Below are 118,104 nucleotides of genomic sequence, written 5' to 3'. Positions count from 1 at the left end.
CGGCTGTGCTGCACCACGCCATCCACGCCATCTACCTCCAGAGCTCCTGACATCCTGCCAAACTGAAAGGCTGTAGCCATGAAACATGAACTCTTGGAGTCCTCTCTCCTACCTCCAGCCTCGGGCGGGCAGCGTTCTGCTGTCTCCATGACCTTGGCCACCTCAGTCACCTCCCGTACTGGGTCATGTGGTCCTTGGCCCCCAGTGATGGGCGTGAAGTCCTCAGGGTCATCCAGGCCGTGCGAGGGTCAGGACTTCCTTCCTTCCTTCCTGAGGCAGCGCATTACTGATCTTTGAGGGGAAAGAACAACTCTGCACACACGTCTTACTAGATTATTTATTAATATGTCATTCTAAATGTTACATAAATACAGTCTATACACTAGAGTATCAAACATTGTTCCAGTAAAAGTTCAAGAGTACATTTAGGGCTAGCTTAAGAAATATGAATACTTTGGCTTTCTTTATTACATCAGATGAAAAAAAAAATTCAAAGAACAGTTTTCCTTTCCTGCTATGATTAACAATAAAACCAAGTAGAAAAATAAGAGTGTATTTAAAAAAAAAAAAAAGATACTCAAGTACTTTTCAAAGGACTTACTCCCATTTTCTTCACTACGCACATGTTCGTACGAATTACTCAGTAATCTACTATGAAAAGTGGCTCTTCACGTATATGAGGAACCTCAGTAAATATCTGTTGAATGAACAATCTGCGGAAATGGATCTACTGCTTTATTTTGTGCTTCTTTTTTAAGTTTTCTTTTTCAAGTAAGAGTAATAGTAAACATACTGAAGTTCTTGGTTGTCCAGATCATAAGCCTACGGAACAGTGATTGTTACAAACACTACCCATCATAGCTAATAATCAAATTAATGTGCATTTATCAACCTAGTAAGAAAAGTTCTATCATGTTGCAGAAGTAAGTCTAATGTAATAATTGACTGGGCTTCAATCACCTGTGACATGGTCAAGAAAAGGGAACTGGGATCTCTAGATTTATAATCATCTTATCAATGAACTATGTTTGGGGCCCTTACTCCCACTCAACCCCCTAGACACACCTAGAAACACTGCTAAAAATAGCAGCTGCAGCGTATCTTCTTCACCCTCTGGTTAATTTGGCTCCGAAAAGGTACTTAGGCTCCAAGTTCAGAGGAAGGAACTTCCAAGCAGGAAAGAGTTCACAAATGGAAATGAGTCCGTGGGCCAGAGAGCAGAACAAAGCTCTGTTCTTACAGGGGGCTCAACGGACACACGTGATAGAACCCAAAGCTGAACACTCTTCCTCCCAAAGTCACGTTTCATAATCAGACCAAACAAAAACAAAAACAAAAAAACAAAACAAAAAATACAAACCAAACTGAACAGATCCTTTTAAATAGGATCTTTCAGCGAAACCATAATTTTGATCCTTTTTCAAAGTTAAACTGTGTGAAATATTATACGTAACACAATTAAAAGGTGAGGAAATCTAAAATGAAAGCTGTGCGAAATATTATATGTAACACAATTAAAAGGTGAGGAAATCTAAAATGAGGTTACAGATAAGCAAATCTGTGATACTCGGCCTAGATAAAAGGGCTAAAACGCATTCCAAGACCTGCCAGAAAGGTGGTTTTAAGAACCACTTCTCTGAGTGGGATACAATAGATCTGACGATCCAGCAGCCGTAATTTAGGAAGGCAAGGCTATACTGAGCATGTCATTACTTTCCTCCCATGATGAGCATTTCGAGGGGAAACAGGGCGGGGGGGGGGGGGGGGGAGCGGTAATTTAAACTTCAGTTCTCAGACTCTGTCCTAATAAAACAAAACACTGTTGGATAGTAGTGGAGATTCTAATTCATAAAATATTGACCTTTGTCCAAAACTCCTTCATTATCAACTTTTCACAGGTAGTCCAGACTCACGAGAGATCTCGGCTGACTGAGAAGTTCATCTCTACACGTTCATCATCTCGACACGCTGGACTCCTGTTACACTATTACTTTGATACAATCATGAAGTCAAAAAAGGTCCCCAGTGGTGCAAACACTGCAAACTACCCTAACTACACCTTCACAAAAGCCCCAAACTCCCTCCACTACACCTTCACAGTATGGCTATTGAACTAGCAACTAACGCAGCATTTCAACATGTCCCAAGGTCAGCATCCCTGGCTCAGGGTGGGGCCTCTGGGACTATCTCACAACCCACAAACGATCCCCCTTCCCGGTGTCAAAGGGCTGTCAGTGTGTGAACCTGGGGAATCGCCTCAGATCCCCCTTCCCAAGTTCAGAGGGTCCTCTCATCAAAAACAACACGCAAAATAACCAGCAGCTAAGCTTTCCCCCCTTTACAATGTTCCAGCCAAATCAAGGTCACATTGGAGATACACGTGTCTGGAAATAAGAGTTGTTCAAAGTGGGTTCGGGAAACGCTGTACATCCTTCATATATTCCTACGCGGAGCGCTGTGTCTCAGATGTGGAATAAAAACCCACCGGATGGGGTTTTACCTGCAAAATTACATCCCCCACACAGCACAAAGCACGCCAGGCGCCCGCGCCCCAGAGCACTCACAGCACCCAGGGCCGTGGGCTTCAGTTCTTAAAGGCTCCACATTTACTGGCTTTAGCAATGAATTCCTTTAGCAGAGGGCCATCCATTTGCCAAAATGCTGCAGTCTGTGTAACTTCTGTCAAATGATTGATGCAAAACTTAAAGCAGAATTCTTCTAAGTCCTGGACACACACAACAAAAATAAAAACAAGAAGAGGCCTTTTTTATTAACTTTGATCGGATTACTTCTATCCCAACCCCTCACCCCAAGTCCTCCGCCCTCCCCTAGGAAAGATGTTTGAGGCCAGAGAGCTCCACCTCAGCAAACAAGTGGCCACAGGTGGTACCAGCCAGGCACGCGCTACTTAGCCAAAGCACAGTGTAGCAATGAGTCCACCACCTCAGGCCCGACGCCCGAGAACACAGAGCCACTCACAGCGCCGGGGGGACAGCCTGAGCACGGCCACGCGGTCACTCACGCGCCGGGACCCCGTCCCGGAGGCCACACAGTAGCGTCCGTCCGTCCGTCCGTCCGTCCGTCCTCAGTACCAATGAAAACCAGAGCTGAGCGCAACTTCAGCCCATCAGGTGTTTCGCCACGGTCAAGAAGTCAGAGAGAAGCATTAACATTTAGCTTCAGGAAGGTTTTAAGAAACAGAAAGTGATGAAGAGACACATCAGACGAGGGAAGAACTTCCGAGGACCTCAAATCCACTTTCGCGCTCTCCCACAGAAAATGTCTTCATCCCCAAAGCCACGAGGGAGAGCAGCCTACAGTTCCCACCACGCTAACTCCTCGGAGAGCCAATCCGGGGAGAAGACTCCGAGACCAGAGTGTTCGTTCGGTCAAGGGTCTCCCACTACCGACGCTCAAAGGAGAGAAACCTGCGCAGGCGGTAAAGCAGGAAGGGGTGGTCACCCAGGGCACCCAGGGCACCCAGACACCCGGTGCCGCCCAGGCGAAGACAGCCGTTCGTCCCCAGCCTAACTCCCAGGCACTGTTCGTCCTTCAGACTGGAACGTGCATCTGCTGAACCCGTTAGTGCCGGAATGTATACAAGGTCTACGTTATGACGGTGACGCGCGCCGAAAGCTCTTATCACAAACACCTGGATTTTTATGACCTTGCCAGCTACGCTGGAGGTCAACACTCAGGCCTCGACCAAACCAGGAGCCCGACACCGCTGAAGCTGCCGTGTGGCTCCACGTGTCCAGCCACCGTGGGACGGGAGCTGCAGGCGGAGACACGTCCCCTCCTACTCTCTCAGCGCGACCCCTGCAAACGGATGCCTCCTTCCTCTAAGGGTCCCTCTGTCCCCAGCTGAAGGATGTCCCCTTCCCATCCTAGCCAGTAGGACATATGTCACGTCTAACATGCGTCAGTCAGTTGCTGCCAGAGTTTTGTTTCCCACATAATTCGCGATGCGTTTAAAATATCAGCACAATCTTCGCATCAACATTTTTTAACAGGAGAGTCCAGGAGGCTGAAATACAGCTGAACGTTCTGTGTATTTTAATAAACTAAAGTGTTAGACTATGTAGAACCTCCTTCTCGTGCTATTACTGAGGAAAACGCCCTCCCCCTGGTACTACGACCCAAAGATCAAGCAACAGCTTTCGGTACTAAATTATATTCCACGGGGAGATAAAAGTCATTTCGATTTTATTCATCAAAAATAGAAAACTAGTTTTTTTACACATAATTTAGGGAGAAATAACCAGTCATTAGCACAGAAAGTTCTTCAAACCATGCCATGTATCAGACAAGGATCTTTAAATATTAACTTTTTATTACGTAATTTCAGATTCAAAGAAGACAGCACTAAATTCTCACACTGCAAAACCTTATCGTGTCCATGTCTAGAAATCTGGAATTCAAGTTTTTTAGAGTACGTGTGGAAAAAACAAGTTTGTCCAGTTTACTAATTACACAGAGGCTGTCTTGAGTATAAACTTTAAGAACTTTTTATGTAGCACAAGTTTACAAAGGGTGCTCTACTGACAAATCACTCCACACATTAATGAAAATAGGCCCATCAAAGTGCCTTCCCTTCCCCTCCAGCTAGTCTGAATTGGTGAGAGATCTCAGGATTCAAAAAATGTTTTGCAGTTTCAAACATTAAAAGTCTAACTAGAGAATCCTGAAAATAATCTAAATCTGGGTTATTTATATAAGTAATTGTTGTTTAATAACTGAATCTTGCTTAAGGCAGATCTACAGAAAAGGAAGCAGTGAACGCACCTGGAGAGAGAGAAACTGGGTTTGCAGGTTCACTTGCGTGAACCGGAGGAGCTCGGCCACGCAGCTGACCCCGGAGCCAGCGCCCTGAGCCAGTTTGCCTTTGATGTGTAAATGAGATAAAGGTTTTTCTGATAACTCTTAAGTATTTGAAGAACCAAACATGATCTGTTCACCTTATTCTGCAAATGGTCATATCTTCACTACCCAGAAAACACAGCGCTTACCAGCTAGTAAATTACCTAGAACAGGATTGCTGGGCTTTATATAAAGTATCTCCAAGAAGAACAAGAAGGATCATCTGACCAGTAGATGAGGCTCATCATAGATTGAAAGCATCTTCTTAAGGCGCATGGAATACAGAAGTCGGGGAGAGTATAAAATCAGGGGCTCTAAAACAGTATTCTTGGTACTTTACTAAAACTGAATTCCTTATTAATGAATAAATGGTGGTGAAATTATTATAAAGTGGTTCCGAGGTAAAACAGATAAAATATCAGCTTTGCTGCAATTAGCAAGGAAACTCAAAATAAATTGCTATTCTGAAATAATTTATAAATTCAATCCAAATTTTCTGTCATTTAAATTATTTCATTAACTTGTATACTCTGAAGATAACTTGTTTTTTCTTTCTATAGATTTTTCTTTAGTAACAAAATAAACCACAAACAACTGATGGCTTTAATACCCACATTTAAAAAAATGCTACTACAGCCTGAATGAACTTAACCAATCCTAAGTCCTCCAAAGCTAAAATAGGTGAATGCTAAGAATTCTATGGAAGGCACGTGGCCAGGGTGACATAGGCGGCCTCTGTGTCACAAGCCCCACTCGAGACGCATTCCAGATGGCAAGAGACTGTGAATTACTCCTACTTATGTCCAAACATGTTAGGATAGTAAAAATGAAACCCCAAAACTTTAAGTTTAGAATTTATTTTATAGTGTGTGTCAGGTGCGAAATATTCTAGATCACAGTGGTCTTTGGTTTTGTTTTTTAGAATACTTAAATGTCTTACTACACAGGACAAAATAAGGTGCTTTGTCTCACTAACCAAAAAAATACAGTCTACTGATCATGGAAAACTTTTAATTTCAAAAAAGAAGGAAAAAAAACCTCACCATCTGGCTTTAGCATAAAACTTTTCAATACCAATATCCCAAACCAATTCTGGAATTAGATTCCTGGCCTTATTATTTATGGCTTCCCACCAATAGCAAAATCTTAGGACATAAGTTGCCCAGCAAGTAGGACTTTCTGGGAAGCTCCCTACTCTGGTTCTCAACTATTTCTCCTAATGTTCAAACATATATAGAAAACAAAAATTTGGGACACCCGTGTGGCCCAGTGGTTGAGCTTCTGCCTTTGGTTTAGGTTGTGATCCGGCGGTCCCGGGATCGAGTCCTCCATCGGGCTCCCTTTAGGGAGCCTGCTTCTCCCTCTGCCTGTGTCTCCACCTCTCTCTCTCTCTCATGAGAAAATAAAATCTTTAAAAAAAAAAAAACAAAAACAAAAAACAAAAACTTCCTGAAACAGTATAAATAGAAACATTTCAAAATTCATGTAATGAGATCTAGAACTCTCTTGGTACAGCGTTTCATTCACATTTTCTCCCTTGATGGCAATGTTCATTTGGGTTTGTACTGGAGGGATAGAGAAGTGCTCCTGTGCGAAGCCCTTCAGTCACAACCTACAGAGAGCCTGACAAAGCACTCACAACTCAAGGGCTCCACGAGCAGCTTACTGTAAAACAATCTTCCTCACTACTGAGTCATTTTTGTTGCTTTTATGTGCATATATTTGCTTTGAAACTATCTTGTCAAAGGGGGTACAGAGGAACTGCAAAAACTTTCAGAAAAGACAAAAAACACGAGGAGCACATAATCTCCATCTTCCTAGTGCTTCAACCCCAGGATGAAGGAAGAGTCATCTGGTCTCCCTAAGCAGAACTTCTGAAAGTCACTCAATTTTTTTGGCAATTAATTTCCAATCTGACTTAAGAGTAGCTTCCTATCAACTAATGGATACGGTAAGTGGGTTTTATTTTTATATCCTAAACACTTTATTATTTACTTACTACATTTTAGAAGAAACTACAATGTGAAAGTACATTAGTCATTTATAGAACTCCTGTAAGAATCTAAAAATAGAGAGAGCCTAGAAAGACAGAGGTGGTTCTTTCTCTTTTTGTCTTCTGTTTTCTAATTTTCCTACACTGAATGTATAGTTTTTGTGGGGTTGGGGGTTTTGGTTTTTGCATTTTTTAAAAAGCACAGCTTTGTGCTGAGGTATTTTGAATACATTTAATCATTCATTTAACTCCACATACACTTTTGAGTGCCGACCAAAGGCCCATACTCTCACAGACTCTAGGGAATCACATGTATTTTCAGTCTCAAGGAAGGGACAGTATTTAATTATTTAATGTGTCTATACTTAATATGAGAAAAATGAAAACAGGTAAATAAAAAAAACAACAAACGATGAACTGGCAGGGGCAGATGTGGCACAACGTTTTTTTCTGTGAACTTTCTGGGGTAGATTTTAGCTTAAAGTGAGAAATTTCCAGCACCTAGTGCGGAGATGTTTTCCTCTGGCCAGATGGTTCTAACTGGTTTTAGTCAGCAATATCCTAATCCCAGGAATGTGGACCTCATTAGCAGGGAAGAGTGGTAGGGAGAGACCCAGAGAAGATGCTGAAGTCAATTAACAAACGGACAGAACAGACATCAGCCAGTTAAAAATTGTATCACTGGGTAGAATGGAACCTAAAGAAAGAGCACTTGTAATAAAGAAGTTCAATGGAGTCACAGAAGAGGCAGAAAATCTATACTTCCATTTCCTATTAGAAATGATCTACTTTGATCATCACTCCATCTGTTGCCAGGCCACAGTGAAAGTCAGCTGTTTGACCTTATCAATTATTTATAATCATAATATAATCTCAAATAAAAATAGGATGCATTGTGAAAAATATAAGACACAATGATCCATTCTTATCCCTAAGTGTGATAAAGATGAAGTCTGTCTTCCCCCACACCGAGGCCACAGTTACAGACCTCTGCAGGTGTTTGGTAAATCCCCAGATGCCAGGCACTGTGCCTGGTCAAATGATGACAAAATCCCTCTAAGAATGGGCTGTGTCATTAAAGGTGTCTGCCTTAGTCAGACCTCTTGAACTCCAAGGCTATTGCTCTCTACCTTTTGTTCTCTATAAATTTTTTTTTTAAGATTTTATTTATTCATTCATGAAAGACAGAGAGAGAGAGAGGCAGAGACACAGACAGAGACACAGGCAGAGGGAGAAGCTGACTCCATGCAGGGAGCCCGACGTGGGACTCGATCCCGGGACTCCAGGATCATATCCTGGGCTGAAGGCGGCGCTAAACCACTGAGCCACCGGGGCTGCCCTGTTCTCTATAAATTTATAAAACCAACCATACCAGCCTTTAGTTCACCAGCTCTCCTTAATACGTCCTCAGGTGGTACCATATTCATTCAGTTCAACAGACATTTATTACCCAGTGCCTACTGTGTGCCAGGCACTACGGGGTTCAGAGATGACTAAGAAACTGTTCCTGCTCTCAAGCGGCTTACAATCTGATGACATTCTAGTCCTTAACTTCAAGAAAATGCACTAAATGCAAAATTTTAGACTCCCCAAAGGCCATTTATTCATGGACTCTCTAGAGATCCATGAATCCTAGATTAAGAATTCGATCCAGGGACGCCTGGGTGGTTCAGTGGTTGAGTGTCTGCCTTCAGCTCAGGCTGTGACCCCTGGGTCCTGGGATCAAGACCTGCATCAGGCTCCCCGCAGGGAGCCTGCTTCTCCCTCTGCCTGTGTCTCTGCCTCTCTCTGTGTCTATTACGAATAAATTAATTTTTTAAAAAAGAATTCAATCTGTACAAAACCAATCATTCACAACCAAACACACAAACAGAAAGGAGTCCAGAGCAAGTTCTTCACACATGAATAATTGAGTTATAATTAGAAAAAGACAAAGAGTTTCAGAGCATACACAGATAGGAATCATACAGCATCCTTGGTTTACAACACGGTAGACTTAGGGAGACGGCAAAGTGAGTCTTGAAAGAAATATGTGTGCTGACCTTGAGAAGCACCTCAAGCTAAAATATGGCAACAGCCTAACTGGGTAGGACACTTTCTATTCCAACCTGCAGGACAGCTGCTTGGACCTCAGTTTCTTTTCTTAGTTAAAAATGAAAGTAGAAAAACAACCATTTTTGAAACTATGAACATAGAATAAACTAAGCAAGGCCAGATTTCATTTTTTTAGGGCTCAGTCAGTTCATGGATTCCCTAAAGAGAAGTGAAATTACTCCAGTTCCTTGTCTCATGCAAGAAGGCGGGAGGGGGGGGGCGGGGCAGGGGGGCGGCCATGGGGAGTTTCTGTTTGTTATTTTATGTTACCTCTGCATCGTATCTGACTGCAGCAGAGAACAGTGAAAACGCATTCTCGACAGTAATTCCGCGCTTGATAATGTGCTGACAAAGCTTTCTCAGTCGGTTTTCACAGTAAGACGTGGCCAAGTCCAAAAGACCTAAAAGCAAAAAGTATGGAAGGTTTAATCAAGTTTACGCTAATTTCCCACAATTTATGAACATACATATTTCATTTTGCCAAAAAGTTATGTAGATAAATCAGAAGTTCCTTAGTGAATAATACTCTAAAGTTTATTAAATAAATCCTTTTCATGCCTTACCTCCCCCCCCATCCCAGAACTGACCTCCCCTACACTCACTTCATACAACTTCTTCTACAACACAGAGGGGAATAAACAGGACCTCCCGCCCCGATTTTGTTTCCAAGATGAGATGCTAAACGCATTAAGCAATGTATACTTCAGTATCAACAGATTAACATAGTCCACGATCGTAACTTGTGGCCGCAATTTTTAACCATAATAATTATATAACACTATTTTTAAAGACATTTACTTCAAATACGGTCTGAAAGCCACGTAAAAACCAATAAATGACACACTTTCACACTTCAGCGCTATTAGACCATGAGAGGGATTCTGACCGCGCGGCTCGGCCCGTCCCGGCGGCTGAGGTACCTATAGCATCCTCGGGCGGCAGGTCCACTGCGTCTGTGTAGAGGTACTGGAGAAAGGCACGGTACACTGGGTAAGAAAACTGGTCTATTTCTATCACCTCCTTCATATCCTCGTTCCAGTAAGACTGGAACATGGAGCGAAAGTGCTCACACCTAAACAGAACATGGAAAGTTACCTAGTGCGGTATTACAGGCGTCCCTACCTACTGCTACACTGGGGCCCACACGCTCCAGGATCAGGAACCTTTCGCTAGCACAGGCTTTCGCATTCACTTCTTGCATATATTCACTTGCATTTTTTTGACGAGTATCTCCCATTAAATATTAAGAATTATAAACAGAGCCTAGAAGTACCACGCGGTACACCGAATATAATTTGACAGTCCTCATTCAGATCAACCACTCTGCTCACTTGTTTTTCTTAAAAAGTGTTGTAGGGAAATGCATTTTAACAATGAAATTAAAAGAAATTCAGGAATGAGAGTTCAAACCTTTGACTATATCAACATCATTTGGGGACCCCTGGGTGGCTCAGCGGTTGAGCGTCTGCCTTTGGCTCAGAGCGTGATCCTGGGGTCCCAGGATCGAGTCCCACATCAGGCTCCTGCATGGAGCCTGCTTCTCCCTCTGCCTGTGTCTCTGCCTCTCTCTGTGTGTCTCTCTCATGAATAAATAAAGAGAATCTTTAAAAAAAAATCATTCAAATAACTTATTTGGTTTTTAATTTTCACGTAATCAGCATATTCTTAAAATGGCTTTAAATGTTAACTGGATTACATTTAGGCTGATTATTATCCCATTACCTTACATGCTAATTTTCCTTCTTTTCTGATACATCTTCAAAACAGCCATCAGGCCTATATATTGTTCCTCTGCTTTGACCTGCTCCCTTTCCGATCCTCTCAAGCCTGTTACCAACTTATGTACAAAATATATTCACTAGGAGGGTCACAAATTTCAAAAAAACCTAAGCGGGTCTTTTTATGTAGTATTTGCATGTAAAAAAGCCACCTGCAGGAGAAACTAATTACTAAAGACTGAGATTTCTTAAGTAGGCAATATACTTCAGTTTTAAAAAGCCATCTTTCCAGGTCCTTTTAAAATGAGATGTGGTGTAAATAAACACAGTATTTTCAAAATCCATTCACAACTAAAAGAATGGCCCCAACTCCATAAGATATTGCTTCATCTGAATAGTAAAAAGAAATAGTTGTCTAGGCAAGGAATGAGCAATTGAAGGAAGAGACGGGCTGACCACAGGTTCACAGAAAAAAGGAACATTTCCAGTTCATCTTTTAATACATTGGTTCAGATATTTACTTTCTTAGTAATGACTGACATATAGCAGTAATGACTGATACATGGCTTTTGTGTTCCCTTATATCATGTTATTTTGTAAATAGATTTTTATTTTTTAAAGATTTTATTCATTCATGAGAGACACACAGAGAAAGAGACGCAGGCAGAGAGAGAAGCAGGCTCCATGCAGGGAGCCTGTCCGGGGACTCAATCCTGGATCCCAGGATCACGCCCTGGGCCAAAGGCAGACGCTCAACCACTGAGCCACGCAGGTGCCCCATGTAAATAGGTTTTTAACTAAATCTCAAAAGGGTCTTGTAAATGGGCAGTCCAACTCTCAATGGCCTCACTTCATACGCCTCTTTCTCAGTAACGGAAGCCTCAGGGAGCAAGGGTCCAAACGACTATTAATAAACACAATCCCGTCATCTATCTAAAGAACATTCCTTTAATTAGGAATTAGATGGCCCTCATGGTCAGAGACCCATTCTGGACCATGAGAGTTTTCTGCTTGGGGAAAAATGAATCTTTAAGTGTAAAAGAGGACATACTCTTCATTAACAATGTTTTAGATTTTTTTAAGCGTGTAAATTCATTTGTCAATGGAAATAAATAGTCACAAGATCCTCATTTAAAACACAATATAGGGATCCCTGGGTGGCGCAGCGGTTTAGCGCCTGCCTTTGGCCCAGGGCGTGATCCTGGAGACCCGGGATCGAGTCCCACGTCGGGCTCCTGGTGCATGGAGTCTGCTTCTCCCTCTGCCTAGGTCTCTGCCTCTCTCTCTCTCTCTCTCTCTCTGTGACTATCATAAATTAAAAAAAAAAAAAAAAAAATTTAAAAAAATAAAAATAAAAAAAAAATAAAACACAATATAGACAGGGCTCCTGGGTCGCTCAGTTAAGTGTCAGACTCCTGATTTCAGCTCAGGTCATGATCTCAGGGTGGTGAGATCAAGCCCCCGGCATCGCCCAGCACAGAGACTGGGATTCTCTCTCCCTTTCTCCCACCCTCGGCTCACAGCGCGCACACTCTCTCCCTCTCTCTCTCTCTCTCCCTCTCATTCTCTATCTAAAAAAAAAAAAAAAAAAAAAAGAAGGAAAAAGAAAAAACCCCAACACAATATAGACAAATATTTACACTACCACATGCCTTTTCAAAAAGGCACACGAGTGCACATTTACACACATGGGCAAAACTCTTTGATAACGCACGGATCCTATTCACAAAGATATTAAGTTGTACCATTTCTCTCTACTGCCAAGGCTATTATTCCTTTTCAGTCCCCATTTTGCGGAATAACAAAAAAAAAAAAAAAATGGAGAATGCAAAAAAAGAAAGAGTTATTGATATCTCTAAGCTCATGCAAAAATACCTGATTTTCAAAACAGCTTTATGCACATGGATATATTTCCCATCAATTCGAAACTTCAGATCAGCAGTTTCTGGACTATCAAATTCTTTCTTCAGTGATTCAGCAACTGTTAAAAAGTCTTCATGTTCTGAAGGCAAAAACACATTATTAATACAGAAAGCTCAGGAAACTTTCTAGAGTTATGAAAGATTTCAAAAAGATAACCATCAGCATGACGAATAATTCCATCAGATTTTTTTCAAGAATTCATGTCTTATTTGACAAATCAATTTCACTGTATCAAAATAAGTATCTTGAGTCTACAAACCACCTAAAATAAGTAGTTGGAAAGGCCGATTACCAGTCTTACATACTAAGTTAGACATTTTAAAATGTCTATTTTTTAAAAGTAGAAAAAGTTATAGTAGATTATATAACTACTTACTTAAAACTTCAGTGGTTCTCTTCAAGGACCAAGAATTTATCCATTTTCCTTGACCAAGACACCAAGAATACCTTTACTCTGCTTTGGGGTTGCTTCAAGGGGATGATAAGTTCAACCGAAGGAATGGCAAGAAAATAAATGTACCAGTGAAGTAGCAACGCTACACAGTCCTGTTCTTATACAGAGAAAACCTACATCCTAGGTATGTGGAAGGATACCACCTTAATCCTAAAAATAAAGGCACAAACATTAATGCCTACGTGCTATCTAAAACCAGAGCAAATTTACCCAGTAACAATGTATACACAAAGGGAACAGTTTCACAAAAACATGATCACATAGCCTGATAAGAACCGCTGGTACGACTATACGTAAGTAGTACTGTGTCCTTAGGAAGAAAGGTGAAGGCACTTGTACAAATTACATAACACCTTCCTGCGCCGTATATGCACGAGCAAAGGAAAACAAGTAGAAGGCTAACAGGGAAACAAAAAAGATTACTGAGCTCACTGGCAATGAACACAGGTGCTGTGAATAGAGGCAACAGGTGTGGACCGCCCGCAAGATGAGAATGGGGCTGTGTCTCAGCAGCCTGCTGCTCTTGGAGGAGCGACATCTGCTAAAACGGAGGCTGAAACTTAGCAAATAAGCTTATCTGTGAGCTTTTTTAAAAAAAATATTATATTTATTTGATATAAATATAGAGAGAGTGAAAGACAGAGACAGAGACAGCAAGAGAGAGCATGACTGGAGACGAAAGGGAGAAGCAGGCTCTGCACCAAGCAGAGAGCCCAAGGCAGGGCTCCATCCCTGGACCCCGGGACCATGACCCGACCTGAAGGCAGCCGCTTAATCGGCTGAGCCCCCCAGGCACCCCTCTCCAGGAGCTTTATCATCAGAATCTCGCAAGGAAATGGCATTTGCCCATACCCTCCCCTGAGCTCCCAGAATGAGAGCTCTCCTAACTATGGGGGAAAGTGGACAATCTCTCAAAAATCAGGTTTTCCCTGACCCCGTAACCTGGATCCCTGGCAAATAAAAGAAAGGAAATGACTAAGATGGCAAGGAGCCCAGAGATCTAAATTTCTGCCCCACCCATACACAAAATAGATTCCTATCAGTGCCCCCACTTCTGCATCAGTCCTAAGGGTTGAAATAACCCTTTTCCCCCTTTTGGTTCCGGGAAACAACTACAATAACTCCTTTCAGAGAAGTCTTCTTATGAGGTATTTCCTCACCATCTGACTTTTTTTCTAACACTCAGTTGAGATGGTAAACTGAGAGGAAAAAAACTCTTCTGACTTTTAGTGGGTAGATGGGAAAGAAATCACCTGGGAGATACTAAATGATCTTATCTTTTCCAAACAGTATTTAAAAATGTTACACCTTTTCTTCTGAAAAGGATGTCTTAAAAAAAAAAAAAAAAAGAGGATGTCTTTTCAGGATTAGGATTTTTGAGAGGTAAGTACCTGGAGAAGCCTTTCATAAACAGGTTAAGAAGCACACCGGAATATGAAGATGTACGCAGTGTGTGGCTGGACCTGCCGTACGTGCATGTGATTATGCTCAAATGTCCCATTCTGTTAACTATTTTTTTTTCAAATCACAACATTCACTGCAAAAAAAAGATATTGTAAAAAAATATATATTGTAGGCACAACGGAGGGGCTCAGTTAAGTGTCTGACTTGATTTTGGCTCAGAGCCCCGTGTCGGCTCCATGCTGGGTGGAACCTGCTTGATTCTCTCTCCCTCTGCCCTTCCTCACCCTCCACACACTCTCTTTAAAAAAAAAAAAAAAAGTATATATTGTATTATAGAGAACCTGGAAATGTTCTATTTATTTCACTTTGAATTAAGCAGCAGTTTAACTCTTCGTAAATACAGTTGCCCCCATGACCATAAAGACTGGTCACCTGATGATGACTGCCAGCTGTCTGACACGCCTGAGCATGACATGTATTACAAGGCTGGCCTTCACTATCAATTGCTAAAGCAATCCAAACCCTATTGTTGACAAGAGCTACTCATTTTCAAGCACAGGCCATCATGACCCACTTATTCCCTCTGCATATAAAGAACAACACAGAAGAAAAGCATCAGCAAAAATGGCAGAAATGTACAAGAAATAAAAGAGTTTAAACTCCTCTTGTTGATGGCTACTCAGCTTTATGACACCTCACCATTTTCCATCAATGAACTCTTGAAAAAGACAATATTCAGAAAAGGGACAGATCTATATAACCAAAGATCATCCTAAATTATACTACCCTAATACCTTGGTTTTTATGCCCTTCTGACATAAAAGTACTTGAGATTGGTTTAAAGAAAAGGAGAGAAGAAAGTGGAATTAACGTGCCATCCTAAAAATCACAAGTTTTTCATTTTTTACCGTTCGTTTTTGGTTCATATTGAATTACATAATAAATTTAGTATAACAAGAACACTTAAATACAGGTTATTCAAAAAAAAAAGGCTACTCAAACAAATATTTGGACACAAATACTATAACAGCAGTATTCATAGCAGTCAAAGGTGGAAACCATCCATCAAATGTTATCCATAGTTGCATGGATAAATAAAATGTGGTCTATACATAAAACACACTTTCATTCAGCCATAAAAAATTAAGTACTGATATATACAACACGGATAAGCCTCAAAAACATCAAGTAAAAGAAGCTAGACCCAAAAGGTCACACATTGTATGGTTCCATTTATAGAAAATACCCAGATCACGTAAATCCCTAGAAACTAAAAGCAAATATGTGATGGCCAAGGATGGGGAAAGGGAGAATGAGGAGCAACGGCACAACAGGTACAAGGCGATGAAAATGTTTTAGAACTGGATATAAATGGTGTTTGCACAACACTGTGGACATACTAGATGCCTCTGAATTGTACACTTTCAATGGTTTACTTTATGGATGTAAATCTCACCTCAATTAAAATGAAAGCACTAAAGGGGAGAAAATAAGAAGTCCTATAACATTTTATAACATACGAACACATTTTATTATGCAAATCTAATTTGAGGAAAGGAATTAAAGCTTTTGGAGAATAAAACATTCTAGAACCTGAAGGAGCCCACAACCAGCAAACATAGAAGCACTGGCCAGTCGCTAGTACCGCTCTTTTTCTGAGTGGAAGCAGCCCTGGGCTTTCTTACCTACAGACAGGAGGCGCCACGAGACGGCAGGCGTGGCAAAGCAGGCAAACACGTCGTCGGTGCAGGAGAAGTGGGTGAGGTGAGGCAGGACCACCGACTGGCCCCGGCACTGGCCCCACATGTACACGTGCCCGCCCTGGGTCTTGGCTGCCGACGTGTGCGCCGAGTGGCAAGCCGCGATCTCTACCACCCTGGAAAATTTTAAGAAAAATGTATGTCATTTATTTATCAGAGACGCCTACAGCACACAGCAGAAGATAGAAGATAGAGGTCATGCTTAAAGCACTGCACACAACAGCTCCCGACAGGGACATCAGCTGTCAAATCAGGCATGAGGACAAAACCAGAAGATCACAGCAAGAGTACCGTGGTCTCCCCTGGCTCGCTGCTCCACTCCTCATCCTAACCTCATTCCCAAGGTTACTAACTAACTAACACAAACTGTTGAGGAAAACTTGGAAGAAGGGACTAGAAACCAAAGTAGGTGAGGAAAGTGGACAGAGGCAAAATATCCTGATAGTTCCCAGGGCTTAGCCAGTGGCAAAAAAAAAAAAAAAAAAAGTACCTTCTTTAATATGACTTTTTCTCTCACCCCTTAAATAAGCACTGGCCTTGGGGTAATGGACTCTGAACTCCTAATCCAAACGGACACCATGCCAGACACATTTCTCAGTATGCTTCTTAGGCACGGTTCCACAATCAGAAGTCAACCCTCTAAAACTTAGTGGGCAAAAACTCACGATTTGGCTGAACAAAGCATTTATTCCGGCAACACACATTAAATCAAATCAATATTTAAATTGATATTGTCCTTTTAAGAGATTTTATTTATTTAAAAGCTGTTTTAGTTGGCTCAAAGGGAAAGTCTGTACTACAGTCTGAATTTCTACATGGTGATAGACCCTACTTTGCTTCCCTACTAGACGGGTCACAAGAAGTCAGTAAGAATTATACCAGGATGCACTAATGCCCACCAATCACAGACGGTTATTTTTGAAAGCTGCACAAGAATAATACCAAGTTCATGTTCCTTCTGGCTGCGACTCAAACTCTTGTTCAAAATAACAATGTTAATAAAAAGAAGAGTTACAAAAAAAAAAAAAAAAAAAAAGAAGAGTTACAAAGCCAAACTCCATAGCTTCAGCACACACAGTCCCAAGTCCAAAACCACACATATAATCCCGAGACACATTACAGCCCAGTTACCTTTCTTTCTCCACCATGATGTGTGCCGGGCTTAGCAGGTTATTTTTATTGCCAGTTCCCAGCTGCCCATACGTGTTAGCTCCCCAGGCATAGAGCAAGCCCTCATCTGTTAGTGCTAGAGTGTGTGCATAGCCGCAGACAATCTGCAAGTAAATTTAAATGGTCACCGTAAATAGGAAAACAGGAAGGGCGGGGAAAACATCTACCTAAAGGTCACAGCCAGCTTCTGCAGAATGCCAATTCATCATCAGGTATGGACTGACATTCTCTGGAACATTAAAGAAGCATTAGAAAAGCCTAAGACTGAGACCACTAGATTTTTCCAATTGCTTTTTTTTTTAACTTGTCAAGACTGATGTGTCACCCCCGTGGTGTCCTTTCTCATCATGAGAATTTAGGGAAGATAGAATTTTAAATGTGGAAGATGAAAGCACACAGTATTGTCTGAAATAGATTCACTGGAGAGTAAATCTCCAACTTTCTCCAAGTCCGAGCAGAGAGCTAGACAGGGGGAGGCGCGGCGGAGCCCAGCACACGTACCTGGTTCACACACACACTGTGCAAAGCTGCCACTCTCACAGGGGTCAGCTGATTGCCATTGTTTCCCAAGCCTAGCTGACCATTGCCATTGTAACCCCAGCCATAGACCTTAGAAAGAAAGGGAGAGAACAGGCTTTTAAAACTGGTAGTAAAAATAATAATAATAAAACTGGTAGTAAGAGGGACAATATAACATGCAGTCCATCTAGACAAATCAAGTACTTTTCCATTTCCAACACCCAATTCTACTCCATGTGATCCTGGAAGGGATCTCCAAACAGAAGGGAACTGGGGGGCAGGCGGGGGTGGGGAGGCAGATAACAGAATTTGGCATGAGCTCCTACACCCATAACTTACTGTTTGGATAGCCTTGGGGCAAGTCATTTAATCTCATTTTATAAATGAGGAAGCTGATGCTCGTTAACAATTATTAAGCACCTTTTATAGGCCAGAGCAGGATAAAAGGTACTAGGGATACATTTTCGGTTGCAGTTTAACAAGAGAGATGGACACAGGCCAACTCTTTGCAGCCAGGTGGCGAGCGCTAGCCTGGAGATGCCATCAAGGCACTATGAGAGCAGAGAAGGGACAGGAGTTAGCTACAGGAGGCAAGTCGAGGACAGACTTTCAGAAAGCACGTCTGAGCAGGGCTGAAGGATAACTGGAAGTGAAGGTGCCCCAGGGAGAGGACACAGAATGTGCTGGAGGCAGACTCCAAAAACAAGCAGGTGGGGCTGGCAGGACACCTCCAGCAGAGCGGCAGGGCAAAGCACTACGAGGGGAAGGGAAGGCCAAGGGGATCAAGGGCCAAAACACGTAACAGGGCCAGGAGAAGGCATCGAGGGGTCTTCCGCTGAAACATTCCAAAACCAAGATTAATATTGGAACATCTTGGAAAGATCATGCCGGCTGCATATAAGGGTGCCTGGACCACGTGAGGCCAGAGGCAGGACGGCCATTCAGCAGATAAACGTGTCTGTCCTTAGCACACGGATGAGCTCTGCCGAGGCGGTGACAGTGGGACGGGAGAGAACAGACGGGAAAGAAGGTCCAAAGAAGACACAACAGAACGTGGTGACCCCTTAGAAATCTGGCAAAGGGAGGCAACAGCTGGAGGAAGCAGAGCTGGACGGAGGTCAGCCAGCAGCGGCGAGGGTTAGAAGAGCAAGCATGGGACGCAGGACCAAGCACCGACCAGGAACAGAGTAAAGGTCTGGTCAAACGAGAAACCTGAAATGTGGGGCTGCACCTCAGCGATGTGGGCAAACAGATGGGGCTTTTCAGGGCCATGGGACAGAAGGGGAAGGGGGACAGAGGACCTAAGGTACTAGCAAGAGGCGGTTAAAAGCACTTTCCACATCATAAGAGCAACAGGTTTTAAATTTCCGCAGAGAAATCTGGCCACAGCCATCAAAGGTCTTAATGGCATAGCCCCGACCCAGAAATCTCATTCCTGTGAACTTTTTCAATAGAATACTTACATAAGTGTGCAAAGATACACAGGAGCTCAGAAAGTCAGTGCTACAAGCTTGATAACAGCAAAAATTTAGGAACAATTGAGATTTCCATTAGTAGAGCTCTGGGTGGGGGTGATCCACACACAGAAAACTAAGCAGCCATTATAATGGAAAGCAGCTACAAACGGTCTGATAATAGGGGTAATCATCTGTGTTGTCAGCAGAAGCTCACAGCAGAATCGAATCAATCCCAGAGAAAACCAATACCCATGACAATCCCATTTTTTTATACTAAACAACTGTATTCACCCATATAGAACTGCTTATAGAGAAGAGGATATTTATTAAACTATTACTAAAACTGGAGAAAAGGTACTCACTTTTTACTTTCCATGTTTCATTTCCTTTGTGACAATAACCACATAATTATAATTTTGAAATTAAATTCATTTTTAAAAAATAAAGGAATAGTGAAAGAATACTGGGTTGGAGGATGTCCAATGACTATCCCAAGAAATTCTGAAATCATCCAAGATGACATCAAGATTGATTCAAAAAATAAGTTAACACATCTGGTGAACATGGCATGAGAGAGACCTGTCAAATCACTATGTTGTACGCCTGAAACTAATGTAAAAGTGTGCGTCGACTCTACTTCAATAAAAAAAGAAAACAAAAACAAGAGAGAACAGATTGGTGGGGGCTGGGAGGCGGGGCAAAATGGGTGAAGGACGTCAAAAGGTACAAACTTTAGTTATAAAATAAGTCATGGGGCTATAACATACAGCATGATGACTCTAGTTTATAACACTGTATCCAAAAGTTACCGAGAGAATAATCTTAAAAGTTCTCATCACTAGAAAAAAACTGTGTAGGGACAGATATTAACTAGACTTAGGTGGTAATCATCTTCACCTATATGCAAGTATTGAATCATTATGTTGTACACCTGAAACCAATATAATTTATGCCAATTATACCTCGATAAAAATAATTAAAAAAAAAGAAGTTAACATAGGGGAGTATTCAGAAAACTCTCAAGCACGCTAGCACCGCAATGCATAATCCCTACATCTATATCCACAGACCTGTCTTGGTGGGGCGCTGGGCGGCTCAGGCAGTTAAGCGTCTGCCCTCATATCAGGTCATGATCTCGGGGTCCTAGGATCGAGCCCCAGGTCCTGTTGGCTCTCTGTGCAGAGGGAAGTCCACCTCTGCCTCTCCCTCTCCCCCTGGCTAATGCTCTCATGCGTGCGCTTGCTCTCTCGTGTGTTCTCTCTCAAATGAATAAAATCTTTTAAAAAAAAATCACTTCAAAGACATTTATCTTTGTATAATTTTGCTTCACTAAGACATTCACAGATTCACAGGTCCGTGCAAGTAAAAGTTACAGCCAGAATAATTGTATAGAAATAACCATCAGCTCAAAGGGAACCATGGTAAAGAACCACCAAAAGCTGACTTTTTTAAAAGTAACCAACAACAATTAGGACAAAAAAATTCTGCTTTTGCAAGTTGCTTCCTCCTGTGAGCAAACATTCCAGATGCAGGCCCCCTGGAGTCAGTCACTGCTTACAAACATTAGCTAACTTTAAATAACGCACACTTGATTTTTTTCATTGGATGAAAAAGGTAGTATCAAATTCTTCATTACATTAAATCACAAACACCTATGGACATTAGACTATTTGGATCTCACGAAAAAATAAAATTTAGACACATTAGTATCCTTACTTGCAGATAAATCTTGGAATTTAAAAATTCATACGGAGGAGCAAACACCCTCTAGATACTCTTCAATAACTAATCAGCCAACTATCAAGGAAACTATCAAAACAAAGCACTTTCCCTTCCATGATCTCATACATGCTCCTCATGGAGAAAATGATGTTTCACTGAGAGAGGAGGTGAGGGCAGGGGTGGGGGCAGAGCACAGAGACAGCTCACCTCACCATTGTCCAGAACAGCCATGGATGAGGTCTGACCACAAGCAATGCCAACCACCCTCTTAATATGTAAACAGTTTGTGACTTTTCGAGGAGTTGGTTGATTCGTTGTAGATCCTGATCCCACCTGGCCACAGTTGTTATAGCCCCAAGCAAATACCTACGCGAAACAAGGGGGAAAAAAATTACTAGTAACAGGGTGAAAATTCTAGCTCTAACACATATTAATAACCATAAAATAAAAATAAATCCACTTAATGAATATTTACAATGTGCTACACGGCTCTAAATGCTTTCCAGGCATTAACTTCCTTAATTCTCATAGTAATCCTATAAGGTGACCCTGGGTAGGTACTATTTTCACCAGCATTTTATATATGGAAATGGAAACAGAGAGTTTGGGTGACCTTACCTGAGGTTCCACACCAGTAAGTAGTAAATGTGGAATGTGAACCCAAGAAGTCAGCTGTGCTCTTAACCACTATGCTGTCTTGCCTCTGTAATTCTGACAGAGGTGATTTTTCAATCTGGCATCAATAGGAAATAAGGCATACACTACCTAAGTAGCAGTGATATGAAAAATCTGCTTAACTTTTTGGGCACAGATATACTTTTCTTTGCCTTCATGGAAAGCATTCAGAACCCTACAGTGCTCTTCCCTGCCACGCTAACCACCAATACTGAACATTACGTAAGCTTTCCCGGTGACTGCCAGCCATCATGATTGTAATTACCAATCACAGTTACACAGTAAGGCTCACAAGTACCAAAGGGATGTCTGTCCCTACAGAAACGACATCAGGTTGTTAGGTACTGTTTTCTCGGGGTTCTCACCAAGCAGCCCCCCTCCTCAAATGCATCCTGCATACGCTTGGCCTGTGACTTGCCACAATGTGAAAACCAGATTTCTAACAAGACACATGTAGACCTCTAAACTAGTTAAGATCTAGTAAGAAAGATGAGAAACAAAACAAAAAATCACTTCAAGTTAATTACCAACTAAGCCTATCAGACAAGAGTGTGACCAGAAAGAAGAATTAGATGGGGTGGGGGGTGGGGGTGGGGTGACAGCCCGGGAAGGAAGCTCCTCCCAAACTAGGAGAATTTCTAAGGGCCCCGCCCCTCTCCCGTGCCCCAAGAGGTTGTCCTCACATATCCTGAGGTCTGGCTTCCACGATTCTTTCCTCTGTCAGCACTTCCTAGCTAAGCTCACGTGTCTGACACTGCCTGAGACAGTAAAACCTATGGTTCATGCCTTCACAGAACATGCACTATAGGTTCACTTCATGGGTACAAAAGAACCTGCAAAACTTCCTGAAACTGGATTCCCAGGAGTATCTAGGATAATAATGCAAATCTTTAGCACAATTATCCAAAGTAGCATATGCTGGGACGCCTGGGGGGCTCAGCAGTTGAGCGTCTGCCTTCAGCCCAGGACGTGACCCCGGGGTCCTGGGATCGAGTCCCACATCAGGCTCCCTGCATGGAGCCTGCTTCGCCCTCTGCCTGTGTCTCTGCCCCTCTCTCTCTCTGTGTGTTTCTCATGAGCAAATAAATAAAATCTTAAAAAAAAAAAAAGCATGTGCTTACAGTTAAAATAAACCAGGAATCCACGCTGCACAAAGGAGGGAATTCTAACTTTAACAATCATCCTTCAGGCACTTCTCAAGTATCCCAAGCTCCCTTGCAATGTAGCTGCCTTTTATTTAAAAACGGACCGGGTTCCACCAACCAAAGGCAGACTAGCCAACTGTGGATTCAAGGTGTAAGATCTGGGTGCTACGCCTAGTTCCAGCACATCTCACCCATGAAACCTTGCTCTCCCTCAGCTGCTCTGGTTTCCTCACCCATAACCTGCCCTACATAATAAAATCACTGTTAACACCACTGAGGGATTTTAAACAGGAGAACAATACGATCTGTGTTTTAGAAATCACAGGAGTAGGGGAGTGGGGGGGTGGGCTGGGTGGTGTTGGCGGTTGGCGCCCCCGTCTTGGTTTCAGCTTAGGTTGTGATCTCGGGGTCGTGAGATTGACCCCCGCACTGGGCTCCTTGCTCAGCACGGAGTCTGCTTGAGATTCTCTCTCCTGCTCCCTCTGCCCCTCCTGCTCATGCTCTCTCTTTCTAAAATAAATAAATAAATCTTAAAAAAAAAAAAGTCACAGGGGGCAGGGAGGTAAAACTTAACAGGTAGACAAATTAAAAAGCTATAGAATAAAAGAGATCATGGCAATAACCCAGGCAGATAACCCAAGGTCTGACCTAAGGTTACAGAGATGAAGAGAAATAAAATGAGACAAAAGATTAGAAGGTAGAGTCAGAGGAGCAACCTTTAAGATAAGCATGGAACTTGGGGGTGAGTAAGTGGCACAGCACCTACTGCAATGTTGGCAAAGTTATTTTCTATGACATCATTACATTTACCAAAAAGCAAAATAGACTTTAACGGATGGGATAGTTTAAAAGAATTAAAGTACAGAACTTGGTCAACGCATCTGATTTATAGTCTTAGCCATAAGAGCAGGAGACTCAACTCCTTAAGGCTGAAGTCTACTAGCATCAAAAGAGCAGTTGTGATCACATAGGTTATCTTAGAAAAAGAGTGTGTTCCCACGTGATTTTAGTTGTGCGCACAGGGCTACTAAGTTTCCACTATACCAAATATAAATATGGTCATTATTTTATTTTTTAAAAGGCACTTTCACAGTAGTCAAAAGTGCTAACAACCCAAATACCCTTCAACAGATAAATGGATAAATATGGCATATACGCACAATGGAATATTATTCAGCCTTGAAAAGGGGGGAAATTCTGACACCTGCTCCAACGTGGATGAACCCTGACAACATTATGCTCAGTGAAACAAGGCAGTCAGTCCTACAGGATAAGCACTGCACGATTCCACTCATAGGAGGTACCTAGAGTAGTCAAACTCAAGAAGACAGAATGGTGGTCACCAGGGGCTGGGAGGAGGATGGAGAGTTATTGTTTAGTAAATATAGATTCAGCTTTGCAAGATAAGAAGACTTCTGGCAGATGGATGGTGATGATGGCTGGGTAATAATGTAAATATACTTTAACGTCACTCAACTGACATTCAATAAATCACATGGGTATAAAAATATGTAAGTTTATTTTAAACATATAAAATTTGCGATCCTAACCATTTTAAGCGGTTAGAGACCACGGCAATGGTCCAGGCATATGATAAAATGGTTACAGGAAGTGGTTCTCACACATCCTGAGGTCTGGCTTCAACAATTCTTAAAAATGACTAGGATGGCAATTTTGTATTATGTGTATCTTACCACAGTTTGAAAATAAAGAATAAAAGCGGGGCACTTACCTCTCCATCAGCTGCCAGAGCCATTGAATGATGTGAGCCACAAGCTACTTCAACCACTTGCTTGATCAAGAGATTGGTACAGACTTGGATGGGAGCAATGCCTTGGTTGGTGGTCCCATTCCCAAGCTGGCTATATCCATTGTGCCCCCAGGCATAAACGACTCCATCTATATAAGACGGCCACACACAAAGAATCAACTCCAAGAAGGAATGGTAACTCCTATACTTTCTTTCCTGGACTTCGCACATCTTACTCTCCAACCTTATCTTCTAGGTTAATGACAAGTCCTTTCTTGAATGATTTTACATCTGTCTACCTTGTTTTCTCATCTGTACCTCACCTCTTTTCCTTACCCTTCATCAATGGTTACTTTGTAGGGAAGAGGAGGCAACGTAAAAGAAATTAAGATTGGAGAATCTTTTGGTAATCAAAAATTTAAATGTGACAAATAAAACTATACAAGAATTAGAAGGAAAAAAACTAGTGCATGCCTCTGTAACCTGGGAATAGGGAAGACTTTCCTATGACTCAACATCCAGAAGCAATAAAAGGAGTGATAAATCTATTCACATTTTTCTTAAGACTTTACACGGAAAAAAAAAAAAAACCCATGGGCAAAGAAAAAATTAAATATTAGAAAAAATACTAATAATTTCTATTACTAAGAGATAATACCTCTAATGTAAAAAGAGCTTCTACAAATACACAAGACAAAGACCAAGAACCTTTCAGAAATATGAACTGATGGTTCACAGGGAAAGAAATGTAAATGACTCTTAACCATATGAAGAGATGCTCACCCTCTTAAGAAGAAAAATGCAAATTCAGAAGATGGGACTCCTACTCAGCAAGGCTACCACCTAGCCACTACCGGTGCCAGAAGCCCCCCCATGTCAGAAACAAAGACCAGTAAAGAGTCCCTGATACAGCATCACCCTTTTAAAGAGACCAACTAGGTATCTGGTAGTAAGTGGACTCTAACGGACCCTTTCCATCCTGGAAGGAGCTGCCACGCATACTAACAGAAATCAACATATAATCGGGGTACATGTCTCCTGCCCACAAGGACTCAGCACAACTCTATGGGGACTTACAGAGTATTTAATCCACAGAGTATCTGATCCCACAAAACATCTCATCAGACCAAGGCACCCACTTTTAGCAAAAGAGGTACAGTAGTGTTCACATGGCCATGGGGCTCCTGGTCCTACCTCATGTACTGCAGCATGCACAAGATGCCAGCTGGACACAGCGATGACAAGCTGGCTGAAGGCACAGCTGAGGCATCAGCCTGGAGATGAGACCATGTGAAGATGGGATGCTAAGCCCCAAGGTACAGATTCGAAATCAGTGACCACTGTATGGTGCTGTTTCCCTAAGAGGTACAATACATGGGTCCAGGAACCAAACTGAATTATGTGAGTGACCCTACTGAGTAACCATCACCCCCAGGGACCAACTTGGGGAATCTGTGCATCCTGTCCCTGAAATGACAGGTTCTGTAGGTTCAGAAGTCCTGGTTCCCTAAGCAGAAACACTTCCACAAAGGGATACGGAAAGAATTCCACTGAACTTGAAGTGACGGCTGCCACAGGCACTCTGTGTTCCTCTAGGCAAAGGACCAACGGGAAAAAAAAAGAAGTCACCCCCACTCCCGGCAGGGGCAACTGACCCAGTCAGCAGGAAGAGGAAGGACAGCTACTACGTAATGGGAACAAGAGAGGAATGTGCTTGGCAAGGACGTGAAATTTGGTACTTTCGGTGCACACTTGCCCAACACTGGTGGTAAACTGAAACATACAGTAGCCACAGCCAGAGTACAGCATGGTTAGGGGCTCGTATACCTCACGGATGAGCATCTGGGTCACACAGGTCAGCCCCCTGGGCCAGACGCTAGCCAAACGTAAAGGGACTCTAGAAGGAGTGCTAGAGGATGGAGGCAATGAGTATCAGTTGTGGCCATGAGACTGGCTGCAGCAGAGAGGCCATAATTCATCCCACCAACAGTCTTCTTGTTTTTCCTAGGAAAAGAGGCCCTCTAGAATCTGGAGGAGCTATTCCCAAAACTCATCAGAAGACATGGATCTGAGCAGTACATGGGACAGAATGGATGAAAGCTGTGCTGTGTCACTCAGATGCCCCTCAGGATTAAGGACCTCATTCTTGGGCAGCCCGGGTGGCTCAGCGGTTGAGTGTCTGCCTTCAGCTCAGGGCGAGATCCTGGAGTCCCAGGATCAGGTCCCACATCGGGCTCCCTGCATGGAGCCTGCTTCTCCCTCTGCCTATGTCTCTGCCTCTATCTCTCTCTCCATGTCTCTCATGAATAAATAAAATCTTAAAAAAAAAAAAAAAAAAAAAAAAAAGGACCCTATTCTCCGGATGCTAGGCTGCTACCAGCTGCCTGTTCTCAGCCATTGGTCCTCTCCAGATTTGCCCTTGGCAATCACCTTCTTGCTTATACATTATTTTACTATTTTAAAATAGTATATATACTTATCTCTTCCCTTTATACGTGATGAAGCATAGGAAAAGTGACCTTCATGAGATGGTCTCCATTCCCCAGAAAGCTTTCAAAGCAGCCCCATCCAACGGGGTACCAGCATCTATTTCCCCAGCCCTGCTCTTGCCACACGGTCTCTGACAGACTAAAGGGCAAGCTTCAGAGTCACGTGAGGGTCTGGCAAAATCACCAAAGGATGGAACAGTGCAACCATACGGGGCTAGAAGGGAATGTGGGGGTGGGAAGGGCACGGGACAGGGAGAGCACAGAGGGGGAAAGAAGCATCCCATGAAGTTCTGACCTTCAAGGACACTTGGCCTTCAGAGACCGGATGCTGAGTCGGAGAAGTGGTCAGAAACAAGTAACTTTATAAGTAACCTAATTTAATGTTGATTCAGAAGACAAAAAAGAATTCTATAAGCCCTAAGTCTACATGGAAAATGATAATACTAAATGAATATTGATCTTCAGAGTAGTCACCAGATGGGACTAATTTTTTTTTTAAAGAAAGGCGAACTGCCACATGTAATGCTTTATTTGGACGTGTCTAAGGTCTTGGAAGCTTGACTACCCTATGTTCTCCTACAAATGGACTTTGAGAGCTTGTCTGGAGGTTCTAGCAGGGGAGCGCACCTACTCGTACACCCCTGACAATTTGGAGAGGGTGGGGAAGGTCATTCTCTCTGAGCACGCAGCATCCGGAGGGATGCACATGGAGCGGTGAGGGAGGAAGGGGACACCCACCACCCAGTCAGAGTAGCTGTATCAACCCTAGCGATCAACAGGGTGACAGATGTGGCAACCAGATCACTCTCACATCCTAGATTCCAATTTAATAATGCAGCACTGATCAAAACATTCCTAAAATGCACACAGGTTAGTAAAGCATGAAGAATTGAACACATTTTTAATCTCTATTCTTTCCCCAAAAACCTACTGAAATACAGTGAAGGGAACAATTTTCTTCAAAAAAGGCACAAACACTCAAGGACAAAAAGGACAATAAAGAAGAAAATAACAATAGCAGGGATGTGAACAAAATTTTGGAAGATGGAAGGCAGACAGATGTGGTAAGTTAACACGGCCAACCAGAGAAGGGACTATCCACGTCTGCAAAAGGAGAAGCCAATTACAACCCTGGAATCTCAGGGAGGCCCAGGGATCGGAGGGCCCGGCCACCACAGGAGATGTAAAGGCTGGTGTATCTAAAAACAGGAGCAGTTAAACCCCAAATCCTCATCCTCTTCCTGTGGGGTCAGGCAACTACCCCTTCCCAATGCTGGAATAAGACAAAAGACCTACAGCATTTAATTGCTGTGAATTTCTTATTGTGAAACAATTTCTCACTTTGTCCAAACTTCCTTCCCTCCCTTCTCCTATATAACACGACAAAGAAAATGAGTTAGGAAAATAATCTAGAGAGGCCCTAAAGGCCTCCATTATCCATGGAATACGACAATATTCTAGAAATGAAGAAATTTCCAGACTGAAGAGTCAACAGAATGATGAATACATAAAAATTATCCATACCAGAGTACATACTCATGATTTTTTCAGAAAATGGGGAACAAAGAAAAGATCCTTAAAGCTTCCAAAGAGGAAAAAAACAGTCATATGCAAAAATAACAGAAATCGCAATGGCATGAGAATCTCAATAGTAACCCTGAAACTTGAGAGGTGCGATGACTTTAAAGTTCTGAGGAAATAGGATTTTCAATCAGGAATTTGATTAAGTCCAGATGAACCACTGAACAACTGTATGTGTAAAATGAAGACATTTTAAGAGAATGTCTCAAAGATTTCTCTCACACTCCTTTCCTTGGGAAGCTACTAGAGAATGTGTTTTCACCTAAATAAGGGTATAATCCAAGGAGGAAGACACAGGGCACAATAGGGGATCCAGGGGCACCAGGGTTAAGCATCTGCCTTCAGCTATGGTCATTATCCCGAGGTCCTGGGATGGAGCCTTGCATCTTCGGGCTCCCTGCTCAGTGGGGAGTCTGTCCCTTTCCTCCTCATGCTCTCTCTCTCAAATAAATCTCTAAAAAAATAAAAAATAAAAATAGAGGATCCAGAAAGAACAAAGGTGAGGGGGTAAATGAAGTTCTGGGCTGAGAGCTGGATGGCGGGCCGACAGTGACCAGTACCAGTTAGAACGTGGGGACAGAGGGCTCCAGAGACAACTAGGTGATCTCAGATGTGCTGAGACACAATATTGCTCTATGGACAAGTGTTGGCATAACGACAGACCTATAGAAAAATAAGTGAATGAACCCCAGGAAAACAAACAGTTGTACAGAAAGGTGATGGCTCAGCTATAAATCACACAGAGTCCTAATGATGTAAATACTAAATATCGATTTAACCAAAAAGGTGATACTGCTATAGTGAAAGGATCGGGGGAGGAAAAGAAGTGGAAAAGAAAGCTAACTTTTTTTTTTTTTTAATTTTTTTTTTTAATTTATGATAGTCACACACAGAGAGAGAGAGAGAGAGAGGGGCAGAGACATAGGCAGAGGGAGAAGCAGGCTCCATGCACCGGGAGCCCGACATGGGATTTGATCCCGGGTCTCCAGGATCGCGCCCTGGGCCAAAGGCAGGCGCTAAACCACTGCACCACCCAGGGATCCCAGAAAGCTAACTTCTATCTGCCATGATAAAAAGTGGAAAGATAAGATCTAAAATTGAAAATCCAGAAAAAGTAGTGTTAAGCATGTTAATTTAAAAATATGAGATTAAACATGAGAAGAAACATCTGAAGGAGTTAGAAGTGGTTCCCTTCTGAAGGGCAGTTTCTAAGACTGAGGAGGGGTGAGGCAGAGGTTCTTCTGTTTTTTACTAAAAGCCATATACTACTGATGGCTTAGTGTTTTAAATGGTTTCATTTGTTTTAAAACTATTTGTTGGGATGCCTGGGTGGCTCAGGGGTTGAGCGTCTGCCTTCGGCTCAGGGTGTGATCCTGGGATCCAGGATCGAGTCCCACATCGGGCTCCCTGCATGGAGCCTGCTTCTCCTTCTGCCTGTGTCTCTGACTCTCGTTCTCTCTCTGTGTCTCTCATGAATAAATAAATAAAATCTTAAAAAAAAAAAAAAACTATTTGTTATATATATAAAATATGCACAAATACTTGTGCCATGCGTAGATCTCATACATAACATGTTTAAAGTATATTGTATAAAATGTATAATAATCAAAATTGGATTAAAGAAAACTATCCCCACAAGAAAATAAGTTATTATTATTTTTTATTTTATGTTTATTTGTGTTTAGATCTTAATTTTAACACTCAAGATAGTTAAGACTACATGATCTGGACTCTGGAAATAACTCCAAGAGTTATAATTTTCTAAGATCACCACGTTGAAGAAAATCAAGAATTTAAATATGTATGTTTTAGGGGTACCTAAATGGCTCAGTCCATTAAATGTCCGACTACTGATTCCAGCTCAGGTCATGACCTCAGGGTTATGAGATCAAGCCCCACACTGGGCTCTGCATTCAGCAGAGAATCTGCTTGAGATATTCTCTCTCCCTCTCCCTCTGCCCCTCCCTCAACTTGCACATGAGAGTACACATGCATTCTCTCTCTCTCAAATAATCTTTATTTTTAAAATAAATAAATAAATAAATGTATATGTTTTAGTGTGTTTACTCTAAAAAACCACCCCAGTGTTTTATAATCAGAAAGCAATGACCAGTTAAAACTGGTGTTTGTTAGGGAAAAAAATCAAATCATTAGGTCACAAGACATGACAAGCAGAACCAGTCAGCAAAGTAGTAACTGCTTGAAAGAGCCAGTGTGATGCCAGAAAGCATGGTTACACAACATGGAAGTGAGATCATCACCTCATTATGCTCAACACCAGTTATATTCTCACTAGACATTCATGCTCAGATCTGGATCTCACAGCTTGAGAAAGAGGCAGACAGCTTGGAATAGATTCAGATTTGAGTTAAAGGCAATTAAAAAGCTCAATACTAAGACCTCTGGCAATATCCAAGGAAGCTGTGATTACTCAGTCTGGAGGGAGAGAAGCAAACAGAAAGTTTCCCCCAAGAAAATCAGAGGGTCTCTGCTAGAGAGAGCGAGAGTTAACATGCTTAAAATATAAAGGGAAGAATTCAGGTTATTCAGAGTCCTGGTTGCCCACAGTGCAGATAAATTACCAGAGAAGAAAGTTATATTCTCCTTGTTCAGTGATCTTAGGGTGGCAGAGATTAAGAGGAGAAGAATCTATCCCACATTCTTTCCAGATGGCACACACATGAATGCCAGGGACTAAACCAAGATTTCTTAGATTCAAGATTCAGGAACTACACAATGAAAGGAAAACCAGCATTATGTGTGTTTATAAAAATGTGCCAAGTAAAATCTGAAAGTTGCCTTGCTACCAGAAATCTATGGAAAAATTAGGCTGAAGGACTATTTCATTTGCTGTATCTAATCTTTAACAACTTTGCATTAGCATTCTAATGTTTGCTTAATTTGCGAGCAATGTTATGGCTGTTCCAGAATTAGCCTGAAGTGCTTAACTTTTAGTTTGGTATAGTTCCCAGAAATTAAGAAATAAACCATTCAAAATTATTTCATAAGGCCCCACCTCCCCTCAGCTCAGAATTAATGCTCGATTTCCCACAAACTGAAAAGCTGGCTTTGTTCCCTCTTTACCTTCGGTGCTGAGAAGGACATGTGGTCCACTCCCATAACTAAGGCTTTTAATCTTCTTTCCACATAAGGCTTCTAGCTTTTTGGGTACAAGTGTACTCTGATTATCTCCAGTTCCTAGACAGTTACTGTAGTTCAGTCCGAATACAAAGACCTAGAAAACAAATAGTTTTGTCTCAGTCAGCTGGCCTGAAGTTACACCAAGGCCCCTTCTCCACTCTGAAAATAAGACACACTAAGTTCAGTGTGACAGCTCAGTAGGTAGGAAGAAACTGATCTGATTAAGAAAAATTAAGAAAAAAACCTCTGCTGCCATAACTTAAGTTTTAGAATATCTAACCATACTATGATATTCAAAGAGTAGTAGAGGGTTAAGGGGTAGTAAAACTGAAGAAACTGAGAGAGAGATTATATTAGACACAGTCTTCTTGAATTTCAGGTTCTTTTATCCCCAACCTTTTCAAAGGATAAGGAGGTAGGCCTTGTTGGATACACTTGGGATAGTGGTAGGAGAAAAGATTGGAAGGAAAGTAAGGGCCAAGGGGATAAAGTGCCAAAAAACATACAAGGGAAAGTGGAATGAATGTGTCTATGGATCTTCCACTGCAATATTTCAAAACAGAGCTTGATATGAATAAATTTGCATTCTGGGATGATCGGCTGGCCACAATCTTTTCTCAGTCTTCAAACTTCACACTCAAATTCCACTCCGCATTTTGAGAGATTCTTACCTCATCATTGTCAGTAACGTACAAGGCTTCATTGGCTGAGGTGCCAAAGACACATGCTTTCCGAATAGATGCAATTTCTTGAGGTGAGAGCAGAGTGAAGATTGGCCACTTTCCTACATCCACCATGACTCTGGATTCAAGTAATTCTTATAAATAAGCCGACATCTCTGCCATAACAGAAAAGATCCCAAGAAAAAGAATGAAATAACCACTAAACTAAAAAAAAAAAAAAAAAAAAAAAAAAAAAACGGCACTGTGAATAAAAGGAAACAAAACCTAATTCCAAAAGAAACTACCTACCTTTGGTTAAATGGATCACTCACTTTCCCCAGCAACCTGTCCAATCCTTCCTCCACCATCAAACTTGGGCCTTTCTCTGCAATGAGAGGAACAACTTGCTAGAACCAGCTGTTTGTCTTGCCTACTTGCAAGTCAGTACTTATCTGTTACATCCATACTCATGCAACCAGACAGCAGATGAGGAAAAGGCATGCTAACCGGATGAAACCACGGTCTCTCGTCATTTTTTCCTTAGGTTACTGAGATAAAGTTAAAGGTTACAATACTAGTTTGTCTAAGACACTGAATTCTTGCTTAGGAGAGGGAGGGAGGGAGAAAGGGTGTGTGTGTGTACATGAATGTTATGTTATAAAAATCAGAATCATTACCTCTACCTCCCCGCTGTCCCACTACCACCCTGCAGGATACACCCAAAGATCCCCATCCCTTGTAGAAAACCACTGCCATACCAAGCGGCTGTTTAATGATGGGAATGCGACATCCCTCATGGGAGTCTAGAGTGGCAAGAATATTAAGAAGGACTAGCCTAAGATATACTGAATGAAACCATAAAAGAAAGGATTTATTCTGGTCCTGATTTCTATGACCATATTTTCTACATATATACAGATCAAATTTCATTTCACATTGAAAAAAGTTATCATACAAACAAGGGAAGACAATTCACCCTCATCTCAGTGTTCAAGGTCATAACTATAGCTTCCATGCAAGGGGCAATTAGCTTAAATAGTATCCTATAAAAAGCAGACATAGGTATAAATTTCCATAAAAGTCTAAACTTGACCTGTTTAAGGAATTTTATACAAAGAGCCCTGGTCATGCCTCCAATTCTTCTAGGGTTAAAAAGCATTTCTAGAAATTCCAGGGAGCTACACAGGCACAAAACCCTACCACGCCAAGTGAGTTTCCATTCTGGCTCTTACCTCTGGAAATTGAAATAGAACCAGTTTATAAATACAACCAGGATTTCCTAATGAGGTACAGAACTCCTGAAGTTCCTTCCTACTTCTCTCCTCAGACCTCTAAAAATAGCCAAGAGAGCCAGGCTCAAGACCAAGGCCTTCTGGGGTCCAGGACCTCTGAGAACACCTTGGGGCTTAGGTGTACTTAGCCAAGGCCTCAGTTTTCACCATCCAGGGAGACTTTTCCCATCAGCACTAACTTGGATGACAGGGAGGATGACTGCTATGCCTCAAGAATCACATCACATATTCAATAAGCATTAAACACAATCAGGACGAGCTACTCCCCATCACTCCACAGCAGACTCCTGAAACAACATTTGAATGCTCTGAGAGGTATAGACAGGTGCGTGCTGGTGAGGACACACAAAGGATTTGGGGAAAGGTAAATAATACATTAAACATGTTCGAAGATGTTGTACACGTACAACTAGTACAAAGGGGTAAAGGAAAGTAAGTCTCCCTACCATCCCTCCCCAACCCTCTCCTCAAAGGCAACCACTGTGGACAGTTGTTGCTAATTCCTTCCAGAGGCAGTGTATACTTACAAAAGCACTGGGTATATGTGTGTGTAGAAGCCTTCTTCCCCTTAGTCGACAGCACATCTTGGAAAGCATTATAGATTAGTACATGTAGACGGACTTCATTTCTTTTCACTGGCACTTATTTTTTTTAAAGATTTTATTTATTTATTCATGAGACACAGAGAGAGGAAGAGACACAGGCAGAGGGAGAAGCAGGCTCCATGCAGGGAGCCCGACGTGGGACTTGATCCCGGGTCTCCAGGATCACGCCCTGGGCCGAAGGCAGGTGCTAAACCGCTGAGCCACCCAGGCTGCCCTCACTGGTACTTTTAAATAGCATTCCACCCATCAAGTTAACAACTTATCTGCTTCTACTGAGAGACTGTTTAAGTCACTGCTAGTCTTTTCCTAACACAAACAAGCCTGCAATTATTGTCTACATATATTATTGCATATGCACGTCTTTTCTGATATATACATTTATAAGATAAATTCCTAAAAATGAAGCTGCTGGGTTAAAGTCTAATTGCTATTTTATCTTTTTTTTTAAGATTATTTATTTGAGAGAGCAAGCACACAGGAGGGGAGGGAGTCTTAAGGCACCACCCGGGCACCCCAAATTGCTATTTTACCTTTAACAGTTACCTCAAATTGTTCTCTACCGAAATAGTGCCAGTATATAAAATAACCACCAATGTATGGCAGCACCTGATTAGCCACATCCTTACTACACAGCGTATTATCATCGTATCTTGGTTTTCTTTCAACTTGAATTTCTCTTATGATGAGTGAGGCTGGGCATCATTTAAAAAAATAATCGCAATAATAGCAACAATAATAACTGATAATTCTCGAGCAGTATGTGTGCCAAGTACTGTTCTTGATATTTTATATCTATTAATTCATGTAATCCTCAACTTACAGACAAGGAAATAGGACACAAAGATATTTTAAGAATTTGCTCAAATCATAAAGTGGCTGACTCAGGGCCTGAAGCCGCACAGAACCTGGAATCTGCATATGCACTCCTCACCTCTTGGCCTCATGCGTCATCCTTTTATAAAGTCCCTTTTTTCCTACTGGACTATTGTTCTTTTCTTTGCTCTTGATTTTTGTGTTCTTTATATGGTATGATTGCCTTAAATGCTCTTAGAAATAACAAAAAAGATGCCTCCTACCCTGCACCCAAATGGCCTGCCTTGTGTCTCTTACAAAATAGGGAAGAAGTCACAAGAAAGGAATAGTATAAATGAATACAAGCATAATGAATTCCAAATAAAAAAACAATCCTTTATTTTCCTAGGTTATGAATCACATCAAAGTTAGTCCTCAAAACTTAATATTGTATGTAATATGGAATTTTAAATAAACAGGGAAAAGGGGAGGGATTTAAGTTAGCCAAAGAAAATATGATTCGTCACATTTAAAATTACAACACAAAGGGGGGCGTCTGGGTGGCTCAGTAGGTTAGGCGTCTGCCTTCAGCTCAGATCATGATCTCAGGGTCCTGGAGAGCCCCCCATCGGGCTCCCAGCCCAGCAAGGAGCCTGCTTCCCTCTGCCCCCCACCTCCACCTCCCTGCCCCCACTCTCTATCGTGCTGACCCTCAAATAAATAAATCAAGTATTTTTAAAAAATTACAACACAGAGGGATACTAACATTCAAACGTACACAATTTCCTGACAACAGCACAATTATTCTGAAGTCATGAATCAGTCACACAGGCAACTATGCCCCCAAGGGTTTGGCAAGCTACTGGAAAACCAGACTTCCATAATGATGGCTTATTATGCGAACTGAGTTTACCCATCGCTGAATTACTTGCAGCTTTATTTTACAAGATGTCTGTCCAAAGTCTTGTAAATTAAAAGTCAGCATAAAACCAGGTCATGTATCTTACAGGTCCATACCCCTCATGGGATCAGAAGCATTACCAACAGTCTGCATGGTGGGAAAGAGAGTCCTGAGGCGCAGGCTGGCTTTTAACTAATCAGGGTGACATGCCACCTACCTTTACGAGCCTGGGTTTCTCAAAAATCCGTCCTATAAAACTCTGTAACGTTGTGGTCAAGCTGGGATGAACAAGCCACAGGGGATTTCAGATGGTGTGAGAACGAGGGCAGTACTGCTGCCCAGGCAAGTCATTACCCCAACAATCCCATGAGGTGGGTAAAGACCAGGAAGGAAGACACTGACAGTGATCATGAACTGCTGCGGCCCCACAGGAGGCAGCCTCACACACATTATTTTATCTTCTCCATACTCCTGTGAGGAAGAAGGGCCATAATCCATTCTTCGTAGATGAGGAATGAGGTTCAGAGGTAAAGCGACTTCCCAAGGTCACAGAGCAGTGAAAAGCACAGTCCGAACTCAACCCCAAGCCCTCTGAGTCTTCTTACATCAGAGAACATCAGCCCTGGCCCCTGAGAGGTTAAACTTCTCGAATATTACTTCCTTCTGACTTTATTTTGCCTAATACTGTATACCAGCATCTGTCTTTAAAATGCTTCAAATATAAAAAGTACTTCTCCCTACCCCCCCAAAAAATGTGTTCCCTCATTTGCTTCCATCTAAATTTGGCTGGTTAAACCCTGTGAATGTCACTCATTCCTTCCTCCTTCCAAAAACCACTAAGTAGCAGGCTCCGGAGACCAAATGCACCTTTGTCCTCAGGGACTCCCAAGAGTGTATGAGCACAAGGTGCCTCCTTGGCTGCAGGCTGCTAAAGCACAAAGGATGCCTTGGTTAGACTCGCCCAAGCTGAGCAGCTGAGGACACGAACAGGGTATCCTCAGACCTCGGACAAGGTTCTCCGAGAGGTTCTGTGTAGGTAATTAAAACTCAGGATGTGGGATCCCTGGCTGGCGCAGCAGTTTGGCGCCTGCCTTTGGCCCAGGGCATGATCCTGGAGACCCGGGATCGAGTCCCACGTCGGGCTCCCGGTGCACGGAGCCTGCTTCTCCCTCTGCCTATGTCTCTGCCTCTCTCTCTCTCTCTGTGACTATCATAAATAAATAAAAATTAAAAAAAAAAAAAAAACCTCAGGATGTGCTATGTGCTGTACAGATCAGATCAGTCCTGAACTCCGGCATGTGGCATACCTTGTCCTAAGGCAGCATAATGTAAATGCAAATACCATCAACATTTTCCAATTAACTCAAAATGATCACCATCATCATTACAATTAGATTACTGTGGTGAGATGTTTAATTTCTCCACTTACCTGGGGGCAGCAACACCTTTGCTAATATTTTTTTATTAAAGATTTTATTTATTGATTGATGAGAGAGAGAGAGAATGGGAGGAGAGGAGAACGGGGAGTTACTGTTTAATGGGCACAGAGCGTCAGTTTGGGAAGACTAGAACGTTCTATGGAGACAGGCAGTGGTAACCGCTGCACAATAATATGAATGTTTTTGATGTCAGTAAACTGTATACTTAGAAATGGTTAAAATAATTAATTTTATGTTATGTATATTCTACCGTAATTTTTGAAAATCAAATTATGGGGGCACCTGAGTGGCTCAGTTGGTTAAGGGACCAACTCTTGGTTTTGACTGTGCTCTGTGGGGAGTCCACCTGAGATTCTCTTCCTTTCCCTGTGCTCCTTCCCCACACACGTGCATACATTCTTCTCTTGCTCTCAAATGATCTTTTTAAAAAATTAAAAATAAAATGATGATCCCATGGATTTACATCAACCTGTATTAATAAGTTCAAAGCTATACGTTTTTATTTATTTTTATTTTTTAAAAAGATTTTATTTATTTATTCATGAGAGACACAGAGAGAGAGAGAGAGAGAGGCAGAGACAAAGGCAAAGGGAGAAACAGGCTCCATGCAAGGAGCCCAATGTGGGACTTGATCCTGGGGCTCCAGGATCTTGCCCTGGGCCTAAGGCAGGGGCTAAACCGCTGAGCCACCGAGGGATCCCCAAAGCTATATGTTTTTAAATTAAATATAGAAGTGTTCCAGTCCTAAAAAATATTTTTGAAAAAGTAAAATCAAAATTAATTCTGTCTTGGGAAGGTAAGTTTAGATTAGAGAAATCTTAAATGGAACACTTCTAAAAGACATACAGCCTTCTTAGAACTTTCCAGCATATATAGCAATTCAAACTAAACCAACTACTTGTTATGATGACCAGTCCTCCTAGAGATTATTATAAAAATGAGTTCTAATCAGCATGTCAGTTATATTAAATAATCACCTCTGAGGGCAGCCCGGGTGGCTCAGCGGTTTAGCACAGCCTTCAGCCCAGGGTGTGATCCTGGAGACCCAGGATCGAGTCCCACATCAGGCTCTCCCCATGGAGCCTGCTTCTCCCTCTGCCTGTGTCTCTGCCTCTCTCTCTCTCTCTCTTTCATGAATAAATAAAATCTTAAAAAAAAAATACAGTTAAAAAAATCATCTCTGAAGTACTTCAATAAGATAATCTTTTTTCGGGGATCCCTGGGTGGCTCAGGGGTTTGGCGTCTGCCTTTGGCCCAGGGTGCAATCCTGGAGTCCCGGGATCGAGTCCCACGTTGGGCTCCCGGCATGGGCCTGCTTCTCCCTCCTCCTGTGTCTCTGCCTCTCTCTCTCTCTCTCTCTCTATGTCTATTATAAATAAATAAATCTTTAAAAAAAAAAAGATAATCTTTTTTCTTTTGCAACATTTTTTTTTTTGCTTATTACTTAGGAAGTACTTCCTTATACAAAGCATTAATATGTTCAGCCTCAATTGTGCATTAATAAGTGAATCAATGATTTCTTGCTTTTCTGCCATATGGAAATAAAGCAAGAATAGTGCAGAAATAAGAAAGCAAAGGATGGAAGCATTTTAACACCTCAAAGGATAATAGGTCAACTCATGTGGATCTCCATATTTTCTCTGGCGCTTGAAAATATACCCTATATTCCCAAAGACTTCTTTTGTGTCCATTGGTAACAGATCAAAATCCCATTCCCTAGATGGCTTTTCCCAGTGAACCAGCACTGCCCCTCAGAAAGCTCGTGGCATGGAGAAGAAAAGGTTATTTTATTTTACACTCTAAAAGCAAATTTAGTCAAGAGGACAAACACAGACCTTCCAATTTTAGAAATCTACATTTAGAATGGAAGACTAAAGGAGTAATGTAGCAACCGATCTTTGGATCCCTCTAGGAGCAATTTATTTTCCCTTCCCCAGGGCACCAAGTAACTGTTAAAGGAAGGTTTGCTTTACTGATCTGGCAGAAAATGTATTTGAATACATTTACATGGATTTTAAAAAAACAACAGGAAATGGAGAAACTAGTAAAGGAAAACTTTGTTTTTGATAAAATAATGCTCTCAATATTAAACAACGCTGGAAATTAGAATTGTAACGTACTAGCAAGTGGCTTCCACACGGGTATCACCCTCACTTTAACCTGCATGTATTTGGCACAAAGGAGACGGATGCAACGGACGGGAGAGTCCACATCAGAACGTGTCTCCTGCTGACCTAAAACAGTTTGCTAAGGAAGAGGTCAGAATACCGTGAACAGCCACGCAGGCTGGTTAGCTGGCACCAAGATTCTGACTCTTCTAGTGGCGTCATTCTTGGGGCAGGAGGAAGTGTGTACCCTTCCTTATCTCGGAAGCTGATATTCTCACAGTAAACATAAAGGACTCTGAATGCTCAGTCCCCTTAGAGGTGGCCTGTATGATCTTCAGCACACCAGATATGGCCTGCTACAGACTATTTCAAATAGCTACGTCAAATATGAAAAACGACGTTGTAATTGCAAAAAAACTTTATTTAAATTAAAGCACTTACACGTACACTGAAAATCTCTAATAGAGGTTTTTTCTTCTGTTTTCAGAAACTGGATGGGTAATGATTTATTATCAGCTTAAGTTGCTAAGCTGCCTTACAACAGGAATTTATTTATAGTTAATGAGCTATTGATAAAGTCTAAGATGCCTCACCAAAAAAAGCACTACTGTAGGATATTGTGAACAAAATAATAGCATATATTAATTCTTCCTCTGACAATGACCCCACACACCAAGAATGTTGGGGGAAATCATAAAGAGCAATACGTTCATGGTCTCTGGTTTTTTTTTTTTTTTTGTTTTTTTTTTTGGTCTCTGGCTCTGAAGAGATTATGGTCTTCTTAAGATTTTATTTATTTATTCACGAGAGACACAGAAAGGGAGGCAGAGACAAAAGCAGAGGGAGAAGCAGGCTCCATCCAGGGAGCCCGATGCGGGACTCGATCCCAGGATCACGCCCTGAGCCGAAGGCGGCGCTAAACCACTTAGCCACCCGGGGACCTGCGAGATTATGGTCTAAAAGAAAGATCCTAGGAAGTGGAAACCTGGAACACAAATACAAGTAGAATAACCAGACAACAGAATACCACATACAAATATATGGTCTATGTGATACATATGAATGTATAAATGGAAAAAAATTATGTGCACAACAGTTACAACCAAATGAAAATGATATATCCTGGAAAACTGCTACACGAAATTCCAGAAATCAAATTCTTAGTATCCTAGCAGATGATAAAAATGTAAGCATTTCCTCAGTGAAGATCACCCAGTTTCCTGCAGGAATGAGGGTTTTTCATAGCTTTCTTCCTTTTTTCACCAACGGAAGTTCCTGTCTGAGCACAAAAGATGTAAGTGTGTAGCCATCTTTCTCTATTTTTGAGTATTGCATTTTAATTCTAGTAAGACTTTCAAAGAGATGAGTTGTAGGGTTTTAGGCTAACTTCTGGGGTGCAACTCCACAGCTTGTCATGTCACACGTCTACGCCACAGCAAAATAAATTCAGGAAACCTCTCAAGTTACAGAAGAGCCAAATGTTACTCTCATCAATTTCTGCCGTACTCCTTCTAATGGTCTTTTTGAGACTGAACAGATGCTACACCTCTGACTTAGACGCCAAATGTATTTCCAAGGGCCAGACGGGCCTCTAAGACTCAGCCTCAGATTTTTATAAATAAAAATACACTTTAAGACTGCTGCAGCCATACTGTGGTGTGAGTACTGCAAAGAAGCAAAGTTTCAGAGATACTGATGCTTTTACCGCCCCAGCTACTAGAACAGCTGTCATTCACTTCTCTTTTCTGCAAGCTTACCTGACTACAAGAAAGAAAGGGAATGTCCTGAATGCTTGACAAATTCCATAAAGACAAAGGGGCTCTGAGAATGTGGCATTCTCCAAAAGAGTTGATGCCATCCTTCAAAAACACAAAGATGAACAGGTGACAAGATAATCCTCCTACCTTTGTTTAAAAACAGACCGATGTTTTAGAATTTCCTAACATAGTGACTGCCCTCTTTGTCATCAGTTTTGCTCGAATTTGTTACTCACCGGAGAGGACATCTATCACTTCCCAACACAATTAGCAATTATGGTCTCTGGAAGCAATTCTCCATCCCCCCCTCCCCCCCAATCATCTGAAGGGCCACTTTCATTTCATTGCACAGAAGCTTTAGGCAATTCTAGGACAGAGTATCTGACAGCTCATTGTAAGTGAAGAAATAATTCAACTGAAGCCACGTGCTCAGGTTAGAAAAGCAAATAACCCAAGTGGCAATAGTATTAGCAGAACAACAACAACAACGTCTCCAGGGTTGTGAAGCTGACTATAATCTTATAGAAGTACTGTTTTTATGAGATACTTCTATTTTTAAAAGGCAAACAGAATGGAACTTTGATGATTTGAAGTAATTCCTATAGTTTTGTTCTTCATTGCGCCAAACATACAAGGCTTTGTAAAACAGATCACTTCAAAAATAGATGGGTCAAAAGGCTAAAGAAATGGAGAGAATACAGTAATGCTTGATTTTATTTTTCTAATGTGTTCAAGGCTGGAATAGAAGGACCCAAGTTCAAATCCATTTATGGTATCGTGAACCTTTCCTACATGAGCAGCTCTAATGTGATTTCATCTACCAGTGTCTGCTGGCCACATTAAAATATCAACCATACCCTCTGATGGCCCAAAGCCAAATTGAAATTCCAGCAGTGGACGAGCAGAGGCATGCTGTACTCATTCAAAAAATGCTTACCTGATGTCCCCTAGGTAAAAAAGCCCCAAAGCCACCACCACAACCCCCTCCCCTGCCCCAAGCAGAACTTACATGGGGTCAGGGGGGTCTAGGTGCATAAAGAGATGTTCACCAGAGCGAGCGGCCACCGCTCTGCTGGGGAGGCGGGAATGCCATGGAACACCAGAATCTCCCAGTGGCAACTACCTGTGAGAAGACAGGCACCGGGAACGGTGAATGTATATGCCAGGTGGAGGAACTGAAAGAAATGTAGCAGGGCTGTAGCCAGAAAGCTTCGCCTTTATCCTAAGAGCAACATTTAATCACTGAAAGATCTTAAGCAGGGAAGTGGCGTGATCAGATGTACGTCTGTTAAAGATTACTTGGGCTGAATGCAGAGACCAGATGGGGATGAAGAAAAAGAGACCAGATGGGGATGAAGAAAAAGAGCCCAAGGTGGCTGCGGTAAGGCCAGCAAGAAAGCAGCCCATACCAAGGAAATGGAAATGGAGAGGCCTGGACAGGAGACAGGGGACAGGAACCCCAAGAGGGTTCTTTAACTGACAGAATGGGGGAAAGGACCTGAATAAGAGGAAAGGAGAGCTAAGGATCATACCCAGCTGCTCAGCTTAAGTGACAGTGAACCACAGTGCCACTCGTTAGGACAGAGAACACAGCCAATTTCAGGGGGGAGATGAGGAAGTCTAACCTGGACATTTGAAGTTTGGCTGCCAGTGGGATATCAAAGTGGCTATGTCCAAAAGGTCCATTTATAAATCTAAAGATCAAGAAAGAGATCTGGATTGGAGATCTGGAAATTTGGCCTGAGATCACCCAGGGAAAAATGTATGGATTAAGGGGAGAAGGGGATCTTGGAAAGAACTCTAAAAGTCCAACAGCAGAGAGACAAAGGAATACCCCTGCAGAAGAGTCTGTGAAGGAATAGGCACAGTAGAAAGAAAACCAGGAGAACATAGCATCATAGAAGCCTAGGGACAGGGATATTACAAAGGAGGTAGTGCCAAGGCCTAATGCTGCTGAGACCAAACTAGAAGGACTGAGGTATGTCCACTGGATGGAACAAGAATCACTGGTGAGTTTTGGTGAAGTTATTTATAGGTGGACAAGGCCAGATTGCAGCAGGTTGAGGAACATGTGAAAGATGAAGAAAAGGAAACAATGAATATAAACAACCTGTTCACAAAGTTTGCCTGTAAAGGAAAAGTGAAATAGCTAGGCAGTAAATGAAAATGGGCTGGAATTGAAGGTCATATTTAGAGTGATCTGTTTTAAACATGTTAAAGTCTCAAAAAAAATTTTTTTAATGCTTTTGTCTTCAAGTAATCCCTACACCCAACATGGGGCTTGAACTCACATCCCCAAGATCAAGAGTCACATGCTTTACGGACTGAGCCAGCCAGGTGCCCCAAGAGACTGAAAAATGTTTAAATGTTAGTGGGAAGGAGCCAGTAGAGAGAAAGATAAGGACAGGACACAACCACTAAACAGGGTTACTAAGGAAGTAACAAGAAGTGGAATCTGAAGCAGAAGTGCAAGACGAGTTGTAACAAGGAGGCGCGTCTTTGTGAAAACCCAGGAGAATGAAAGGACAGATATGGACGGAAGTGAGTTTCAAGGATGGGGCATCAGAAGTTGGAAACGATTTCTCTTCTCTTTTTCTCCCTTTCCCTCTGCAGCTTTCATTTCTACCAGTAATTTATGAGGATTCCAACCTCCCCATATCCTCACCAACACTAATTAATGTCTTTTTTATTACAGCCATCCTAGTGGCTGTGAAGTATCTCATTGTGGGTTTGATTTGCATTTGACTTGCTTCTGAGGTCACCTATTTCTCCCTGCAAAAATGGAAAGCTTTCTGTTCAGAGGAAGAGGAAAAATAGCAATAGAAAATGGAGGCGGGGGAGAGGAAGGTATGGAAAAGGTCTGAGGTCTAAAAAGCAGCCACCAGAGAGAAAGGGAAAGAGCACTGAGCAGAGGAACCTCTAAAGGTGCTAAGACAGAGTCCAGTAGAAGATGGAAAGCTTCAGTCTGTAAAAGTACCCATCTGAGCTCCTGTGAGTTTTTTTTCACCAGTGAAGTAAAGTAGGTGGTTGGTTTGGTTTTTTTTTTTTTTTTTTTTCTTAAACTGATCTAACCAGACTTGGAATGGGAAGCTGGTCACTTAAACATAAGGAGACAAGTGCTCCTGAACAATACATCATCTCTTTGTTGAAAGTCCTGTATATACACATATGAAATGACAGTCTGCATAAGACCCACTCTCCCTGACCCCTGAGAACAAAGCAGATCTTACACTTGTACTCTAAGTATTTATGACTACGATCATGGTACTAAATTCATCAACTGGCAAACTGCAAGAAAACACCACACATCCATCACCTCGATAATGGGTAATTCCTTTAAAACATGTTAACTTAAGACTGGTAATAACCAATTACACAAAATGATTTTTGACTTAACCAGTTACCTTGCAGAGAACAAGATACAGTCACAGTATTTGGTGAAAACTAATTCAGGAAGTACATCCTTATGCAATGTGAAATAAAGATTTGATAATTTAGAGACTTATCACTAAGGCACACTACTGCATACGCTGCCCTCAATTCTGTGCTCAGGGATCACATCTTGGGACTGACTTATGTGTGAACCAGATTCACACCAAGGGTTTTATGACGCAAGGTGCTATGTTGTTTCAATCATCTTTTGCTGAATAACATACCATCCCAAAACTCCATGGCTTAAGACAAGAGCAATTTGCTATTTCTTTCAATTCTGTGGGGTTTTTTTAAAAAAATTTTATTTCTTTTTTTTTTTTTTAATTTTATTTCTTTATTCATGAGAGACAGACAGAGAGAGAGAGAGAATGAAAGGCAGAGACACAAGCAGAGGGAGAAGCAGGTTGGATGCACAGAGCCTGACGTGGGACTCGATCTGGGGACTCCAGGATCACACCCTGCACCAAAGGCGGCACTAAACCGCTGAGCCACCCAGGCTGCCCTCAATTCTGTTTTGAGTAACTCAGTTGAGGTTACTCATGAGGCCTCACTCACACATCTGGGCCACTGCAGGTGGCCTCTCCTTCTCCTAGATTCCATGGGAGTAGACACAGACCCCATATCTTAATGGGAGGTGCAGCAGTCAAGCATAGGGATGGGAGATACTGCTGGCAGTGATCATGGGTGACACTTTACCACAGCTGTCAACAATATTACTAGATGTTTCCACTCTACTCTTCGAGTTCATGACTGAAGCACTAGAAGGGGGATAGAAAACCTTTTCTTACGCGTTGAAAAGAACATCTCGGCAAACATACTCCTCTTTTGCCCCTGTCGAATGCTAATCTCAAGAAAGCCACAGAATCTTCTTTTCTAGGGTTGTGGGAAGGATAGGCGTCATCTTTCGAGAATAGCCTGAGTATAGTCTTAACCAAGTGAAATTCATGATCTCCTGAAAGGTCACACAATTTATGAGGTGTTCGTATGATCTCATTTGTTAAAATCTAACACTAAGAAAAAAAAAAAAAAAGAGGCATCCCCAGCTATTTCAACTCTTACTATTCAAACTCTTTACCTAAACTCACAATCAAATAGACCTGGCTAAATTAAATTCTTCAATATTCAAACCCTTGCTCTTGCCTGTCCTACACTCCGGTATGAACTAGATTTGGGTATCACAGTATCCCTCATAACCCAGAATCTCACTGTCTGACCACAGCAACCCAGTAAATTTGTATAGTAAAAAGGATGTGTGCCCCCAAAACATTAACTGTTGTTATCTTTAGATACTATAATTACAGGTGATGTACATTCTTCTTTATGCTTCTCTAGTTTCTAAATTTTGTTTCCTTGCAAAATCAAAAAATTAAAAAAAAAAGGAAATCTAGAACGTGGACTTAATGTACTTGGAATTTTAAAGAATTAAGTCCAAATTGTGGGTCAAATACATAACTGATTTAGATAGTCACTTAGCTGATCTCCTCCACGAAGTCTATGCTGGTTGAACTCAAGCAACATTCACCATATTCCTCCTGTGCATCCTTCAACATGTACACAATATGTAACATCTTTAGACTGTTTTTTTTTTTTAAACCACAGAATATCTTTAAAATGTGTCCTAATGCCCTAGTTGGACTCTAGTCTCCTTGAGCACCCAAATCTTGTCTATGATGCATGACGGTTTAATGCAGTACACACAGAAAAAAAAATGAATAATAAGAATGGTCTTTGATCTCCTTTCAGTTTCATCCTGGCCACACTGACTTTTAGATATAGGAGGACGCGGTCTCAGACTCCCTAGTTTGAGCTGCTGATTCTTAAGATAAAGCCAAGCTTTTGCTAAAACGTACAGGCACTCTTTATTTTCAAAAATTCAAAAGAATTCTTTTGAGCTGCAAACTTTGATAGCTTTTTTTATGGCTCTCTGCTTTCTAAAGTTCCCAGGATTTGATCATCTGAGTCGCGGACATAAAAATCAGTGCAGAGCAAATCTCTTCAATGATTAATATCCTTCCTCTTCTTCTAGAGGGAAGAAGAAATAGGACCTGTCTTAGAAGTACTTAATAAATAGACTGGTATTCGCACGATGGATTAAAAGATACCCAACCCACAGATTAACTGCTGTATTAATAGAACGGACATAGTTACCTACTCAACCCTGAAAGCGTTTCAAAGAGGTGAAATGCGGGACGGGAGGCGAGGGACGGGAAGGGGGGACGACGGGACGACCTCAAGGGTTGAGCACCTGCCTCTGACCCAGGGCGTGACATCGGGGTCTCGGGATAGAGTCCCGCATGGGGGAAGGGGGGCTCGAGGGTTGAGCACCCGCCTCTGACCCAGGGCGTGACCTCGGGTCCCCAAATCGAGTCCCGCATGGGGAGGGGCGGGACTCAAGGGTTGAGCACCTGCCTCTGACCCAGGGCGTGACCTCGGGGACTCAGGATAGAGTCCCGCATGGTGGGGGCTCGAGGGTTGAGCACCTGCCTCCGACCCAGGGCTTGACCTCGGGTCCCCAAATCGAGTCCTGCATGAGGAGGGGCGGGACTCAAGGGTTGAGCACCTGCCTCTGACCCAGGGCGTGACCTCGAGGTCCCGGGATCGAGTCCAGCATCGGGCTCCCTGCGTGGAGCCTGCTTCTCCCTCTGCCTGTGTCTCATGAATCAATAAACCAATCTTAAAAAAAGAAAACCACACACACACACACAAAACAAAGGTGAAACGCACCCAGTGCTCACTCCAAATGGACACTTTCTTAAGTCCCGGGCACACTGTAAAGTGCCCTGGGGTCGGCTCCCCCTGCGTTCCCTCCAGCACGCTGTGCCCTGGGGGCCTGATGTCACCGCCCCACGAAGCACGGCAGCCTCGGAAAACTCCGTTTTTGCCTCCAAGAGCTAGAATCCCGCCCCCTTCCCGCCTCCGCGCGCCAAATAATAATAATAATAATAATAATAATAATAATAATAATAATAATAATAATAAAATACAAAATAAAAGACGGGCCAACGTCCAATAAGCCAGAACCTGCTTCTAGGCACCAGTGTGCTGCCGCTCGGGCGCTCGGCAGTGCCCAGCTTCTGCAGAGACGACCCCGGGGCGGGTCAGAGGCCGCCGCGTCCCGGGGGCCGTCGAGGGCACCCGGAGGGGAGCCGGGGGCGGGGCGCCGGCCGCAGGCCCAGGGCTCCTCGGTGCGCCCCCCGGGCGCCGCACTGCCGGGGGGGGGGGGTCTCCTCGGGGCCCGCAGCGCCCGCAGCCGCGTCCAGACGGAGCCGGGGAAACTTTGCCCGCGCTGCCCCCGCCCTCGTCCCCGGCTCCCGCGGCTCCCGCGGCGGCGCAGACTCCTCCCGCCGGGCCGCGGAGGGAGCCGGGGGCCGAGCCCGCAGCCCCACGGAGCGGGGGAGGACGCGCACGAGGAAGGGCGGCCCCCGCGAGCTCGCCCCCCACCCCCGACTACCTGGACGCCAGCCGCCGCGTCGCGCCGTCCGCACTGGCCCGGCCCCGGGAGTCGCCCGCCTGCAGCCGCCCGGCGCTCGGGAGGCGCGGAGGGGGCGGGGCCGCGGTCACGTGGCCGGGCCGCCTCACGTGACGCCGACGCCGCGCGGGGGGCGGGGCTCGCTGGGGCCGCGGGGGGGGCGGGCGCACGAGGCGGGGGCGGGGCCCCGCGGGGGAGAGTGGCGGTGAGCTCGGTGGCGGTCGGCGCGCTCCCGCGCGGGCTTGGCGCTCGGCGGCCCGGGGCGCCCTCGGGGCACTCACTGCGCACGCGCTGCCCCCGGAGGCGCCCTGGCGGGGGGTGGGGGCCTCACCGCGACGGACCCTCCCCTTCTTCCTGCAGGTGAGTGACCTGAGGCCGCAGGAGCTCTGGAGACCGCGACCGTCTCTACAAAGGATCGCAGGGCGCCCTGGGAACCCCGGTCGCTCCGTGGGACGGAGGCTAAAGTCCTAACTCCTCGGCGGAACTTTTTTTTTTTCTTTTTAAAGCTTTTATTTTTCATTCATGTTAGAGAGAGACAGAGGCGCAGAAGCAGGCTCCCTGCGGGGAGCCCGACGCGGGACCCCCGGGGTCACGCCCTGGGCCCCAGGCAGGTGCTCAACCGCTGAGCCCCCACCCCGGGGATCCCCTCGGCAGAATTTTCTTTTTTTTTTTTCCTTTTTTTTTTTTTTTTTTTACCGTATCATTATTTTTAATGTCCAACGTTTATAATATGAGGGGCAGGGCTTTCTCCTCAACTCAAGTTTATAAATTTTCAATTGGCTTGTGAGGCCCATAGGGATACTTCTTCTTGTCTAATTTGGTTTCTGGGAAGACTTCATTCAGGTCCTCAATGGTCATGTGATCATCAGATCAAATGGATTTATGTTCTTCGTCTTCTCCAGCTCTTTTTCATATTCTTCAATCCTGGCCTTTGAGAGGGACAAAAACTCAGCACAGCTTTTCACATCTTCTTTTTTTTTTAATTTTTTTTTTAATTTATTTATGATAGTCACAGAGAGAGAGAGGCAGAGACACAGGCAGAGGGAGAAGCAGGCTCCATGCACCGGGAGCCTGACGTGGGATTCGATCCCGGGTCTCCAGGATCACGCCCTGGGCCAAAGGCAGGTGCCAAACCGCTGCGCCACCCAGGGATCCCTCACATCTTCTTTTTCCCCAGCATCCACCTGGACAGTGTATTTATCCTCTGGCACAGGAAACTTCAGGGCATTAAACTTCTCAAAGTCATCTACCAAGCCGGCCTTTGCCACATTGGCCTTGTAGTAAGCCCAGTCCATAGCAAGTGGTTTCTCAGGAAGAGTAGCCAACCTGGAGGTTAGCGTCTCATTCCAGGATTTCAGGGAGTTGGCAATGGCCTTCTGGTTTCAGGGTATGATCTCCCCAAAAGCTACCCAGTCAGTGGTTTTTAGAGCAAGTTTTCGCCCCGCCATCTTGAGATCCTTCACCAACCCCAGCAGCCCACTTGGCAGAATTTTCTAAGCAGTATTGTTCCAACGGGCCGTTCCCACGTGAGCTCCCACAAATAAACAGAAAAACAAAACCAAAAAAGATCAGTATCCCCAAAACTCAGATGGTCTCCTGGAGGAAGGCCGCTCCTCCACACCTCCTGGCACTGCAGCTGTACCCGAGGCTCTGGCTCCAGAGAATTCCGATTTTCCTGGACTGCTCCACTTTCTTTGGATTACTTTTTCCCTACTTGCTTTAGTGTCTTTTGCCTTCGTGCATTCTTCGGCGTTTGCCGGAAATGCCCTGAATCCCCACCCTCTCCCCACTTAAAGGAAACCGGAGTCAGAAGTACTTAGGGCATCAAAACAGATTTTATCCAGAAATCTTACTGCACTAGTGCAAGGGAGCCCAGTCCCATAGGGAGGTCTCTTTTTTTTTTTTTTCAAGATTTTATTTATTTATTCATGAGAGACACAGAGAGAGACAGAAGCAGAGGGAGAGGCAGGCTCCATGCAGGGAGCCCCATGTGGGACTCGATCCTGGCAGGATCAGGCCTTGGGCTGAAGGCAGCACTAAAACCGCTGAGCACCCTGGAGCTGCCCATAGGGAGGTCTTTTTTCTCCTACTGCCAACAGTTCTCTTTCGCTGCTCTCACTGCTGCAGGATTCAGCAACACCCCAAGGTACACATCACTCTCCTACTTCCTTCTTTCAAAATCCAGATCAAATCTCACCTACTCTTGTTTTCTCTCTCTGCATCCTCCCCCTCCCTGATTCAACAGCTTCAACAACTGAAATTCATTCAGACAGCGTCTGCTGTAACTTCTTCCCAATTTCCTGGCAACTGCATATTCTGGTACATAAATCTCACACCCCCTAGACACATTCGGTGCATTTTCTGTGAGAGGTAAACTGCCTGTCGCTATCTTGGTCCCTAGGTTAAGAAATCTTTGAAACAGGGGATCCCCAAGTGGTTCAGCAGTTTGGCACCTGCCTTTGGCTCAGGGTGTGACCCCAGGGTCCCAGAATTGAGTTCCGAGTGGGGCTCCCTGCAGGGAGTCTGCTTCTCCCTCTGCCTGTGTCTCTGCCTCTCTTTCTCTGTGTGTCTCTCATGAATAAATAAATAAAATCCTTTAAAAAATAAAGAAAAAAGAAATATTTGAAACAGGACCTCGGGATCCCTGGGTGGCGCAGCGGTTTGGCGCCTGCCTTTGGCCCAGGGCACGATCCTGGAGACCCGGGATCGAATCCCACGTCGGGCTCCCGGTGCATGGAGCCTGCTTCTCCCTCTGCCTGTGTCTCTGCCTCTCTCTCTCTCTGTGTGTGACTATCATAAATAAAAATTAAAAAAAAAAAAAAGAAACAGGACCTCTGGGCTTAATACAATGTCCACTGAATGAAGGTCCAAGTGGTAGACCCTCAATATCCACTGAATGAAGTGGCTTGACCAAGGTTGTAGCAGTTCGGTGAATTTACTAAAAATTCTTTGAGCCTACTTTGTCCCAAAAACAAACCAACCCTGAAATCTGTTTCTTTAGGCTACAATGTAATCAAAAGAGCTTCTGTAAAACATATTTGTTTGAAAAAGAAATTGAGGTTTAGGGTTTGACTCCTCAAATATTGCCTGAGCACTCATTGTATCATGTGCCAGATGCCATATTTGGAACATCTTTGAGGATAAAACGTTGGATGAGACCTGGTTGCTGATCTCCAGGAATACGTAGTTTGTTTCATTATTCTAGTACACGGTGAAAAACGTATGATATGGGATGCCAGGTGAACACAAAGGAAGGACCACTATTAGAAGGTCAGGGGGAAAAAAAACTTTCTGGGAAAATGAATTTGGAGGACAATTAGTAGTTAGATGGAAGGGAGAGAAAGACCTTCCAGAAAAAAAAGAGCCGTAATGTTCAAAAGTAGGAAGGCATGAAACAGTATAATTTATTTAGGAAAAGTGAGTAACCCTATGTAGCTGGTCTTGGTGACCTCATTTACCTCTGGGACAAAGGAAACCTAATTAGGTTAACATTGATGTGCTTGGAAGACGAACATATTCATTAGTATTAGTGTAATGTATTGGATTAACTCTCCATCAAACAAATCATAGGCTCTTCACCTATGATTGCCTTGTGGACTAGTACTAGGTGATTTTTTTAAACTTTTTTTATCCCAGCCTCAGAAGCTCTCTATAATTGTTATCTAAAAACAGCAAAATTACTTGTTCCAAACAGGATTATGTCAGAGCACTCTAGATTTTTCTACTGGGCAAAATAAATTTACAAGTAGTACTTTAAGAAAGAAACTGGGTTTTACCTCCAGCGAGTAGGGAGGACCCCTCTTAATGTTCATGGTAATACATGAGTAAGCGGCAAAAAGTATCTGTCAAGAACCTAACGAGAGGCACCTGGGGGGCTCAGTCGGTTAAGCGTCTGCCTTCAGCTCAGGTCATGATCCAGGGTCCTGGGATCCAGCCCGTTGTCATCATCATCAGGCTCCCTCTGCCCCTGCTCATGCTCTCTCTTGAATAAATAAATAAAATCTTTAAAAAAGAAAAAAAAAAGAACCCAATGAAATACAGTTAATGTAAGCTTTAAGGTTGAGTGGGACATTGGAGAACATTTTTTTTTTTAAGATTTTATTTATTTATTCACGAGAGACACAGAGGCAGAGACATGGGCAGAGGGGGAAGCAGGCTCCCTGTGGGAAGCCTGATGTGGGACTCAATCCCAGGACCCCGGGGTCACAGCCTGAGCCAGAGGCAGATGCTCAACCACTGGGCCATCAGGGTGCCCCATAGGAGAACAATTCTAATCATTCTCAGGGGCTTCAGAATTTCATTTTGAAGTAATCTCTCAGTAAATGGAAAATCAGGTTATCATCTTTTGTTTGCTCCCTTTTCCTCTACTGCGCTCTCTGTGAGTTTCAATTTGGCCCAGTGTGCGTCAGCCAATTCCGTGTGCTTCCTTCAGCTGGACCAACTAACACTTAATGGAGCACGCCTCTTACACAGTGTCTTTGCCAAGAATATCTTCTGAATCTCCCTTAGGCAGACACTTGTTCTTCATGGGCCACTGGAAGGTTCTTGATACTGCGTAAGCAAAATTAAAAGAGATTTCAGTTACCTCTTCAAAGACTTGAACATTAGTTCTTCTGAGAGAAGAAAAACAGCAAGGAGCACCCAGATTGTCTCCACCTTTTCTTGTGGTTGGTCAAGACTGAAAGAAATAAGCCAGAGCATGGAGCACCTAGGTGGCTTAGTCGGTTCAATGTCCCACCTCTTGGTTCAGCTCATGATCTCAGGATTAGGGAATCAAGCGCCACATCAGGAAATATTCTCAATCAGGACTCTGCTTGCGATTCTCTGTTTCCCTGTCCCACCTGCTCATGTGCTCCTTCTCACTCTCTCAATAAATTAAAAAAAAAAAAAAAAGGCCAGAGGCCACCAACTCTTGTAACAGCTAAATAGGGAACACTTAGGTCACTATATAAGATTGCTTACCTGTTTTTGTAATACAGTTGTAATACGCAGACATCTATCTGACAGCTGCAAAAACAACTTAATTATTTTTGAGAATTGAAGATGGCGTGTCTTAGGATTTTATAAATGTAATAAAATATAGAATCGACCTAGAAAGAAATTCTTTTTTTTTAAGATTTATTTATTTATTTGAGAAAGAGAGAGGGAGAGTGCAGCAGGGAGGAGCAGAGGGAAGGGGAGAGAGAGAATCCCAAGCAGACCCCCTGCTGAGTTGGGAGCCTGACATGGGGCTCGATCTCATGACCCTCGAGACCATGACCTGAGCCAAAATCCAGAGTTGGACACTTAACCAGGCACTTCTTGATTTTCAATTAGCTTAACTGAATAGGTAAACATGATCAGTCACAATAAGTTTTACAACCTCAATTAGTATCCATCCAACTACTTTGGGGACCATTTCTGCTCTTATATTTGGGATAAATAAACAGCATAAATACAGGGAGGGGCAAGATTGAGAGAAGTGGTAATGGAGAATTGGAAAATAATTTTTTTAATTTATTTTTAAAATTTATTTATGGAATGCCCGGATGGCTCAGCAGTTGAGCGTCTGCCTTCAGCTCAGGGCATGATCCTGGGGTCCTGGGATCGAGTCCCACATCGAGCTCCCTGCATGGAGCCTGCTTCTCCCTCTGCCTGTGTCTCTGCTTCTCTCTGTGTGTGTCTCATGAATAAATAAATAAATCTTTAAAAAATAAAAACAAAAATTTATAAAAATATTTTGTGGAGAATCAGAAATTTAATATGGGCTGATTAGATATGAGGTGATTTTTTTAAATGTTTCTGTTATTTTTTCAGTATGATCACAGTAATATTGGGAATGTCGTTATTGTTAGGAGATGCCTACCTGAGTATTTAAGGACAGAGTGTCACAAGGTCTGCAAATGGCTCAGCAAACAAACAGAAAATGAAACTAATACAGTATATATACTTATCCATGAAAAGAGAGAACAAATATGACAAAATGTAAAATTTGGGAAGTGGTTTTTGTACCCTCCTTTAAATTTTTAAATTCTCGTAGTAAAATGCAGGAAGGTAGGGTGAGATGTGACCTTCATACTCCAAACTGAAGAAAGCAGGACATTTCAGTAGTTTATTTATTCAAGAAGATCTTTTGAGTGCCTACTGTGTGCTAAATACTATATTAAGCTTGAGTATATACCGGTGGAAAAAATAGTAATGGGGCCTCTTTTGTGGAGGTTCTGCTCTACCAGCCTATCTCTCCTTTAAGACTGAAGACTCCTATCGGCTGTGCACTGACAGACCTTCTCAGTCATTTCTCCACTAAAAAAGGCTGCCTCACTCAAGGTCATGCCCCTTCTAGGAGCAGCTTGCAAGAAATGATTGGTCAATGTAGGATTATTAAGACCAGACTCTTTGACCTCAATACAGGACAACTCTAAAGAATCATCTCAGCTTCAGAACTTCCCACAGGGTTGGATGGGCCCGGCTTGCTACCGTACTGAAGCCCATTTTCCCTTTCTGCCCAATCCTTCCCATCCCTTTCCTCCACAGATTCTAAGAGCATCTATCATTAAAGAGGCATTAAACACCCAAGTAGAATGACCCGGCCAGTTGGCACCTGCCAGCTTTTCCATCAGCCACCCCAGTACTGGCACAATGGAGTCATGAACAGAGAAGGCATGGTAACGGAGGAAAGCTATATGTGGGCCCAGCAGCATGATCTCCTACTCACCAAGGTCAGTCTAACTACTCCCATGGCCAAATGATCAACCTGCCAGGAACAGGAACCATCGCCGAGACTGCACTATCCCTTGAAGATACCAAACAGCCTGTTGGCAAAAAGGAGACCATACTGGACTCCTTCCACCCTGGATGAGTCAGTCATTTGTTTCAACATAAACATTCTCATATTTTGTGGGTTGGCATTTCCTGCCTGCTGAGCCTCAGCCAACATGACTGTCCAAGGGCTCATATTGTATTTGATCCACCATTATGGAATCCCACATATTGCATCCGACCAAGGAACCCATCACAAAGCAGGGGAGATGTGGCAGTGGGAATATGACCATGGAATCGCTTTGAACCCATCACACAGCATACCACCCAGAAATCTTGGCTGATGTACCAGCTTGGAGATGATACCCCATGAGGATAAAGTGCTACCCTCCAGGATGCAGGCATGCTCTGAATCAATCACCATTGTATGATGCTGCATCCCCCACAGGAGAATACCTGGGAGTGGGATCGAAGGTGTGGAACCGGGAGTGTCCCTATGTGCAATCAATCCAAGTGACCCACTTGGGGAGTTTGTTCTTTTCATCCTTACAAATGTAACCACAGGTTTAAAGGTCTTAGTTCCCAGGATGCCTGGGTGGCTCAGTGGTTGAGCATCTACCTTTGGCTCAGGGCATGATCCCGGAGTCCTGGGATCCAGTCCCACATCAGGCTCCCCGTTGGGACCCTGCTTCTCCCTCTGCCTATGTCTCTCTCTCTCTCTCTGTGTCTCGAATGAATGAATGAACAAATGAGATCTTTAAAAAATAAAATAAAGGTCTTAGTTCCCAAAAGGGAAACATTTCTATGAGGGAACACAGCAAGTCTTCAATGAACTTCAAGCTATACCACCACCCCCAGCATGTGGGGCCCTTCATGCCAAGGAACAGCAGGCAAGAAAAAAGATCCTCATGGGGGTAACTGACTCTTCCTATCAAGAGGCAGTAGAGCTACTATTGCATAGTGGAGACTGGGAGGCATATGCTTAGCCTCTGGGTAATCAACTAGGATATCTTTTAGTACTTGTGCAATTTTGATGGCAAATGGACAAGGGCAACAGGCACAGTCTGAGAAGGACCTGGTAAACAGGAAAAGGAACTCATCAGTTTTAAGACTCCATCACTCCACTAGGTAAGTCACCTAAACCTTCAGAGGTGCTAATCACCAGTGAAGAGAAGCAAGAACGGGCCGCAGAAGAGAGAGGATGAGTATTGGTTGCAGCCTAATGCCAGCTACAACAGCAGGAGCTCACCTTACTAACTTTCCTTTTATAGGTTTCGCCCAGGGAACGGGCCCGCCAGAGTTCTCCAAGAAGGTGCTTCCAGAACTCACATGAGGAAAGCACATCCACACAAGGCACGGGCTGGTTGGGTGCCCTACTGCCCTGTCCAGACCAGAGCGGTCAGCCCTCTTAGGAAGTGCTAAAGAGAATTGCTTCACCCAAAGCCAGGCCCCTTTCAGGGCACCCAGCGTCCACACCCTGATTTATGCCCCATCCTGCTTTCTTTTGTTCAACAGGGGTTGATTAGAGCATCCCCCGATAGCTTTCCTATGTGCTAATCTCCATCCCAGAATCAACAGGCTCATCTTGAGTAGATGACAGTGTGGAGGAGAAGACAAATAGGGGAATGAATACATTTGTTATTTGTACTCTGAAGGAAACAAACATGATGCAATGAGAGCAAATAACAGGGAAGTTGTGCTTGGAGAACAGGTGGCCTTGAAGCCAGGAACTACACAAGGGACTGCAGTCAGCCATGCGAGGAGCAAGTAGGAGAGTATGTTTCAAAAAGAAAGGTTCTTGGAAGGAAGCTCTTCCCAACAGGCTTGGCATGTCAAAATATTACTTAGAGCATTGTAGCCTTTAAAGGGTTTTATTTCGAATGCAATAGGAGGCCCTTAACAGACTTTTTAGGGGCACCAGGGTGGCTCAGTCAGCTAAGCGCCTGCTGTTGGCTCAGGTCATGATCTCAGGGTCTTGAGATCGAGTCCCACGTCAGGCTTTCTGCTCAGTGAGGAGTCTGAATCGACGTCTCCCTCTGTGTTCTCTCTCTCTCTCTCTCAAATTAAATAAATAAAATCTTTTTTGAAAAATAAAGGATTTTTTAGGAGAGGGTAAAAGGCTGTGATTTACATTTTTAAAAAAATTCTCTGATACAGTGTAGAGAACAGGTTTAGGAGAAAACCATTAAGAAGGTTATTATAAGAAACATGACCCAAAGTTTGCCCTTTCCATCAAATCATGCTCCAGGTGCCCAAGACCCTAGAATCCCCTGCCCAGACAGCTCCAACCCACTTTCAGGACCTTTGTAGGCCTCTTGCCAATGTCCAACCCAAGAACAAACTGCACACCCTTAGGGCCGTGGGGTGTCCGGGGAGAGGCTGTTTGGAGGGCTTGGAAGTGGAGTGTCCACAAGCCTGTGTGTGAAGTCCCTTGCAGTGTGGGATGGAGCCAGGATTGGGAAACAAGGAGGATGAGCTGCGAGGCATGGGCCAGGGTGGTGATCTCTCTCTGCCACCCCCTAAGGATTCCAGGAGGCCTAAATTCAAGGCTTGATCATCCAAGCCCTTAAAAGGCTGTATTTCTCAAGGTAGGAGGATAGAACATATTTTACTTAACAAGTTGTTAGCTTGTTTTGAAAGTTAAAATTTTTTTAGATGTATTGTATGTGGGCCTCCATTTGTAATTTTGCCCTGGGTTCTTTGAATGTTTAGGATGAGCCTGAAAGGGATCCCTGGGTGGCGCAGCGATTTGGCGCCTGCCTTTGGCCCAGGGCTCAATCCTGGAGACCCGGGATCGAATCCCACGTCGGGCTCCCGGTGCATGGAGCCTGCTTCTCCCTCTGCCTGTGTCTCTGCCTCTCTCTCTCTGTGTGTGTGACTATCATAAATAAATAAAAATTTAAAAAAAAAAAGGATGAGCCTGAAAGTCACACTACCTATAAAGAGTGATACATAGACAAAGCTGGCTTCTTGTCACAAGCAGTAGATGCAGGAAGATAATATTTTCAAAAAGGTAGGGGAAAATATCTGTTAATCTAGAATTCTCTATCCAGTGAAACTAGCATTCAAAGGCGAGGACAAAGACATTTTCAAACCAAGACTAATAGAATTTCCCACTCACAGACCCAGAAGTTAGAAAAATAAACTTGGAAGAACAGATCAGAAGGCAAGAATCAACGATGAGCAAAGAAATTAATAGAACATCAACAAAACTAAGTAAACTCTGATTATAGAAAATTACCAATTTTTAAAGGATAAACACAGGATGAAATTAGCATCAAATTGAAGATGAAAGGCAAGATTCAGAGATCAAACATTCTACAGTGCTTGTGATGTTGAATATACAACACGAAACATTTTCAGCTATAACTTTTAATATTTTTAAGGTAAACATCTTAAGCAAATATGCAAAACAGAAATTTAAAAAGTAAATAGGGGGTCACCTGGGTGGCTCAGTTGGATAAACATCTGGCTCTCGATCTCAGCTTAGGTCTTGATCTCAGGGTCATCAGTTCAAGTTCCATGTTGGGCTCCATGCTGGGCATGGAGCCTACTTTAAAAAAAAAAAAAAAAAAAAAAAAAACAGGATGAAGAACAATAAAAAAAAGTTTAACTGGTAACACATATAAAATTGCCCTTATTTCAATATGGAAAACAAGGCACTCACTTATTCTTTTGTAAATTTCCTCTAACCCAAACCACTGACCATAAAATACTACCTCTCCCACTCTTGTCCCCCAATTATAAATTATTTTTTATCTGTGAAGAAAACTTTATGGGAGCCATTGTTCTTTATTTTTATAAATCTCTATGAAAGATATTAAAATGTTGTGGGAAATCTCATAAACTTGGGGCTTTCAGACCAATGAGTCGATCATCAATAACAGTACAGGCTCTATTTTCTGTGGGCAACATAAAATCAAAAATGCACAGTCCGACCCATCAAATAGCTTGCAATCTGATGAGTGGGAAGCGAGTTATATAAACCCACCCGAAAACAAACTCTAGCCCAAAAGAAAGCAAATGGCAAGAGCCTTGGATTGTGTAAATGTTACAGTTCAGGGGTGCCCGGGTGGCTCAGTTGGTTAAACAGTGGACTCTTGATTTTGGCTCAAATCATGATCTCAGGGTCGTGAGATTGACCCCAGCGTTGGGCTCCTAGCTCAGCAGGGAATCTGCTTGAGATTCTCTCTCTCTCCCTCTGCTCCTCCCCCACCCCGTGCCTGCACTCATTCTCTCTCTCTCAAATAAATAAATACATCTTTTTAAAAAAATCTGACAGTTCAGTACAGGTGGGATCCCTTCCAACCAGGACGTCCTAGAAGGCTTTGACTGAATGCATGAACTTTGATCTGGGCTTTAAATGAGGTAGAATTTGATTAGAGAAACCTGAGAAGAGGTATTAATAAAACAACAGGGCACCTGATGGGCTCAGCTGGTGGAGCCTGAGACTCTTGATCTGTGGTTGTGAGTTCAAGCCCATGTTGGGTATAGAGATGACTTAAAAATAAAATCTAAAAAATAAAAAAATAGGGGTCCCTGGGTGGCTCAGCGGCTTAGCACCTGCCTTCAGCCCAGGGCATGATCCTGGGGTCCCAGGATCGAGTCCCACATCAGGCTCCCTGCATGGAGCCTGCTTCTCCCTCTGCCTGTGTCTCTGCCTCTCTCTGTGTCTCTCATGAATAAATAAATAAAATATTTTAAAAATAAATTAAAAGTAAAAACACTAAACATCCAAAAGTGTCAGAGCCAAGAAAGACAATGTTTTTATGAAAAAAGGGTAGGCATTGTGTGAAACAGAGAGAAATCACTGAATCTCAGTGATGACACTAATGTCATCACAAGGAAGAAAAATTTTAAATATGATTTTAAAGATGGGTACCAACTTGATTTTCTTTCTTTCATATTCTGTTCATTTTTTCAAAAAAGTAGTAAAGATAAATACAAAAATATTGATCATGACTTCCTGCAAATTGCATACACGAAGAGCGCAGATTTTTACCACTTCCACCCACAACTTATTTCCTAGACTTTCTCTGGCTTAAAAACAAACAAACAAAAAAAGCCAGATCTCATAGACTGCAGAAGGAATCTTCCTACTATTACAGTGTTTGAAGTTCAGAGTTTTTTTTTTTTAATTTTTATTTATTTATGATAGTCACACAGAGAGAGAGAGAGGCAGAGACATAGGCAGAGGGAGAAGCAGGCTCCATGCACCGGGAGCCCGACGTGGGACTCGATCCCGGGTCCTCAGGATCACACCCTGGGCCAAAGGCAGGCGCTAAACCGCTGCGCCACCCAGGGATCCCCTGAAGTTCAGAGTTTTAAGCTGATTTATACTTATTTATTTCTAGAAAGATTTCATTTAATTATTTAAGAGAAAGAGAGGAGCAGGGGGAGAGGGACAAGCAGACTCTGCGGGGCTCCTCACGACCCGAGCCAAGGCCAAGAGTCAGACGCTCAACCCTGCAAACCAGCCACACGCCACAGCCACACGTTTATGTCGAGAGTCGTGACATTAATGTCATCTAACGTTTAGGAGGTGGCCGGTGGCCTAGGTGCTCCACATGCATCTCAGTGAACCCTAAGCTGACCTAATAGACGAGCCCCGGGATCCCAGTGTCTTCACTAAACAGAAGTTTCTCTCCTGCTCACGGATCTTCCAGGAGGAAGGCCCCCATGAGGCCGGCGTGTCCCTGAGGAGCACTGTGGGGGCGGCGGCCCCTACCACCTGTGGTTCCAGCATCTTAACCAAGTGGCCTCCCCGAGAACCCAGGCGGCGGCAAGGACGGGGGGGCCGCGCTGGGGGGTCCCGTGAACCCAGCCTCCCCCGGGCCTTGCACCCTCTTCTCCCGGGCCGGGCATCGCCCCAGTTCAGCTGGGGCCACCGCCAAGTGCCCGGGAAGAGGGGACACGGGGCTTGGCTGCTGCCTGGGAGGAGGACAGGAGGGGCAGTGAACAGAGGGCCGGGCCCTGCCCCACTGTGCCCTTCCATCCCCACGTCCCCCTGAGGGAGGCACTGTGACACTGCAACACTGTGACGTGTGACACGCTGCAGACGAAAAAGCTGAAACTGCTGTCGGCCGAGTAGCTGATCTAATGTCCCGCGGGCAGCAAGTGGCAGAAATCACACTCAAAACCGGATTCCTTAGCAAGTGAACGGCCATGTCATTGAAATTCTTGCTCCTAAAGAAAATATCCTGGCTTCCTTTTAGTTATAAGGGGTGTGTGTGTGTGTGTGTGTGTGTGTGACAATTTTAGAACCCCAAGTCCTCCAAAGCCATTAATGTAGCAAAGAGACCGAGATGGAGACTGAGACTGAGGGGGAGAGTGTCCTACTGCACCTAAGTCCCATCATTGCTGCCCGGGCACATCCAATGCAAACACTTTTATATAAACATATAATCTTGACAAACGTCATCCTTTCTAATTTTTTTTTAAAGATTTTATTTATTTATTCCTGAGAGACACACAGAGGCAGAGACACAGGCAGAGGGAGAAGCAGGCTCCATGCGGGAGCCCGACGTGGGGCTCTATCCTGGGTCTCTAGGATCACGCCCTGGGCAGAAGGCAGGTGCTAAACTGCTGAGCCACCCGGGCTGCCCCAAACGTCATCCTTTCTAAGTTAACTCCTAAATATGTGGCTTAAGGTAGTTCAATCCAAGTGCTAAGATTTGTTGCTTGGTAAGTCGGTGCCTCCACCCCACGCCCCTTTCTATTTTTGGTTCTTTAGGGCCCGAGGCCGGAGCTCAGCAGAGTAAGCCCGCCACCGTGTGGTGTGGGGCCCCACCTAGAGTCCGGCAGCTGTCCCTGACTCCCTTCACTTGGCTTCTAGTTTAGTTACTAGCCAACTAGATTTGATGTTCTCTAGTAAGAAATTCACACCAAATTCAATTACAAAGGTTGTTTTTTGTTTCTATATGTCAAGATACATTCCTTCATCCAATTCTAAGATTCTTGCACTATTTCCAAAGCTGTTACGGAGGGAGCAAGGGGGACCCACTTCTAAAATGTGGCCCAGGCACATTCACAAGAGGATTACTTCAGGGCTTTCACAAGTCAGAAACACACTCCCATTTAGTAGGATTTCTCTCAGTCCGCTCGGATGTGAATCAGTGAGCCAGATGGGAGGGCAGATTTCCCAATTGTGCAATAGGTGCCGAAGGGCTGTTCCAATAGGAACAAAACAGGCATATGAAGAAGGGGACTGAGAATCTATACAGGGTTCAACGTTTCCTAGAGTTTTAACAGCACATAAGCTTAACATCACTTGCCAGGCAGGTATTTCCCGGCCCTTCCCTGTATTTAGCAAAACAGGAATAACAGCTGATGTCGTTTAAAAAGCAATAGATACAGCAGGCAGCTAGACGGAAATCTGGTATTTCTGCTTCTTCCACCCATTGTGACTAATGACTGGGACTAGGTCGTCTCCTGATGCGGTTTCTAAATGTCTCTCCTTCTCTTTGGTCCTTATAATTTCTTTGTTTTCCTTCCACTGCAAACTCTGAAATACCAATTTCATATATAACTGGGAAAAGCAATGAAAAGGAAGAAGGTCTTATTTTTTTTTGGGGGGGGGAGTTCTTTTTTTTTAATGTTTGAGAGTAGATTAAAAATCCCTCAGCATCCTTTTTCTTTTCCCCTTTTTTGGATGGAAGTTTCATGAGGATAAGCTCCCACGTTGGTGTGTACATGTATCATTCCCATCTAATAAGCTAGTGGAGGTGGAAACACTAATTTACTCCTGTGACTGTGTCAGTATCTCTCTAGGGAAAAAAGGGGGTGCCGATGGAAATCCGAGTTCCTTTACACTGCAGATTTCTCCCCACCTCTTTACCTCCCCCAGCCTCCACATCTTTCCCAAGCGTTGGTAGTACCAAGACCAAGAACACCACTTGGGCCCTATCTTATAGAGGCCAAAGGTATACACATAATCCTATATTGTGTAAATATCTATTCTTGAGGGGAGTTCTCTGCCTTCCGTCTAGAGCAGCCACTGATCTTTTTTTTTTTTTTTTTTTTTTAAGGATTTTATTTGACAGAGAGAGAGAGCGTGCACAAGTAGGGGGAGCTGCAGGCAGAGGAGAGGAGAAGCAGACTCCCCACAGAGCAGGGAGCCTCAGGCAGGTCTCGATTCCAGGACCCTGGGATCATGACTTGAACTGAAGGTCGCCACTTAACTGACCGAGCCACCCAGGCACCCCTACTGATCTCCTTCTTATCACTACCTGTATAGCCAAGTAAAACTGGTGCAGGGAAGGCCGTACCACTCCCCCTTCTAAGAAGTTCTCCTACGGATGGCCCAAATCAGCTTTGAGATTGGGGCGTATATTCTGGTTTTGTCCATTTTTCTCTTTGGCCTAAATGCTCCAGATCATCCCTTCCTTATCAATGAAGTGATAGATGTGGGTTTAGGAAACAAGACCACTAGGGCAGCCGGGTGGCTCAGCGGTTTGGCACCTGCCTTCAGCCCAGGGCCCATCCTGGAGACCCGGGATCGAGTCCCACATCGGGCTCCCTGCATGGAGCCTGCTTCTCCCTCTGCCTGTGTCTCTGCGTCTCTCATAAATAAATAAATAAAATCTTAAAAAAAAAAAAAAAGGGGGGATCCCTGGGTGGCGCAGCGGTTTGGCGCCTGCCTTTGGCCCAGGGCGCGATCCTGGAGACCCGGGATCGAGTCCCACGTCGGGCTCCCGGTGCATGGAGCCTGCTTCTCCCTCTGCCTGTGTCTCTGCCTCTCTCTCTATCTGTGTGTGACTATCATAAATAAATAAAAATTAAAAAAAAAATTTAAAAAAAAAAAAAAAAAAAAAGGAAACAAGACCGCTTACTTTGCTTAAGCAGGTCACCATGTGGTGTGATTTAATCCAGCTCAGCAGGATTCTATAGTGGGACTTGAAGCATTAGTGAAATTAAATGTGTTGTTTAGCTCACCACTGTCTACCTTCCCTAGTCATGCTCTTGGTGTGAAAAATAAATGTACAGTTTCTATAAGAAAATGTTGAGGGGATCCCTGGGTGGCGCAGCGGTTTGGCGCCTGCCTTTGGCCCAGGGCATGATCCTGGAGATCTGGGATCGAATCCCACGTCGGGCTCCCGGTGCATGGAGCCTGCTTCTCCCTCTGCCTGTGTCTCTGCCTCTCTCTCTCTCTGTGACTATCATAAATAAATAAAAATTAAAAAAAAAAAAAAGAAAATGTTGACGTTGTGAAAAACAAACCACTCTTTTCTCTGTGAATCTGTTTGTGGTTTGTGCTGGGCGTTACCAAATACTATCAGTCAAATTACAGTTCATCAAGAGTACTGCCCCCTCTTATGTTGTAAAATTGTCCAAAGATTTAACATCTAAGGTTTAGAATCTAAATAGTACGGGGATCCCTGGGTGGCTCAGCGGTTTAGCGCCTGCCTTTGGCCCAGGGCGCGATCCTGGGGTCCCAGGATCCAGTCCCGCATCGGGCTCCCCGCATGAGGCCTGTTTCTCCCTCCGCCTGTGTCTCTGCCTCTCTGTGTGTGCGTCTCATGAATGGATAAATAAAATTAAAAAAAAAAATTAGAAGCATTACCACTAAAGATGGTGTGGATTTTTTTTTTAATGGCCACAAATTCTTTGGTACCCCTCCCATTGAGGGACAGAAGCTACGTATCCTCCCCTGGAATCTATGTGGGCTTAAAATTTGTGGTAACCAAGAAAATGCAGCAGAGGTGGGTGGCCCTTTGAGACCGGGTCGGAGAAGTTGATGCAAGGTCCCACTGCTTTACCACAATACTTGCTCTTGGAGCAAAGAGAGCGATGGAAGGTGGTACAGCAGGTAAAAGCATCCCGACCCACCCATACGGGTCAGTATGTGAATTTGTGTACAATAAAGCTGATCTTTCTTTTTCTTTTCTTTTCTCTTTCTTCCTTTCTTTCTTGCTTTCTTTTTAGAGTGAGGGAAGGGAGGCGGAGAGGCAGAGAGAGAGCGAAGGAGAGAATCCCAAGCAGTTTTCACACTCAGCGTGGAGCCTGACATGGGGCTCCGTCTCCCAACCCCAAGACATGAACCCGGCCGGAAATCAAGAGTCTGATGCTTACCTGCCTGAGCCACCCAGGTGCCCCCCAAAAGGTGCTATTGCAAGTTAGCCAAGAAAAAAGGACAGCTTTTTCAATAAATAGTATTCATTCAGTTCATCTAAGCTAATGGTCTTCTTGGCGTACGACTGCCCATAATATCTTCCCTGACAGTTTTTTTTTGGTCTATAATTGATAATAATGTCCCTTTTTTATTCTTTATGGTTTTCTTTCTTTGCTTCTTAATCAGCCTTATCAGTAGTTTGTTGATTTTATTAATATTTTCAAAGAATCAACTTTTGACTGTGCCCATTTTTTTTTACTTTTTCTGCTTAATTGATTTTCATTCTAATTTTGATTATTTTATTTATTTTGTATTTAATTTGCTTTTCTTTTTTCCTCTCATTTAGATAATTGATCTTTCTTTCTTTTTTTTAAAATATTTTACTTATTTGAGAGGAGAGAGTGAGCCAGAGAGAGATCATTGGGTGGGGGGCAGAGGCAGAGGGAGGAACAGATTCCCCACCAAGTAGGGAGCCCAACAATGACAACAGTACAACTACAAATGCAGGGCTTCCTCCTGGGACTCCAGATTCATTACCTGAGCCAAAGGCAGATGCTTAACCAACTGAGCCACCCAGGTGCCCCTTTCTTCTTTTACAATATGTTCATTGAAGTATATATATTTACCAGTGGCTTTCCTGTAACTCATGAGTTTTGAATATTGTATTTTCATTTTTATTGGGCTCAAAATATTTTCTAATTTCCATTGCAATGTCTTCTTTGACTTTTGGGCTATTTAGAAATAGGTTATTTAATTTCCAAAAATTTGGAGGTTTTCCAGATATCTTTCCAGGGTTTATCACTACCTTAATTTCACGTTGGTCACCCAGAGGCATTGGGTGCCTCAGTGTGACTTCAACTTTTTTATAGTTAAAAGAATCCATCAAAATTCAGCCACCAAATAATAGGAATCCCAAAAAGAAGGAATATAAAAAATGGAGGGGAAAATTCAAGGTGTCCTAACATTGAAAGTAACTTACTTCTAGCAGTAAGAGGCAAAGGGAAGGGCCCACTGAGTGTCCAGCAAAATGGATGAAAATAGAGTCATAGCAAGTATTTTGATGTACAAACCTTTTTAACATCTCTCACATACAACCCCCCTCCCAAAATTAAAAATCATAACAAAATAAAAAGGAGAGGGGGAAAAAAGTAAGAAAAAGGGAAAAAAATTAAAAACAAACAAACTTTCCCAACATGACAATTTAGTGGAAATTTCCAAAATCTTGGAACAAAGTGAAAACGTTAAACTTCCAGAGAGGAAAAAAAAAAATCACAAACGATGACTCAAGAGTCAGTCTGGTTTTAGATGCTCAAGAGCAGCAGTGGAAGCCACAACGCAATGAAGGAATGCCTTCTGCGTCCCAAAAGAAAATGATTTCCATCCTAGAATCTCATATCCAGACAAACCATTAGAGTTAAAGAAACAAACAAAAAAAGGCATTTTCAAGGTCTAAACCTTACTTCCTACGCATCTGAGAGGCTACTAAAGGTGTGTTCCACCAAAACACCCAAAAGAACCAAGAAAGGGGGGAATCTGGGCCATAACAACAGAGGATCCAACATGCGACACATGCGACACAGGTGGAGGGACCCTCCAGGTCGGTGCGCACGCGGTCAGAGAACCACTAGCCAGTGGACGTATTGTGGCCTGGCAGGCAGACACGATGCAGTCTGTTACCACCAAACTACCTGCAGTCATTATTTTCTCTTTGTCGGGCTCAAATTTTGCCTGTATGTGGCAGGCCTTGATCGTGTGGGAATGAGGTCCCAGGGAAGCCGAATCCGGACTGTGACCCAGACACCCGGATCAGTTTACGTTCATCTCATAATGCCAGGGTTCCTGCTCGGAAAGGTCTGTGCTTGCTTCTCCGTGTTTGTATTGATCACTTTTTACAAATATCGATACACAGATAGTTGACAACATGATATAAAATTGAGGATAAAAAAGGAAAAAAAAACTAGGCTGGGACAAGTTACTCAATCTTTTTTTTTTTTTTTTAGCTTCAGGTCCGTATTTATAAAAGCAGACAAAAAAAAAAAAAAAAAAAAACAACCTCTCAAAGCTGTTGAGAGGAGTAACTACACAATTGTAGACCTTGTGTAGGGGACAGATAGGGGCCCTGTGGATGACAGCTATGTCTCTAAACTCAACCTAATGAGATAATCCCTTTCGTGTGTATGTGTGTGAGTGTGATTGAGTGATGTCCATTTATACACATAGCAAGTGTGGGAAGGGCAAAGCGGGAACACCCTACACTGGCTAGGGTCAGGGCAGAGTCCGGAGAGGGCACCTTTTGACTTCTCATGGAAAAAATGTGGAGCGTGACAGGTCCTAGGTGGCCCTGACCTGTGGTGGAACCAGACGTTAGGTAAACCAGAATAGTTTATGCCTCTTACATATGCTTTCCATATTTTATTACAGAAAATTTCAAAGGTATGCAAAATGGAGAGACTGATATAACACACACTCCCTACCCGGCTTCAACAACTATCAACTCACAGTCAATCTTCTTATACTATATCCAAGTGGCTACTTCTCCATCGCTAGATTATTTATAAGCAGATCTCAGAATCGTATGATTTCGTCTACGAATATTTTAGCATTAGACTTCTTGTATTTCCTTGTGGCCTTCTCATTATTTAATACAATCCTTGTAAAAATAGTAACAAAATGATAAGCACAGCTAAGATTATTTAATACATGGAAAGATCTCATAGATGTTTCATGTAATAAGTAAGCTACGGACACCACAATTACATTTAAAAGACCCGAACAAAAAATAAACAGTAAAATACGTGTGTGTGCTCCTAAATGTACAGAAAGATCACTACAGAGATGTGCATCAAACTACTAATCTTGATTACCTCAGAGGAGGGGAGTAGTGATCGAAAGGGTGAACTCGGGGCACTTGGGTGGCCCAGTCCATTAAATGTCTTGAGCTGGGAATCCCTGGGTGGCTCAGTGGTTTAGCACCTGCCTTTGGCCCAGGGTGTGATCCTGGAGTCCCGGGATTGAGTCCCACATCAGGCTCCCTGCATGGAGCCTGCATCTCCCTCTGCCTGTGTCTCTGCCTCTCTCTCTCTCTCTATCATGAATAAATAAATAAAATCCTTTAAAAAATAAAAATAAATAAATGTCTTGAGCTCCCGTGGTGACCTCAGGGTTGTGGGATGCAGCCCTGTCTTGGACTCTGTGCTCAGCGCAGAGTCTGCTTGGGATCCTCTCTCTCCCTCTCCCTCTGCCCTTCCCCCTGCTTGCTCCCACTCTCTCTGTCTAAAATCAATAAATGAAAGCTTTAAAAAAAGTGTCTGGGTGGCTCAGTTGGTTAAGCATCAGACTCTTGATTCCAGCTCAGGTCATGATCTCAGGGTTGTGACATGAAGCCCCACGTTGGGCTCCACGCTGGGTGTGGAGCCTGCTTGGGATTCTCTCTCTGCCTCTCTTGTCTCTCTCTCTCTCTCTTTCAATCTCCTTCTCAAAAAAAAGGAAAAAAATAAAAAGAGTGAACTCAAGAATTTCATCCTGTAGGCATTTGCATCTTTTGCCACTCAATGAAAACCAATATATTCATCATTACGTATGTAATTTTGTTTATAAAAAGAAGAGAATCAAAGCACTTTGCTGGTTGCTGTCCAGAGTGACAGCAGCTCAGCTGGGAAACATAAAAAAGCCTCAAGAGCCGATTTGAGTTTCTAGCTAAGTGACCTTCCAACCTCCTTCCTAATCAAGTTCTTTTTTTTTTTTTTCCCCTGCCAACTAAAAATACGCTTTCCAGCTCAGGAACCGCGGCTGCTGCCGGGGACCCACTTTGCACATGGAAACAACCTTGGAGGGGAGCTAGCAGAAGCTCGGCCGCTTCCAGACGCTGGCAGCCCGGCACACACACAATTTTGGGAGACCCCGCTGCCGCTGTTGCTGTTCCCCTTGGGGTCAGAAAACATCCTGCAAATACCGTCAGAGCACTGCTCGGAGCCGCCCGGTGCAGGGCCAAGGTCCTTCAGATCCGAAAGCAGCTCGCCCACTGCCAGCTCCGTTTCCGTGTTGTGTTGTTTGGTTTTGCTTTTGAGACAGAAAGAAAAAGATACGATTTCTGTTTGGGGGGAGACGAGGAAAGAGAAGCGGGCAAGGAAATTCCCCTCCCCGGTTCCTCATTCGGCTGTATTAGGAGGTGGAGATTAAAAAAAAAAAAAAAGCCAAACCAAACCAAACCAAGAGTTCCAATGAAATGGAAACTAGAAATAGAAGAAAAGTTCTGGGGGATCCCTGGGTGGCGCAGCGGTTTGGCGCCTGCCTTTGGCCCAGGGCGCGATCCTGGAGACCCGGGATCGAATCCCACGTCGGGCTCCCGGTGCATGGAGCCTGCTTCTCCCTCTGCCTGTGTCTCTGCCTCTCTCTCTCTCTCTCTGTGACTATCATGAATAAATAAATAAAATATAAAAAAAAAAAAAAAAAAAAAGAGAAGAAAAGTTCTGGAGGATGAGCTGTGCTGTGAATGTAAAACACTCACAAGCCACTAAAAGTGATAATAATTCTAAATGCCATCTATAATGCAAAATACAGACAGTTTGCACGCAAGCCTGCGATACCCCATCTAATGCTGACAGACGCCGTCCAGGTCCTCACACTCAAGGATGATGTGCACTCTCTCATCCATATGGAACACAGATGCATTTTGAAAAGGTTTTTAAAAAATCATATGATGGGGCGTCTGGCCGGCTCGGTCTGTTAAGCGACTGCCTTCAGCTCGGGTCATGACCCTGGGGTCCTGGGATCGAGCCCCCGCCTCGCCTCGGCTGGGCTCCCAGGGCTGGGAGGAGTCTGCTGCTCCCTCTCCCCCAGCCCCTCCCTCGGCTCCCCCCCTTTCTCTCTCTCTCTCTCTCAAGGAAATGAATAAAATCTTTTAAAACAAATAAATAAATAATTTAAAAATCATGTGATAGCCTGTCCAGAGCTTTGCTCCAGAAGCTGCTCAATATAAACCCCGCTGTGCTTGTAAGATGCTCGTGGTGCTGAACCTCAGGGCACCTTGACTGCCTCCCTTCTCCTCCTTCAGCGTTGTTCTCTGTCCTCCCCCCACAGGGGAACATCTGTCCTTCCTCCTCACACCGGAGCTGGATCAGAGTGAAGGCAGCCCTGCTCCCTGGCTCGCAGGCCCCAGACACCCCTTATCCTGGGCCGCTGTGTCCTCATCCCCTGCCCCTCATCCCAGTCCCCTTGGGGGGATCCCCATGGGCTCATCGGCTGCACAGGGCTGAGTCTGGGCTTGATCTGATCGCCCAGCACCACGTCGCAGACAGGCCTCCTCCAGGCGGCTCCTTAAGGCTTAACTGCAGTCAGGCTCCCGATCCTTCTAGGCTCATGTGCACAAAATCTCCCTTTGGCAAGGATCCTGCTGCTTGTTAACCGGAATCCCCTACCCTTAGTATCTAATCACAGTGTCTGATTGGGTTCCTTGACACCCCCACCTCCGCCAGGTGGGTCTGGCCATCTGGCCTGCCTTCAGCAAGAATCCTGTTAGGTGAGTCGATCCAGAACCCGCCCTCCCCCAACCCCTGACATTCCCTCTTAGCCATTTTCCGTCCTGCTGTTGGAAATCCACCCCATCCTGGCCGGAGTTGCCACTCGCCCGGGCTCCAGAGCCACTACAGCCACCAGCACAGGTACACACGAAGAACTAAGCAACCGCACTGTCAGCACCACCAGCACACAGCGGTGTACAGGACACACTCTGGCCTTCCCTCACTGCTTCCTCCTGTTAGGACACCCTGGCCTGACAAAAGCAACTGAAGGTTACAACAGGATGTTTGCTCTTCACAAAGCACTTTCCCCGTGAGGAGCAGACCCGGTAAAAGAGGACGGGATGACTAACTCCCAGCAAGATCCTGAGCAAATTATTTACTCTGAGCCTGCTTCTCTATTTGCAAAATAGGAGAGCCCTAAGGCACCCCTGGGTCCCTGGCGTGTTCATGAAACACCGCCTGGGAAAGCAGAAGGCACCTCCCGAGACGTGACCTGGTTTTACAAGAGCCAAATTGCCCCAAGTGCGGGCGCCAGTTAGAAAGCTACAGACTTGGGGGCTTCTGATTGACCCTCGTCATTTTTTAAAAATCATGTTTTCTGGGGAATCCCCGGGTGGCTCAGAGCTTTAGCGCCTGCCTTAGCCCCAGAGCGCGATCCTGGAGACCTGGGACCAAGTCCCGCATGGGGCTCCCTGCGTGGAGCCTGCCTCTCCCTCTGCCGGTGTCTCTGCCTCTCTCTGTCTCTCTCTTTCATGAATCACTGGGTGTTATTCTGTATGTTAGTAAATTGAACACCAATAAAAAAATAAATTAAAAAATAAATAAATAAATAAATAAAATCTTTAAAAAAAAATTGTGTTTTCCGGACATGTCCTGGTTTGCTGGGAAAAACGTGATGACACTGCTGAAAAAATTAAGCAGAGTCCAAATGCCCAGAGTTCCGCCGCATTGACACAACTATGTAATTTTAATTTGTATTAATTTCTTAAAGATTTTACTTCTTTATCCATGAGAGACACAGAGAAAGAGAGAGATGCAGAGACACAGGCAGAGGGAGAAGCAGGCTCCCTGCAGGGAGCCCGGGGTCACACCCTGGGCCCAAGGCAGGTGTTCCACCGCTGAGCCCCCCAGGTGCCCCTACAACTATGGAATATTTACCGTTTACCTTCAACATAGTTACTTTTTTTTTTAAAGGATGTTTTAATCATACTTGGGCCGTTTCTGAAATCACGTAGGCTCCAAGCGAACCAGGGGCTCTCGGTGCGTCCTGAGCTGCTGGGGGGGGCGGGGAGGCTCGGCGGGGCAGGAGCCCAGGCGCTGGGGTCCCCCGGCGGCTGCGGGGAGCACTGCCCGGGGAGTCCACCCCTCACCCCCACCCCCCACCCTCCACCCGCACTCCCGGGCAGGGAAGCGGAAGCCGCGCAGCCGCAGGCCTCCCTCCCGCCGTCGCTCCCGGGCTCGCTCGGCCTCGGCCTCGGCCTCCGCGGGCTGCAGCACCTGCGCCCCGACCCGCAGGAGGAGCCCCGCCTCGGAGGTAGCGGCCCGCAGGGGGCGCGGCGCGGGGCTGGGGCTCCCCCTGGAGGACCCAGACTTTTGCAGGAGGCAAAGCTTTTGCAGTCCGGGCGGGATCAGAGGGCGGCTTCTGGCCCTTTCCACGGCCCCGGGCTCCATCTGACCATCCCACCGGAGCCGCCTTCTGCCTCTTGGCTTTAACTACCCAAGGACGGGGCGCGGGGGCTCCGCGGTGGAGCGCCCAGGGCGTGACCACCGGGTCCCGGGTTCGAGTTCCGCGTCGGGCTCCCTGCACGGCGCCTGCTCCTCCCTCGGCCTAGGTCTCATGAATAAATACATAAAATCTTAACAACAACAACAACAACAACAAAAAACCTCCCCAAGGAAGGTGACCCCGTTGGGCGTCCTCCAGGGGGCCCCACGGCCTCTGTGCCCCCTCCCGAGCTAGGTCAGCTCGCGGTCAGGCCTTGCCCTTTCAGGCCCTCCCTGCGCGCGCAGCCGAGGCCCCCCTTCTCTGAGTCCCCCCGCACCCCGTGCCCCAGGCTGACCCGCACACCTGCCTCCCCCCAGGCTCGGCGGCCGTCATGGGCCGGTGGCGTCCCGGGGCCCCAGGGCGGAGGCGCACGTGGTGATGATGGGCCTCGACCCGGCGGGCAAGACCACGCTCCTGTGCAAGCTGAAGGGCTACGGGCAGGTGGAGACGCTGCCCACCGTGGGCTTCAACGTGGAGCCGCTCGCCGCCCCGGGGCACGCGGGCCTGACGGTGTGGGACGTGGGAGGGCAGCGCCCACTGCGCGCCGCCTGGAGGGACCCCCTGGAGGGACCACCTGGAGGGACCCCCTGGAAGGACCACCTGAAGGGACCACCTGGAGGGACCCCCTGGAAGGACCACCTGGAGGGACCCCCTGGAAGGACCACCTGGAGGGACCCCCTGGAGGGACCACCTGGATGGCACCACGGTGCTCCTGTTCGTGCTGGCCGCGGCGGACGAGCCGTGTCTGCCCTGCCCGAGGCCCTGGCCGAGCTGTGGGCCTGCAGCGGCTCACCCGGGCCGGGCTGCCCGAGGCCCTGCACCGCCTGAGGAGGCTCCTGGGTGCCCGCAGCCCCGCCTGCACCTGAGGGCGCCCCCCGGCCCTGCCCCCTGACGGCAGCACCCGACCTGAGCCTCCTCCAACACCCAGGCCTGCTGGGCCTGGCCGCGCTGCGGGTCCTCTCCTTGCAGCTCACTGTCCCCTTGATGTTGAAAGTCAGCTATTCCATCAATAATAATAGTCTGGGGAAGAAAACACAAATGCCTCCCGACACGCTCACTGCATTGAACAGCTCCTTACCGGGGTGAACCAACTGGAACAATAGAACAATGAATGGTTGGTTGCATTGCAATTGAGACCTAAATTCACAAGGGGGAAGGGGTTTCAGAATCAGGTAAAGAGTACCACCTGGTCAGGGTCGTCATCTTTTTTTTTTTTTTTAAGGTTTTATTTATTTATTCATGAGGCAGAGAGAGAGAGGCAGACACAGGCAGAGGGAGAAGCAGGCTCCATGCAGGGAGCCTTATGTGGGACTTGATCCTGGGACTCCAGGGGGTCATGCCCTGAGCTGAAGGCAGGTGCTAAACCCTTGAGCCACACAGGAATCCTAGGGTGGTCTTAAGGAGTGATTCCCACCCACCCACCCCACCTCCGAGTGGGTGCCACGGTCATTCTGAGTGGGAGCGGCAGGGCCAGCAGAATTGAGTGGGAGACTCTTGAAACTGTGGGTTTAGGGATCCCTGGGTGGCGCAGCGGTTTGGCGCCTGCCTTTGGCCCAGAGCGCGATCCTGGAGATCCGGGATCGAATCCCACGTCGGGCTCCCGGTGCATGGAGCCTGCTTGTGTCTCTGCCCCTCTCTCTCTCTCTCTGTGTGTGTGTGACTATCATAAATAAAAAAAAAAAAAGAAACTGTGGGTTTAGAAGTTTGCTGGGGTGTTTTGGATCCAGGCAAGAGGCTGGGGCTCGAGGCCTTCCAAAGTGTATCCTTTTCTCCATCCCTGATGAGCTCTCTTCCACCTTTTGTCATCCTGTATTAGTCTTTTTCTTTTTTTAAGATTTTATTTATTTATTCATCAGAGACACAGAGAGAGGCAGAGACACAGGCAGAGGGAGAAGCAGGCTCCATGCAGGAGCCCAATGCAGGACTCGATCCCAGGACCCCAGGATCACACCCTGGGCTGAAGGCGGTGCTAAACTGCCACCCAGGCTGCCCGGTCTTTTTCTAGAACGTTTCATTTTTGTCTTTTTTTTTTTTCCCTTTGTCTTTTCTCCATGCAGCATATGCCTTTACTTAAAGATCAGATTCATCAAAGGTTTCATTCATTTATTCATCCTTTTAATCCACAAATATGTAGAGCATTGAATCTGGACAAAAGTTATGAGCCAGGCCCCTGAGATGGACGTATGAATTTTGAAGATACATAGAACAGAAATGCTTCTTTCTCATTATTAACAGTAAAAAAGAAAGTTGAAGATGGATAGCATCCTCCAGGGGTTTTCAGGTGATCTTTGCCTAGGAGCCATGAAGCTCCTGAAATCATTTGCAAAATTATTTGCAAAATGTGATGCTTCGAACCTTTTTCTTTTCTTTTCTTTCTTTCTTTTTTTATTTTTTTAGGGAAGAAGATCCATAACTTTTATCAGATTTTCAAAGGCTTTTGTGAGCCCCCAAAGTTAAGCATCGCAGATCTGGTCTTATGTATCATCCCACGGAGGAACACTTTCCATAATCCAACTTCTTTTAACCGCCAGCACCTCACAGTGGACAGCTGCTCTCATGTTGAGCAGCTCTCTACCCGTTGGCTATTCCCACCCTGTGCTAAAACTGTCCTCCTTATAGCTCCTGACGGGGGTCCTGCCCTCTCTGCAGTGACGCCATACAAGTGGGCCCTCAACACCCATCCAGTACCTGAGATCCACTAGGTCCCTCTACCCGGATTCTTCCCTTCCCTAACATCAGGTTAGGCATGCTAAGTTCTTTCCACCACTTGTCAGTAGGTGTGTTCCTGTGTCGGACATAGGAAACTACAAAGAGGCCAAGACAGTTTGGATGAGGCCTTGGGCCTCAGGGGGCTCTGGCTGGGGAAGCAGTAGGACAAAACTGCCACGAAAATGCCGATAGAGGCGCAATTCAGCAACGGTTTATTGAGCACGTACTGGGACCAAGTCTGTGCTAGGTGCTTTCCAGAGATTACCTCCAGCTGTCTCGCTTCTGCAAAGTAGGTGTCCTGCTCATCTCGCATAATCAGAAACTAGGTGGGGGCGGGGGGGGCGGTTGTGACTTGCTGGAGGCACAGAGCTGGTAAGCAACATTTCTGGAACTGGAAACCAGCTACGTCTAGTCTACATGATGCCTTTATTTTCCACAACATCATGTTTCTAGAAGGTTTTTTTTTTTTTTTTTTTTTTTTTTTTTTTTTGCGTGAGCAGGTAAGCTTTATTTCTACTTTCAAACTCTTACGACTTTGCATGAAGTCCTCACCCCTAATCTGAGAGATGGCAGGAACTGTACCAAACGACCCACGCCCGCCACAACACAGTGGTGTCCCACCCCCCTTGGGGAAAGGGCGCTTACACTACATACTTTTGGAGACACCCCAAAGGTTGTCTGGCACTTTGGTATAGAAAGGATTTGGTCCAATTTCTTATTGGCTCAGGATAGTAAAAGGCACATAGAGTTGGTTGTTCAGCTCCTCGGGGTAGTGTGGAGCGGAAAGTAGACGGGGTCTGGGACAGAAGGGCAGACCGCCAGGGTGGGCTCGGGGTCTGCACGACAGAGGTAGTTGATCCTGGGCGGCCGCAGGGTGGCTGAGGGCAGCCCGAGTGCTCAGGCTGCGTAGATGCTGCTCTCGTGGTTTTTGTCTGCCCAGTCCACCAGCTCACTGCTCTGAAACCATAGCTGGATCTCCCTCCGGGCCCCCTCCACGGAGTCGCTGGCGTGAATGATGTTCCTGCTGATGTGGATGCTGAAGTCCCCCCTGATGGTGCCGGGGGTGGCCTCAGCTGAGTCGGTGTGTCCTATCATGGTCCTCGAGGAGCACACCACACTGGGGCCTTCCCAGACCATGGCCACCACGGGGCCGGAGGTCATGTAGCTGATGAGCGGTGGGTAGAAGGGCTTCCTCTGCAGGTCATGGTGGTGCTCAGCAAGGACTCTCTCTGGCGCCTGCAGCATCTTCATCCCCACCAGCTTGAAGCCCCTCCTCTCAAAGCGCTGGATCACGTCCCCCACAAGCCGCCGCTGCACCCCATCCGGCTTCACTGCAACCAGGGTCCGCTCTCGAGTCCAGGAGGACCCTCCCGAGTTGGGGTGCGCGAGCAGGCTCGGTCCGGGGGCCCACGGGCCACTCAGCAGCCCCGGCAGCGAGGCGCGCCCCAAGACGCCACCCATGACCCCGGCCCGCGGGCCGCTGGAGCCTGTTTCTAGAAGGTTTAAGCCAAGATTGACCTTCCAGCAGCTGATGTGATGAGGGAAGCAGTCCAGTCGGAGGGAGGAGGCTGCTTGGAAGTAAGAGGCGGAGCGAAGGAAGGACAAGTAGCCCAATGTCCCAGAGCAGGAGGCCGGGGTGTGGGGGGAAGGGGAGTGTGTCATAATAGGAAACAAAGCTGGAGAGAGCTTTAAGCCCAAGCTGGGGACGGTTTGGACTTCCGTAAGCAGGATTTGGCTTCGGGAAGCAAAACCACTGGACCTGCCACTTAGGAGGATACGTTTGTGGCCGGGCAGGGGGAATAAAAAGAAGAGGGACGGGTAGCTGGCCGTGGCCGCAATGGGTGAGAGGAGGGAAGAAAGGTGAGAAATTGAAAGCCTTTCTTAAGGGGAAAAGCTGAGAGAAGACGAAGACGCTGCAAGATTTTGAGTGTATGCGACCGGGGGATGGAGTGGCCTGAGAAGGCGGGACCCGGAGGCACAGCTGGGCCGGGCCGCAGCTGGCGGTGGCGCCCTTACCAGCTGTGAAGGTGCCGATAGATGCCTCGGAGCCTGCACGAACCCGGGAGTCCCTGCCGGCTGCACCTGCCAGGCGCCTTTCCGCGGGGGATGGGTCACTTCCTGGCTGAGCGCATCCTGGGCAGGACTTGGTCATCCTGGGTGCCCCGCGTGCCCCGGGCGGTCGCACCGAGTGCTTTCCTGAGGCTCCTGGAGGCCTCAACTGCTTTAGGCGAAGCGTTACGTTAGTTTCTGTGCTTGGGGCTCCTGGCCTTCAAGGTGGCACCGAGCTGGACTCTGCCCATTCACGCGTGGGCCCAGGGATGCGACACCCCCGTGTCCCCAGAGAGACCAGGCGCTTCCTCCTGCTTCCCTGAGCGGTGGACAGGCCTCGCCAGTCGCCTTGGAAGGAAGGCACAGCTCTGATGCGCTTGCTTTCCTCCTGAGCTCAGAGCAAGACCGTCCTGCGAGCAAGCTCAGGCCCTACCTGCTCCTCCCACGCTGCTGGTGGAGCCTTGGCCTGGGCCCTGGAGCCTGCCCGTGGCTCCTCTAACGCCTCTCTGGCGCCAGGCTCCCCGCTTACACCCAGCCGCTTTGGCTGTGGTTTCGCCCTTCGTTTCTGCCACTCGGGCCTATGCCTTCTTTTGTTCAGGGACAACACCTATTAAGATATAATTTTTTGGTCATCATTTGCCCAACATTTCTGTACCTCTGTGATGTGCAAGATTCCCCGGGGAAGCCAGCCCTGCCTGCCTGCAAGCAAAAGTGGCAGTAGGCCCGGGCTAGCCCTTAGAACTGGGAATTGCACCCCTTTGCCCCTGGCACCTGAGGTGGGGCAGCCAGTAGTCAGTAGGGTGGCGTCAGGCCTTGCTTCCCCACGCGAGGCAGGCCAGGGCTCTCCGGGGCCATGGAAGCAGGAGGTGGGGGCAGATGGAAGGGCTTCCCTCCTGCTCCTCGGCTCAGAGACACACGCATATATATTACAGAGCTACAGACAGGGAACTTTAGGAAAAAACAGATCATGCTTTCTGTTTCGTTTTTTGAATGGTGCCCTCCTTACCTGCGAGGTGCTTTGCCTGTTCCCATCCCCCACACCTTTCAGATCCAGCAAGGAGCAGGAAGGCGGCCAGCGGATGTGGCTAGAACTGCTGGACAGCAGGTGCCGGCTTCCTTCCTGCATGGAAATGACTGTTCTTTTCTTCTGCAAACATGGGGCACAGTGAGAACTGTCCTGGTTTGGAGGGCTGATTGCCCAGCGGAATGTGAGGTCCGCTTTCTCCCTTCCCGGCTCACAGATTTTAAAGGTTCTTCTCCCTCTCTGTCTTGGTCAAAAACCCTCTTTGGTGAAAGTGAACCGCAGGGTTTGGTTTTGACCTGGTTCTGCTGTGTCGTGGTTTTCAGTTGTCCACCGCTCCCCGGTGTGTCTACACCCGCGCCTCCTGCCTGCTGGGCTGGGGTGGCTGCGGCCCTCGGAGCAGACCAGGCGCCCGTGCCCCGCACGTGGGTGAGCCGGGACCTCGCCTCAAGGGTTCAGAACACACACCAACACCTCGTGTTCCGGCCCCAGCCTCGAGGTGGGTGGGTGGTGGTGGTGAGGTCCCCTCACAGAAGGCTTGCACTTTCTCCAGAACCAAGATGGTGCAACTCAAGTGAGGGGTGAATAGGAGGACAGCCCCCCCCCCCCCCCCCCCCCCGCCCAGGAGCCCCCCACCCGGCCTTCAGCTGTTCCATCCGTGTCTTTCTGCAGCGCCTGGGGTAAGACGGGAGAGACCGAGTGCAGGAACAGGAGGCGGGGTGGGGAGGCCACCTTTGCTGCCGCCTCTCGCCTCTCGGGGAGGACAAATACAAATTCAAACTAGGAGGCTTCATTGTCCCTCTTTCCAGGAGGAGACTTCTCCCTCCAGCTCCCTTCTTAGAGCATTAGCTTTAGACGACTTGTAGGTTCTTGCCTCTGTCTCTTTGAAATGTGTATAAATCCTTCTAAAAGCTAAACAAAGCCGTTGCCAGCCTTAGGACTCTGGAATGCCTTTCTCAAGGACCGGGGCCAATCCCCCTGGAAGTGCTATCCCGGGGGTGGGGGTGGGGGGTTAGGGCCTGCCTCCGGTCTCTGTGGGAGGGCAGGAGCCTAACTGGGCAAGCGCCTCACTCCACCTTGCAAAACTACCCCCTGTCGTAAAAATAGAAGTTTTTGTTTCTCTTTAGCTTAAAGCCAATTAGCTAACAGACGGCGACCCCAATTACCAGGTGCATCTAGGATGACCTCGTATGACAGATGGTGCCCCGAGGCCTGGTGGCAGCGCAGGGCTGGCTGGAGCAGAGCCCCGCACGCCCTCCTCCTTGCGCTCCGCAGCCCGAGGACCGAGCCACATCGGTCGGCTGAATGCTTGTCCGATAAGAAGCCCGACCTCCTCCTCCACGACCCTTGGGGAGAGGCTTCTGGGTTGGCCCGAGACTCGTTCTTATCGGAGCGGCTCAACAGCAGCCTCGGTTGGTGTGGCTCTGAGTTCTGGTTGCACCTGTGACCTGATACAGGGCAATCAATGGGAGAGCACCTGGAAGGTGTCTGGAGGACCCTCAGCTGTGAATGAGGGACGGGAGTCCAGTGGGACCCACGACATTCTCCTTCACAAGACGCGGAAACCTGTGATCGCCTCCAGCTCCCCGCGAGCAGTGTTTCTGGGTGCGCGGGCTCCTGCAGCCCCTTTCCCTTGTGGCTCCTAAGAGCAGCAGCTCAGGAAAGAAAACCACACAATTTTAGAATGGGACAAAGGGAGTCTTTTATTTTTACCTCATTGCCTCGACTTCTACCCCTCGGACAACATTCACCCTCCGGAGGTTCGGCTATACAGCCACAGGGCTTAAGTGTTTAAGAACTTCCCATTAGAAACTGGCCTCAGATTTCAAGCTAAGACCTAATAATGAATCCTTCTCCCTCCCCCGACCCCCTCCTCCGCACAGCAACTTGGAGCCTGGAAATATCCAGGTGGGGAGCTTTGCAGCCTACTCTAAGCGTGAAATCAGAGGCCTAAACAAATTAGTTCTCACGAGAGCAGTCCCAATTCTTCAAATAAAAGGAGGCATTATGATTATAAATTATTCTCCAGATTGTGAACATGCTACTGCATCCCTTTGCCATTTTTATTTACCGTTTTGAAGTCCACAGAATTTCATACCGGGTGAAATGTTGGTTTATCCTGCAGGGAAAATGTAAAAGGGTATGAGAATGTGTACAAAGATTTTGGGGGTCATGAAAATGTTTCCATGAGAGAATCACTACTGAGATGGAGATGCAACCCCACCCTTTGCTCAAATTGATGCTAAATGCAGTTAAGGGCTCTGGTTTGGAGCCTGGCCTTAAAGTCAGTCAGAACTCACTAGAACACCAGCTCTGTGTCTCACCAACTGGGCAACCCAGGCAAATTATTTAGCCCGACTAAGCTCCCGCTGCCTCACCTGCAGAAAGGGACGGGTAATAGGAAGTTCTTGTGAGAGTGCAGCCAGGCAATGCATCCGGCCGGCCAGTGCGTATCTCTTGAGCACCTACTACGTGTGCAGAACACTGAGCCTCGGACACGCGCTACGGGATGAAGGAGACACATGGTCCCTGCCCTCCAACTCACAGGCTAGCTTTCCACGTGGGACGACTATTAAGTCAGGCCCCAGCGCGTTAAAGATGCACAGAGTTCTGGGCACCTGGGAGGCTCAGCGGTTGGGCATCTGCCTTTGGCTCAGGGCATTACCTTGGGGTCCTGGGATCAAGTCCTGCATCAGGTTCCCTGCAGGGAGCCTGCTTTTCCCTCTGCTTGTGTCTCAGCCTCTCTCTGTGTGTCTCTCATGAATAAATAAATAAAATCTAAAAAAAAGAAAAAGAAAAGAAAGAAGGAAAAGAAAGAAACAGAGTTCTGGAGGCCCAGGCTTCTCTTGCACATTCCTTCTTCCCCCCCTAGAATGTTCCAGGCCCAGACTGGAAGTAAAGGAGGTAAAGGGGGTGTCATCGCTGGGGTAAAGGGTAGAGGGGGTAGGAGTGAGGTCACAGCAGAGCTCTTATGAATTCGGAAACTCTGGACACTTAGCCTCCATCTACCTTCCTACCATGCCTCCTGACCTCTCTTAGTGCTTCTCTGCCCCTTCCTGGCCCAGAGCACTTTCAAGAGAAGTACTGTAAGCCTAGACTTAGTATCTCCTCCATGCACTCGATCTTTTCATCATCTGAGCAGGGCTGACACGCAAGGTTCCTCTAGTCTCAGGTGTGCAACGTAGTGATTGGACAGGTTTATACATTACGCCTTCTTCACCACGTTTAAACGCCCCCTCCTCTTGCAAAAAGCTAGTAGGTTGGAGGGATAGGAATGAGTTCAGAAGACTGGACATTGAAGCTCACACTCAATTCCACTCCTCTTTGAAATTCCACATTTATAGGTTCCTTCCTTGGATTTCAGTTTTTAAAAGAAAATATCCCCAGAAGAAGCAAGGGTCATTAGTTATTTGCACTTTAATGCAAATGAATTCTTAAGACCCTCTTGGGTTTCCTTAGGAAGGCGAAACTCAAGGTTGAGAACAGCTGAAAAAAGTAAGGTGTGCTGCCTGAAAGGAAAGAGCTGGAACTCCACAGCTTTGCTCAGGGCCGTCGGAGTGCGGACCGCGCACCTCTCATTGTCCACACAGCGAGGACCTAGTGTGTGTAGGAAGAAGGCCCAGGAGGGAAGGTGGCCCACCAGTTGACGAGCCTCCCCGCAAACGCAGGGCTCGCACAAGCTTCAGGCAGCTTGGTGGTATCTTCCTCTTTTTTTTTCCAACTATATTTTTTATTAGGGAAAAAGTAAACATATAGAAACACTATAGTGTAATGCACACCCATGTGCTCCCTTTGAAGTCGGTACAATCAGCATCTTAACATATTAGCTTTATCTTTACACGTATGTGTGTCCGTGTATTGTTTCTCCGAACCATTTGAAAATGAGCTGTGGACATTGTGATAGTTCTGCCCTACATGTCTCAGGGGAAGGTCATTATCGCACATAATAGAAATATATACATAATCCATGATGGCGCCTGAGGAAATTTAAAATAATCCCCTAATATAGTCTCATAGTCAATCCATATGGAAATTTCCCCCACTGTCCCTAGAATGCCATTGCATTTGGTTAGTAAGTCTCTTTCTCGTCTTCCCTAGACCAGTCCTTTTGTTAGCCCCCCATCCCCCTTTGAAGGGACCGGGTTATCTAACTCAAGGAGGGTTTCACAACTGAGTTGCCTGATGGCTCCCTTATGGGATCATTTACCTTGTCCCTGTATCTCGTAAAGCTTGTCGACTGGAAGTTAGATCTAAAGGCACGGATAGATTCAGATCAGATGTTTTTGGCAAGTCGCAGGGGTGAAGTTTTGTACTTCAATATTGCATCACGTCAGGAGATAACATCTGCTGTCTCACCAGCGGTGAAGTGAGGTCTGGCAAAGGCAGTGTAGATCTCCCCACCGTAAAGATCCACTTTTCCCTTCCCAGGGACCACGGAGAACGCTGGGCGCGGAGTGACTATCCTGTGCAGGTGCATCACTCACATGTAGACAGACAGTGGAGAATGCCAGGACATCTGAGAAAGAGCCTCCCACAGGAAAGAGAGACAAAGACAGACAGACAAACAAAAAAGTAACTCAGAAAGAGATCAGTGCAAGAAACAAAAGAACACTTCCCCCAAACAATAAATAGCTTTAGAAATAAGAGAAGACGTCACACCCATAAGGCTAGATCACCATAAAAATAATATTTAGAAAACAAGAAAGAGCTCCTGGAAGTCTGTACTGCAAACTGAACACCCAAAGTTGGAACACGAGGTAGAAACAAAAACCTCTTGGGGCAACTGGGGGCTCAGCGGATGAGCGTCTGCCTTCGGCTCAGGTCATGACCCCAGGGCCCTGGGATCCAGCCCCCCATTGGGCTCCCTGCTCAGCGGGGAGTCTGCATCTCCCTCTCCCTCTGTCCCCACTTTTGTTGTCTCTCTGAAATAAAAAAATAAACTTAAAAAAATTCTGAGAGCAGTTTTAACAATGAAATTGGACTATAACCCTTAGGGGGCAGAAAAAAAACTATGAATCCATGCTGATGTAAATAAATAATGAGTAAATAAATGGAAGAGAAGGGACGGTTCTACCTTACAAAAGAATTACATCAACACATGTGAAAGACAGGAGGAAAATAGAAAATTACCATTAAGAACATCGCAGTAATAACTGTTGTAGGCAAGATTCGGCAATCCAGGCTAGAATTAGTGGGTGGAAGTTTGAGGATCAACAGGATATTTGCATAATCTTAAAGTACGTCCACTAGAGGCTCCTCAAAAAATTAAAAATAGGACTACCCCATGATCCAGTGATCACCCTACTGGATTTACTCAAAAAATACGAAAGTGCTAATTTGAAAGGATACATGCACCCCCGTGTTTACTGCAGCGTTATTCACAGTAGCTGAGACAGGCAGCGGTCCAAGCGTCCATCGCAGATGAAGGGACCAAGATGTGGTATCTACATGCAGTGGACTATCCCCTGGTCATACATATGAGGAAGTCTTGCCATTTGCAACAACATGGATGGATCTTGGGAGTAGAAAGCTGAGTGAAATAAGTCAGTCCGAGAAAGATAAATACCATATGATTTCACCCATGGGTGGAACTCAAGGAACAAAACAGACAAGCAAAAGAGAAAAAAAGAGAGAGAGGCAAACCAAGAAACAGACTCTTAACTACAGAGAACACACAGCTGGTGACCTGAGGGGAAGGGGGTTGGTGGGTGGGGAGGGGATAAATGGGGAATGGGGGTTAAGGAGGGCGCTTGTGATGAGCCCCGGGTGGTGTGTGCAAGTGTTGGGATCACTACACTGTGCACCCGAGACTAACATGACACTGTATGTTAACTATGCTGAAATTAAAATAAACATTTTTAAAGAGTGTGTCTACTGGTATCTTTACTAATTATGAGAAGAAAAATAGTTACAGTGGAGAAAACTGGCACAAACCATATAGCCAAGGGGTCAAGATTAACGCTGTCAGTAAGAAGCTGCATCACTTCCGTGGTATTCTTGCCAAAAAAAATCTAGAACCGTGGCCTAATCATGAGAAACCAAAAAAAAAAAAAAAAAAATCTAAACCATGGGACATTCTACCAAGTACCTGACCACTATTCTTCAAAACTGTTAAGATCGGGGATCCCTGGGTGGCTCAGTAATTTAGCACCACCTTCAGCCCAGGGCGCATCCTGGAGTCCTGGGATCGAGTCCCGTGTCGGGCTCCCTGCGTGGAGCCTGCTTCTTCCTCTGCTTGTGTCTCTGCCTCTCTCTCTCTCTCTGTGTCTCTCGTGAATAAATAAATAAGTAATCTTCTTTTTTAAATAAGTAATCTTAAAAAAAAAGCTGTTAAAAAAAAAAAAAGCTGTTAAGATCATGAAAGACAAAGCAAGACTGAGGAATTGCTCCCCACTCGAAGAGACGAAGAAGACTCCAGAACCAGCTATAATGTGGGATCCTGGAATGGACCCTGGAAACATAAAATGACATTATTGGGGAACACTGATGAACTCCAAAGTCTGCAATTCAGTTAATACCAGTGTATGAAAATTATCGCCTTCGTTTTGATCATTGTGCCACGGCTATGTTAGGTGTTGGCATCCAGGGCAGCCCGGTGAAGGCATTAGGTGGAGCACTAATGTGTCTGCGACCTTTCCAGAGTCTACGATTATTTGAAAACAAAAAGTAAGATGAAAACGTTCTGAAGGAAAATCATTGCCAACCCAGAACGTCAGACCTGATCAGTCAATTGTGCAGATAGAATAATGACATTTCCAGAGAAGCAAAGAAAGACGCTTGTCCCTGCAGCATGGGATTCAACACCCGACGAGGAGCAAAGGAGTTTCCAGAACAAGAGCTACGCAGGGGCTGCCAGCACCACCTGTCAGCTGGGAGCCAGAGAAGGAATGGATCCCATAAGGACGTCTCACTTCATGTCTTTTGTCATAAATCAAAAAGAGGGAAAGGTTTACCTTATCGGCCTGATTCTATCAGGGAAGCTTTCAGTTTTGAGAGTTTAGGTTGTCTTATTGGTAAGTACACAGAAAATGAAGCAAACAAACAGCAATAATCAGCTCCTGGAGAAACAAAGGGTCACACTGAAAACACATGTAATCATAGTTTACTATCATACCCCAGCTGTCAACGGTTTTATTTTCATATTCATAACAGTATATACACTAAATACTCGTTGAACCAAAATGTCTACGTTGGGAATATGGGGAAGGGGATTATATGCACGTGTGGGGGTGAGAACTGGTGTGGGGAAAGCCAGACGGCTCAAGTCTCGCCTTCCAAGGTCAGAGGAGACTAGGTTGTGTGTGATGATGAAAAAAAAAATCAAGAAACAGCAACAGACACATGGGAGGGGAAAGTAGGGAAAACTAGCCAGTTTTCCGGGGGAGAAGGTATTAGGGGTTGGGAGCAGTGGGGCAAGAGGCTGTTGTTTTTCATTATAAGCCTCTACTTTTATTTCCCTTCTGAAACTACATGTCTGTATTCTTTTTATTAAAATAAATAAGTAAATAAAAACTACATTTTAAATAATAAATAAATAAGTGGAGAGCAACCGAAACGTCCTGGGTAACTGTGCTCCCCTGGCTGTTGATGTAGGCACCTAAAGCTGCCCATTGGAGGCTCTGGCCTTGCCCGTGTGGCACCCCTGACTCTTGGGTAAGGCTGATGCTCACCTGGGTGCCGTCCTTGGCACCTGTGTGTCAGAAAGGCTCTCCAGCCTCAGCCGTGGAAGAGTTGTTTGGAGGCCACGCTGCCTTTCTGTGCCCACTGCCTCCACGGGCCTCGGGATCACTCGGGCGGTGTGTCCCTCTGTGGCTCATGGAGCCTGTGAGATCTTCAGGAAATTCCCCGAGAGAAGCTGCTATGAAAACAACCACTGAGGAACAAGTCTTTTTTTCCCCTCCTTTCCCCCGCATCTGACTTCCCCGGGCCTGCTGGGTCCCCAGGCCATCTTCACAGCCAAATGCCTCTGTGACAACTGGCTCCATGGCTCCCTGGAGCCCTGACCTGTGTCCCCAGCTCTTCACTCCCTTCTCTGCCCATTACCGGGGCATGGCCTCCTCGCAGATGACCTTGAGCTTGGTTGAGTGACCTGTGGTCAAGGGGATGGCAGCAGATGTGACATGAGTGGGGGCTAGAACTGTGCTTTCACACCCGGGCTCAGTCTCTTCCACCTCGGCTGGAGCCATTGGAGGAACAAGCTTTGGGCAGCGTGCTGTCCTCGGAGGGTGAGAGACATGAGGAGGACAGCCACCACCGCCGTGGCCGTCCAGGGTCCCCAAGTAAGGGCGGCCCCCTGGAGCCCTGGCGGCCTGTGCAGAACCGACCGGCTGAGCCTGTTCCCATCGGCTCCAGCCCAGACGACAAGCGGAGCTCCGCAGGCAAACGCTTCCTGCTGCATGGAACCCAGGAGATGTTTGCCTCGAACCTGACACTGGCTGACGAACACGGGCCCCCAACACTAGGAACGATCGTTCTGGGTTTATATCAAGATCTCCCAGGTTTATGAGGCCCAGGATGGCATTCTGAGGAGGCGACTGGGAAGCAGCCACGGTCGCCCTCCCCTGCGTGCCCCGGATGTGACTGCACTTATGTTGAACCCTCTTGGACACAAAGCAAGAAAGCATATGCTCAAGTAAGGCAGGGTATCCCCTGCCACCCGCCGCACCTTCCTGAGGTTCCAATGTCCTTTCCTCAGCACATATACGATTAAAGACCCAAGCTGGCTTCCTGTTGTGAGGCATGTGAAATTGCATGTTTGATCTCGTACGGCCCTTTGTTCTCCAGTTGCACGTGCTCTCAGGGTGTTCCCGGCCCCTGGGCTCCTTCCCCATCTTGGCGACGTGTGGTGGATCTCACGTGAACATGCTGATGAGAGGAGTGTGCTGGGAGCAGGTCCTAGTAAGAGGGGGAGAGTGGGCAATGGTTCCAGAGGCCCGAGAGCCCGGAATGAGTTCACCCGGGAGGGACAGTGAAGATGTGGACCCAAAGGGGACTCCTCTGGCCACTCCTGTCACCCTAGGATGGCTCAGGGGCTGGGCAAACAAGCGTGTGGTGGACAACAGGGCTGAGTAGGATTAGGGCTGAGCAGATGGGCCGCATGGGGCTGGCTCGGGACCCGGTGAGCCCAGGTTCCCTTCTAGGAGGGGCTGGTGTCCTAAGAGACGCCATCTGGGGTGGAATGCGGCCCTGAGTTGAGGCAGCTGATGGCGCTCAGAAGGCGACACATGGTTTGGGCTGACGCTTCCCAAAGTAGGTTCCGTAAAGCTCTAGTCTGAGGGGTGGGACATGCGGTGGACCTGAAAGGGGGCTTCCTGGGCCAACCATTGGGAAATGCTGGGCTCGGTGACCATAAACAGGGTTTTCCACCAGGGGAAATCTCAGAGCCCTGACTCCAATGGTGGGAATAGCCAACCCAAGAGACGGATCCCAGCCGTGGAAGGCAAAGCATGACGTGGAACCGAGAAGCTGTGGCCAGCACCCTGGGGCAGGAGCCTGGCGCCTTGCAGGCAGGCATCGTCACCAGCACCGCCGAGGCTCCTACCCTGGCGAGGTCTGCTTAGGCCTTCGGGATCACAGGCAAATGAGCTGGGGCTTGAGGAAGATCCTGTCCACATCCCCCTGCCCCTCGGGAAACTGGAGCGCTAACCCACAGGGAACAAAAGGAGGGAGCGGCCCAGGTACAAGCTACGTGGGCAGGAGGCCGGGCCCATGGGACCCAGATCACGGTGCATTGACAGTCCCTTGAGAAACCCGGATCACAGCAATACATTAAGAAGATTATTCACCATGACCAAGTGGGATTTATCCCTGGGATGCAAGGCTGGTTCAACACTCGTAAAGCAATCAATGTGATTGATCAGATCAGCAAGAGAAAAAACAAGAGCCATAGGATCCTCTCAATAGATGCAGAGAAAGCATTTGACAAAATACAGCAGCCATTCCTGATCAAAACTCTTCAGAGTGTAGGGATAGAGGGAACATTCCTCAACATCTTAAAAGCCATCTATGAAAAGCCCACAGCAAATATCATTCTCAATGGGGAAGCACTGGGAGCCTTTCCCCTAAGATCAGGAACAAGACAGGGATGCCCACTCTCACCACTGCTATTCAACATAGTACATAGAAAACCCAAAAGACTCCACTCCAAGATTGCTAGAACTCATACAGCAATTCGGCAGTGTGGCAGGATACACAATCAATGCGCAGAAGTCAGTGGCATTTCTATACACTAACAATGAGACTGAAGAAAGAGAAATTAAGGCGTCAATCCCATTTATAATTGCACCCAAAAGCATAAGATACCTAGGAATAAACCTCACCAGAGAGGTAAAGGATCTATACCCTAAAAACTATAGAACACTTCTGAAAGAAATTGAGGAAGACACAAAGAGATGGAAAAATATTCCATGCTCATGGATTGGCAGAATTAATATTGTGAAAATGTCAATGTTACCCAGGACAATATACACTTTTAATGCAATCCCTATCAAAATACCATGGACTTTCTTCAGAGAGTTAGAACAAATTATCTTAAGATTTGTGTGGAATCAGAAAAGACCCTGAATAGCCAGGGGAATATTAAAAAAGAAAACCATATCTGGGGGCATCCCAATGCCATATTTCAGGTTGTACTACAAAGCTGTGGTCATCAAGACAGTGTGGCACAAAAACAGACACATAGATCACTGGAACAGAATAGAGAACCCAGAAGTGGACCCTGAACTTTATGGCCAACTAATATTCGATAAAGGAGGAAAGACTATCCACTGGAAGAAAGACAGTCTCTTCAATTAATGGTGCTGGGAAAATTGGACATCCACATGCAGAAGAATGAAACTAGACCACTCTCTTGCACCAGACACAAAGATAAACTCAAAATGGATGAAAGATCTAAATGTGAGACAAGATTCCATCAAAATCCTAGAGGAAAACACAGGCAACACCCTTTTTGAACTTGGCCACAGCAACTTTTTGCAAGATACATCCACGAAGGCAAAAGAAACAAAAGCAAAATGAACTATTGGGACTTCATCAAGATAAGAAGCTTTTGCACAGCAAAGGATACAGTCAACAAAACTAAAAGACAACCTACAGAATGGGAGAAGATATTTGCAAATGACATATCAGATAAAGGGCTAGTTTCCAAGATCTATAAAGAACTTATTCAACTCAACAGCAAAGAAACAATCCAATAATGAAATGGGCAAAAGACATGAAGAGAAATCTCACAGAGGAAGACATAGACATGGCCAACATGCACATGAGAAAATGCTCCGCATCACTTGCCATCAGGGAAATACAAATCAAAACCACAATGAGATCCCACCTCACACCAGTGAGAATGGGGAAAACTAACAAGGCAGGAAACCACACATGTTGGAGAGGATGTGGAGAAAGGGGAACCCTCTTACACTGTTGGTGGGAATGTGACCTGGTGCAGCCACTCTGGAAAACTGTGTGGAGGTTCCTCAGAGAGTTAAAAATAGACCTGCCCTATGACCCAGCAATTGGACTGCTGCGGATTTACCCCAAAGATACAGATGCAATGAAACGCCGGGACACCTGCACCCCGATGTTTCTAGCAGCAATGTCCACAATAGCCAAGCTGTGGAAGGAGCCTCGGTGTCCATTGAAAGATGAATGGATAAAGATGTGGTCTATGTATACAGTGGGATATTCCTCAGCCATTTGAAACGACAAATACCCACCATGTGCTTCGACATGGAGGGACCTGGAGGGTGTGACACTGAGTGAAGTGAGTCAATTGGAGAAGGACAAACATTATATGTTCTCATTCATTTGGGGAATATAAATAATAGTGAAAGGGAATAGAGGGGAAAGGAGAAAAAATGAGTGGGAAATATCAGAAAGGGAGACAGAACACAGACAGACTCCTAACTCTGGGAAACGAACTAGGGGTGCTGGAAGGGGAGGAGGGTGGGGGTGGCGGTGACTGGGTGACGGGCACTGAGGGGGGCACTTGATGGGATGAGCACTGGGTGTTATGCTATATGCTGGCAAATTGAACTCCAATAAAAAATAAATAAAAAAAAAAGAAACCCAGATCAGACCTACGGTAGCCGCTGTCACAGCTGGGGACCCCGAGGCTGGCGCTGGGCTCGTCAGCCCCGGGGAGGACGAGCCCAGCGGAGCCCTAGCAGCCGGGGACCTCGGTTCCCGCGGGGCTGACACCCTGCCCTCCGGTGCTGCTGAAAAGCCCCTCTGTCCCGAGGCACCAGGGGAACGTGCCTCGGAGGGGAAAGAGGAGGGGGCAAGAGCGAGGAATCACATTCACGCCGCCCTCGGCACCGGGTGACTGGGCCGCAGGCTCTCTAGCCTTCCCCTGCCCTCCCGCGCTCGTGGCCGGGTTTGGGCCACCCCGCTCCAGGCCTCAGCACCCTGCTGTGTTTGTTCTTATTGTTTTTAAGCCTTTTATTTCTTTAATTCCCGAGACCCAGAGAGAGGGCAGAGACCCAGGCAGGGGGAGAAGCCGGCTCCCTGCAAGGAGTCCCCGGGGTCACACCGTGCGCTGCAGGCCCTGAGCCGCCCGGCGCCCTCTGTTAGGTTTTCTAATCGACTTACAAGAATTCTCCAACCATGTAGGGCGAGTCTCTTAGTGGAGCACATTCTGCAACTGTCTTCCTCCTGTGGCTTCCTTTCTCACTCTGCGCATGGTGGCTTTTGGTGGACTTTAGTGCAAACTTACGGCGGCTTTCTGTATCCTTTTTGAGAAACCAGTCTTCTGGTATTCTTTTTCTTCTTGAAGTGTTTATTGTTCACTCTTCATAGTTACATCAAGCATCCGCCCGGAACTGACACTGCACGGTGTGAGGTAAGGCTCAGGATTTATGTTGGCCCATGCGGACGTGCAGCGGAGCAGGTGCCATTTACTGAAAACCACCCTCCCCCCATTGCTCGGCAGTGGCACTTTGGGCACGAATCCAGTGTCCATATATGGAAAGCTGTGTTTCTGGACTCTCCAGTCTGTTCCATATGCTACTTAACTATTTCCGTGCCTGTGATACATCGCCTTAATTGCCACAGCTTCATATTAAGACAATGTCTGGTAGTGTAAATCCTCTAATTCTGTTCTTTCTTTCCCCCCTAAGATTTATTTATTTGAGAGATAGAGAGGAGAAGGAGCATGAGCGAGAGGAGGGGCAGACAGAGAAGGAGAGAGAGCGCATCCCAAGCAGGCTCACTGCAGAGTCCAGAGTCCGACTCAGGGCTCAGTCCCAGGACCCTGAGGTCATGACCTGAGCCAAAATCACGAGTCGGAAGCTTAATCAACGTAGCTATCCAGGCACCCCCAGCTCTGTTCTCCTACAAGCTTGTCTTAGCTTTCCAAGCCCTTTGCGTTTCGTTCCCCTAAAACATCTTAGAGTCAACTGGTTCATTATCATTTTTTTTTAAGTCTCCTGGGATTTTTGACTCAGGGATTACCCTGAATCTATATATATCAAATTGGAGAGAATTGACTTCTTTACAATCTTGAATCTTCTAAAATATGAACATGGCCTCTCTTTCCACTTATTTAGATCTCATATAACGTCCCTCAATAATATTTTATAGTTTACTTCCTTATCTATCTTTCATTTTTTCCCCTGAGTGTTAGAATGTTTCTATGCGGTGGTAAATGGTTATTTCAGGTTTTAAACATTTATCAACAACTGGTTTGCTTTTAATTTCATGGATGCTATGTTGTGCGGCTCAGTGCTCCCCTGAGTGACGTTCCATGAAATGCCATCTCACTTGTTAAAGCGGCCTGGTCAGTATGTTCAGAAAAAGTTGGGTTAACCAAGTAATCAAGTTTCTTTATTGCACGACCGCCAAAGCCTTTAATGTGATAATCTAAGAGCCTCCAAACTCATCTGGCTACACTTACTCCATATTCAACAAATACTGTCAAGATGCAGTGCGGGAAACAGGAGTCGTCCAGGGCTTCTGAGGAGTCCGCACAGGAAGGTAGGCGCTTGCAAAACTCCCCGGGAGACTGCAAGAGCAGGTACTTGGCTAAGCTTCTAGGAACGACTCTCGGATGCTCACGGAGGGAGCCCCCCCAAGGGAGGCAGTACTGAAGAGGTCACCCCGGGAGCCCCTCAGCCCACAAGCACTACTTTGTGCTTATGCCGCAGCTGCAACTGCCTCTCAGAACCTAGGAGGTGGAACACAGACGCCAAAGCTCCTCACGTGTCACCAAAAACAAACAAACAAAAAAAACCAACAACAACAGCAGAAAAAAAAAAAGGAGGAATACTTGAAATGATTCCCAGGCGTTTATCCTCTAGACCCCTCAGAGGTCCTGAAAGGGGAAACCAGGTTCGCATCCAGGACCACAGGCGCGGCCAGGGCCTCCCCTCCGCAGGGCAGGACGAGGCAGGGAGGAGACAGTGTGGACTCCCCGAGTGCCTGGGCTCTGGGCCGCCCTTACCCGGGTGTAAGGTCCAGCTGTGAGCCTCGAGTGTCGCGGGCAGTGAGCCTGTGTAACTGCTGCTCTCGTCGCGACGGACCTGCTACGATGTCGTGAAACACCGTGTGCTCACAGAAGTCATGCAAGACTGCGTGCTCACGGATGTCATGCAACACCGCATGGTCACCGAAGTCGTGCAACACTACGTGCTCACAGAAGTTGTGCAACACCACGTGCTCACCAAAGTCGTGCAACACCACGTGCTCACCAAAGTCGTGCAACACTGTGTGCTCAAGGATGTCATGCAACACTGCGTGGTCACTGAAGTCGTGCAACACCCCACACTCATGGATGTCGTGCAACACCGCATGGTCACCTAAGTCGTGCAACACCACGTGCTCACGGATGTCGTCCAACACCGGATGCTCGCCATCCCTCCTGCACTGCAGGGAAGCGCCAGGGGCGTGCCTGGCAGCTGCCACTTCCCCACCACATTGTCATGTTACTCTTTTTTTTTTTTTTTAAGATTATTTTTATTCATGAGAGACACACAGAGAGAGGCAGAGACACATGCAGAGGGAGAAGCAGGCTCCGTGCAGGGAGCCCGACATGGGACTCGATCCCGGGACTCCAGGATCACGCCCCGAGCCAAAGGCAGGCGCTTTAACCGCTGAGCCACCCAGGCATCCCGTTACCTTACTCTGTCACTCTTACTCCCCCGGTGTTCCTAGCTCCCCATTTACGTCTTGCCACCACTGTGCGCGCATTCCTCAGTGTCCCGCTCTGGACCGGGGCAGACGGAAGCCTGCCACCCGCGGGGCGCCGGCCATCCCGGGTTCGACGACCGTCATGTCCGTGGGCTTCACAAATTTGACCAAGTACAGAAATAAACTAGAAGCGTCCATTTCATCTCCGGCTTCACTCTGGCAACCGAAAGACCCGTGAGAGGGTTCACAGTTGAGACGAGAGTATGTTCTTGAATAAGAAATTAGCAGGCTCTACGGTATTTTCTGATAATTGGCTTTATTGCTGTGGGACAACTCGAGCTAGCCTCAGAACACGTAAGGAAATGGGTTATTATTACAAGCTAAAATGGATTCTCTGTTCCCCGCACTGTCACTGAATTGAAATAAGAACAAAAACAACAATAACAAAAACTTGCCACCGACCGATCAATTGGAAACAGGCTGTTTAGGAGCAGGCGTGGGAGGCGACGGCACGTGGAGCGCTAGGCCGCCACACGAGGGCCTGACCCGCCGGGGCTCCCCGCTCCCCGAGGACAGCAGCGCTGCGACTCGGAGGCGTCACTGCAGCTTCTTCCGTGAGCTGCTCCGGCCGTAATGCATCGTCTTGAGTTCCACCCACGACTGACACAATAACAGTCCTGGGATCAGAACCCACACGCTGTTGAAAAATACCAGGTAGACCCCAAAGTAGAGCCAGTCGTCGGTGTTGAGGTTGGGGCTTCCCACGAGCCAGTCTGGGACAAAGGTCATCCAGCCGCCGTACAACTCACACACGCACAGCGTCACCTGTATGAAGTGCCTGTCGGAGAAGGAAACGAGGCGTGGAGCTGCCGGCTCGGCACCACGTGGCGCCCTGAATCCTGACATCTTTTTTTTTTTTTTTTAAAGATGTTATGTATTTATTCATGGGAGACCCAGGGAGAGAGGCAGAGACACAGGCCGAGGGAGGAGCAGGCTCCTTGTGAGGAGCCCGATGCGGGACTCGATCCTGGGACCCCGGGGTCACGGCCTGAGGGGGAGGCAGATGCTCCACCGCTGGGCCCCCGGGGGCATCCCCTACTCTACTTTTCATCTAACAAATAAATGTGGTTCCAATAGGAGATCCCTGGGTGGCTCAGCGGTTTAGCCCCTGCCTTTGGCCCAGGGCACGATCCTGGAGTCCCGGGATAGAGTCCTGCGTCGGGCTCCCGGCATTGAGCCTGCTTCTCCCTCCTCCTGTGTCTCTGCCCACCCCCTCTCACATGAATAAATAAATTTAAAAAAATTAAAAAAATTATTTAAAATAATGTGGTCCCAATCTACTCTAAGTGCCACGCGGGCACTGGGGCGGCGCAGGCCTGTCCTGTCTCCCGCGGGCCAGGGGAAGGGCACTTACCGGTAATACTTCTCTGTGACTATGGCATAAACGAGGACCAAGGCCAGGGACCCATCCAGGACAACAGTCAGAACTTCCAAGGATACAATGGTCGGGTCGAAATAGAGCCATCTCGCGTCGGCTTTGCCATATTCTTTCCCTATAAGTGAAGTGCATTTTGTTACTCATCTGGCAACCATTTGTTTGACACTCAGTGGAAATGACCTTTCTTCCTCCCTAAGGAGGACAGAAAAAGAACAACCGCCATCCCCTGCAGTCTTCCCAGTGTCCTGGTGGGAGGCAGGAGCAGGACATATTTGCCGTGTGACACCAGGAATAATAATGGCATCATGTGATGTGTAAAGGGACTGCATGCCCGAAGTGCATTCACGCGTGCACCCTCTTCGCCCCCCCCTTTTCGTTATAAGCAGCAGAATTCTCATTCATTCATTCATTCATTCGCTCATTCATTCATTCATCAGAGATGCACAGAGAGAGGCAGAGACACAGGTAGAGGGAGAAGCAGGCTCCCCGCAGGGACCCCGCTGCGGGACTCGATCCCAGGACCCCGGGGTCATGGCCTGAGCCCCCCAGGCGCCCCAAGCAGCAGAATTCTAAGTGAATTCACCACAACTAGATTTTGCAAAGACGATCCTTAATAATCATGTAGGTAAACGCGTTAACAGTTCCTTGCTTCGAAGCTGCTACGTCAAGTCTGCAGGTGTCATGTAGATGTGGGAACATTTTTATTATATTTTAATATTTTTATTAAATTTTTATTGTTTGTCTTTTAAAAAGCATTTATGAACACCGGCAGAGCAACTGAGTGCTGGGGGGCAGTGGGGCGGTGCAGGGGTACTGAGGTGGCCTGGGCTGCGGGAGGGGCCCAGATGGGCACCACCTAAGCTCCCCTGGCTCAGCAGGGGGTGGGCACACCCTACGAAAGCCTTCCAGGCTCCACTATCAGGATGGGCTCTTCTAGAAAGAACGGAGTGAGGCCGCGGACACGGGCTCTCAGGAAAGGCTGGTGCGCGGCCGCCCCGTCGGCCTGGCCCAAGGACGCAGTGTGCGGGGCCCCAAGGGACGCTTTCCCTCTACACCTAAATACGCCCGCGATACCTGGGGCCCCCCGCTGCCCCCTCAGGGGGGTTGCTCCCCCGAGACGTGGGGGCCACAGGGTGCTCGAGGGGCAGCTGTCCCTGGCAGCCGCCCGGGCCCTGCACCTGCTCACCCCAGCTCCTGCTGCGCGGCCCCGGCACGACCACCGGCCCCCCGACGCCTGGAAACCATCACGGGAGTTCGGTGAACACCCGCCACTCCACGCACATACAAAAGAAATAAGAAAAAGCCGTGTTTTCTTCCTCGTGCTGACAACTCGGGCTCCCAGCAGCGGTACCAGCGTGGGCACGTCTGCGGCTCGGCCTCGGGACTCACCCGCCTCGCTGCTGGAAGTCTGTCTGCACGTCGTCGTCATCTTCTTTTTTCTTTATGATTTTATTTATTTATTCACGAGAGACACAGAGAGAAAGAGAGACCCAGGCAGAGGGAGAAGCAGGCTCCCTGCGGGGACCCCAAGGCGGAACTCGATCCCGGGACCCTGGGGTCATGGCCTGAGCCGGAGGCAGACGCCCAACTGCTACCCCCCCACCCCGGGTGACCCGAAGTTCGGACTTCCTAATCAACTTTATCCAAGTCCCTCCAATCTCTACCCCTCACCTCCGGTAACCACAAATCTGATCTCTTTTTCTAGTACTTTTGAGTTTTTTGGTTTTGTTCTTTCATTAAGCTTCCACATACAAGTGAGGTCATACAGTAGTTGCCCTTCTCCGCCTGGCCCGTTCCACTCAGCCTATGCCCTCAGGGTCCGACCACGTCGTCACAACGGTGGAATTTCTTGCTTTTTTACAGTTAATAGTATTCCACTGCGCGCGCACACCGTCCTGAGTCCTTTATCCACGCATCTGTCGATGGACGCTTGGACCATTTCCGTGCCTCGGCCACTGTGAGTGGTGCTGTCACAGACAGGGCAGTGCAGACACCTGACCAAGGTCCTTATCCTTCCCCCTCTACACCATATCCCATCATCCCGGCCGGCTGCAGCAAGAATCCTGTTGAGTCGGTCTATTCAGAATCTGCATCCTTGATGTTTCGTCTTAGTGACTTTGCATCCACTGATCCCACCTGCTTCTTGGCTGTAGAGCCCCGCCTGTCCTTGTATTTGGAGCCGAGCCCGAGCTCTCTTCCCTACTGCACGACTCCACTGTCGGGGTACTTCCTGAATAGGATCTTCTCTGCCATCATGAATAAGTCCTTCTTTCACAGGATCCACGTAATGTTCGTGGCCCGGCTCTGCATCCTGGTGACTCAAAGGACAGCCCACAGATCAACATCTGGGGGGCTTCACCCTACACCCTCTGAATCAGAATCTGTATTTGTCCAAGGCAGTCTGGTGCCCTTTAAAGTCCAAGAAGGGACTGGGTCTTCATTTTCTCAAGAATAAAGGACACCACCATTAAATGAGTCCTTACTTTTTTTTTTTTAAGGCCGAAAATGTAAAGTGTAGATGCCTGATAAAGGTCGGGTTAGACATTCGCATTTCATGGGCCTGAGCCGGATCTGGGCTATTCACTTTCTGTCCCACCAGGCCAGGAGCCAGGATGGAGGACAGTGACTGCGGCTGGGTCCTTCAGCCCCCGGGATCCCCCCAGCAATTCCCGAGCACCTCTACTCTGGCCTACTCATCACACACACACACACACAAACACACACACACACACACACGTGTGCAGCAAACACTTCACTCCCCAGGTGGACGCTCGGGCTCCCAGAGCTACCACTGGCTCGGACCTGACAGGCATCAAGGACGACAAACGTTCCACTTTGAGAAGCACTAACACCAGTTCCCTCAATCTTCTAGAAGTTTCCTAATGCTAGTGATGAACAGCAGCCCCCACACAGATCCTGGCTGGAGGATCCGATATCAGAATTATGGGAGAAATGAGATAAACAGCGAAGAATTTCAGGTGCAAAATCTGAAAGAGGTTACCTTGCATAAGGCAATTCTATAATAGTGGCAAAGGCCCCCGTCGTGGCCCGGCTCATTTATTTGTCAGATTTGACACAGTACATGAGAGGAAGCCCATACTGACTGATGGATTGTTGACTGACTTATAGCAGAACAAAGAAGGTAGGCAAAGCTAGTCAGTATCTCCGCAGAGCGGAACGAATGGAAATTATCTAGATACACGCACGAGAGGTACACACACGTGCACGTACGTGTGGTGCATATACATGTACATATGATAAAGTGAAAGTTGGTATTGAAAGTACAGAAGAACACCAAGGTCAAATACTGCAAACTTCTCAATCTGCACTACAAACCTATTTTTTTAAAATTTTTATTTATTTATGATAGTCACAGAGAGAGAGAGAGGCAGAGACATAGGCAGAGGGAGAAGCAGGCTCCATGCACCGGGAGCCCGACGTGGGATTCGATCCCGGGTCTCCAGGATCGCGCCCTGGGCCAAAGGCAGGCGCCAAACCACTGCGCCACTCAGGGATCCCTAAACCTATTTTTTAAAAAAATATTTTATTTATTCACAAGAGACACAGAGAGAGAGACGGCGACAGAGGCAGAGGGAGAAGCAGGATCCCTGCGGGGAGCCCAATGTGGGACTCGATCCTAGGACCCCAGAGTCATGCCTTGAGCCCGAGGCAGACGCTCAACCACTGAGCCACCTAGGTGTCCCCAAACCTATTTTTTAATACACACCTTTACTGAGATACAATTCACACGACTTATAATTCACCCATTTAAAGTGTACGATTCAATAGGTTTTAGGATATTCACAGACTTGAATCATTGCAACGAAATTTTATTTTATTTTATTTTATTATAATTTTTGCAACAATATTTTAGAACATTTCATTAACTCCTCCAAAGACACCCATACCCATAACCCATCCCTCATATTCCATCCCCCTCCTCCGGCACCCCCTCTAGTCCCAGGCAATCACCAGTCTATAATCTGTCTCTAGAGAGTCACCTAGTCTGGACCTTTCATACAAACGGAATCACATGATTGGTGCTACAGGTGCTCATTTAATCGACAGTCACGCGTGCCATTAATCTCCTGGGACATCCCAAATGCAAACACTTTACGGTACTTACACAAGGAAGCAATCAAGCCTTCGGAATCCGCAACGCTTCCTGCAAACGACAAGTAGACAAAAGGGCCTTCCTGGAGAGAAGAAAATGAAGAGAGGCTCTGATTTGGTGTCACAGCCCCAGGATGGCCCCATCCCCAGGAGCCCGCATCCAGGTTGGCGGCCTCTGTACACGGCACCTACGCGACCCCGTGGGGTGTGATCCCGGGGCCGGACTCCCGACCCTGCCAACAGGTATGTCCAAAGGGAATGTTTATCTAATAAATGCTGTTTTTCAATGACTGGCATTATAAAATCAGAGGTGTGTTCTAGCGGGGGGTGGGGAATAAATGGAAAATCTTGCACAAGGAAAGAGCTTAAAGGTTATTATGTTAAAAAGGCTACATTCTGGATTATTCCAGAGATTTTACACCTTTGAGAAGAACCTCACAGCAGTTCATTTCGTCTCACCTTGAAAAAAAGCCAGGGTCTCTCTTAAAAAAAGTGGCATTCACCTATCTTATGTCAGAGTTGAACTAGTTCTTTTTCCTGCAGGAGGGCAAGTTTAGGAAAATTAAAATCCTTACGGACTACATTTTAAATTTCAGGTAACGAAATATCTGCAATTACACTTAGCTTTTCCCATAACTGAAGTATTTCTTTGCTTAAATTTCAAAACTAATTAGTTAGAATCCACCAGGGTATCTAATTGTCATGTTTCTCCTCTGAATAAGTTTTGTTGCTTGTCAATACAATATCCCCCCCCCCCTTTTTTAAATGAATTGCTTATATGGCATTAAAATTATGCCCCTGCCCCATCCCTGCTCACTTACACTCCTACTTCCCAGAGTTGACCACTTACAGTCACTGCTGTACTTAGTTCTGGGGATTATCGCCCTAACTCACAATATACTTACGCTGCTATTTCTTTAGATATTCTCAACTAACTGCCAATCCTGAAAAATTATGATTTAACTTATGTCTCCCCTCTGTTTCTCCACTGTTTAGTTTTTTTGATAGTGTAGGGGAGAAAAAACTTGCTTCTGCCCTCTTGGATTCTGTAGCTGGCCTAAGAATTAACTAACACGACTGACCAACAGGGGCAAAGCACACAAATTTTATTTCCTATTTTTACAGGTACACGGGAGTCCTTAAAAGGAAAACAAACCAAAGGAGCTGTTAGGCCCAAATGCTTATACACTTTTTTGTTTACACAAAGAACAGTCATAAATCATGGACATGTCACAAGACAAAAGCGCGTGGACTAGGGGACAGTAAATTGTGGGAAAGTGACTAAGAAATATATGAGGGAAACTAGTGGAAGATACGTGTTATTTTAGTAGGTTTGTTTGTATAGGACCATTTTAGCGCTGACTCCCAATCTCTGGTGATAAGAACGTTCTTCTCTTCCTGGTATAGGGAGGGTACCTTTCTCATGGGAATTTAAGGACTTGATTTTAGGTACAAAGGAGGACTCAGAGAGGCCTTCCCACATCTGCTATTTTCCAACTGCCTTCAGCTCAAAACTATCAATATGCCAAAATGGCACAGAATGGCATGCTCTGAACCCCTTTTTTCTTCTTTCTTACTTTTTTTTTTTTTTTTTTAAAGATTTACTTATTTGAGAGAGTGAGCACATGCATGGGGGGGGGGGGCTAGAGGGAAAGAGGGAGAGGGAGGAGAGGGAGGGGATCTCAAGCAGACTCCCCACTGACTGTGGATCCTGATGTGGGGCTTGATCGCACAACCTGGATGGAGATGGTGACCTGAGCTGAAACCAAGAGTTGGTTGCTTCATCGACTGAGCCATCCAAACACCCCTGAACCTTCTCAAATAGCTCTTTAATTCTCCCATTAGTTATCCAACTTTGTAACTTAAGTAGCAAACTTAAAATCTTGGTTTCCTCATTCATCAGTGTTGCCCAGCATCAGGACTTCCCAACACATGAGATAAGGATGCTAGCCCCCACCACGCTCTCGTCCTCTCCACCCCATTTCCAACGCTCATCTTCTGTTTACCTTGCTTATATATTCCTGAGATTGATTACAGTTCCATTCCTGTTCTGTAAACATACTTGTCTTCCTGTTTTACGTGGATTCTAAAGGCCGAAAATCAACAGCATTTACAATATGGTGATTAGGTAAATGTCATTCTCTGCAAAGGACCACAACTCCTATCTCTATAGATCCAGTATTTTGATTCCTGTGCCTTTTAAGAAGAATGTGGCAGCTGGATTATCCTTTATTACCCTCATAAATTTCTCAAAATCAGGCTATATTTTAGTTTGCTGCATTTTGGGGCCATGACTTTCTATAAAATATTTTTATGTTACAGTTTGTAATTGCCTTTTTTTTCTTATTGAGAGAAGAAATCTGACTTTCTTCCTATCTCATTAATATCTTCCAGCTGATCTCTGCTAAATGGAAGCCTTAAAGTTGGTTTGTTTTGTTTTTTCTTGACACTGTGTAAGTTACTTACTTGGTAAATGTGGCTTACCTCAGAGTATTTGTAAAAATTATATTCTTTAAGGGAGATTTTTAAAAATTACATAGGAGTTAAACAGCAATGTTTTAAAACAAGTCCTCCCCATCCACTATGTAACACTTTATTTTCACCAATTTCCTATTTTTAGCAGAGACATAGCAAGAAATCCACACCACTTCCTTGGCTTGGCCTGGCGACTTTCTAGACAAAACACACCCACTGGCCTGGCCGGCAGGAGCAATGAGGTTGGGCTGAATTTGATCCTCTGTGGATCTCAGTCCATCTAGCTGTAAGATGAAGGACCTCCTAAAATTAGACTGTGGATCTCATCCTAAAACTACACATGACTTCCACTAGCAATCTCTTCACCTGGAGCTCGGGAGCATTCCCCAGCAATCAGGTCCAGGACCTTTCCTCAGAAGCAACTCTGCAGGTAAGAGCAAGATGGGGATGCAGGGACCGATGAGTATATAACAAATTTTCTTCCTTTTATATCTGCCCGTTGAAGTTGTACCCTCCTTCCTCCAAGAAATCTTCCCAACCTTCTGGTGACAATTCCTCACTCTACCGTGTCACTAAATTTATGCTTCTGTCATCAACTGTCTGCTGCTGAAGCTGAATCTCCAGCTTCCCATTAGATCACACATCTCTGGGGTCTGGCTTGCTGTCTTATCTCTCACAATCTTCAAGAACCCAGGATGATATTTTGTGTTCAGTGTCTACTAACCTTGAATTAATGACAAGGTCACATAATGAACTACTTAGAAAGATTCCCCTAGGGGCTTTTGTATACTTCTTACTATACCCATTTCTCAGATGGAGCGGCGGTATACAGTTGACTCTTGAACAACACAGGGGTTGGGGCACCAGCCCCTGTGTAGTAAAAAATCCACATGTAATTTTTGACTTTCCAAAAACTTAAATACCAATAGCCTATTACTGACTGGAAGCCTTACTGATAACCTAGACAGTCAATTTACATATTCTGTTATATGTATTATATCGTGTATCCTTCCAATAAAGTGAGCTAGAGAAAATTATTAAGAAAATCATAAAATACAGACTACTGTACTATATTTATTAAAAAAAAAATCCATGTAGAAGTTGACCAGTGCAGTATAACCCATGACGTTCAAGGGTCAACTGTAGTAAATGTAAAGTCTAATAAATATATTCGTGCCTCCACATGCTGATCAGATGCTGCCTCCTCCAGGAAGCAAGGAAAGCTTTCCTGACTCTCTTGATGGGAAGTAGGTGCCCTCCTACATAGGACCTTGCTTACTTGTCTCCCTCTCAAAACTGTCAGTTCCTTTAGGGCAGAGTCTTTGTCTTTTATCTCTGTATCCCGAATGCCTGATAGATAGTACACGGTAATAAAGGTTTACTAAAAGGATTAGAAATAAAAAAGGAGGAGGGTAGTGGGAGACAAAAGAGTTCAACAACTACCAACACCCAAACAACCCACTTAGAGAACAGGCAAAAGAAATGAAGAGAGATTTCAGTAAGGAGGCTCTAAAGACAGCAGACAAACCCGCGGAAAGATGTTCCACATCAGTAGCAGTCGGGGAAATGCCGATTACAACCAAAATGGGTTAGAATTACACACCTATCAGAATGGGTAAAATAATAAAAAAAAAAATTGACCACAACACATGCCAATAAGAACGTGGATCACCCACACGTTTCATGAGATGAAGATGGTACCATTCTGGAAAACTATGGGGACCCAACCACTGTGCTCTTGGGCACTTGTCCCAGAAAAATAAAGACTTCTGTTCACACAAAAACAAGCACACAGATGTCACAGCAGCTCTGCCCGTAACAGCTTAACGCTGGATGTCCTTCAACAGGTGAACGCTGAAACGAACCACAGTCCCTTCACACTGGACCGTTCCCGAGCAATCAGGGGGAACCGACGCCTGATACACTCAACAACTTGGGTGGATCTCCAGGGAATCTGGGGAGCGAAGAAAGCCAACCCCAAAAGATGACATGCTCACTGATTCCATTTATCCGACACATTTTGAAATGATAAATTTTAGAAATGGAGGACACATTAGCAGTCGCCAGGGGTTAGTGGCTGGAGGGGACAGGAGTGGGGGGAGCAAGTGCCAGCAGATACAAAAGGAAAACTCCAGGGATCCCTGTGGGGTTGGGACTGTCTGGTATCCTGTCGTGGTGGGTACTTGAACCTACCCGGTTGCTAAAGTGGTACAGAAATTAATACACACCAGTGCAAGTGGATGTAGGGAAATCTGAGTGAGATGAGTGGATTGCATCGATGTCCTGCTTATATTGTACGATGTTATACTTAGGTTGGAAAAATGTTACCATTGGGGGAAGCTACGCAGAGTGTACATGGGGTCTCTCTGTATTCTTTGTTTTTTTCTTTTTTAAATTATTTATTCATTAGAGACACAAAGAGAGAGGCAGACTTATAGGCAGAGGGACAAGCAGGCTCCATGCAGGGAGCCCGATGTGAGACTAGATCCTGGGACTCTGGGATCACATCTGGAGCTGAAGGCAGATGCTCAACCGCTGAGCCACCTAGGAGTCCCTCTGTATTACTTCTTAAGACTACATGTGACTCAACAATTATCTCCCCCCTCAAAAAAATTCATTAAAAAAACAGGTGGAACATGAGATATGGAAGAATAACATTACTAATTGAATAACATTTTTAAATCAATGGTCAGTAATTTTCTTTTCTTTTCTTTTCTTTTCTTTTCTTTTCTTTTCTTTTCTTTTCTTTCTTTTCTTTTCTTTTTTCTTTTTAATTTAGAATAGGCATGGTCCTGGCCTCCGAGAGCTTATCCAGTTGGGTAACACCAACTTCCAACTCGATAAACGTTGCAAAAAGATGAGGGCCTGCGGTTGGCACAGTCGGGGAAGCTTCCAGGAGGGGGCAGCCTAGAGCTGGGCCGTGGCAGGCAGGCTGAGAGGCGGAAGGAAGGACAGGGATGGTCGCCCAGGGGTGCAGAGGGCAGGACGTTGAAGTCCTGCTGGGTCCAGACTCTGCCCCTGCCCCCCTCGGGCTCCCTCGCCAGGGCAGAGGGCCCGTATACTTGTGCCCTCAGGCTGGTTTTCATGAGCTGCTCCTCTGCCTGCAGCACCCAGGCCTGGCTGTCTTCCCCCTCTCCCCCTTCCCACCAGTAAAAAGAACATAAATTAAAAAAATACATATATTGTAGTAAAATATACACGAAATTTGCTATTTTCACCATTTTAATCGTCCACTGCAGGGGCAGTAAGCACATTCACAGTAGCGTGCGACCATCAGCACCACCTGGCTCCAGAACTAAGTCTTTACAAACTGAAACCGAACCCATTAGAAATCCAGCCCTGGTTCTCCTCCTACCCCGGCCCCCGACGCCCCACTCTGCTGTCTCTGCGCGGCCCACCCGCAGAATCGCACCCAACCTGTCGTTCCGCCCGCCGCACTCGGCTCAAGCTGCTCCGGGCCAGGCAGGTGCCAGGCCTCCGTGTCTTCTCACGGCCACGCAATACTGTAGTGTGTGCGGCCACCGCATCTTGAGTCTCGACTCACCCGCAGGTGGACGTCGGGTTGCTTCCTCCCTTTGGCCTCGGAGAACCAACTCGCTTGTGCGAGCACTTAAGGCCCCGGTTTCCATTTCTTTGGATGCTTATGTGAAAGTGGACCTGCCGGACGTATGGTAGTCCTGGACATCTCCTCTGGTGGTAGGCCTTCACTACGTCAATTACTAAAAAATACTATTAAAGGGATACGTCCTGAAAGTTAAAAAAAAAAATGAGAAGGTATCAAGGGAGAGGTCCAACTGCTTTCTCTCCTAAGCCCCAACCTCAGGCTCCTGAGACACTGTGGAGTTTCCACCCTCAAGACACGTTCATGAGGGCTCCCGGGTGGCTCAGTCGGTGGAGCGTGCGACTCTTGATTTCAGCTCAGGTCATGATCTCAGGGTCCTGGGATCGAGCCCTGTGGTGGGCTCTGCGCTCAGTGCGGAGTCTTCTTGAGATTCTCTTTCTTCTTCTCCCTCTGCCCCTGCCCCTGCTCTTTCTCTAAAATAAATCTTAAAACAAAAACAAAAACAAAAAGCACAACACTTTTCACATATATGTTAATAGGGAGCCATAAATATTTAAAATACTTTCTTTCTGCTATTAATTTTTCAAATATAAACCCAGAGAGTGATGAGGAAAATTTTACCACATTTCTTGATTTAAAAAATTTTCAACTTCTGGGGATTGGGAATTTTGGTTTAAAAAACATTCAGAAGAAAAACAGTAAAAAACACACAGAAGTTCCTATTAGATGCCCTGGTGACTGACTGATTGGACTGTGGCTAACTGAGCTGCTAACAAAATCAACTTAAAAGCTAAAGAGTATCACGGCAATAAAAATAACAACAGCAGCTTTGCTTTTTTCATCTAAGGTGTTGCAGGCCTGTAGTTTTAGCAACTGTATTTTTTTGTTGTTGTTTTTGTTTTTTTAGCAACTGTAGTTTGGAGGCTTTAAAACAACTACAAGCCAAAATTCATATCAAACAAAACAAAACAAGGGCAGCCTGGGTGGCTCAGTGGTTTAGTGCCGCCTTAGGCCCAGGCCCTGACCCCGGGGTCCTGGGATTGAGTCCTGTGTTGGGCTCCCTGCATGGGGCCTGCTTCTCCCTCTGCCTGTGTCTCTGCCTCTCTCTCTCTCTCTCTCTCTCTCTCTCTCTCTGTCTCTCATGAATAAATAAATAAAATCTTTAAGAAATAAAACAAAATGTTGGGCTCTGGAAGCTACTGCTCTGTGTCATTCCAGGACCACTTTAGAGGAAATGCTCCATTTACACATTTCAACTTTTTTTTTTTAAGATTTTATTTATTTATTCATGAGAGACACAGAGAGAGGCAGAGACACAGGCAGAAGGAGAAGCAGGCTGAATGCAAGGAGCCCGATGTGGGACTCGATCCCAGGACCCCAGGTTCAGGCCCTGGGTGGAAGGGAGGTGCCAAACCGCTGAGACACCCAGGGATCCCCCACTCATTTCAACTCTTAAAGGAAAACTTAGTGGGGGAAAATTAAAAAAAAAAAAAAAAAGGTCTTTATAGAAATAAAGAAGAGGGCAGCCCGGGTGGCTTGGCAGTTTAGCGCCTGCCTTTGGCCCAGGGCATGATCCCAGGGTCCCGGGATCGAGTCCCACGGCGGGCTCCCTGCAGGGAGCCTGCTTCTCCCTCTGCCTGTGTCTCTCTCATGAATAAGTAAATAAAATTTTTAAAAAAAGAAATAAAAAAGAAAAAAGAACTCCGGTTCTTCGTGGTAGCTCAGCTGGTGGCCGAGGCGGGCCTGCGGGGTGCGCCGAGGGGAGGCCCCGAGACATCCTTGCGCCGGCCCCTGCGTGGGTCCTGCCAAAATGCATTAGCATATTCGGTTTTCAGCCTCGCAAAAACCCCCGCCTGGTGGGGCCTGGTGGGGCCTGGTGGGGCCTGGTGGGGCCTGTGCTCGCAGGTCCGCCCCTCCGCGAGGGCAGCCTCTGCCGGGCGCCGCTGGCATCCTGGGCGCGGGGCGGGGCGGGCAGGTGCACCGGCTGCTGCGGGCGAGGGCGGGGGTCGCGACAGTGGCGGGGATGGCGTCCGCAGGTGTCCCCGCAGCCCGCCCCCGCATGACGTCACGCCCAGGCTGACGTCACACCCAGGCCTGGGGCGCAAACCTGCGCCCTGGGTCGTTCCGGGGCCGCCTGTTGGAGAAGGAGGCTCCTCCAATCTTCACGAGGTCGCCGTGGAGAGAAGCCCCCTCCGCGCCGTGCAGGTAAGCGCCCCGGTGTGGACGCGCCCGGATGCCCGTGTGGACGCGCCCCCCCCACCCCAGGCGCCCCGGGGACGCGCTGGGGTCACGCCGGGCGGCGGCCTGGGGAGGTGCGGGCCACCTGGAGGGCACCGCCGGACACCTGCGCGGAGGCCTCACCTGCCAGGACGGCGGCCGGACCCCGGGGGGGAGGGGGTGACCCTGGGGGGGCTGGAGGGGCTGGCCCCGGGGGAACGGCTTGGGGGACTGATCCCTGGGGGTGGCTTGGGGACTGATGCGGGGGCTGACCCCGGGGGGAAAGCTCGGGGGACTGATCCCTGGGGGTGGCTTGGGGGCTGACCCCGGGGGGACGGCTTGGGGGGGGCTGATTCTGGGGGGGCGGGGACAGCTCGGGAGCCTGATGGGGGGGCGGCTCTGTAGCCTGATCCTGGGGGGGCTGACCTGATGTGGGGTGCTGATCCTGGGGGATGGGGGCTGATTCTGGGGGGAGGCTGGGATGGCTCGGGTGCCTGATGGGGGGCGGCTTTTTAGCTCTGTAGCCTGATCCTGGGGGGGCCTGATGTGGGGTGCTGATCCTGGGGGACCGCACTGGGCCTGACCCGGGGGGCTGGCTTCCTGACCCCTGAGAAGTAAATGCCGGTTGTCCCTCTGCCACGGCCCAAACATCTGAAGACAGTAAGGACAGGGAGACAAAGCCTCCTGCCCCCGCCCCGCCCAGAACTCTGAGGTGCCCCGGAGCCAGCATTCCAGAGCGTGTGGTTAGACCCCAAAGGCCCGCTCCCCCGGCCCCCCCCCGGCCCCCCCGGCCCAGGCTGCAGGGCCCTCTGGAAGGGCCTCCGGGGATCCGCACCCCACATAAGACACAACAAGTGGCACGTGTGAGGCTGGGTGACAAGGACAGAAAAGCACCAGGACACCATGTCCTGCAGAGGAACGGCGGTGGTGTAGACCGGGCATTGGCTTCCCCTCAGGCTGCATGGGGGCAGGACTGGGACCGACGGGCAGACACGACAAGGGGCCCACTTGTGCGCACCCCGGAAGGTGGTCTGGGCGGGAAGTTTTCAAGCCGAGGCTGGAGACCCCGTGTCTGTCCAGGTTCTTAGTAAACTTCCTCTTTCAAGGCGGGGAGGCCCGACTCCCCGGCCCAGAGCCCGGCCCCACCCGGAGGCGGCCCTCCCAGCTTCCACACCCCCCTGGGCCTCCCGGGGTGGCGGCGGTGACACTGCGGCTTTGGCACCAGGTGGCCGGCCCAGGGGGCGAGGAGGGCCGGGGAGGCCGCAGTCCGGGGGGGGGGGGGGTCCTGTGGCCTGGGAAGCAGCGCTCCCAGCAGGGAGATGGGGGAGGGCGGGGGACAGGGTGGGCAGGGGGATAGGGGGATGGGGGGTGGGCAGGGTGGGGGGACAGAGGGGGCCAGGCAGGGGACGGGGCGGCCAGGCCACTCCCGACGGAAGCTGGGCGCGGAGCCTGGGGCTCTGCTGACGCGGCTGTGACTCCACGGATGTGGAGTGTGACTCCGAGCCCAGTCTCTTGGCTCTGCCCTTCCTCGTGTCGTGCGCACATCCTCGTGGTGGTGTTATCCGGGAGCTTTGCGGGGTGTTGTCCCGGGGGCAGCGGGCACAGGGTACAGGGGGCCTCCGTGTCCTCCCCCGGGGAGGAAGTGACAGGAATCTCAAAATCACAAGCTTCCTTTAAAAACTGGGCCATCCCCATGGAACATACCCGGCGGGCAGACGGACAGACACACGGACCGACGTCCACTACCACAGACATGGTGGAAGTGGCAACCGAAGGTTCGGTAGGGGCGCCTGGGGGGCTTGGTGGGCGCGCGGCCGCCTTGGGCTCAGGCCCTGGCCTGGGGTCCCGGGATCGAGCCCCCCACGGGCTCCCTGCTCGGCGGGGCCTGCGTCTCCCTCTCCCCCCACTGCTCCCTGCTTGCGCTCTCGCTGTCTCTCTAATAAATAAAAAAATTCCAAAAATAATCTTAAAAATCTTTTAAAAAGGTTTCCTTTGTACATACTTGTTAGAACGACTAAAGCACGACAAGGGGAATGGTCCTAAGGGTGACAGCCCGAACGTGGCCGCTCCGACATCCGTGCTGACGCCCCACCCCAGGTGGTGGCACCCAGAGGCCACTGTGGGGTCCCCGGGGGGAGCCCCGGGATGGGACTCTGTTCTCAGGAGAAGAGAGAGCAGGGCTGCTGTCAGCCCGTGAGGACGCGCAGGCAGGCTCCGGGGGGCCAAGGGGGTCTCCCCGCACTGCCAAGCCTCCCACGCGTGACGAGGAAGCAGCCGCCACTGGTGCCACCCATTCCTCATAGTGTCGCCCCAACAGCCAGAGCCGCTGAGGACTGCGCTGCCCCACCGTCGGCGACGCCGGCGGGACTGGAGCCAGCACAGCCACCTCGGGAACGCTTGGCAGTTGCCCCCATCAGAAGAGTCCCCCCCCCCCCCCCCGGGAATGGAAACACGCTCACACGGGCGCTGGGGGCACGTCTCTCAACACGGATTTTAAGGACAGTCCCAAACCAGGAACAGCCCGACGTCCACGAGCCGGTAATCGGATGCGTGAGTCGGGATGCGCCTGGGCCCGACGCCGGGCACTGGCCGAGCCACACAGGACCACGGCCCCGGCCCCGCCGTCGGACACGCCACCCGCGGGAGGCGGCGGTGAGCGGAGCAGGCCCCCGGCCGGAGCCCATGGCTGGGGGCGTCGGGGGCTCGGCCGGGGGTGGGGGGGCGTTCTGCGGCCCAGGCCGTGAGCCTGGCCCCGGGATCGAGTCCCGCCTCGGGCCTCTCCCGCCCGGGTCTCTGCCCCTCTCTCTGGGCATCTCAGGAATAAATAAATACAATCTTGAAAAATAAAACAACCAGGGATGGAAATGTCCGAGGCTGTGATTGTGTTGGCGGCCATACGGGGGATGTCATCGAGCGGAAGTCATGACTCCGGGAAGCCGAAACACGCAAAAAGGGAATTGGGAAAGCAGCTGCTGCTCCACGGACACAGACCGACCCTCACAGTTTCTACTCTTCAGCAGCAACCGTGGAGGTGCAAGGGAAGCGCATGGGAAAAGTATCTCACGGTGGCCACAGAAACATGCGGACACTCAGAAGTCACTTTCCAGGGCAGCCCGGGTGGCTCAGCGGTTTAGCGCCGCCCTCAGCCCAGGGCGTGATCCTGGGGGTAAATGTCATAGGTCTTGCACCGATCACGGGGCATCTACAATTTAAAGCAATTTTGTTCTAAACCACGGGTGACCCAGGGAGGCCTTCTGACCCCCTCGACGCTGAGCTCCTTGCGGCGCGACAGGCAGACAGGTGCTTGATAAGGACCAGGAGCTGGGATGAGAGGATCCTTCTCCCCGCCGCTGGGTGCCCACAGCTTCTCCAGGCGGCTCCTACCCAGGCACGCAGCACCCCAGCCGGCACCCGGGATGGAGGGAGACAAGACCATCACACACGGTGTTTAGTGTCACAAAGGACAGAGCAAAAGCCAAGCGAAGCCACGGCATTTCCCCGGGCGTGTCCACTTCGGAGGAGGCGGATTTCGGCAGCGCCAACCTCTCCTGAGCTACTCGTATACCTGCTCTGCTATTCCCGGTCAATCACAGCAAAGACATTCGGTTAAATGGCAAAACGTACTTAAGAATTTTTAGATATCAGTCACACAAAAACATGAAAGTGCGTGAGAGTGCAGACGAGGGGGCCGGCGAGGCCGACGCGGGGCGTCCTGCTGCTGTGATGTCCAGGTGCCAGCCTCCCGGCCAGGCCAAGGCAGGGCCACCGTGCTGTCTGTCGGAAAGCAACACGACCCAACCCCCCCTTTTTTTAGGAGAAACGAAGCTTCTCCCCGCACCTTCTGCAAAAGCAACTTCCCCTCCGAGTCCCACCAAGAGTGACACTGGTGGCTGTTGCTCTCAGCTCCGAGGGGACGAAGGACACGTGTTTTGTCTGGATGAACACGGCAGCCGGCACCCGGCACCCAGCACCCCAGCCGGCACCCAGCCATCTGTGGAGATGAGGAACCACGGGTCAGGATTCTGTCCCGAGGCCTGGCTGCACAGACAGCCGCCCCTGCTGCGCGGCTCGACCAGGACGCTAGAGAACTAAGGGAACTTCGGCCTGCGGCAGCACAGGCCCCACACCCCCACATCCTCAAAACGGCCGCTGGGTCGCTATGGGTGCTATTCCTCGGACTCGCAATTTGGCACCATTTCTACGCGTGTATCGGGGTTCTCCCGAGAGGCAGACCCAGGGGGACGGGGATACACGCAGACAGACACACTGGCACAGACGGTGCATCATCAGGAGCCGGTCCACGGGCTCATGAAGGCTGGGACCCTGTGACCTCCGGGGTGACTGGAAGGCTGACGGTGTGGGTTTAGCCCAAAGGCTGCAGGCCTGAGACCCAGGAAAAGCCACCGTTTCGGTTTGAGGCGTTAGGAGGAAAAGGCCCATGTACCCACCGGTCTGAGGGCAGCAGGCATCCTAGCTTACTCTGAACAATGGTCAGCCTTTTTGTCCCACCCAGGCCTTCAACTGATTAGATGAGGCCCACCCACAGGGGCGTGATCTATTTTACTCAGTCCACAAGTTTATTTATTATTTATATATATATTTTTATTGAAGTTTGATTTGCCAACAGATAACACCCAAACTCAGTCTATAAGTTTAAATTTTATGTTATGTTATGTTAAAGGAGGCTCCATGCTCTACATGGGGCTTGAACTCAATGCCCTGAAATGAAGAGTCATGTGCTCTACCAGCCAGAGGAGCCTGCCAGGCTCCCCCTCGATGCCCACCGTATCCAAAACAGCTTCAAAGAACGCTCAGACCAGCATGCGGGCAAACAGAACCGGGCGTCCCACGGCTCGGTCCAGTTGGCACCGAAAGTGAGCCGTCGCAGAGCTTTACCACAAATACAGACCGAAGCCCACGGCGACCCGCCAGGCCTGCCCACCGGCCCGGGGGCCACCCACGCATTTGCCAGGGCGGAGCTGTGCCTTACAGCAAACCCCACGGAGATGACAAGGCCAGAAAAGGGAGGGAGGACAGGAGACAGCCACAGACTGTGAGCTAAAAGGCAACCTGAGACCTAATGAGACAGGAGGAGGATGGGGAGGAGGGGGAGGAGGAGGGGGAGGATATTCCTAGAATCCCAAGAGTCAAGGCTCGAGTCATTGCCGCAGGAGGTAGGAACAGATGGTGATGCTCAGTGGGGAAGGGTGATGCCCGAAACACACGAGTTAATAGGGACTAGAGCCGTCCCCGGGACTCAGGACTTCTTAAAGAAAGACCCATGGGCGGGAGGGTAGGATGATGCATGGGGGACAGCTGAAGTCCACGTCTCACATGACAACTGTGCTTCACCCTGAAGGGCAGGCCTAAGTCACGCTCTCGGTGAGGAAAGTGTGGGGGGAACAGTCAGGGGGGTTTGATTGGAGGACAAGGGGTAGACTGAGGCACACTCAGCCCCGCTGTGGGTGAGCGCACACAGGCAGGCGCAGGCCCGTGACCCGGCCTCACTCCCGGAGGCTCCCAGGCCTTCCCACGTCACGCGGAACCCGAAGCCTCGAGGGCCCCTTCAGCTCTCCGGGGGGCTTTCTTTTCCAATCTGACTTTATGCCACATTGCCGGGTATTCTTGCCATCAACTCCCAACCAAAGACAATGCGGGCGTGCGTTTTCTGTGCAGGCTTTAATCTTCCTTCAAGTTCCCTCCTCGCCAGTCTCTAAGACGGGTGGGCAAGGATGCTCGTTGAGGCGTTGCACGTAAGCAGCAAAATATAAACGTATCTATTCGTGTGGGGTGCTAAATCATCCTATTTCACCATCAACCGTAAGATACATCCCAATTTCACAGACATAAAGTATCAACAAACTACCCCACAGTGGTTTTATGTCACTGACAGTTCTAGTAAGTGGGGAAAAATGTGCATTTTAGAATTAAAAAACTAAGGTATGGTGCATTCATACAGTGGACTCTTCTGTAGCTGGGACACGTACATTGGGGCTGTGGGAGATAAATTAGGGCTTTTCCTGCAGAACAGCAGGTGGGATGCAATGACTTCATGCATTGAGTTACACCGGAAGGGTCACAAATGGAGACGTTACCAGGTAAATATTTACCAGGTAAATATTACCCGGAACAGTAATATTACTGTTAGTAGTGATACTAGTTACTAGTCTACTAGATACTGTTACTGTGATAGTAATATTACTATCTCCACGGAAGCGCTGTTACCCGGAACAGTCTGCGCTTGAAAAGCAGACTTCATTTTATTGAACTAGGTGGTGGGCATCTGGGTATTTGTTTTAGCGTCATTATGCATCTTTGCACATCTAAAGTACGTTATCCTGCATCTTCTTTATGAGGGCCTGGCCACCCGTTTTACTGCCGCTGTTCTTTGGGAGACCTTGTGTCCAATGACAGCTTAAAAAAGTCAATTCTATAAATAAAGGAATTGAGGGGCCCATTGACTGTGTATTTCCACATGCAGTAAACTTTCAGGAAAGAAAGAATTTCACATTCCAGCAACGTCTGTATGTGCATATATCCAACTGATAGACATTCAGGGAACTAAATGAGCATCAAATGTCTTCTTCTTCAGTCCTACAGACCCGCTGCACATCAGCCACACGTCTGCCTCCATCTAAGCGAGGTCAAATGTGCAAAAAAGCTATTTTGGCATAATTTTTTATTTATTTTTATTTTTTTATTTTTTTAAATTTTTATTTATTTATTCATGATAGTCACAGAGAGAGAGAGAGAGGCAGAGACACAGGCAGAGGGAGAAGCAGGCTCCATGCACGGGGAGCCCGATGTGGGATTCGATCCCGGGTCTCCAGGATCACGCCCTGGGCCAAAGGCAGGCGCCAAACCGCTGCGCCACCCAGGGATCCCTGGCATAATTTTTTAAAAACAAAAAAAACCTTTAAAAAAAAAGTGTGTGTGTGTGTGTGTGTGTGTGTGTGTGTGTGTGGAGGAGAGGGGGAACGTCAACAGAATTCCTTTAAATATTAACCTCCTGGTTATTCATAAAGTGGGCTGCATTTTTAGGGACGCGCCTCCCATAGCCTGGCCTGGTACAGAGGGCGAACTTCGGAGCCAGACTTGGCGCGGGGCGCCTCCTCCTCCTCCCTCCCCCTCCCCTTCCCTCTCTCCCTCCCTCCCTCCCCCTTCTACCCTCCCAATCCCCTTCCCTTCCCTCCCTTCTCTCCCTCCCTCCCCCCTCCCCCTCCCAATCCCTCTCCCCTCCCTCTCCGCCCTCCCCCTCCCTCCCCCTCCCTCCCTGCTCCCTCGAAAGCTCCCCGGCTCTCGGCCCCCGGTGAGGACGGATCCGGGAGGCCGAGGCACGTGGCCGTAGGGCAGCAGCATCCGTGGGGTCCGGGTCGGGTCTCCCTGGCGGCGCGCGGGGGATGCTCGGTCTCCCCCGCCCCGGGGAGGTCCTCCGGGTCTCCGCGGAGGCCCGGCCCGCTGCAGGGCGCGGCGGCCGCGGGGGGGGTCCCGGGGGCGGCGGCGCCCCACTTACCAGGGCCAAGTGCACCAGGGCGTCGTAGCAGAGCCAGGCGAGCACCGCGCGGTCCGCCGCGCCCCGACCGCGGCCCAGGCGCAGGCCCAGCGCGCAGCCCGCCAGCAGCAGCGAGGCGCACAGCAGCAGCGGGCCGCCCGCGCCCATGCTGCCCGGCCCGCAGGCGCCGACCCCGGGCGGGAGGAGGGGAGGGGAGGAGCGGGGCGGGGCGCGCGGACTCGGCGAGGGGGCGGAGAGCGGGGAGCGGGAGGGGCGAGGGGGCGGGGCGGAGGGGGGCGGGGCGGGGGGCGGGAGCGGGGAGAGCGGGCGGGGCGAGGGGCGGGGCGGGGCGGGGCGTCCGGGGAGGGGCGGGGCTCCCCCCGCGCCTCGCCTCTGCCCTCCGAGGGGCGGGGCTTGGGTCGCGCAGGCCCGGACCGCGGGCCCGCAGCCGGTGCCAGGCCGAGCCGCTGGGACACGAGGCCACACCTTCGGACAAGATTCCCGAGCTCCAGCGACGGGCGCAGCGGGCCGGGGAGACTCCGCCGCGGGGCCGGTCCTCCCTGTGCCTGGAGCGTCGCAGGACGGCCGAGGGCCCGGGCCGTTTGCGGCCACCAGCTCGCTTGTTCCGCCCCCGTGGCTTACGCTCGCCCTTTCTTTAAAAACAGACTTTATTCATTTACCCCTGAGAGCCCCAGAGAGAGGCGGAGACCCAGGCAGAGGGAGAAGCAGGCTCCGCGCGGGGACTCGATCCCGGGACCCGGGGTCACGGACTGGGCCGCAGGCAGCCCCCCCGCCCGCGCCCCTCCGACTCTGTTCCCCCGCGGAAGCAGCAGCCGTCGAGGGGGAGGCAACAGGCGGTGCTGCTTCGACGCTGGAGCCTGAAGGTGACCTTTCCAGGCCCCGACAGCCCTGGGAGTCCCCGCCTCTGGGCTCCCGCGGCCTGGGACGCCAGGACCCAGGCGGCCCTGCTCGCTCACCTGCACGCTCACCTGCTCGCTCACCTGGCCCGGCGTCCTGACCGGTCCTCGCTTCCCCTGCGCGTTTGCTAGCGCCTTGTCTGCTAACCTCCCTCCCTCTGCCCTCCTTGGGCGCCTGTTACTTAGAGACCCAGGAGAAAGGAGTCTGAGTTCTAGGGGACGGTAGCCCCGACGGAGCGAGCCTGTGTGTTCACTGCTGGAGAGCCAGATAAAATACCGGCTGCCCACATACACTTGGGTTTGATCTTTTTAAAAAAAGGAATTTTTAAATACTTGCACTGAAGTATCACTAGGATCCTAGGCTAAAAGACTATTTGCTGTTTTAGACGGTGGTATATGCACGCAGTGGAATATTACGTAGCCGCGAAAAGGAAAGATACCCTGTCACAGGCTGTGGGGGAACCTTGAGGACAAGATGCCGGCATAAGTGAGTCACAAAAAAGAGAACGAGCTGTAGGATTGGGTTTATATGCGGTATCTGAAGTAGCCGTATCCCTAGAGACAGAACGCAGACAGGACGATGCCCACCGCTCCGGAGGGGGTGAGAAGAGTTGATAGCTGTGGAGTTTAGGGACGCCTGGGGTGGGGGTGGGGCGCTCAGGGGTGGAGCGTCTTCCCCCGGCTTAGGGCGTGACCCGGGGGTTTTGGGATCAAGTCCCCATGGGGCTCCCTGCATGGAGCCTGCTTCTCCCTCTGCCTGTGTCTCTGCCTCTCTCTGTGTCTTTCATGAATAAATAAATAAAATATTTAAAAAAAATAGCTGTGGAGTTTCATTTTGCGAGATGAAAGAGTCACGGGGTAGGACTGCACAACTGTGGATGCACTTTGCACTTCTCAGCTACACGCTTAAGAATGGTCACGACGGTAGGTGTTGTTATGTGTATTTTACCACAGTTTAAAAATACGATTTCAAATTCCGAGCACAATTTCAGTGGGTTACTCCGTATGTAATGTTTTTTTTTTTCTTTCTTTCTTTTTTTTTTTTCGTATGTAATGTTTTATATAGCATTTAGCACCAGGGAAATTATGTTATTTATTACACATTTATTGCTGGTCTCTTGCAGCGAGAGCATGAGTGCCCGTGGCAGGCCCGGGTCTGGCTGCTTGGCCGCTGTATCCTGGCACCTGCTGGGGTCTGGCCCACACCAGCTGCTCAGTTAAGTGTGTGCCGCTTGAAGAAGCGGGTATGACCCCCGCTGCCACCTGGGCTTTGGAGTGTCTCCTGTAACTTAGGAAGGGGCAATCGCTCTTCTCATGCATGGTTGATCAATATCTCTCTCAATAAAAACCGGATTAGGGGCACCGGGTGGCCCCGCGGTGGAGCATCAGCCTCTGGCTCAGGGCGTGACCCCGGGGTCCCGGGATCGAGTCCTACATCCTGCTTCTCCCTCTGCCTGCGTCTCTGCCTCTCTCTCTGGGTCTCATGAATAAATACAGGACATCTTAAAAAACAACAACAGCAACAAAAACCTGACTAGAGTCGAGGTCTCCACAGTGCGTCCCTGTCCTCAGTCCTTCCCAGCCTGGATTGCAGCCCGGTCCCAGTGCTACCGCCCTCACGGAGGGGGGGACCGCCGACCCCCGTATCACTAACCCGAGGGCACCTCCGGTCCTTCCTGGACTTGGCAGCAGCGGCCCGGCCACCGGGATTCCTTCGTGTCCGCGGCCTGAGGAGTCACATGGCCTTCGTGCTGCGCCCTCGCCTCTGCGGGCTCAGCCTACGGCCCGCAGCCCCGTCCGAGGCCCGTGCTCCCTGCAGGTGCGGCCCAGGCCTGTCCCCCGCCTCCCTCGGGCCCCCAGGGTTGCCCTCCTGCACGGTCCTTCAGGAGCATCCGCACAACCCGGCGGGACCGCCAGCTCCCGCCCTTCCCCAGCTGGGTCACCTCGGGCCATCACCCTGGACCCTTGCGTCCCCGACTCCAGGTCCTCAGCCACCAGGCATCTCCCGACCGCACAGCGGCTGCGGGGCCCAAGCCGTTCACCCCGGTCACCGCTCGGCGTCGGGAGCCGAGGGCCTTGCCGGTCTGGGCTGGCCAGCGGGGGACGGTGGGCACAAGCGCCTTCCCCCGCCGGGGCCCTGTGCAAGGGGACCGGGCGCCCACAGCGACCTTCCTGCCCGGCCCCGTGCAGTCCTCAGCCCAGGGCCCCGGGGGCCTGCTCCCCACCATCATTCTCACTCCCTTGAACTCCCCACGTGCTCCCCACCTAGGACCCGGGAAGGATACATATGCACAGTCTGACCTTATTATGACGAAAGCCGGCTGAAACCAGTAACCCGGCTTTTAAAAATTCCTCTACTTCAGTTTGACAGTGTAAGTGCCTAACTAGTGAGTCAGAGGGAGCCGAGGACAGGGCGCCGGGGCGGCTACTTGATCCCGAGTCCAACCGTGAGGAGGCTGGTAGGACTGGAAGACGTCGCCTCCACCTTAAGAGAACGAAGTGTCCGGGGAAATGGAATGTTCCTTTTCCGTTGTACCCAGAAGCTCGTC

The 118,104-nt window shown here is 47.3% G+C and overlaps 3 protein-coding genes and 1 long non-coding RNA gene across 9 annotated transcripts; all 4 read right to left on the bottom strand.

The window, feature by feature from the left end:
- Nucleotides 1-319: 319 nt before the first annotated feature.
- On the bottom strand, nt 320-48,387 carry RCBTB1 (RCC1 and BTB domain containing protein 1). 2 transcript variants are annotated; one of them, XM_038569460.1, is made up of 13 exons: nt 48,295-48,387; nt 32,827-32,902; nt 32,527-32,693; nt 31,799-31,949; nt 24,627-24,793; nt 21,282-21,440; nt 17,878-17,985; nt 17,338-17,480; nt 16,132-16,322; nt 12,541-12,667; nt 9,868-10,019; nt 9,218-9,348; nt 320-2,725 (listed from the first exon to the last, which is right to left on the bottom strand). In XM_038569460.1, exons 3-13 carry the CDS (start codon nt 32,650-32,652, stop codon nt 2,585-2,587), a joined length of 1,596 nt encoding a protein of 531 aa, XP_038425388.1. In that variant the 5' UTR covers nt 32,653-32,693; nt 32,827-32,902; nt 48,295-48,387; the 3' UTR covers nt 320-2,584. The 2 variants fall into 2 exon arrangements, with proteins under 2 accessions (XP_038425388.1, XP_038425389.1); XM_038569461.1 differs by lacking the exon at nt 48,295-48,387 and adding an exon at nt 42,421-42,534.
- Nucleotides 48,388-74,533: 26,146 nt separating this feature from the next.
- Nucleotides 74,534-80,899, bottom strand: LOC102151128 (nucleoside diphosphate kinase, mitochondrial-like). 5 transcript variants are annotated; one of them, XM_038569437.1, is made up of 4 exons: nt 80,603-80,899; nt 80,296-80,343; nt 79,391-79,879; nt 74,534-78,323 (listed from the first exon to the last, which is right to left on the bottom strand). In XM_038569437.1, the coding sequence occupies exon 4, from the start codon at nt 76,814-76,816 to the stop codon at nt 76,052-76,054; it is 765 nt and encodes a 254-aa protein (XP_038425365.1). In that variant the 5' UTR covers nt 76,817-78,323; nt 79,391-79,879; nt 80,296-80,343; nt 80,603-80,899; the 3' UTR covers nt 74,534-76,051. The 5 variants fall into 5 exon arrangements, with proteins under 5 accessions (XP_038425365.1, XP_038425367.1, XP_038425366.1 ...); XM_038569439.1 differs by having other exon boundaries at nt 74,534-77,551; nt 77,637-78,323; nt 79,391-80,899; XM_038569438.1 differs by having other exon boundaries at nt 74,534-77,810; nt 77,975-78,323; nt 79,391-80,899.
- A 47-nt stretch (nt 80,900-80,946) lies between these two features.
- Nucleotides 80,947-83,806, bottom strand: LOC119877399. Its single transcript, XR_005376173.1, has 3 exons — nt 82,581-83,806; nt 82,432-82,474; nt 80,947-81,002 (listed from the first exon to the last, which is right to left on the bottom strand). It is a non-coding gene; the product is annotated as an uncharacterized LOC119877399 (long non-coding RNA).
- A 9,831-nt stretch (nt 83,807-93,637) lies between these two features.
- EBPL (EBP like) lies at nt 93,638-114,806 on the bottom strand. Its single transcript, XM_038570161.1, has 4 exons — nt 114,660-114,806; nt 98,906-98,975; nt 94,756-94,894; nt 93,638-94,179 (listed from the first exon to the last, which is right to left on the bottom strand). Exons 1-4 carry the CDS (start codon nt 114,804-114,806, stop codon nt 93,939-93,941), a joined length of 597 nt encoding a protein of 198 aa, XP_038426089.1. The 3' UTR covers nt 93,638-93,938.
- Nucleotides 114,807-118,104: the final 3,298 nt, after the last annotated feature.

Source organism: Canis lupus, chromosome 22 (assembly GCF_011100685.1).
Source record: "Canis lupus familiaris isolate Mischka breed German Shepherd chromosome 22, alternate assembly UU_Cfam_GSD_1.0, whole genome shotgun sequence".
NCBI lineage: Eukaryota > Metazoa > Chordata > Mammalia > Carnivora > Canidae > Canis > Canis lupus.
Note: the sequence above shows the minus strand (reverse complement) of the source record. Positions and strands in the feature narration are given on the sequence as shown.

What these genes read in the sequence shown, in the direction of transcription:
- RCBTB1 (XM_038569460.1), bottom strand. Translation starts at nt 32,652, where the DNA reads ATGGTGGATGTAGGAAAGTGGCCAATCTTCACTCTGCTCTCACCTCAA. An exon ending in CTCTGGCAGCTGATGGAGAG is followed by an intron (nt 21,441 to 24,626) that starts GTAAGTGCCCCG and finishes TGTTTCGCGTAG; the next exon opens with GTATTTGCTTGGGGCTATAA. An exon ending in ATCATGGTGGAGAAAGAAAG is followed by an intron (nt 16,323 to 17,337) that starts GTAACTGGGCTG and finishes AAAATTTTCCAG; the next exon opens with GGTGGTAGAGATCGCGGCTT.
- EBPL (XM_038570161.1), bottom strand. Translation starts at nt 114,806, where the DNA reads ATGGGCGCGGGCGGCCCGCTGCTGCTGTGCGCCTCGCTGCTGCTGGCG. An exon ending in CCCTGGTGCACTTGGCCCTG is followed by an intron (nt 98,976 to 114,659) that starts GTAAGTGGGGCG and finishes TCTTCTCTCCAG; the next exon opens with GAAGGCCCTTTTGTCTACTT. An exon ending in AGGCTTGATTGCTTCCTTGT is followed by an intron (nt 94,895 to 98,905) that starts GTAAGTACCGTA and finishes CTTCACTTATAG; the next exon opens with GGAAAGAATATGGCAAAGCC.
- LOC102151128 (XM_038569439.1), bottom strand. Translation starts at nt 76,816, where the DNA reads ATGACACACTCCCCTTCCCCCCACACCCCGGCCTCCTGCTCTGGGACA.